This window comes from Lutra lutra, chromosome 3 (assembly GCF_902655055.1).
Source record: "Lutra lutra chromosome 3, mLutLut1.2, whole genome shotgun sequence".
Lineage (NCBI taxonomy): Eukaryota > Metazoa > Chordata > Mammalia > Carnivora > Mustelidae > Lutra > Lutra lutra.
The window spans coordinates 172,470,218-172,614,396 of NC_062280.1; the positions used below are offsets into that span (position 1 = coordinate 172,470,218).

The following is a 144,179-nucleotide window of genomic DNA, read 5'->3' on the forward strand; positions in this document are numbered from 1 at the left end:
AGAAATGATTAGCACAAATGATAGTTTAAGATATCTATAACTTCACTGTGGTCAAAAATATCTATGAATTCTAGTGGTGACCAAGTCACAGGGACCAAGGTTTTGCCAACATTCATACTTGAAGGACTTTCTAAACTTCAGTTAAACCTTACTGAAAATAAAGATGTAAATTTTTTACCCCTCAAGTTCAAACACCGTCTGAATTCTATCCATGGACCTTTCGGGCACACCAGGACATCCAGTTAAGAACTCCTGATATAAACAGATAAATTAAACAGAATTCATAACCCTCACATTTTGGTTATTCGTCCTAAAGACAATGTAAATACATCTTGAAGCAAATTTTTTTTTTCTTTTTTGGCAGAGATCACAAGTAGGCAGAGAGAGAGAGGAAGAAGCAAGTTCCCTGCTGAGCTGAGATACCAATGCGGGCTCCATCACAGGATCCCGGGATCGTGACCTGAGCCAAAGGCAGAGGCTTTAACCCACTGAGCCACCCAGGCGCCCCAGAGCAAGAATGTTTTAAGAGAAAAGTCACATTCCTGGGTTTTGTCTAAGTCAAGTCTAAAGACTTGAAAACAGAGTCCTAACTCAGTTTCTCTCAGGTTCTTTCTCATAAAATGTGGTCAAAATACTTAGTGCTGTTAAAAAATCCAATGATAAAACATCTCTTTCTTCTCTCTCATTACTATGCATTATTGCTGCTTGGGATTTTTCTGCCTCATCACTTGTGATAGGAAAAAATTGATCTCTTATTTCTTATTCTCATCTCCAGTTTGGGGCTGCCTTTTTTTTTCATTATCATCTAAATTTAGATATTGAATTTTTCTTAAATTCATTGTAGGCAGGAGCAGTCCATTTACTTGTTTCTGGGCTATTAATTCTTTCCTCTCACAAAACTCATTTAGTCTCAAAATATGTTATCAGGTCCTTTAGTTCTCTGAAAGAAAAATACTGGAGATAAGATTTCTGCAACGTATATACTAATCAAAAGAAAAATTTCTGGAATTAGGAATTAGGATATAATAAAATTATCCTGGTGGAAGTTATGTATGGGCTGTAATCCACATTGTGCCAAATTAGGTACTCTTAAGACTGTCTCTGAACCTCAGCGTTGCTTATGGAGAAAATGAGTGTTGTTTTTTGGGTTTGGTTTGGTTTGAGAAAGCGGGAGTGTGCGAGCAGTAGGGAGGGACAGAGGGAGAGGGAGAGACAGAATCTTAAACAGGTTCCATGCCCATCGCCGAGCCCAATGCAGGCTTGATCTCACGACCCTGAGATCATGACCTGAGCCAAAATCAAAAGTTGGAAGTCTGACTGAGCCACCCGGGTACCTCTCTATCTAATCTCTAAAGTACATTCTACCTCTAAAGAAGTAAGTCGTGACCGTTTCTAACAGTCATCTACTAGACTGTGTGGGTGGCCACCTTCCCTTTATCTGGCTGGTTTGTCTACCCCCAGTCCTCTAGCTGTTATGAGTTCCTGACAGCCATTCAGAGCTGTCCCTACCTCAGGAGAATTGCTCTCTTCCTTTCAGCAGGAGACTGGAACAGCCACACCCTGAGAGCTATAGCTGCCATGTGATAACTGACCAACAAGGGGCACAAAATTTGGCCCCATTCACTCAAGATGGGATGAGAATTTCCTGGGGAACTAGACTGAAGCTAATGTCTTAAAGAGATTACGTCCTTCTCAACCTTTTCCCCTGTACCATCTTGCCTCTCTCACCCACCTTCTTTTGAGATCGCTTCCTCAACTAATTATTTTAACAAGAATCCTCATCTCAGGCTCTACTTCTAGGACTTGATATAAGATATAATTAAAGATATATAAGTAAGTAAATGAATGAATGAATGAATGGAGTTAATTTGTTCAATGTTCATCTTAAAATTTATAGACAAAGCCTAAGAATGTTTCATACAGTTTTCAGCAAGTTCCCTGTGTTGCAAATATTTCCTAGCAAGTACTATGAACTGTACACTTGCTTCTTTCTGTCTTTTCTGATCAAATTAATTAGCTCATTTGCAGAAGGAGCTTCCCGAAGATGCTTATTCAGTGTTCAGCAGAGGATGGGCTAACTTTAACCACTGATCCAAGTGATCCAAGTAATAAACTCAATATTTAGGGAGGAAAGGAAAGCTGATAGCTCATATTCCCAGAGTTCAACACCTTTAATTAATTATTTATTTCTAATATAAGGGGGTGCATTATCAACTTATCAGCAATACAATATTAAGAATGTATGAGAAGACAATGCAGTAAGTGCCCAAATGTGAAACTAACTTTCAATTATTCAGTGATAGAGATGAGTAATGTAAATGAGTAGGTTGGAACAGATTATACAGCTTGTACCCAACCACAGAGAACAGACAAAACTCAGTTATCAACACATCTTCTTTTAACTAATAACCGAGATTTTTTTTTAAGTAGAAAAAACAGTTGTATAAATTTTTTAACTTTTTACTAAAGAGAAATTCTCTGCAATTTCTCCTCAGAATGATCACAAATACAAGAGCTTCTCCTGTTTTGTAAGAATAGTAGAGTCCTGGATACCATGATTTGAATTCTAGGTCTTCTGGTGCATGATCGCTTTTCTCTGCTCAGCTCTAGGTATCAGTCTCCTGGCCTGAAATTAGGATCTTTCAGTGGGTGTTAACCATTAATGAACACCTGTTTGGAAATCATGAGGATATTCTCCATTAAATGTGGTGTAAGTTTTACCATTTTTCCTTCTTGCAGTAATGTGGTTAAGCCGAAAGAAATGTTTTTCGTTAATTTTTTTGAAGATTTTATTTATTTATTTGCTTATTTGACAGAGAGACACAGAGAGAGCACAAGCAGGTAGAGGCAGAGGGAGAAGCAGACTCCCTGGTGAGCAGGGAGTCTGATGTGGGGCTCAATCCCAGGACCCTGAGACCACGACCTGAGCCAAAGGCAGATGTTTAACCGGCTGAGCCACCCAGGTGCCCCTCATTAATAATTTTTTCATAATTAAACTGTATTTACATATTATTGTGGGGATTTATGTATTACAGTCCAAAAAACACTGTAAGATTTTAGTGATCATGAACAGACAACTCAGTTTTCTCTTCTGTTTATTAAAGAATGTAAATAATATTTATTATATATTATATATATTATATATTATATATTATATAAATAATATATATATTAAAGAATGTAAATAACATATATACATATATTATTCTGCCTATTAGAGAATATAGGATCTACCACAGTGGTCTTCAGCCCAGTTAAACGTTTTAAATTTCTTGAGTGAACAACTGTTTCTTAAAATGTTTGTATTCCCCACAATGCCTAGCACACAGCTCACCCTGAAAAAAAATTTTAAAACTCCGTGTGCTTGCTTGTTAGAACTATCATAAGCAAATAATACAAATTGGATAACCTACACAACAGAAATTTACTTCTCACATTTCTGACCAAGGTGTCATCAAGTTTGGTTTCTTCTGAGGCCTGTTTGGCTTACAGATGTTCATCTTCTTGCCGTGTCCTCACATGGATTTTCCCCTTGTGCATATCTATGTCCTGATCTCCTCTTCTCATAAAGGATACCAGTGTTATTTGATTAGAACCCACCCATATAGCATCTTAATTACCTCTTTAAATGCCCTATCTTCAAATACAGTCAGAGTCTAAAGTACTGAAGGTTAATAGAGGGGCCCCTGGATGGCTCAGTTGGGTAAACATCTGACTCTTCATTTTTGTTCAGGCCATGATCTCAGGGTCATGAGTTCGGGCCCCTCATCTGGCTCTGCACTGGGCATGAAGCATGCTTGGGATTCTCTCTCTCCCCTGCCCTCTGCCCCTTCCTCACCCTCTCCTTCACTTAAAAAAAAAAAAGACTTCAACATTTGAATTTTGGGGAATACCATTCAGCCCATAACATTCCTTTAAATTGATCTTAAACATGTTAGCTCTTATCAAGCTTGTATACTAAAAGAAAACAAAAATAAGTACTTGAATGATTTTTTTAAGTAATAGTTATAGATTATAGAATCACCTTTTTATTAGCCATTTGTATGGAAAATTATGTATATGCATTACAGTTTAATAGTTGTTATAAGCTATATAAACATTCCACCCGTGCAGAAGCAAATATTAATGAGTCTAATGAGAAAAAATTTGAACTTCCATTTCCCAAACTCTCCTTGTAAATAAAATACAGAATTCTCTGATTAAGACAAATCTGGACCGTTTCATTGATACCCCTTTTATAAAGGACATTCTTAATGGTATTAGAAGCAGGAATTTGTTTTTGTGTTTCTTTTGGTTTTTTTAAGATCTTATTTATTTGAGAGAGGGAGAGAGAGCACAAGCAGGGGAGCGGGGGGGGGGGGGGGGGGGGAAGCAGGCTTCCTGCTGAGCAAGGAGCCCAATGCACGGCTCAATCCCAGAACCCTGAGATCATGACCTGAGCGGAAGGCAGATGCTGAACTGACTAAGCCACCCAGGTGCCCAGAGCAGGAATTTGTAATTACAGTAAATCATCTGTTGTGTTTCATAAACAAGTAATTATATTACGTCTCCAGCATCCAACCTAAATTATAAAATTACTTTAAGCATAACATAAGGAAGGAAAAACCTGTGGATATTCACAACAGAACTACTTTTTTAATTGTAGTAATTATAATGAAAGGCATTTCATTCACATGAGAAACTTTTGTCTTGAAAAAGGTAAAGAGAGAACAAACTACACTTTGGAATTCTGGCTTTTCTTGTGTAATTAATTAATTTTCTACTTAAGGCCAGTCAAGTGAAGCAGTGGGAGTGGAGAAGGAACAGAGAACTCTGTAAATGGTTGTGATCAATGAATTGTAAACACCACTTCACTTGGACCAGCCTCTGCGGTTGTTCTTGTTGTTTTAAATATTTTATTTATTTACTTGACAGACAGAGATCACAAGTAGGCAGAGAAGCAGGCAGAGAGAGAGAGGAGGAAGGAGGCTCCCAGTGGAGCAGAGAGCCCAATGCAGGGCTCCATCCCAGGACCCTGGGATCATGACCTGAGCCGAAGGCAGATGCTTTAACCCACTGAACCACCCAGGCACCCCTGTTTTTTTTTTATTTTTTAAACCAAACAATATTTGGATCTTCTGAAGATAATAATATAATATCCCATGAAAATGGAAAGAAGGGAAAGATTATCTTCTTTATGTGTTATTTATGCAAACAAGTGACCCAAGTCACTCATTACAGAAGGCCTTTATGTCAACTTTATAAAATACGGATATCTTGCCTATGACAAAACCATATGTATTTCAAATATACATATTTGATATTGGTTTGAGGCTGTTCACTTAGAGGATAGCTATAGGTTTTTCGTAGATGCCACTTACCAGGTTGAGAAAGCTCCTATCTATTCTAGTTTTTTGAGAGTTTTTATCATAAACAGGTATTGAATTTTGTCAAATGTTTTTTCTGCCTTAATTGGTAGTGATCATGTGGTGTTTTTCTTTAGGCTGTTACTATGCTGAATGACGGTGATTGAATTCTCATGGTGAACCAACTAGCCCTCCATTCCTGGGATAAACCCACTTGGTTGCGATGCATTATTCTTTTTATATGTTGTTGGATCTTATTTGCTAATATTTTGCTGGGGTTTTAGTATCTATGTTCTTTTTTTTTAAGATTTTATTTATTTATTTGACAGAGAGGAAGAGAGATCACAAGTAAGCAGAGAGGCGTGGTGGGGAGGGGAAGCAGGCTCCCTGCTGAGCAGAGAACCCGATCCCAGGACCCTGAGACCATGACCTGAGCCAAAGGCAGAGGCTTAACCCAGTGAGCCACCCAGGTGCCCAGTATCTATGTTCTTGAGGGTGTGAGTCTGAGTTTTCTTTTCTACTAAAATCTTTGTCTGGATTTGGCACAAGAGTAATTCTGGCCTCATTAAATGAGTTGGGAAGTGTTCTCTATTCTATTTTTCTGTTTACTTCCACTTATTCTATTTTTGCTTCTATTTTCTGGAAGAGAATGTATAGAATTATTTTTTATTATTTTTATTTCTGTAAATGTTCACTAGAATTCTCTAGTGAAACAATCTGGGCTGGATATTTCTTTATCAGAAGATTTTAAACTTGAATTCAATTTGTTAAATAGTAATAGGATTATTCAGGTTGGATAAGTTTTGATACTTTGTAGTTTTCAAGGATTGGTCTTTTTCATCCTATTATTACTCATATTATTATTCTTTTTTTTTTAAGATGTTATTTATTTATTTACAGGCAGAGATCACAAGTAGGCTGAGAGGCAGGTGGGGTGGGGGAGGAAGCAGACTCCCCGCTGAGCAGAGAGACTGAGATGGGGCTCGATCCCAGGACCCTGAGATCATGACCTGAGCCGAAGGCAGAGGCTTTAACCCACTGAGCCACCCAGGCGCCCCACTCATATTATTATTCTTTTATTGTCTGTGGGATCTGTAGTGATATCCTCTCTTGCATTCCTGATATTAGTATTGTTGTGCTGCTTGCTCAGTGTCGCTCTAGGTTTATCAATTTTATTTATTCTTTTTCAAGAACCTGCTTTTTGTGTCATTGACTCTCCCTATTTTTCTATTTTCAGTTTGGTTGATTTCTGCTCTCCTCCATGTTATTTCCTTAGTTCTTCCTGCTTTGGGTTTATTTTTCTTTTCTTCTGCTAACTACTGAATTAGAAAATTACATTATTGATTTGAGACTTTTCTTCCTTTCTGATATAAATATTTAATGCCATAATATCCTAGTAAGCACAGCTTTGGCTATTGTCACTCAGTTTTAAGATTCATTGTACATTAAGATTATTAGTCCTTTGTTCATCTTATGTCATTGATATTTCTCACAGTTTCTCAGTTCATGACAAACTTTGTTTAGAGTTTTGTCTTGCAAAATTTTTTAATTTTTATGTAATCAAATTTATTGTTTTCTTATTGTCTCTGGATTTTGAGTCATGACTAGAAAGTCTTTCATTATAGCAAGGTGAAAGAGGAATTCACCCATGTTTTCTTGTAGTATTTATATGATTTTTAAATTTACATTTAGATTTCTAATCTATTTGGAATTTAGATATGGATCTAATCCTATCTTTTCCCAAATGGTTACCTAGTTGTCCAAGTACTTTCATGTTTTGGAATTAATGGAAAACTCAGCAACCAAAAATAAATGAACAAACGAACGAATGAATGAATGAATGACAAAATTATTGAGAATACAGACTCCTCAGGAATTAAGTTTGGAATCATTCCACCAGGTCAAGAGCCCACATAGGTGATATCTTTCCTGAAAGCAAGCAAAATATGGAAAGGGTAGTAGAAGAAAGAAGTCTAGTATCGACTACAACCTCATGGCCAGTTACAAAAGCAAGGATTGTAGCAGCTTTGCTTTTTTTTTTTTTTTCATAAATGCATATATTTGTGATTTTCTTCTCTGTCATTTATGATTTTATATACGTGGTTTTTTTTAAGATTTTATTTATTTATTTGACAGAGAGATCACAAGTAGGCAGAGAGGCAGTCAGAGAGAGAGGAGGAAGCAGGCTCCCCACTGAGCAGAGAGCCCGATGGGGCCTCGATCCCAGGACCCTGGGATCATGACCTGAGCTGAAGGCAGAGGCTTTAACCCACTGAGCCACCCAGGCGCCCTATATACGTGTTTTTGAAGGTTACATTTAGATAGCCTCTAGATAATAATATTCAGTCGGGCTATGATTGAATTACAGTGCAATAATTACAATAACCCTTGGAAGGGTGAATCTTTCCATTTTGAGAAAAGTGTGAGAACTTTCTCATGTGTATGAAGGACAGCTGCATCTCATTGGGTAGAAAACTTGAGTTGTTTTGTCGTTGAGTAGAGGTCTCCATGTGTGGAGAAAAGTGCATTTAGCCAGAGGATGGGCTGTGCAGTTATCAATTTATTATCTGTCAACTACATATTCACCTCTATATGGCTTACTTTGTGATATTATACCTGGACTCTCAACACTGGTATGACAATACCAATAGCAGTGGGAACACACTTCCCTTCCAGATTCCTGTCTTCAGATATTATCCAGAGCAGAAACAGCTGATGTTCAGAGGAGCTCTAGCCGTACCCTAGGGTGATGATCTCCCTACCAGAAGTCTGAGTAGGTCTGCTCTGCCTACATCTTCTGGCAATGGTGCATCACTTCTAGAAACCAGCTCCAGCCCACTCACAACTTCCAGCAATGGCATGCCCTTCTCTACAGACCAGTGCCTATACTCAAGTGGCAACTTCTTCAGCGACCAGCAGGCTGTGTTATCACTATGGTAGCCACTTCCTCTCTGAAGATGTCAGACTCTCAGCCTGGGATAGGGGACAGCCAGCTCCTGGTAATTAATTCCTTTACTATCTGTGTTTTCACAGCCTCCAGATACTAGCTGCTTTTTTACACCTGACATTTTTGGACTCCTTTTACTCATTTCGGTAGATGACCACCATCTACTTATTGTCCAGCAATAGTACTGTCTAACAAAAGAATTGTCTAACAAAAGAATTCTAACAGTTCGTTATATTGAGCTTTTCCTGTTCAAATAAACTGGTGGTTTTGGTTTGGTTTGGTTTGGTTTTTTTAAATCAAGTAAATTACCATTTGCTCATCGGTTTACTAAGTTAGGACTTAATGTCCTGCGTCGGATTGTATTTTGTTTTATAGTGTACTTTCTGTTCTTCAAGCCCCTGTCCCCAAAAAGAAGAAGATGTACTGTGGAACCTGATTTTATCTATTGTGAAATACACAATAAGAAGCTTTGTACTTGAGTAGGTGTAAACGTTTTGTGAAGCATTGTCGTAAATAATTGCCTAAAGTCATGATACAACAGCGAGAGCAAAAATTGATGATGGTTCATAAATTTAATCCGTTGGTACAAATGAATCAGCAGCAAGTTCACTGCTTTCTCTTTTGAAGTCTTTTATTTTCAGAACTATAAAATGTTCATTGTAACTCTCAGTGGTTAGGGGAAAAAAGCACATTTTTTTGGGGTAGTAGATCTTTTTAACAAAAGGATTTGTGACTGATTTCTGAAATCTAAACACAGTGCAAACATTTTGGGTAGGTTTTTCTTTTTTTTATTAATTAATTAATTAATTAATTTAAACGATCTTATTTATTTATTTATTTATTTGTCAGAGAGAGAGAGAGAGAGAGAGCACAAGCAGGCAAAGTGGTAGGCAGAGGCAGAGAGAGAACCAGGCTCCCTGCTGAGCAAGGAGCCTGATGTGGGACTCCATTCCAGGACCCTGGGATCATGACCTGACCCGAAGGCAGTGGCTTAACCAACTGAGCCATCCAGATGTCCCAGTTTTTTTTTTTTTCCCAGTTTTTAAAATAAAAACCTTTAACATATAACAGTTAAGACAGAAACTAGAGCTTGGAGTTAGACTGAACTTCCTACTCCTGGTACAATCTGCAAATGCTAACTGATATTCTGAGGAAGTGGTTCTCAAACTTGAGCTTGTCCTGCAATCCCTAGCTGCGCTTGTTAAAGCCAGGGTTGTTGGATCCCACCTAAGAGTTTCTGATTCAGTAGATGTGGGGAAGGGCCCGAGAATCTGCATCTCTAACAAATTCATCTGGGCTCTACACTTTAAGAACCAATGTTTTGGGGCAACCACTCAGGAATGACTTCCTCTATTATCTCCCATCTCTCCCTTCCTTCTATTTAATCCGAAACTGTTTGCACTGGTTTTATTACCTGGGAGTCCATATTCTTGGCACCATATTCTGTCTTCAATTCCTGAACTCTTTTTCTAACATTTTGGATATTGGCATGTTCTTTTTCTCTGGCTTTCCTCAATCACCTGGCCTTGACACCTCCCACTGCCATAGCCTTTTCATTGCCTACTTTACTGTGCAGTGTTATGTTATACTAAATTCCGTTGCAGTCCCGTAGCCAATGTCCCTCTTCTTCTTTCCTCTTCCCCTCCTTGAAGCTCACAAGCACACTCTTCTATTGCTGTAATGAACAGTAGGTGTGGAATTTGGCGAGATAAGGTTAGGGTGTATTGATCTTCTCAAGTTAATCCATGCTGGGAACTAGGAGCACATGAAGTTTTCCTTAATAGTCCAAATAGAATCCTCCTTGAGATCTACCAATTTAGAAATTTGTGGAATGATCTTATCTCTTCTGAATGTTGTATAATCTTCATTTTATTCCTGCTCTGCATCTTTCTTTCATGTGCCCTGTGAGGAGCACTGTTAAGAACAGCATTGTAACATTTCCTCTGTTTCAACTCGATATCTCTTTCCTGACTACGGTGATTCCTGATGCTTTTCCTCACTTCCTGTTTATGATCTGATCTTTGCCTCTTGGTCCTAATGATTGATATTACTCTGCTCTACTTACCAGATTATATCTGCTTAAACGCGTCCCCTCTGAGTAAGCCCTATTTCTGGAAACGTAGTGTAGAGCAATAACTTAGCTTTATAGAAATTGGCTTCAAAAAGTAGCAAAAGTAAGCACTCTGACATATATATATATATATATATATATATATATATATATATATCTTATACATTTTATTGTGTAACTTACAGTGATACATTTGCAGCAAAGACTTAACAGATGCTATGAAGCTAGGAAAGTCTTTCTCAACCAATTCCAAGTGAGAATCAGGCCATATTGCAATAAAGCATCCATTGCATGCCATAGATTAATTTCTCTCCTATGCATGTAGAATGGTACCAGTTTTATAACCAGCTTGGGAGAACTGAGAGAATTGTCACGCAAATCATTTTTCCCTGTTCTGTGGCTGAGATGGGTGGAGACTATGACTTCCTGTGTCCTGCAGAGGACACGTGTTTAAGTGTTGCCAATGGTTTTGTGATTGCCCAGGGTAAGGTCCTGCTACACTAAAGAAAGTCCCAATGGAGCAATGGCAGATTTAAGCTTAAGATTGAGGGTCCCTTGCTTGCATAAGCCTATCCCCAGGCTTTGGGAGAAACCATATAAATGTTGAATTTGTCAGCTTTTATTTCATAAGTAGGGCCCTTCTCCCAACCAAATACATTCTAGACGCCAGAAAACCTAGATCTGCTGCTGCTCTTCTTAGTCAAACTACGTTCATCTGAAGCTCCACGATAATTACCTTTTATCGTTTCTGTAACTGTCTTAAGCAAAGTACATTACATGCATCTCAGTCAGGGTCTAGGTGCAATTTTTTACTGTCATAGATACCATATTTCTAAGTGGTTCATGGGTTACATAGAAATGACTAGGGCTGGGGTGCCTGGGTGGCTCAGTGGGTTAAAGCCTCTGCCTTCAGCTCAGGTCATGATCCCAGGGTCCTGGGATCGAGCCCCGCATCGGGCTCTCTGCTCAGCGGGGAGCCTGCTCCCCCCCCCACCTGCCTCTCTGCCTACTTGTGATCTCTCTCTGTGTCAAATAAATAAATAAAATCTTAAAAAAAAAAAAGAAAGAAATGACTAGGACTTATCCATGTATAGTGGTGCTGCAATCATGTTTGCAATCATTGGCACTGTGCAATAATGACCAGTCAGCAAATATGCATGAGGCATGGAAGCCCTGGCTGGGACCCACAACATGTGGGTTTCCTTCCCTCCCTTTCCTTTCCTTTCCTTTCCTCTCTTTTTCTCTCAATTTCCTTCCTTCTTTTTTTGTGAAATAATAACAGAGAAGGAAGGAAAAAAGGGAAGAGAAGGAAGAGGGAGGGAAGTGAACAGGAAAGAAAGAAACAAGTTGTGATATATGGTATTTAAAAAATCTTCTCACTTTATTCTTCAGGCATATGGCTGCCCTCTGACACTGCCCATAGTTATAGGCTTTTTATTTCCACTACATATACATACATACATACATACGTGTGTGTGTGTGTGTGTGTGTGTGTGTGTGTGAGAGCACAAAGGTAATATCACATTCAGAACTGTAATTTAGGGGCACCTGGGTGGCTCATTTGGTTAAACATCTGCCTTTGGCTCAGCATGATCCCGGGGTCCTGGGATCGAGTCCCTTATCACACTCTCTCCTTGGCGGAGAGCCTGATGCTCCCCCTGTTTGTGCTCTCTCTCTTTGTCGAATAAAAAAATAATATCTTTTTTAAAACTATAATTTAAATGTGATATTACCAAGCAATTTATGGGAATTATATGGGTTTTTTTGATATTGCCCCATTCACTCACTCACACATAGACTAAACCAATAGCTATATAGTATAGAGCATCTACTCAATATTGATGTGATTACTGATGCCATTTGAATTATATAAAGAGAAACAGATTTCTGGAGTTTTAAACCCTCTTGAGCTAAATAGGAGCCTTATAATCTGTTCTTCTGTTTTTTTTTTTTTTTTTTTTTTTTTGAAATATAGTCTCTTAAATTTAGGAAAATTGATCTAATTTAGATTTTAGACTTCCTAAAATTAGATTATGCCCAGCCTCCTCTCCAGACCTATGACAAACTCTAAAATGACAAAATTTAAGCTCTTTAACACTGTCTCTCCTACATCATCTCCTGCCATTCCCACCTTCACACCTTATGTTCAAACAAAATTGGGCTGCTTAAAATTCTCTAATCCCTTTGGCTCCAAGCTAGTGATAGGAGTTAAGTACGTACACAGAGACTTATCTTCCACAGCACCCCGGTGTGGGTGTCTCCGCCTTATGGGAGGTTAAGTCGCTAATAAGCATGCCAAGATCTCTAATGTAAAACACCAATTCTAAGAGGTGGAGGATATTTAATTATAACAGTTTTAAATGATAGTAAAACAAAACAAACAAATACAGTGGAATCACTATTTTTTTTTTTTAAATCCCTTGACATTGCAGAATAGTGCAAAGATCAGGTGTGGCAACTTCTGGTTGCACTGGCAATCCTTGTCGTTCCAGGAGACGCGTGGTATGTAAAACTATGAATAAACAGATCCTAAATAGAATGCCTAGGATTGCAGTTCTGTACCTTATTTCAGACAATTACTGACAGCATTTAATGGAAAATACGGTAAACTGTACCACAGGAAATAAGATCTTACTCCTGCATGGTTTTTTCCCCCCATGGAAAGAAAAGTATCTTAACAGGGAAGCAGGAGAGAAAGCCAATTCTAAATGAATGATCTACAAAACCAAGTTACTGATTTTGGACTTAATTTAGCCTGTGTCCAAATAAATAAGGAGAGGCCTAGAAGAGAAATGACCAAAAATACATAAATAAGGCAATAAAAATAGGGGTTATTCCTGTCCCTTCAAAATGACACTAAAGAGATAGGAGATTAGTCACAAACCATCTCAGCAGAGCTGAAAATTGGGGCAATTCCCCAGAACTCCCATGTGGGGAAGTGGGGGCGGAGTGTGTTACCACTGAGCAAACAGCAGGATGGTGACTCAGGGCAGGGAGTCTCTTCTGAGAGAGGAAGTGGCTCAGCCACTGTTGGAGGGCCGTGTGGGCTCATGTCTGTAGAGTCAGTACATGAGGACCTCCACTGTCTTCAAAAAAAAGGGATGGGCTTACCTGGGTGGCTCAGTCGGTTAAGCAGCTGCCTTTGGCTCAGGTCATGATCCCAGGGTTCTGGGATCGAGCCCCACGTAGGCTCAGCCTGGAGCCTGCTTCTCACTCTGCCCCTCCCCCTTCTCTTGCTTTCTCTCTCTCCTTCTTTCAGACAAATAAATAAATAAAATCTTTTTAAAAGGGGGGGGGAATGTACTTCATCTCCCTTATTCTTCCCAAATTGTATACTCCAGTGCCCCTGATTTTCACATGAAATGCAATACCATCCAAATAAAGATGTTGGCTAACCAGGTGGAGGGAAGGGTGAAGTTGTGATATTTGTCCCTCCCCAAACTTTCTAGTATTCCATAAAGAGAAGTCAATGCTGTTAGATCACTTTGGGGGAGGAAGAAAAAAGAAAGAGAAAAAGAACAAATCTGAGGCCAATTCAACAGCTAGATAAGGTTTAAGGATTTTTAGCTACTTGGTCAGCCTTTTAGAAAAGACCCAAGAGAGCCATGGCGGGTCAAGAGGATCCGGCGCAGCGGGAGATTCACCAGGACTGGGCGAACTGAGAATACATTGAGGTCATCACCAGCAGCATCAAGAAAATCGCGGACTTTCTCAACTCGTTCGATATGTCTTGTCGTTCAAGACTTGCAACACTAAACGAGAAATTGACAGCCCTCGAACGGAGAATAGAGTACACTGAAGCGCGGGTGACAAAAGGTGAGACCCTCACCTAGAGCTACGCCATGCTGCTGCTGGGAAGTTGCTTCATGGAACACAGGCCGATGTGGGAAAGGCCCCAGCAGCCTCAGCTCCTTCCTCTCTCCTTAAAGAGCAACAGGGCTTATTCCTGTTTTTGGTTTTTATTATTTTTTTTCAAAAGTGTGGCCTTTGGGTTCTGCCATGTACGTCGGTGTGTGATGTGGCATGTGGGAAGACATCCAGGGAAGCTCTTGGAATCAACATTAAGCATTTTATCTTTGAAGTAACATTTTGTAGAACTATCCATCAGTGTATGAGGCGCTCAGAGCCAGACGCCTGGGACTCTTTGTTAAGGTCCTCCCCACCTCTCTTTCTCTAAGACTTTCCTTACAGCTCTCATTGCCTCTGCATTGATTCTAGAAACAGTCTTTGTCTCCTTTTTACCTTTGGTGGGGGTTGGGAGGCAGTCCTGGCCGAGACACTTATGCCCTGGCAAGGTGGCCGCCAGAGAATGTTGTTGCTAACCCACCAGTTTCTTGTCCTTTTGGGGAGGTAAAGGCCAGGCCCCCAACTTGGCTTGAAGGGACATTTTCAGAATTTTCTTTCTGTCACTTGGGGTATCTTTGCCTCTCATATTTCTCTAATAAACTCCTCAACTTTAAAAAAAAAAAAAAAAAAAGAAAAGACCCAAGAAACCTGAGAGAACTACAAAGTGTAAGTGTAGCCCAGTTAGGAGGAAAGATCACAAACAAGAATGGAACTGCAGGAAATCATTCTGCCTGATCGAGTTTGTGAACCTCAGTTATTATTGTGCATAATATCAAAACAGGAAACTGAGCAAATACCTATCCTTTCTCTGAAGCAGTCTGAGTTGCTTCTGAACCTAAGGAAGCCTGTAGCCAAAAAATTAGAAGACAAAATGAAATCTAAATGGATCGTTCGTTTGGTCCTGGTGAGAACTCAGTCATAAGAAAATAGACTTCTTTTGTTAGAAATCATTCTCCCTCCATTAGATTGTCGAGTGCCTGCTGCAACCTAATCTGCACAGTTTGAGTTGTATCTGAATTCAAAAATTGTTGTTCCATAGAGTGAACCAAGGACAGTCCTAAAGCCACTTTGAGAAGTAAAAAGTCTGATCCTAAATCATTCCTGGTAATCTTAAAAAATGGGTTAATACATTATTTCCTCATTTTTCTCCAAAGGCTTCCAACCATCTTTTCCTGAATGGATCCCCGAATACCAATATCCTGGTGCATACCTAACCTCCCTCAAGATACCACACCCCTAAAAAACAAACAAAAAATAAGATGAAATGAAAAACGACAAAGAAGAGCTCTTAGAAATGAACAATACAACAGACAAAATGTCTGATAAATGACGTGAAAGGTAGAGGTAAAAAATCTCTCAGAAAAAATCTGATAAAAAGACAAAGAAAAAGACCTTAGTAAAGAAAATGTAATAGATCCTAAGGATCAATCTAGGAGAACATCTGAAGAAAGAGGAGTTCCAGAAAAAGAGAACAAGAAAATTTCCTGGAGCTGAGGCCATGAGTCTTCAGACTGAAACGACTCCATTGATTATCAGCAGAGTAAAAGGGGAGAGACCCACACCAAGGCATGTAGTCAGGAAATTTTGGAACATCAGGACTGTTACTGCTCATTGGCAGTAATTTAGGATCCTAAAGGACAGCGAAACTGTTCTTCAAATATTTGTGAGACAGTGATTTTCACCTAGACAAATTAAGGGTCGAGTATGACAGCAAATGTAGACACGTGGGCATTCAAACATAGTTTCTACATAGTTTCTACATTTGTAGAAACTACTAGAGAATGTACTCCAGATGAGGGAGTAGACATGACAGTAACAAAGGGATCCAACACAGGGAAGAGGCAAAGCAAACTTCCAGACTATTAATAGCAAAAGGACACCCCAACTGACAGCTGGATAATGAACCCAATAATAAGTCAGTCAAGATCAGAGCAGGAGGATGGTGGGGAGCCTTCCTCTGGGGACAAACAGAATTCATAGATTATTTGTAATGTTTGAGTACTCAAAAAATAATGATATTTGATGTTTAAAAATTTCTCATGAAAAATTAAGAAATGAAGCAGTTACTAACACTAAGAAATGACAAGATGAGGTAGTGAATGCTAGGAAAAACAACTTCTTACAGGAAAGAATATGAGTCTGAAGTGTCAACATTTACATGGCCATAAAAATGTAAACACTGGATATTGATTTAACCAAAACTTGTGGTGTACCTATCTTGGGAGAGTATAAGGTTTTTTTTTAAGATTTTATTTATTTATTTATTTGTTGGAGAGAGAGTGTGTGTGGGAGGAGGAGCAGAGGGAGAGAGACAAGCAGACTCTGGGCTGAGCACAGAGCCTGACTCACGGCTGGATCTCATGACCGTGAGATCATGATCTGAGGCAAAATCCAGAGTTAGGCATTCAACCCAGTGAGTCACCCAGGCACCTGGGAGAGTGGCAGATCTAAGAAAATGGGATTGGTGGTATAATAGATGGAAATCCTCGTTTATCATAATAGGATATTCATAAATACATTTGAAATTAATTAGATAAGACATACCAGTATCAGCAGATTGTTTAGAAATGTGGAGGTAAATACCAGAAAAAAGTGTTAAGTGTTACCTTTCAAAGGGGTTCCTCATACCTGGGGAATGAGATGCAGATGAGCAAGGGATTATAGTAAAAGTACTGTATTTTTTCAGTACTGTATTTTTAAACGGTTATTACTTTACTAAACTTTCCGTTTTCCTCCCCTTACACACACACACACACACACACACACACACTTCTATGAATTAAGACTTTTTAGTGCTCAAATATGTCTTAAGAAAGAAAACAAGAGGGGGTGCCTGGGTGGCTCAGTGGGTTAAAGCCTCTGCCTTTGGCTCAGGTCATGATCCCAGGGTCCTGGGATCGAGCCCCACATAGGGCTCTCTGCTTAGCAGGGAGCCTGCTTCCTCCTCTCTCTCTGCCTACTTGTGATCTCTGTCTGTCAAATAAATAAATAAAATCTTAAAGAAAAAAAAAGAAAGAAAGAAAACAAGAAAGACTAATTTCCATTTTTATCATAACTTAGTTTATGGACTTCATTACCTTGACCACTGAATGATATCAAGGCTTTGAAATGAGATGAGAGGTTTAATTCTAGGACATTGGAAGTTGTCTGGGACATAGCCTGTTAGGTTAAGGTTAGGATATGATAAGGCCTGGAGCTGTGGGAGTGCTGTTGGGGTGCTTTGGATGGTAGATCACAAGTTAGGGTGCCCAGAACATAACCACTCTTGACACTAGTTCAAATAGTACCCTTGTGCAAGTTAGGAAAGAACACACTCTCGAGACATTTTACTGTCATCTGTCAGGAAATCATGGAAACACATGCACAAATCAGTGACGACTATGGATGTGAAGAGAGTCCTTTGGAATCCGGCATTTCATCATCAGGCACAAGCACCGCCTGTAGCTAAAGATGAGGAGAGGACTGAGAAGCAGTGTGAAGATTCCGGTGGAAGACCTTACCTGTTTTATAATTTCCTTGGAATTATTGAGCAGGTTCACAGGAATATTTTGTAGATTCTTTCCCCCTAAACAAGGAGCTGTAAAGAGAGGACATGTGTCTTATTTCTAGGTATCGCTTCTTTTAAAGAGCAAAGTTCATAATAAATACTCATAATTTCACAAATGAAAGATTGATCTATTAAAATTATAAAATTTTCTTTGCTTTCTGTCACTGGAATTGTGTGGGGTTTTTTTGTTTGTGGGGTTTTTTTTTTTTTGGTTTTTTTTTTTTTACCCTTGAGAAGTTTAGAACCAGGGTGTCCTGGCCGCCTTTCTGGATTTGAGTTCCAGTATTATCACTTTCTAGTTTGTGACCCTGAGCAAGTTCCTTAACATTTCTGAGCTAAGTTTCTTTCTATGAAGAATAGAGTATATGCAATACCTACTTCATAATTCTTTATGAGGATTAAATAAGATAATATTTAGAAAGTATTTCAGAAATCGGCATACAGTAAACAATATGTTTTACTATTATGAACTAATTCAAGCACACCTCACCTTTACTTATATTCACAATTAACAGTTGTGTCTGTTGGGATTTACATTAGCAGGTAGTAGCAGACAACAAAACAGGATCTTTAACTGTTTGTTTCTCAGGTAAAAGAAGTTTGGGGATTGGTGGTCTACATTTCATAGGGTAGTGCCAAAGTCATCAGAGACTCAGCCTGTTCCTATATTCCTACTGTGCCTTTTGTAACCATAGCCTCTATCTGCAAAGTTTCCTCATGGTCCAAGATGACTGCTGAAGCTCCAGCCACCATGTTTGAGTTCCAGGCAAGAAGCAAGACAGAAGAAAAAGTAAAAAGGCTTCATGTAAGCTGGTTCTCCTCTCTTAAGGGGCCTTTCTGAATCTCATGTCTAGCTGCAGTAGAGGCTGTAAAAAGGAGTCTTTTATCTAATCACATAGCTACCTGGAATAAAATCAGAGTAAGAAGAAGAGAATCAATATTTGTTTGGCAGCTAACCTCTCTCATAACTGTAAATCAAGACCTGAAGGTTGCCATCATTATGAAAGTTTTAATTGGTCTAAACACAACTCCCTAATTATGTTGTTTGTCTCTGCCCAATGGTAAAGTCATGCTTGAGCCACTAGAATGGGGTGTTTTCTTAAAGTTTGTGGGAGGGTAATTCACTGCAAGGTACAAAACTAAGATTTTGTCACCAGTTGCTTATCTTTTGCTTTCAGGATACAAAATATACAGATATATACTGTATTTTGTCATTCTGTATTGTTCATAGATCATAGGATATCTCCAAACTGTATGTAAAGGAATAAAGTCAGCTGATACAGAAGGATCAACTCTTTCCTTAACTCAATCATTTAAAAATGGTATAGCTAAAATTAGCCTAGAAAACATATGATCTTATAATTGACAGACTTTTCCAGTGAGAATATTCTAAGAACTAAGATGCGATATGACATAAAATGTTAAAAAAAATCTACTCTTTTTAGGGTACATTCTTACCTTTTATATAAAAGATAATTTAAGTAGTGAAGATGAGGGGTGCCTGGGTGGCTCAGTGGGTTAAAGCCTCTGCCTTTGGCTCAGGTCATGATCTCAGGGTCCTGGGATCGAGCCCCACATCAGGCTCTCTGCTCAGCCGGGAGCCTGCTTCCCTCTCTCTCTCTGCCTGCCTCTCTGCCTACTTGTGATCTCTCTCTCTCTCTCTGTCAAATAAATAAAATCTTTTAAAAAAAAAAGTAGTGAAGATGAGGCTGTGGAGGAGGAACAATTTTGAGGAGAGAAATTATAATTATTTTTTGAGAACTAAAGCTTAATAGTCAACATAAAGACATCACTGGTTTAAAGGATCTACCATGGACAAGGCAGATGATCAACTATCCTGGTTTGCCTGAGACAGTCCCAGTGTTAAAACTGAAAATACCAAATCCTGAGAAACCTTCAGTTTTGGGCAAACTGAGACCATTGGTTACTCTACTTTTAGCTAATGATCAGGTTAGCTGGTTTAGAGTTGTGTGAGAGAAATTATTACATTTTTATCAGATATGGATAACAAAAAACCCAACAGATGGTTCACTGTGAAGAAACACTGATTTCTTCACCTTCAGAGGTGAAGGTGGATGTTTCTGGAAATGCCACAGGTAGAAGGACTCAGCTCAATAGTCACAGCTTATCAGTCTGTGGTTGTTGCCACGTCATGAGCATGTGTCTGTGGATCTGTCTGCTATTGACAGTGAGTCATGCTTGCACATAAAATAAATATTAATGAATGAAGAGGATTTTTATAGTAAACTTCAACCTTAACTCTAAGTATTAGACATTAATGCTCACACCTGATTTTTTTAGTTCTCATACAGGATTCCCAAATAATATACAGGTTGTCAAGTTAAATTTGTATTTCAAATAACTAATGAAAAAGTTTTAGTTTAAGTTTGTCCTGAAAATTACGTAGACCTACTTGTCCTAAAAAATTATCCATTTTTTTAATTTAAAATTCAAATTTAGGCAGGGATCTTGTATTTTTATTTGCTCTATGTGACAACTCTATGGGAAGAAAATCACAGTGTGGGGTGCCTGGGTGGCTCAGTGGGTTAAAGCCTCTGCCTTTGGCTCAGGTCATGGTCATAGGGTCTTGGGCTCAAGCCCCGCATAGGGCTTTCTACTCAGCGGGGAGCCTGCTTCCCTTCCTCTCTCCCTGCCTGCCTCTCTGCCTATTTGGGATCTCTGTCTGTCAAATAAATAAATTAAAAATCTTTAAAAAAAAGAAAAGAAAAGAAAATCACAGTGTGCTTGTTGGTACCAGTACAAACACAGTTTCTTGCCTTGGTAGTGCTCTCTAAGAGGCCACAGCACACTTCTGTTTCTCCAATGAGCACCCTATCATCCTCTCCATGGTTCTTACCATTCTCCTTATTCAACTTAGCCTTTTCAGAAAAGGTCCTGGCTGCTTCACTGAGAAAAAGCACTGGGGAATTAGAGGAGGATATAAAGTAGAATTCCTTCAATCCTGTCTTTATCCTCTCCCCCCAAATATTTGGGTCCATGTTCCTATCCTTTCTTCTTTAGTTCCTAACTCAGAACTGAGATCCTCCTTCTGTTCAAAGTCTTTCCCCTATAAGATGGATCCCAAAATCTTGGAATCCATCTTGTAGGAAATGCTGCTCCCTCCCTGTGGCTTCTCTTTCTTCACCATGTGATCAGTCATGGCTCTTTGATCTTTCACCAAAGGCTCTCCAGGGCCTTCTAATTGCCATCTTCTCTCTCTCTCTCTTTTTGGACACTCAAACTCTCTGAGAAGCAGTGTGTACCGCTATGTCCCACACCTGACTAATCAGAAGCATACCTGGAAAATTTTATTAAATGACTGGCTTCAAGATCTTTCCACAGACCTACTAAATCCTAGGAGAGACCCTCACAATGGCTAGCCAGTTCTGCCTCCTGACTATCTCTGAGGTATTCAGGTTTCATTCCTGCCTCTGAGAGCCTACTGTCCCGGCACTGGTCCAGGTGACGTGACTCCTGCCGGGATTCCTACAGCTCTCTTTCAGTCTCCTCCATGCCTCTGATATACACACGCACCTCTGAATCTGAATACACATGCACTTCATCCTCAGATTAACTGTAAATTCATATTTTATCTCACCACATTTCTAATTTGAGTCCTTAACTGACTTCCCTTGCCTTCGGGATAAAATCCAAGTTCCTTAGCCTACCAAACAGAGTTCTTAATTGTGTGGCCACTGCTAGGCCACTGCAGCCCAATCACTCATCACCCTTCTCTCCAAGAACACTTAACTACTGAAGTTTCTTCAGGCACTGGGCAATCTCGTTTCTCAGGTTTTTCTTGTGCACTTTCAAAGCTCCTCTTACCTGGAACACCTGTAGCTACTGTAACCTCACGCCTCCTTATCCTTTAAGATAGGAATTATCTGTTTACTTCTCAACCCTTGCTATATTGATAGTGAGCTCCTGGAGGGCAAATGAGGTATTCATTTTTGTGACCTCATTATACACTAAACATCAGAACATATTGTTGTAGGTACTCCATCAAAAAAAGAATGCCTGAATATTGAATTTAAACATATTAAAAAGCCAACGAGTTATTTCTTGGGGGAAGAAGTGTTAGAGGGGCGCCTGGGAGGCTCAGTTGGTGGCTCAGGGGCTGCCTTCAGCTCAGGTCGTGATGCCAGGGTCCTGGGATTGAGCCCTGAATCGGGCTCCCTGCTCAACGGGGAGCCTGCTTCTCCCTCTTCCTCTGCTTGCTGCTCTGCCTACTTGTGCCCTCTCTCCATCTCTCTAATAAATAAACTTTTAAAAAAAATCTTTAAAAAAAAGAACTATTAGAATGCAAGTTAAATTTTAGAGGGCAATGAAACTTAGAATATAATCTTTAGAAAGGAACAGGATCTGGGGAGCCTGGTGGCTCAGACATTTGAGCGCCCAGCTCTTGATTTTGGCTCAGGTCATGATCTCAGCGTTGTGGGATGGGTTCAGTTTCAGGCTCCACACTCAGCATGGAGTCCACTTGAAGATTCTGTCTCTCCCCTGCTTCTCCTCCCCCTTACCCTGCTTGTGAACATACATGCCCCCCCCAATAAATAATAACTTTAAAAAGAGAGAGAGAGAAAGGAACAGGATCTCAGAGTTCACACAGTCCAGTTTATAATTACTATAGATTAACAAAATTTTAAAAATTAAATGTAACTCAGATGTACACATATACTTCATCAGAACCAACTGAGTCCATAGTCAACTATGTTTGCTATTTTGTTTTGTTTTGTTTTCCTGTGTCCTTGATTTTTTTTCCCAATGGTAAAAACTTATGCTTTATTAAACACACATGCAAACTATAAAACTATGTCCTTGATTCTTTGGTCTTTCCTTTGCTTTTCTTTCTGTTTACCATAAAGCCCCACACTAGCTACCAAGTTTCTTAGTGCATATGGCAAATCTAACTAGAAACCTCAATTCTAATGACTAGTTTGTTTTGCTAGTCAGCCTTGTATTTGAGTCTGTGTTCAAACATTTAAGCCCATCTTTGTTCTGCCTGTGAATAGAATGTGTTAGCTGAGTGAAACAACTTATTTCCTTTCACCAGTGCAGACATTATCATCAACTTTTTATGTGTTCTTCATATTCTTTTCTAATAATTTCCTCCACATTAACTAGAAATTATAAAATTTCCAAGCAACACTGAGTTCCTATAGGAATAATATTTTCCTTATTCAGGATATACAGGGATCACTCATATACTTGTGTATGCTAGATTTGCAGACACATGTAAAAATATTTATTAATCTCTCGTTTCACCTTTTATGTACAATTTGTCTTCTGTTGCAAGTAACATAGTGTAGGGTGTTAACTTACTTTTTCCTCCAATTTTTTTATTGTGGTAAAATACATAACATAAAATTTATCATCTTACCATTTTTTTAAAGATTTTATTTATTTATTTGACATACAGAGATCATAAGTCAGCAGAGAGGCAGGCAGAGAGAGGGGGGAAAGCAGGCCCCCTGCTGAGCAAAGAGCCCAATGTGGGGCTCCATCCCAGGACCCTGGGATCATGACCTGAGCTGAAGGCGGAGACTTAACCCATTGAGCCACCCAGGCACCCCTCATCTTACCATTTTTAAATACCCAGCTCAATGTATTAAGTCCTTTATATTGTTGTGCAATCATCTCCACTATCCATCTCCAGAAGTCTTTTCATCTTGGAAAACTGAAGCTCTATTCCATTAAACAATAACTCCCCGCTGTGCCCTTCCCTCGGCCCCTGGCAACCACCATGTTACTTTCTGTCTCTATGATTTTGACTACTTTAAGTACTTTATATAAATGGAATCATATGGTATGTGTCTTTTTGTGACTGGCCTATTTCACTTAGCTCAATGTGTTCAGTGTTCATCTGGTTGTAGCAAGTGTCAGAATTTCCTTTCTTTTTAAGGCTGAATAATATGCCACTGTATGTATATACTGCATTTTGCTTATCCATCCATCTATCTGTCTATGGGCATTTGGGTTGCTTCCATATTTTAGCTATTTTGAATAATACTGCTATGAACATAAGCATACAAATATCTCTTTAAGAGTGGGTTAAGCCGCTGCCTTCGGCTCAGGTCATGATCTCAGGTCCTGGGTTCAAGCCCCACATCGGGCTTTCTGCTCAGCGGGAAGCCTGCTTCCTCCTCTCTCTCTGCCTGCCTCTCTGCCTACTTGTGATTTCTCTCTGTCAAATAAATAAATAAAATCTTTAAAAAAAAAAAAAAAGATTCTGCTTTCGGTTCTTTTGCATCAGTATCCAGAAGTGGAAATTACTGGATCATATAGTAATTCTATTTTTTTTTTTAAGATTTTATTTATTTATTTGACAGACAGAGATCACAAGTAGGCAGAGAGGCAGGCAGAGACAGAGGAGGAAGCAGGCTCTCCGCTGAGCAGAGAGCCCGATGTGGGGCTCGATCCCAGCACCCTGGGACTATGACCTGAGCTGAAGGCAGAGGCTTTAACCCACTGATCCAGCCAGGCGCCCCCTATTTGTTATTTTTTAAAGAATTGTCACACTGAAGGGTTCTAATTTGTCTCCCAACACTTATTTCCTGTTTTGTTATTGTTGTTTTGTTTTTGATAATAGCCATCCTAATTGGTGTTAGGCAGTAACTTTTTTTTTTTAAAGATTTTATTTGTTTATTTGACAGAGAGAGATCACAAGTAGGCAGAGAGGCAGGCAGAGAGAGAGAGAGAGAGAGAGGGAAGCAGGCTCCCTGATGAGCAGAGAGCCCGATGCGGGACTCGATCCCAGGACCCTGAGATCATGACCTGAGCTGAAGGCAGAGGCTTAACCCACTGAGCCACCCAGGTGCCCCAGTAACTTGTTTTTATTATTAGGATTATTTGGCTGATTTTAAATAATTGGATAGCCTATAGTTATTTTTAAGTATATTTATAAAGCTTTTTTAGTTGCTGTTGGCAGATAATAGATAAAACATACTGCTCTCATTTCCTGATTATTGATCTTGTATGGTTCTGACACCAAATAATTGGTCACCTTGAATTGGTGACAATATCATGTATGCTTACCAACCTTGAAATTTGGTATTAAAGTCCGAAAAGGCAACTGGTTTTTTTTTTGGGGGGGGGGGGGGGTTATTTAACAACTATATTTGATAAATAATAAAGTTAATAAAAACAAAATGAAACTTTTTTTTACCTGAAGAGACAAATCACTGATAGTCCTTAAAACTGAACTCTTTTAAGTGACATTTTAACCTCTCAGAGGTTGGTGAATATATTGTGGGTAGAATAAGAAAAAAGTGTTTCCACAAATGATTCTTGTTTTCCTTTGGTGACTTGAATATTTTAGAAGCCAAAAATACCTTTTGGATATGCCATATCTATATGACCTAAGATGACTTTTTCTTTTTTTTTTTTTAAGATTTTATTTATTTATTTGACAGAGAGAGATCACAAGCAGGCAGAGAGGCAGGCAGAGAGAGAGGAGGAAGCAGGCTCCCCGCTGAGCAGAGAGCCCGATTCGGGGCTCGATCCCAGGACTCTGAGATCATGACCTGAGCCGAAGGCAGCGGCTTAACCCACTGAGCCACCCAGGTGCCCTAAGATGACTTTTTCATAAAGCAGGGGATGCAAGGGATACATTAAGTACATGGGTCTGGACTTCTGAGACATATGGAACAGACTTTTGAATTGTTTACTATCAACATGAATCATTATGTTACTAGCTACCTTTTATTTAATACCAATTATATGACAGGCACTACACTAGGTATTTTGTTATCTTATTAAATCTTCCCTCCAGTGAAGTGGGTAATTTCGTTTCCATTTTATAAATGGGGAAATTAATATGCAAAGAGAAAATTCAAAATGGGCAGAGTCAGTTGCTAGGTAAGTGACAGTCAATTTTCCAATTCAGGCCGGCCAAGGCTACTAATTGTGAAGGTTAAATAAAATAACCCAAGTGGAAACAACCCAAATGTCCACTGATGGGTGAATGGATAAATAGTATATGATATACACATTCAACAAAATATTATTCAGTCTTAGAAAAGCAATGAACTTCTGATACATTCTACAACATAGATAAACCTGAGGTCATTATGCTAAGTGAAATAAGCCAGATACAAAAGGATGAATATTATATGATTCTACTTATATGAGGTACTCAACAATAGTCCATTCATAGGGACAGAAAGTAGAATAGTGGTTGCTAGGAACTAGGAGGAGAGAGGAATGGGGAGTTAGAATTTCATGAGCACAGAGCTTCAGTTTGGAATGATAGAAAAGTTCTGGAGATGAACAGTAGTGATGGTTGCACAACAATGCAAAAGTATTAGTGCCACTAAGCTGTACCCTTAAAAATAGTTAAAATGGGAGACCTGGGTGGCTCAGTGAGTTAAGCCTTTGCCTTCAGCTCCGGTCACGATCTCAGGGTCCTGGGATGGAGCCCTGCATTGGGCTCTCTGCTCAGCGGGGAGCCTGCTTCTCCCTCTCTCTGTCTGCCTCTCTGTCTCCTTGTGATATCTGTCTCTGTCAAATAAACAAATAAAAACTTTAAAAAAATAGTTAAAATAGTAAATTCTATGCTAGGTGTATTTACCATAACAAAAAGTAACTTATGAAAACTCTTTGGTAGACCTATAGGCCATTATAGGACCAATACAAGGTTGAAAATCATGAGACTCTATTTGTAATAATAAATGAAAGTGGGAAGGTGATCATTAGTGAGATGTCATTTAAGTGATCAGACCTAGTTCTACTTATATTTACAATAAAACAGGGAAATTGTCAGGGAGAAACATTAGAAATTTCCTAAACTTATTTATGGAATATGACATTTTTTGTTATCTCTTGGAATGTTTTTTGTTGATATTAAAAATTCTTAAAAAACAAGACAACAGGGGCTCCTGGGTGGCTCAGTGGGTTGGGCCGCTGCCTTCGGCTCAGGTCATGATCCCAGGTCCTGGGTTCGAGCCCCGCATCGGGCTTGCTGCTCAGCGGAGAGCCTGCTTCCTCCTCTCTCTCTGCTTGCCTCTCTGCTTACTTGTGATTTCTCTCTGTCAAATAAATAAAATCTTTAAAAAAAAAACAACAAGACAACATTCTATGAAAGGATACCACTATGCCTCTATTGTGTAGCAATCAAGTGGAGGCTTCCGTCAGTTGTAGTCAACAAATCAATAATGAGGACTTACTGTATGCAGGGTTCCATATTAAGCACTGGAAGCTGACACATACATCTTATCTTTCTCTGCAGCCCATGCCTGACGCCAGGGAAAGTAAGCCTAGAGAAAAAGCTGTAAAAAAGAGGTGAGTCAGCCAAGTGGCTAAAGTCTTTTGAAAGGAATGTTACAAAGGGACACAGAGATAGTCTGATACACAGATGAGCATGCACACTCTCACTCTCTGAAACTAAGTCAGATTTTTAAAAAAATTCTAGAAGACTAGGGGCGCCTGGGTGGCTCAGTGGGTTCAAGCCTCTGCCTTCGGCTCAGGTCATGATCCCAGGGTCTTGGGATCAAGCCCTACATCGGGCTCTCTGCTCAGCAGGAAGCCTGCTTCCCTTCTTCTCTCTCTGCTGCCTCTCTGCCTACTTGTGCTCTCTATCTGTCAAATAAATAAAATTTTTAAAAAATGAGAAAAAAATTCTAGAAGACCAGATGCTGATTGATAGTTTTTGCATCAATTTTTTTCCTCCTGTCCCTATTTTAGGGTATGATGTTTCCACCTTCTACCTTTAGCATTTTAAACACATGCATAAGAGAAGCGTGCAGAAAGTGAAGCAAATCACCTCCATCTGTCCACTTGCCTGAAGCCAAGTTCCTAACTCGGAGTGAAAAGGGATATATGTATAGGTACAAAGTACCCATTATTTCTGGAAAAACATTGAATTATTGCAAATCCAAGACAAATGCAGTTACTTCAATTGAAAAATAAGCAAGGGACCAGATCAGCAAAATGATCTCCAGATGTTCAATAAAGATATCAAAAAGAAGTTTAACTTTATTAATTTTATTAATTTATTAATTTATTACTCATCAGAGAAAGCCAAATTGAAATCACAATGAAATACAACTGTATTTTCATCATAATGGTTTAAATTAAATGGTTGAAATTCAAAAAAGACACTATCAAATGTTTGAACATTTGGAATGTTTGAGCCATGGAATTCTCATATGCGTATGGAATTCTCATATGCTGATGAGAGGATGAGAGAAGGGAAAATTAGCATAACCATTTTGGAAAACTGTTTGGCAGTTTTCTGCTCAAGTTGAATATACATACACAAATATATATATTCACTCTAAAATCTAGCATATCCACTTGTAAGAATATACTCATCAGAAATAATTACATATATTCACCCAAACATATATAAGAATATTCTTAGCACTGTTGGTCATAGTAGCCTTGTTATGGGTTAAATTGTGCCTACCCCTCCCCCCAATTTATTTATTTATTGACTACTATAAAAGTTTATTTAACAAAAAAGTTCGATATGAAAATGCACATGACCTGTTGTTTATATTGTAGTAAAACAGGTACTATGGAGAGGGGACATGTGGAAGCAGTTGATTCTTCCGATGAACACATCCATTGTATATATTCCTTCTAAGGCTTCTAACATGATGATACTAGTTCCTCGTATTGCCACCATCCCAGTATTGTTCTGTTGCCCACTAGTTGCCATCTCCACACATTCATCTATCACAAGATTCATAAATGGAGCGAATCCCCGCAATATTCCTTGAACATGTCTGCCACCATTTAATTTCAGTTATAATTTCTTGTCCATAAATTTTTTCAACTCGGGAGGGTGAGCTTTGCTCATGGTATCTACTGGCAAGCTCAAAGATGCCTCCCCGCCGCCCCCAATTTATGTCTTGGAGTCCTAACCCCCAGTATCTCAGACTATGCTCTTATTTGGAAATAGGGTCATTGCAGATGTTATTAAAGTGAGGTCATAGTAGGGAGTAGCCCTGATCTGACCGGTGATCTTTAAGAAAGGGAAACTTTGGACACACATACACACACACACACACAAACACACACTCAAGGAGACTGCCATGTAAAGATGAAGGCAGAGGGTGGGGTAATGCTTTTACAAGACAAGGAATACCAAAGTCTGTCAGACAACCACCAGTAGCTAGGGGAAAGGCCTGGGACAGATTTTCCCTTATACCCCTCCAAAGCAACCAACCCTGCTGACACTTGGTCTCAGACTTCGATCCTCCAGAACATGATATAATAAATTTCTGTTGCTCAAGAAACTCAATTTGAGATACTTTGTTATGGCAGCTCTAGGAAACTAATACAAGCCCCAAATTAGAAACAAGCCAAATGTCACAGTAAAAAAGGTAAATAAAGTAGGGTATATTCCTGCATTGGAGTACTATACAGCAACAAAAATGAACTAGCTACAACTACACTCAACTATATGGATAAATCTTAGGAATATAAAGTTAAGTAAAAAAATCAGACTCGAAAGCATACGTATAGTATGACTCCATGTATATAAGTCAAAATAATAAATTAGCCAAAACGAATTTGTGGTATACCGAGTCAGGATTTTAGTTACTTTTGTATGGAAGAAGAGACAGGAATAGGGCCAAAGTTTCTTCTGAGGTTCTGGAAATATTCTATTTTTTTTAAATTTTTTATTTTAAAGGTTTTTATTTATTCATTTGTCAGCAAGAGGGAGCCCAAACAGAGGGAGAGGCAGGCAGAGGGAGAAGAAAGCTCCCTGACAAGCAAGGAGCCCGACACTGGACTGGATCCCAGAACCCCAGGATGATGACCTGAGCCAAAGGCAGATGCTTAACTGACTAAGCCACTGAGGTGTCCCAGAAATATTCTATTTCTTAATATGGGTCCTGGTTGCATGGGTTTGTTCGGTTTATAAAAAATCATTGAGCTGTACACTTACGAATTGCATACTTAACTAAAGTATGTGTATTTCAATAAAAAGTTGTTAAAGTGAAAAAAAAACAAGAAAATCCCTTTTCCTTCAGTTGTTTGTGTCCTTTGGTAAATTTCTTAAGACTCTGTCAATTTCCTAATACATAAAATGGTAGTAACAATAGTACTTATTCCTATTGTTGTGAAATACAGAGAGATAATATATATGATGCACTTGTCAAAATGGCTCCCAGCATTTAATAAATGTTAGCTATCATTACCTTAATTATAATGATTGACAAATATACTATGGAGTAGTTTTACTTCTAGGTAAACAACTGGTATATTTTCTATGGTTACACACTTTGGAGTCTTTTATTTATTTTATGATGACTCATGCAGAGCATAAGCCGAGACACTTAGCCTAGAAAAAATATGATGTGGCCTAACTTAGGAGGCCTAACCAGCTTCTGGGTTCTTTGACATAATCTCTGCCATCTCTAAATTGTATTTATTACACATTTTAACTATAAAAGGTGTTAAACATCACTTTTTTTCTGCAGTCACTAGAAAGGAAGAGAACCTCCAGGATTAATATTATTTTATATTTGTTTGGTTGCATTTCATTTGAGCTTCCCAACCAGTGAGACAGCTAGGGAAGGAATTTGTATTCTGATATTTAAGATGAGCAAACCAGCTCAGCCGGTTAAATGACTTGCTCAGTAGCTGCATTGCTAAGTTGTGCAGAGCTGGGACCAAAGCTATAAGAAAATTATGTAGATAATTCAGGAAGTAAAAGGAGGAAAATTTAAGGTGAATAGTAAGAATCTTTGCTTGAGCAATGATGCCCAGTGGAACTTTCTGTGATGATGTAAATGTTCTTTATTTGCTCTGTTCAACACAATAGCCCCTATGCACTTTTGGCTGGTGTCACCCAGGAACCAAGTTTTTAATATTAATTTAAATGTAAATGGTCATGTGTAACTATCGTATGTATATGCAACTGTATCGTTTCCAGGAATCATGGCCAAAAGGTTGGGGATGCACCGAGAGCTGGCATCCTGTTCACTTTACCTGTCTAGGTCATCTTATCTGAATGGACATGCATGTATGGGGTTGGGATTGTTTGGTTTTTAAGCTTGTATGTATACAACTAATGTTAGGTATCTATTGTATGTTTGAAGATCATCTTTTGGGAGGGCTTATTTACTGCATTTTAAAAAGTAGACATTCATAGGGAACCTGCTGCTAAACCAATTTTTAGACAATCTTCTTCTGGTTTGGGGTTTCGTAGTTAGCAAAGGAGCTCCCTTGCTGTGATCTACTGAAAGTCAACCCTCAACACTAGGGTTTTAAAAAAAATAATAAGAAGAAAAAAAAAGAGAAAACAATATCTAATATATGTTTATAAAATAAAAATTAATCAAGCAAAAGAAGTGGTTGTTTTACTTTTTCAAAAGCAGCAACCCTTGAGAGAATTAGCAACGATCTTAGAATTTTATCCTGTTAGGTGGCAATACATTTGACTATATTTCTCCCAAAAAAAATGTTGAGTTCATGATATTGAGCTCATGATATGTTTATGTTCTATATTTAGTTTTATTAGTACTGTTTCAGAGGGCTCTTGTTGGATGTGGTAGGAACATCAATGGAACATCAATGGAGTATTTTTTATTGTTTTAAGAATTACCACATTTAAACCAAGCTGCAAGTGGGGTAATAGATTCACAGATAATCACTTCAAGGCTGCATTTACCTCTCTGAGCCTCAGTTTCGATATATCCAAAACGAAGTTTTTTGAATAGGTGACTAGGAATGTCCCCAGAAAAGCTAAAGTTTTATGAATCTATGAAAACACACATTTCTCTCTTTTCCAGATAGTTGGGTTCTAAGGAAATTTCAGTGGCCTGTAAGTAAGCCAAATCATCTGTTCCTTCAAACAAAAAAAAAATTAAATTTGATTTTCTACTCTATGTGCTATATTTGCATGTACACATGTGTTTTTGTAATATTTATGTTTTTTATTTTTTAATGTATTTATATTTTTAAAAAATATTTTATTTATTTATTTGGCAGAGAGAGCGAGATCACAATAGACAGAGAGGCAGGCAGAGAGAGAGGGGGAAGCAGGCGCCCCGCTGAGCAGAGAGCCTGATGCGGGGCTCGATCCAGGACCCTGAGATCATGACCTGACCCAAAGGCACAGGCCCAACCCACTGAGCCACCCAGGTACCCCTTCTTCCAAGTTTTTACTTTCTCTATGAGGCCTGTTATTTTGCCTGCCTGGCATCCATCCACCCTTTTTCTAGATCAGATTTAACTTGGAGACAAGGGGCGCCTGGGTGGCTCAGTGGGTTAAAGCCTCTGCCTTCAGCTCCGGTCATGATCTCAGGGTCCTGGGATTGAGCCTTGCATCAGGCTCTCTGCTCAGCGGGGAGCCTGCTTCCCCTCCTCTCTCTGCCTGTCTTTCTGCCTACTTGTAATCTCTCTCTGTCAAATAAATAAATAAAATATTTTTTAAAAAGTCAATATCTGAATGCTATGATCTGAATGTTTGTGTCCCTTTCCCCCAAATTCAAATATTGAAAATCTAATGCCCAATTTGATGTGTTAGGTGGTGTATCTTTGGGAGGTGATTAGGTCCAGAGGCATGGGATTAATGCCATTATAAAAGAGTCCCTAGATAGATCCCTCATGGCCCCTTTGGCCTTGTGAGGATCCAATGAGAAGCTGGCAGTCTGAAACCTGAAAAGGGGCACTTACTAGAACCCAACCATGCTGGCATCCTGATATTGGCCTTCTGGCCTTGAGAGCTGTGAGAAATTAATATCTGTTTATAAGCTATCCAACCTATGGTGTTTTGTTATAGCAGTCCAAACAGACTAAATACTATAAGGAAGAAGGTTTGAGCTTGAGGTCTTTACCTTTATTGGGGAAATCATACCAGATTTCTCAGTGATCATTCTTCATAAGCAGAATTTATAGACATTTCATGGGAACTTTACATATTATTGACAGGTGAAGTGGGACAGTATAAATATTTTATTTTTTTTATCATATCTAGCAGATATAAGAGGAACTTCCTTTTTTCATTATCTTGGCTTACTTTGGCTCTGTCAGTCCACTCACTTTTCTCTCCCTATTTGAATCTTAAGACCAGGAAATGGGTACGAATTTCTTCTTAGTTCTGGATAGGCAACATCTTGTGAGTCACTCCATCTAAATACTGTCATCATTTTGTCCCTTCAGATATTGAATGCCCTTTATGCTCACTACTGAAGCCAGGCAACTTTATCATACGGAGACCTTATTGTTGTACTGTGTTGTTAACTATGAAGAGCATTCTGACTTCAGATGATTTAACAAATGAGGCCTGGTTCTTGTTATGGAAGAGTGTTTAACATGTTAAGAATACCTTGATATATAGAAGACATTTTTCTCTCCTAGTATTTTCTGCACACACCTACACCCACATATACACACAAATAGTATTTGTCTTCTTACACAATGATCTTGCATTAGTCAGTCAAGAGAAACGTGTCATAATAGGCAAGATGCTCAGTGCCAGCCCTGCTCTTCTGTGATGAAAGTGATTATCAGGCTTGCAGAGAAAACAGGAGACAAAAAAGCACATAAAGTCCTGCTTTAATATGGTCAAAGAACAGCCTTCTGTATGCAAGGTAAAGCAAAGAGCGTATTAATAACTTATGATTTAGCCCAATTTAAAATAAGTAATCCCTAAGGCAAAATGGCTGCGGATTTGCTTACATTTGTTGCTCATGACTAAACAAACAATGAAAATGCTAAATAAAAATAGTGTTAGGACAGCTTCTCAGAATTCAGATCTTTTCTAATTGCTACCTGGTGATGCCTCCATATATAATAGTACATATATAATATAAGGCTGATAGGAAATACTTACTATGGAAATTTATTTTAATCTCTAAGCTTAGTCTCTGGTACTTTTCTTTCTCCCTTTGCTCTCTCTCTCTCTCTTTATCCTTTATTGTATAGAGACTATTTCAGCTTGTAGTATTTAAATAAACATGTGATAGTTTTCTGTGTCAACTTGGTTAGGCTATACTCCAATTACTCACTCAAACACTAATCTAGGCGTTGCTGTGAGAGTAGCTTCCAGATATGATGATCAAAGTCCAAAATTGTTGACTTTAAGTGAAGGAGATTATTTTGTATAATCTGGGTGGACTTGATTTAATCTGTTGAAAGGTCGAGAGCAGAACTGAGCCTTCTCTGAGGAAGAAGAAATTCTGTCTGTAGACAGCAGCTTCTAGAATTCTAGAGTTCTAGTGGCCTGTACTATGGATTTTGGAGGCTTAGCTAGACCTTGCAATAGTGTAAGCCAATTCCTTGCAATGAATCTCTTAATATGTATGTCTACTGGTTCTTTTTCTTAGGTTGAACCCTGATTGATAAAAAAACATTAGCTGTATTTTAGGTTCTTCCAACATAGTGTATGAGAATAAATAGAGGATAAGGAAGTAGATACCTGATTGTCAAATTGCTCACTTAGATATTCTCTCTAAAATTACAGAGCTGAACAGATGACAGGAATTTCAGAAACAGTTAAATAAGGAAAACTATGTGAAACTAAATTGAGGTCCAAGCCTCCAAACTGCTTAAAAGATCCATATACATGGTAACAGAGATGAAACGTTGGGGTGGTAATTATGCTTATTTTCATTTACCAAAGTGGCAATAATTTCTCGTATTTTCTAAAACCTAGTTTAGAATTTAGTGTACAGAAAACAATGGCTAGTGAATTTTTATTATGTAGAGATAGAAATCTTCACAGAATGCAATTTTATCTCTTTCAATCATTCTCTAGGTAATTATGCAAAATCATTTATACTCCAAATACAATTAACTATTAGGCCCTATGGTCACACTTACCATCGGCAACTACTTGAGGAGTAGTTCTATGTTGCATGTTCTATGCTGTCTGTTCTGTGTTGTAGGGGAAGTGATAAAACACTAAAAATCACTGAAGAAGGAAGGAAAATTTGGAACATTCGCCTACCTGTGATTTAGGCCTGTGTGGAAAGCCATCTGCAGGCAATAGCATGTCTGTCCACTGCTCTTTAATTGGTGGGAATATCAACAAACAATCTTGGCACATGTATATGCAGTTTAGCATACCCCGTTTGAACCGAGAGGAGACTATGGAGGGTGTAAGAAATCAGTTTACCTCTGGCGGGAATGACTCTGCTTCTGGGAAGATAGGAGGGGTTCCAGTGAGAAAGTATCTCCCAGGAAAAGGGGTTCCTGGGACTCGAAAGCATCACTCTATAGAAAGCATCAAAGTTATTTTTGGGGTGCCTGGGTGGCTCAGTGCGTTAAGCCTCTGCCTTCAGCTCAGGTCATGATCTCAGGGTCCTGGAATTGAGTCCCGCATTGGGCTCTCTACTCAGCAGGGAGCCTGCTCCCCGCCCCTCCTTTCTCTCTGCCTGCCTCTCTGCCTATTGTGATCTCTCTCTGTCAAATAAATAAAATCTTTTAGAAAAATAGTTATTCTTAGTGGGAAGACGTTATGTTCACATGAGAAAATGGTAATGATGGGGGGTACCGGGGGTTATTCTGGAGGTGAAACATCAATTATGTGAAAGGACCTTTGTAGTCATTTCACGCAATTTTGATATTGACAATGTTCTATCACTTTAAATTTTGCCACTTGTCTAGTTTGGGTTCTCCAGGAAGAAAATGCAGATATGAAGTTATGAGTGCAAGAGATTTATTGGGGAGTTAACATCTGTGAAAGGAAAAAGGACCGAGCAGGGAGATTCATTACAACACACTGCAGAGCTAACAAAGGCTCTGCCAGTTTAGCAGGGCATTTTGAAGCAAAGATTGCCCCTAAAAGGGTCAGTGCTAGGCAAAAGTGATTCAACCTGTACACACCACTCAATGACCAGATGCCACGCTGAAAATAACAAACATCTCAAGTTGAAAACTTAAGGAAACCCTGACATAGCTAACAGCTGGAGGTTGTTGGTTAATCACACTCCTTGCAACTGGTCAGAGCGTTTGCTGGATGGGGCATCTTGGCAGTTTATCTCCATGTCTGCCCCAGCACTGCAATGTGGCACTCATGAAATTATAGTTGGCTGTGTATTTGGAGATGAAAATTGATGAGGCGAAAGGGTATTAAAATTCTAACTTTCCACTTGAAGTAGTTTATAAAGAGGCACACTACCACCAATTCCTCAGTTAACTTGAGTTGTCACCATGGAAAGACCAGGGATTGAATATATGGGATTTTGCTTAAATCCTCTAAAATGATAAGAATATTGTTACTCCCATTTCATCCCAAATAAGTTGCTCTTAGGGGACCATGTAGGGCCTCCACTTGCGAAGGCCTATTGCAGGTCCCACTGGCTTAGTTGTGCAATAGATAAAAGGAGCTCAGAGTGGCTTTTTTGGAGATGATGAGAAAAAAAATCATTTATTTCATATAGATCAAGAAGGTGGATTTAAAGAATCCACTTTTTTTTTTTAAGGGCATATTATAGCATAGTGCTTAATATGGAGGTGACTCTGGAGTCTGTGACCACTTGATAGTGATTTGGCTTTTGACAACTTCCTGAACCTCTTGATGTCTTACTTACCTGATTTGTTAAACAGGAATTATAGTCGTGCTTACATCATGGAGATGTTGTGAAGATAAAATGATATAACACATGCAGCCCCTGGCTTGGGAAGGGTTCAATATCCATTAGTTATTCTACTTCTTTTCCCTCTTCCTCTTCCTCTTTTTCACTGAAAAAGTGCTTTTCTGTTGATTTCTGTCTTTTGCTCTCTAGATTAGCAAAATGTTCACAGAACTTGGGAGGAGGGTAAAACTCAAAGAATCTGCTACCCTGACAGGATTCAGGATGTTGACTTTTGTGTCAGGTGTTTAGCTTTCACCATTATGTTCTCAGTTCTCAGTACTATTCTGGGTGTGTTAGGCATAAAAAAATAGCCTCTGCCCTGAGTAGTAGTGTATTTCAGAAACAACAAATAGACATATAAATGATTAATGAAAACACAAGCACATATAAAATTAAGTTCTAAAGGAACCGTATAGGCCATAAGTGATGCAGGAATCTAATTTCATTTTGCTGACACTGTCTGCTGTTTTGACCATGAAAGATGATATCATTTGGGTGAAATTGTGAGGGTGACCTCTTGTACAATAATAGAATAAAATGTCCTATTTCATCGTCTTCAGATATGAAAAATATGAACTTAGATCAAAAGAAAACAAGTTTAAAGACATTTAAGTATGATATTATTGCCTCTTTTTATTGTTAGCCTATTCATGCTCTCTACCACTAATGTGCCAGGATGGTAAAACAGGAAGAACTGGTCAATGCTTTGAATAAAATTGTCAAGAAGGCTTAAAATTTTTTGGTGATGATCTCTCAATGAGTTTCTGTCTTTATTGTATTTTTGCTACTTTAACTAGCTGATCAGGCTCATTCAGGGGCCTTTTTCATTCCATGAAGTAAAGTAAAAAGAGATAGCTGGGCCAGATTATGTGGGATCATAGTTTTCAGGGCATAGAAAGCTGGCCTTTGGGTTAAAAGATACTTTATCCTATCATACTCTTCTACTTCCTAGGGAAATACGCTTTGTGGCCTTTGGGAAATACTCACACATAGTAGGTCATGTATGGTTAACCAGACAATGAGATGGTCTTACAATGTTGCATACAAAGTGATTCCTTACTGTTAGATCCTTAGAAATTATTGGAGTATGATGACAAAACAGCCCTATCTTAGTATTTTTTTTTGTATCCTTATAGTAACCTAGGGCTCTCTAGAGGCCACCTTCCTACGGGAGATATTAAAGCTATGATTGAAGAGTCTGTTAGATTCTTAAAACTCATACTGTAACCAAGAGGGGGTTACCATTAGTGAGGTATCCCTTACCTCACCAATGATTTTGAATGCGCGTTATAGAAACGCCCTAGAGACGGATCTCCCTGCATTGTCCTATGCTGGGTGGGGGATTAGAAGACGTGTTGGGTAAATGGGTGACCGGTCCTCAGGTGTTCTGGGTACGCGTTCCCTTTCTCAACTCTGGTCTCTGCGTGGCGTGACTGTGCCCGCCGGTGCCTGCGCGAAACCCGTCCAATAGAAAAGACGCATTAAGGCCCGTGATATATATATATTTTTTCCGTTCGCTTTGCCACCGCCCACTCTCGAAAACCTAAACAGTTCCCGGGACTTGTCTTACTTTTCCATCTCCTCCCACCCAGCCCAACCCCCCGCCTCTCGCGACGCGAATGGGACGCCTGAGGACCCAATGAGCATGCGCAACCATTCCGAGCATGCTCAGTAGCGCGCGCGGCGTTGTGGGGCTTCACCTCGCGGTGGCGGACGCGGAGGTTTCCGCGGCTGCTGCGGGAGCGACAGGAAGTGAAGCGGCCCGGCCGGGCAACCGCGGCGGCAGAAACAGAGGCGGAAGGGGCGCTGCGGCAACGACGTCGGCCACAGGGGTGGACGAGGGGGTCGAGCACCGAGAGGACTCGCCCGCTCGGAAGCCGGATCCCGAGCTGGGCAGGATGGATCATCACCAGCCAGGAACTGGCCGCTACCAGGTGGTGAGTTCCTGCGCCCCCGCCCCGGCCTCCTGCCCGGCCCTGGACCCAGGGACTGTTCCCGTGGACGACCAGGGAGTCCCCTTATTCGGGCTAAAAACTAACTTAATTTTCTTCATTTTTTTCTTTACACCTCTCCTTTTGGAGCTTGCCTCTGACTCCTTCGAGACCCCTCGACCCAAGGCTGCTCCTATCTCCCCACCCCTCTCCCGCGCAGTATACCTTGCTGTAGGACACGCTCCGTCCCCCGCTTTCTTCAACTTATATTTGTTTTACTTCTCACTTTATCGATCATTTCCTTATTCCCTGGCCCAGTCACATCTGAGACATTTCCAGTGGATTGTCTTCTGGACATGGTTTTGAGTTCACATATCTGCTAGGGAGATGATCGCCGTCATAAATGGAGCGGGTAGAGGGGAGGGAGGTGTAAGCGCGATGTAGGGTGGGATGTGGATTCGGTGAGAAATGTGGGTTGAAAAAATTGTGTAACTATAGAGAATAATGGTGCTGATCTCGTGTCTCAGCCCTAGTTAACCTTGTCATTTTGTCCTCCTTCATTTTGTTAGTATTAAAAGTGACTGTTTTTTCCTGTTCCGACTGGGGGGGGGGGGGATAGGAGAGGAAACAGAAGTTTTACTAGGAAAAAATGGAAATCTTGTTTGAAAAATTATTTTTCACTAAATACAGGGTTTTCCATTCAACCACATAAGCCTTTGTATGTTAAAATGTGTGAAAAGTGTCCCTCTCTGTTTTCAGTGTCAATTTTTCAAACGTAGTTTTTCCTCTAGCGTTAATTATGGTCCTGGAATTGGAGGTTTCTATTGTAAACCCCCTTACAAATGGACTCAGCAGTAGTTGATTCTATTGTTGTTAGTAGGTAGCTTGTTAACAATATAAACTTTCAGATGGCAATTAAGTTAAACCTTTTTACTGAGGAAGAGGAGGAAAACGTTAATATGTATCATTGATGGTGCAATTAATAGTACCGTTTATGAAATTTTACAAATACAGAGCAGATTTCACTCAAGTATGTATTTGCACATGTGAGCCTTAGTTGTGAACTAAGAATTTCTTTTAATAATTGCATTTTGACAAATATGAAGGCTACTGAAAGATGAAATCCCAACATATGTGATTTTGCGTTTTTCTGAGATAAAAGCTCATGATGCTTTCATTTCATGTGCTATACATCTTGTAAATCTTCGAATGATCTGTGTTGAATTTTGTGAAAATTTGTATTTTCAGAATGCTTTGGAAAAAATTGCTGCCAGTATGGAAGGCATTTTCCAATTGTCAGTGTATAACTTTTGATAGTTTATTTTTTGTTTTTAAAGGTATTCTTATTTTTGCAGATGTTAGCTAAAGTAAAATTCAGTAGGTTGATATTGAATACTATTTCCATTGTCTTTTTTCTAATCTCTTTTCTTTCTTGTTCCTGTTTTTTCCCTTAAAGGCATTAGCTGATTTGAAGTCTTTCTCTTTGGGGATTTTGCTTATTAGAATCAACCATGTTCTCATACACAAGTCACTACTCAACATTTTTAACTGATATAGTTGTGCCTTAAAATAATTTGTTATATTGTCATATTTGCTTTCAGTTAGGACTTGACTTAATTATCACACAAAAAAATTACTAACACCAATGTTTTAGGATATTTTTTTCCTTTTCTCTACAACAATAAGTGGACAATATCATATTTTATTGCATCCCCCCCCCCCCCCATTGGAGATGTGTCCTACATAGACTTAGAAATAGACTTTGATTGGGTGGAAGCATTCCTTCAGAGCAGAGGGCAAAAATTTGTATTTTTAAAGTTACTGTTTGCTTTAAGTAGGTATGATATTGATTTGTTTTCTTTGTAAGGCAAAGTGTTTGGGAATCTAAGCATAGTTTAAATTTGGATGTTAATTCCTGTTGCTGTGTAATTACATGATTATTTCATTTGTCTAGTATAACTCTTGGTTTTATTGAGAATGGCCTGATGAATAACTATATCTAGTTATTCCAAAGCAGCAGCTGAATTAGTGCCTAGTAGACTTTTGTCAAGGACAGATCTGCAGCTCTGGTTTGTTTATGTGATGAACACAACTGCTGTGTTGCTGTCTTTAGCTCAGTTTTTTTGGAAACTCTGGAATAATTAATAGATCATTGAGCAGCAGTAAACAGTTTCAGTAGTTGAGTGTTTAGAGATGACTAAGTAGGACACAGGCACTTTGGGGTGAGAGAGTATGTGAAGTTAATTTATCACTGATTGATAGAGTTAAAATTTAGCTTTCTGTATTGGAAAGCTGGTGGTGATGCCCAGGACCATCAGAATGACTCAGTATCATTAACCTATGCACAGGTTTTATGTGGAAACTGGTTTTTCTGTGGTCTTTTCTTCTTTCTCTTGTTAATGTGGATCTGAATTTTGTTAAGTAAAGCAGTAGAAAACAATGTAGAGCTATAAAAACCTTAATTATTACCCTTCTAATTTCAGCCAAAGCTAGGTATGCCCTATAGTTTCCTTGTGTTATGGGGAATTAAGTCTCCTTTGGTAGAAAATGAGCAATGTTGCCAAACTATGTAGTAGTTGCTTTGGCTTGAAGCTGTTAGGCACATTCTAACTTTGATGTTCTCTCTTTTAAAGGATTATGTACCTGAACCAAGCTGACTACTGAGGTTTCAAAGATAATTCTGTATACAAGTCAGGTTGGCACTGTTGATTGTAGCAGTAGTTTCCCAAACTGTTTTCCAGAATGATGATAATAGATGGTTTTAGAAGATTTATGACCTATATTAGCGTGTTAAAACATATTTGCATTTTAAAACCATGAGAATTCTGCAGTAGAGACAATCCTTTGGATTGTTTGACCTAGCTCTTCCTAAATTTTGATCACGGAATTTTGAAGAAAATTTTAAGATTATCACTTCCAAAATGTTAATTTTTCTGTGAACATAATGAAGTTTTCATACTGCAGGGGTCTAGGTACTTTGGTCTTATATCTGAAGAATTAGAGTTGTCCTTGATAAATCAGCTGAGAAGAAGATTGACTATTGATGGTTAAAAAAAAAAACCACGTTTTAAAGGTATCTGGGCTTGTATTTAGGTTATGCTGTTTACAGCTTGTGAGTGCTTAGCTTATATAGTTTACTTAATATATGAAGCCTCAGTTTCATCATATTAGTACCTACCTCATAAGGATTAGTACGAGATGTATATGTTGTAATATATGTAAAAGATATAATACAGAGGCCATTAAATGATAAATAATATGAGTAACATAAGGTATATAAAGTGTTACATATATTTCAATTTTTGTGACCACTTTTGTGTCTTTTTTTACACAGCAACATGAATATCAAGTAGTTCTTTGTTGCTCATTTCAAGTACTGTGCAAAGTCTTAAGATGTGATTTTACCATATTTATAGACTAATAAGTTAGTTTTGTTAATGTTTAATTGTTGCTAGCAGAAAACAGGAGACTTCCAGGTCAGAAACAACTAGCATTATTACTCATAGCACAGCAAGCTGCATGAACGTCAGCATTTTTGTGTAGGTTTTCCTTATACCCAGGTCCCATCAAGGTGATGAGTCTGGATGGATGCACGTAGTGGGTCACAATGGAGTAACTCAGGACCAAGGCTCCAGCACTTTTTAAGCAAGCAGCAAACATTTGAGCGAGCAACAAACATACTCTCTCTTGGAGTATAGTTATGTGCTGTGGTAAACTTGACCTTCTTTGTTGCCTAGGTGACTTATTACAAGAATCCACTCAGTATCAGGAAGTAGATAAGTTTTGCAGACTTTCACACTCAGCAAAAATAGGCAGGGACAGTCGGGCCTATGGCAGACAACCTTACTCAATAGTACATGTTCTTGATGAGATAGTGGATGGGGAGTTTTAGGTGTAGTCGTTACTTTTGTTTTCCATGTTAAAGAAATACTTCAGTCTCATATTGCTCTCTAGTTTTTGCTTTCTTGGCTCACCTCTATTTCTTTGATCCTCACTTGTTTGTTTCCTTTGAATTTATCAGTATTCTTTATCTGGTTTATATTCTTACCACACCACTCTTATATCATCGGTGTTGCCCATTGCTTAATCTAAGAGGTATTTTTCTGTGTTCATCTTGCTTGATTTCTGTTACATTGACACTGGGAACTTCCTTTCTCCTTGAAACTCCTTATTCCTTATAGGAAGAAGCTTTCTACTATTCTCTGACTTCTCTTTGTACTTTTTAAATGTTAATACTGTCTGTGACATCGACTATTGTAAGAGCCTACTTACTACTTTCTCCCTTCATCTGACCATCCTTCCGTGTCTTTTACATTGTGAGTCATATTTGTAGAGCATAAATTGGTATATCATCCTTTTTATTGCTGAATAGTATTTCATTGTATAAATTGAATGACTGCATTACAGTTTATTCATCCATTGCTCTGTTGATGGACATTTGGATTGTTTCCAGTTTTTCGCTATTATGGATAAAGCTGGTAGAAATATTTTTGTACTCATCTTTTTATCAACATACATTTTTATTTCTCTCGGGTGGAATTACTGAGTAATAGGATAGGTGTACATTTACTTTTATAAGACACCACCAGACTTTTTTCCAAGTTGTACATTTTACACTTGTACCAACAATGTATGAAATTTTGGTTGCTCCACCAACTTGCCAAATCTTGGTGTTGTCAGTCTTTTTAATTTTGGCCATTTTGATTGGAATTTTGAAATCTAAATTTCTGGTTTTCAACATACAAGTTCCTTGAATGGACCTTTGCATACCTGTACAGTACAGTATCTTAGCAGTTCCTCCTCTTAATTTTTAGGCACTAACTTCTCTTTTCTAGCAGGACCTCCTTATTACTTATTCTTCAGCCATGATGTCTTCTCTTTTACTTCTTTGATTTTATGTATGTTTATTTCTCATCTGCAGCTCTGTACCACACCATGCTGGTTTGTTTGCTTGTTCTTAAATGTAAAAACTCCTACAGAACTATAATTGGAAAAGGGAGAGAGGGCGAGTTACTTGTATCTCATCTACATCAAGGCAGAGAAAACTTGAAAATCACAGTATTAGAGAACTTGTTATAATGAAATGTTTTTGTGTGTCTTTCTACCTTCTAGACCTGGTGTATTTCAAAGGTGCTTCAGGGTACAGGGTTCCTGTGAATGCCTGATTTTTATCTCAACTTTAAAATAGGTTTGAAACTTACAAAAACTGTAATTGAGGAAATTCACACTCAAATCTATTTTATACCAAGTTTGCACGGCTTGAAGACTAGTATTATGTTGTGTGTTGCCAGGTTTATTTGTTTTTGATCAAATTAAAGTTTCTCTGGCTATTTCTTTGCTTGTAGTGATATTAAATGAAAGTGTGTCACTGATTTGATTGATTGAGGGCAGCTCTTTTTTTTTTTAGTTATACAAAACAAGAAAAAGTGTTGGCGAGGATATGGAGAAATAGGAACCCTTGTGCACTTTTGTTGGGAATGCAAACCGGTGCAGTCACTGTGGAAAATGGTGTGGAGGTTCCTCAGAAAGTTAAAAATAGAACTCTGCAATTCAGTAATTGCACTACTGGGTATTTACCCCCAAAATACAAGAACACTGATTTAGAGACGTACATACACCCTGTGCTTATTAAAGCATTATTTATAATAGCCAAATTATGGAAGCAGCTCAAATGTCCATCCATAGATAAATAGATACAGCAGATGTGTATGTGTGTGTGTGTATACATACATATATCTATAAAATGGCATATTAGTCATAAAAAGAATGAAATATTACTATTTGTAATATGAATAGAACTAGAGAATATAATGCTAAGCCAAATAAGTCAGAGAAAAAGAAATACTGTGTGATTTCACACTCATATGTGGAATTTAAGAAACAAAACAAAAAAGAGCAAGACAAATCAAAAAGCCCGTTCTTAACTATAGAAAATAAACTGATAGTTAACCAGAAGGGAAGTGGGTTGGGGGATGGGTGAAATGGGTGAAGGGATTTAAGAGTACACTTATCATAATGAACTCTGAGTAACGTATAAAATTGTCGAATCACTATATTATAGACACCTGAAAGTAATGTTAACACTATGTTAACTGTGCAGGAACTAAAAAAAAGCTTAAAGCTTTATTAAAAAAAGTACAGATGAGTATATTACATTAGCACACCCAATTGATGCTGAATCAAATGCTAGCCATTGCTTAGGCATATTTGAGCAGTACATGATCTAGTAATGACCAAAGATTCGTGCAGTAACAAGTAAGTGTGTGGAATTATGTCATGAAAATACCACATTATAGTTTATATGCTTATTTTATGTTTTGAGTGCCTCTTGTCAGATTTATGCTTAAGGTATGGGAACAGTTTTTGGATATCATTATTAACTATGAAACAGAGCTCCTGAAACTCATTTCTTCAATGTATAATAATTTATGAAGTATCTCTGTCTGCTCAATTCTGTTTTAGGTGCTGGTGAATAAGACAATAGCCAAATGTTGTATGGCTCATACTTTGGTGGAGGAGGGGGTGCAGATAAATAAGTAAGCATAATTTCAGACAGTACTAGGTAGGTTTTTTTTTTTTTTTTTAATAAAGCAGTTGTGGAATAAATAATACATTTTATCAGTACTAAAGTAGCAGTAATAGAACAGTAATGACTTTGCATTGTGTTAGGAATATGCTGAGAACTCTGCTAAGCGCTTTACACATATGATGAGTACATTTAATCCTTAGACTACTTCTGTGAAATAGGTGATATCCTTATCCTCCCTTTGCAGATGGGATAAAATGAGACATAAAGAGGTTAAATAACAGGCTTAGCCTTGATGGATTTGGCATTCAGATTTTGTTTAGTTTTATATTGCTTTGTAAAAAACTACTGCATATGCAGGCATTTTATTATGTTTCAAGATTCCATGGGTTGGCTCTGATCAATAAAGAGGTTCTTCTGCTCCATGTGATGATAGCTGGGGCTGCAGCTGTTTGGGGGCTTGATTGGTTTGGAAGGTTCAAGATAACTCATTCAGTTGGCTAGCAGTTGGTGCTGTTAATTGGGAGCTCAGTTGGCACTGTTAACTGGATTATTTCAGTTCTCCTCTGTGTTAAAGTTTAAAGTAGTCATAGGTTCGGTCCTACTCAAAGGGAAAGGAAATAGACTCCATCTCTCAGTGAAGGAGAGGCAAGCATATAAACGCAGGTAAAAAATTGTGGTGACATCTTTAGAGATGTCACACCAGTTGGTTTGACCCCTCAGTTGATTGGAATCAGGTTAATCAGAGAACTTCATCCATTTGAAGAATACGGCAGTCAGGCTAAGGCTTGATTGAACTGTTCTAATTGATGAGTATTTCAAGTGATAGTAGCTTATAGTGAAAATTAGTTCGTTGGTTTAAGAATGTGAAGAAAACTGTGGCTAGAGCAAGATGAAGGGGGTTGGCTCAGAGTGAAATGGGACAAACTATAGAAATTTTATGAATTTGATAGAGGAATGGAACTTTGATTTACAACTGTGGTTTATAATTTTTCTTTTGTGAAAGCAGTGAAGTCTAGCTCCATAATTTGCAGGTCCCAGGGCCAAATGAAAATATGGAATCCTAGCCTGGGGCAGGGAAGCCATTTACCTTCCTATAGGTCTGCTGTCTCAACTCAAAGCAGGACAACTCCCAAGGGATTGCATCCTCCATGCCAGGACTTGCTCCACACCTGAATCAGCCAGAGAAGGAGACCTTGCTGGTTTGCCTGTGGATGTGTTATGTTGATGCCAGCCTGGAATGGGGGTGGCTGGTGCCTTGTTATACCAGAGCCAGAGGGTTTAGCTGACTGAGGATCTTTCCTTTGGAGGCAGACTTACGGCTTCTTAAGAGCCCTGGCATATGCTCTGTTTCTCAGGTGGGGTTTACTTATAAAACTCAGATTCAGAGATAAATTATTAAACATTTTAAGATGGTGACCATAGAGCATTAAACCCCAAGCATGGGGCCTTCCTGAGGCAGGGTTCTTAGTGACTACACTGGTCATGTGCTCATGGAGATGGCCCTGAAAGTGGTCTTACTGTGGGGGTGGTGGTGGTGATGAGACCAACTTCTGTAAAGGGCCGGATAGAAAATATTTTAGGCTTCCCAGGCCATGTGGTCTATGTCATAACTTCTCATATCTGCTCTTGTAGTGCCAAAGTATCCATAATTAATACATAAACAGATTAATGTGGCTCAAAAACAGTGGGCTAGATTTGGCTTGCTGGCTATAATTTGCCCATGTCTGATATAGATGTTATGGTAATGTACCTCAAACAGTCCTGAAGCTTGGTCCTGTTGCCAGATGGTTCTAACAAACTTTTTATTTCATCCAGTCTAGAAGCAAACCCTTAGGAATGTGGTAAGGTTGTTTTGCATCACTTACTTCTACCTGGTAATCAGTCAGCCTGTTCAGCAGGGAGCCTGCTGAACCCCTAGAATTGGGGTAGAGATGAATGGGTAGTGGAATAGAGTGTAACATTTTTCTGTGAAAATGGCAAAGACGAGCTTCTGGTGTCCGGTAGAATCTTCATTCTGTTGGAGTGGGCTCCTCATTGAGGCCATTCTTGGCCATTTTATTTAAAATAACTATACCCTGGGGTGCCTGGGTGTCTAAGTAGGTTGAGCCTCTGCCTTCCGCTCAGATCATGGTCTCAGGGTCCTGGGATCAAGCCCCACATTGGGCTCTCTGCCCAGTTGGGAGCCTGCTTCCCTCTCTCTCTCTCTGCCCACCTCTCTACCTACTTGTGATCTCTCTCTCTGTCAAATAAATAAATAAAATCTTTTAAAAAAAGACAAACAATAAATAAAATAACTATACCCTTTTCACAGTACTCCCTAACCCCACTCGCTGTTTGTTTCAGTTTTTTCCGTAGTACTGATCACTGTCTGATATTCTAAATATTTTGTGTATTTAATTTCTACCTCTTCCCTTCACCCCAGGTGTAAACTTCATGAGGACAGGGATTTTTGTCTCTTTAGTTTATTGCTGTATTTTTCAGTACCTGGCATATGGTAGGCATTTAGGAGTATTTGTTAAAAATGAATGAATGAATGAGTGTTGCTAGCTCAAGACCAATTTTGTACACTCAAAATCTTTCTTATTTTATTCTGTTTTTATACTTGTTTTTTCATTGCTACTAAGACTTGGGCTGGTGGTGGTGGTGGTGGTGTAGTAGTGGTAGTTGTGTGTGTATCTGTATTACCATCCAGTTTAGTGTAAGTTACGTAGTCTTTCTGTGTGTGTGAATGTGTGTATATGTGTATGTGATTGGCACACCCTAGAGTTAGTATAACCTGTGAAGCCATATGCAGTGGCCCTGCTTAGTCTCTTTTTTGATTGTGGAGTTGTGGGTACTCCTTTGATTTTCTCATCTGTTTTATTTTATATTGATTACTTTATCAACTATTTTCTTTTTATTCTTTCCTTTATGTTAGACTTACATTCTAAAACATTGTCTCATTGTATATCTATTAATAATATTTTAGAATTTTATGTTTTTAATGTATGTAGGCCTGACTTGAATTTAAATAGCTATGAAATACATTCTGCTGACATTTATTAAATGTAAGTTTACTGACAAGATCCTTGTAATTAGGACTAGCCTAACTAGCATGTGATTGTAAATCATCCTGCATCTGTGTTTTAACAACCATGTTGTTATGGTTCCTTCTAGAGTTTGATTACTTAGCTGGAATTAAGGTGTGGATAAAATTCTTGTTAAAGACATGCTAAATGCAAGTTGGGAAATGCTGCAATGGTCTAATATTTACTATCAGATTATCTCAAAGGTTTGACTCGCTTACTTTAAGATTTGTTGGAACATGAACTGTTTAATATTTTCGAAGTTTAGGAATGTGCTCTGGTTTAGTTTGTCTATGATGTTTCTCTAGAATTACCCATTACATTATGTAAAGAAATTGTGCTGTTTTGTGTAGGCTTAGAGTCAGGAAATAAACTGGATGGTTTTACTTCTTTACTAATTTTGAGGTGCTTACGACTTGTAGACTTTAGATGTTAGATTGAAGAAATCCAGCAGTGACAGTTTTTACAGAACATTTGTTCTCACTTAGAGCTTTCATTTATCAACGTGACTTTTTGTGTGATTTCCCCCCAAAAAGGAAGGGTTTTGAAATAGATCTTGACCCCTTTTAAGTTTTTGTTTGTAACTTTTAGAGAACAACATGAGCTTCTGCTTAGCTCCTCCCTGCTTGGTTTGTTATTGCCCTGCACATGAGCCAATTTTTTAAAAAAAATTTTATTTATTTATTTGATAGAGAAAGTGCAAGAGAGAGCACTTGTGGGGGGAGAGGGAGAAGCATACTCCTTGCTGAACAGGCAACCCAATGCAGGGCTTGATCCCAGGACCCTGAGACCATGTCCAGAGCCGAAGGTACTCGCTTGACCAACTGAGCCACCCAGGTGCCCCCATGAGCCAAATTTTGAACTATATTACTTTTGTTCTCTTGCTCTGCCCCTCTCTAACCACCACTATAAAACATGCCTTCTGGCCTTTTGGCATTTGAACATATTATTCCCCTTTTTCCTTTTCTCCCACCTTTCTCTAGGATTAATTTCTGTTCTTTGTTCAGATCTGTTTAAATGTTCTTTTTTCCAGAAAATCTTCCTTCACCCGTTGCTCTCCCTCCCCCCTTCATTTCCCACCTTTTACTACCAAGTTCTGTGTGTTCTTTAACACTGTGCGCTTATTCCTTTCTTTTCTTTTCTTTTTTTTTTGAGATTTTATTTACTTATTTGAGAGAGAGCATGCACTAGTTGGAGGGGGGTGAGTAGGAGTAGCAGAGGGAGAAGCAGACCCTGCTGAGTAAGGATCCTGATGTGGGGCTCGATCCTGGGACTCAGTGGGATCATGACCTGAGCCAAAGGCAGACGCTTAACCAACTGAGCCACCCAAGTGCCCTGCACATACCCCTGTCATAGTTCTTATTCCATGGTATGTATTTTGTAAACTCAATGGGAAATAGCGCTTAGGTTTCTCTTGTTTATTAGCATAGTTCTTAGCCAATTATAAGTGCATACTACATATTTACTGAAGAAATAGATGAAAGTCTTTCTCAGTGACTTCAAGTGTATGCATGAGGTTACTGGTGTATTATCTTATTTATGAAGTGAATAGTTTTGTAGAGTTAATGTTAAAACAACAACAATGTATTGCCTAGCCTATACAGTGATGTTCTTGGTGTCCATAGTTAGGGTAGGTATTTTCTTTTTAGAATAGTGCTGAGGGATTATTTAGATGAATTCTGCTGTTTTTACTGATTTGTCATCTGACTGATGGGTTATGTTTGCAAGATAGTTAACTATGGTTAGGTTATTTGGTCTACCTATGGAAAGAAGGAAAATAAACTGTTTCCAAGTATGTAAGTTAGTGATCATTTTCTTCAACCTTTTCATTTTAGAGAAGATTGACTGAAGGAGGGACTAGTTGAAAAGCTTAGAGGACAAATTTTACTTTATTACCAGCAAACATATCAGTTAAGTTAAAATGTTACATATTATGATATATACTATATTAATATAAAATAATGAGAAATATGAGTCTCCTTTTGTCCTCCAAGCCTTTCTCTTGGAAAGAAAATATTTATTTTCTTTCCCTATTATATACTGTATTCTTACAATAAAGTAAGCTAGAGAAAAGAAAACCTTATTTTTTATTTTATTTTATTTTATTTTATTTTTTTATTTGACAGACAGAAATCACAAGTAGGCAGAGAGGCAGGCAGAGAGAGAGGAGGAAGCAGGCTCCCCGCCGAGCAGAGAGCCCGATGCGGGACTCGATCCCAGGACCCTGAGATCATGACCTGAGCCGAAGGCAGCGGCTTAACCCACTGAGCCATCCAGGCGCCCCAAGAAAACCTTATTAAGAAAACTGAAAATAGGGCGCCTGGGTGGCTCATTGGGTTAAGCCTCTGCCTTCTGCTCAGGTCATGATCTCAGGGTCCTGGGATCGAGTCCCGCATCGGGCTCTCTGCTCGGCGGGGAGCCTGCTTCCCTTCCTCTCTCTTTGCCTGCCTCTCTGCCTACTTGTGATCTGCCAAATAAATAAATAAAATCTTAAAAAAAAAAAAAACTGAAAATATAGTACTGTACACTATCAGAAACAAAGCAATGTGTAAGTGGACCCACACAGTTCAAACCCACGTTGTTCAGAGCTCAGTTCCACCTTGTTCCTTGCATGTCCCTTTTCCCCTCCCAGATCGTGATCTCTGTAGTATCACCTCTGGTGTTCAGATTTTGGCTTCTCACTTAAAGCAGTGTAACGTTGGGCCTATTACTTCACCTGTCTATGCCATTGCTTCCTCATCTATAAAGTAAGGATAGTACAGATATAGGACCTACTTCATAGAATTATTGTGAGGATTAAATGTATGAAAGGCACCTAATTTTTGGCTGAATCAGTAGTTAGTATTTCTGTTTTATGACATGACAATATATTGTTCACTACTGAGTCATGTGGTATAATTTCTCTAACTTTTTTAGAATTTTTAATGGAGTTGCCTAATTTTTATTTCTTTATTTTTCTTTGTATCTTTGTTAATTCTTTGCATATCCTGTGGTGATTTTTCAGAATTTGCTTTTCAGCTGTATTTGTATGGCCAAAAATTATTCGTTCCTCTATTTTGTTCTTTGAAGATGTTCTTTTATTTTATTTTGTTTTTTATTTTTTCAGTGTTCCAAGATTCATTGTTTATGCACCACGCCCAGTCCTCCATGCAGTATGTGCCCTCCTTAATACCCACCACCAGGCTCAACCATCCCTCCAACCCCCCAACCCCCCAGCCCTCCCAAACCCTCCGTTTGTTTCTCAGAGTTCACAGTCTCTCATGGTTCGTCTCCCCCTCCGATTTCCTGCAATTCACTTTTCCTTTCCTTCTCCTAATGTCCTCCATGTTGTTCTTTATGTTCCACAAGTAAGTGAAACTATATGATAATTGACTTTTTCTGCTTGACTTAATTTCACTCAGCATAATCTTCTCCACTCCCATTCATGTTGATACAAAAGTTGGGTATTCATCCTTTCTGATGGCTGAGTAATATTCCGTTGTATATGGGAACCATATCTTCTTTACCCATTTGTCTGTTGAAGGGCATCTTGGCTCTTTGAAGATGTTCTTATAACCCTTCCCGTTTCATCTGTACTGTTTGTTTTCTAGGCCTAGTACAGAGCTATCATTTTCATTGATTTCAAGGTAATTTTGCTTTACTTCCTGGAACATAGTTAGAATAGCTGCTTTAAAATCCCTGCCTGGGGGTGCCTGGGTGGCTCAGTGGGTTAAGCCGCTGCCTTCGGCTCAGGTCGTGGTCTCAGGGTCCTGGGATCGAGCCCCGCATCAGGCTCTCTGCTCGGCATGGAGCCTGCTTCCTCCTCTCTCTCTGCCTGCCTCTCTGCCTACTTGTTATCTCTGTCTGTCAAATAAATAAATAAAATCTTTAAAAAAAAATAAATAAAATAAAATCCCTGCCTGGTAACTATAATCTGAGTCACCTTGGAATTGGCTTCTCTTGATTGCCTTTTCCTCAGAGACTGTTTTATATTTTCTAGTATTTTTTATTTCTAGTAATTTTGGATTTTATCCTGGATCTTCTGAGTTTTGCTATGCTCCTCTGGAGAATATAGATGTTTTTGTTTTGGAGGCAATCAACTCAGCTTTAGATTTTAAGTACTGTTTCACACTCTGTACAGTGCATTTGAATTATATTCAAGTATAATATTAATTCCTTAGGCCTTTAGTAATCTATTTTGGGTCAATCTTTCACATGCATGATTCCAGAGTTAGTGATTTCTCTTCACTTTCTGGCTGGTTGGGCTCCATTTCATGCTTCCCTTGCTAGAAATAGCAGGATTTCTATTGGGTTTTTGTAGCTAAAGCTATGGTGCTTTTCCACAGCTGTGGTTCTGCCTTAGCCAAGCTGCGAAAAGAAAGGTGGGGGGTGGGGGGAATTTCTGCTGGTTGTTTCTTCAAGTTTTAACTTTCCCCCACATCCCTGTTTTTTTTAATGATCAGATTGTTCAGACAGTTGGGTTGTTTTATGTGTTGTCTTACATTTATAGTTGTAATCAGTGGGAGGCTTGAACTGTAGGGGGCCCGTACTGCCATGCTGGAACTAGATCTCACTGTAGATTTTTGAGATTTTAATATTTCTACTTCCTACATTAGCTTTCTTCCTAATATTTTTGTTTTGTTTTTCTTTCATGTTGGAAGTTTTCTCTAAATTTGGGTCCTCCTTCTCTGCACATATGTATTTTATAAGCTGTGTTCATGTGTTATTGACTTATTAATTGGTGGGCTTCAGTGTTGGTTTATTTCTTGGTGAACCAACCAATTTAGTTAGGAGTGTCTGCAATTTAGTTAGGAAGCTATGGCAGTAGTTGAGCTAAGAGAGAGTGGTGGCTTGGATTTGAGTAGTGCCATTGAAGGGCAGTAGATAGGAGGATTCAAAGATACGTGCAGTGTGTGTGTGTGTGTGTGTGTGTGTACTCCACTCAGCATTAGAAGTACTCATGAAGGTCATATTGTGGCAGAGTAGACGACTACTTTTGATTTTTTATTTATTTTTTGGGTGGGGGGAGGCATCTTGAAATACAAAGAGCCTGAGTTACGGAGACAGTGTAACCTGTGTTCGAATCTTGATTTTGCTTCCAGCCTGGTGTGTCAGTTCAGTTAGCTCAAGTTTGTTTCAGCATAGTTCTCATACTCAGAAGGTTATGGTAGAGACTAAAGTTGAGGATATATATAAAGTGCCTTTGTTTTTTAAACCAACGCTTAAGAGGTTTTTACTGTCAGGCATTATTCTTAGTATTTACCGGTGTTAATTTTTGTCATCCTTACAAAAACCCTATGAATAAGTATTTCCTGTTTTAGATGATAAAACTGAAGCCCAGCCAGGTCACCGAGTTGGTAAGTGCTGAAGCCTAGATTTGAAACTAGAAAAATTGATTCCAACCCTCATTATTTAAAGCTACTATGCTTCTTATTCTTAGCCCAATTCAGGTGGTTGGGGATAGGTTCCGGACTATTTGTGCTAATATTTTATTTCATTTATCTGTGTATATGCCTACACAGTGCTTTTCATTGACCTAGTTAAAAGCAGAATTACTGTGTAATGAAATACTTCAAGTCTTCATCAGTGGTTAGTTATGTTAACTAAAGATTTCTCTTTAAAGCAAAATGCAGTCTTTTAAGAAGTAAAGCATTTAGATTACCAGGTTTTTCCCCTCCTCCAAAACTATTTGGTAAATTTTTTTTATTATGTGTGCTGAGGTTTGCTGACAGTTGGAATTTGAGTATCATAGAGAACCACCTACTCAGTTTCTTTCTGGAAAGTAATTTTGCTTTGTTTTTTTCTCTCTGGAAAGTACTTTTGCTCAAGTTATAACATTTTTTTGTCTTGTACATCTTTGTTGCTAGTGCAAATCAATATAGTAATGGAATTCATCTGTGTAAATTTTTGTTAGAAAATGCCAGTCATGTCAAGTTGTGTGGAAAAACTTCAGTGTAATTGTGTTTCTGTATTGACCAGTATTTAGAAATGTGACATTATAGTGATCTCTATGAGGATGATGATATATGTATAGGAATAAGGAAATACATGGAGTGAATCAGTATAGGAATACATGATTGCGGACTTTTTTGAAAGGAACAGAGGGAGAACGTGTATGTTTGGCTTTGAATATTAGGAAGTTATTGAGATTATGTGTTTAGATTTATTAGCCAACATTTGAGAGTTTGCTTTTTCATATAACACTGATGGATGAATCTTTCAGCTTTTGCCCGCAGTGGCATCTTGGCATTTGCTGTGCTTCCTGGATGAATCATTAACAACTTCTCTCTGTAATTTATATTATTATACTTAGTTTTGCTTGAGGATTCTGTTTGTAGCTTCTCTGTGTTTATTGAGGGAAAACTGATGTTTCAGGTGTGGGTCCTAACTGGTCTTGGCTCTCTGGTCTACCTGTGATAGAATATGCAGACTTTTATTTGCCTTTATTCTCTCTGTTGCAGCCCTAGTCACACTGTATTGTGGCCTTGCCTTAGAGCTCCTACTTGTTAGAAGCTAGAAGTACTGGGGATTGATGGGTTGGGATTTATACCCATTTCTTGCACCCAGTATATGATCTAGAACATAGAAGGCACTTAGTAAATGTTGGTTAAGGAACTGTTGGGTAACTGGCTACTGAATGGAAATGAATGATTCACAGAAAGAAGATGAGACTCAAAACCCAGTCAGGATTTTGCAGCTAGAAGGTGGTGGAGATCTTGAATTTATATCTTCTGGCATCAGATTATCTTCTTTTCTAGTTTATTCATTTAGCAACCACCCAGTCATCTAAGAGAATGTAAAATCAGAAAGACAGTACACCACACTGATTTTTTAAATGACAAATAAATGCTTGTAATAGTAACTTTAACATTATTACAGGGGCTAGTTGCATTATGCCCTCGCAAATGAAACGAAATCATACCAATTATACACTGTTCAGCTTCAATCCGGTCTGTGTGTTAGATGCAGTTTCCACAGCTCTTGATTTAGTTTTAGCTAAGTCTCTTTAAAGTTAGCAGAGTAAAATAAGGACCCCTACAAAAGAAACAAAATGAATCGTCAGAGGTAGGAGGAAAACCAGGAGGAAACAGTTCTCTGGAGGCTAAAGAAAAACCAATTAGAGGTACACTAAATCGTGTTGAATGTATTAAAGATTTTCTTAGAAGAAGGACTGAAAAAAAGACTTTTGGATTTAACAATTAGGAGGTAGGTGTTCTTAGCAAGAGTTCTTTGAGTAAAAGCCAGTTGGTGATAGATTGGGAGAAAATGAGAATCAAAAGTGCACAGAATAAGAATAGCGCTCTCTCTCTCTCTCTCTCTGTCTCTCTCTCTTTTTTAGGATGTTTGTCACCGAAGGAAAGAAAGGAGAGATGGAAATAGTTCAAAAAGCACAAGGGGGAAAAACTCCCTTTATTTTTAGCTGATGGCAGTTTTTCTCTTTTTTAAGTATGGCATGAATAGAATATACATGTGGGTAGAGAAAAAGAAACTAGTGGAGAAAGGAAGGAGAGACATAATTTAAAGCAAAAATGATCCTTTGGGAGGCAGGCTCTTCTCTGTACAGTTGTCTGGCATTTAGGAGCAAAGAGTATACATTAGGATGGATTCCATAATGCTAAATTTAGAGATGCAGGGGAGAGAAGTTGAAAGAATTTTTGCATGAAAACCTGTTTTCCTCTGTGAAGTAGGAAGCAAAGATTTTGACAGAGAGCTCCAAGGTTGAAAGTGAGGAATAGGAGATTGGCAGAGCTGAAACACCTGCCATGGTGCGCACTAGTTCTGATGGCCCTGCTTGGATTAGAATCAAAATTTGTAGTGGCGCAATCGTGTGATTTATTTTCCTCTCTCTACCAGGAGAATAGCAGTCAGACTCATTCCAGATTGGATTCAATGGGGTAGATGTAGTTAGAGGATACAGGAAGTAGGAAATTGAGTGTGAGTGTCATGCAGGTTTTTCACTTTATAATCCTGACTACGTATGATAGCAAGTGAAACATGTGGTAGTGAATGGAGGCCCTGAAGAATTGATTTAGTGGAAGTTAAGGGAGAGAGAGAGGTAAAAGCCAGGAGGTTGTGACCAAGTTCTAAAGTGTAGAAATCTATCTTTTTTAGTAGAAGAGAAATAAATGAGTATCATCAGATCAGGAAAGTAGTGAACTAAAGTAGTCTCTGGACCAGTCAACTCTGAATATTATTACTTTCTGTCTTGTAGCTGAGGTGTTAAGTTGGTTTAGTGATCCTGTATTACAGTAGGATTTAGGGCAGGGGGGATGATATTGGGGGTGGTTAGAGAGCTGGCTTGTAAGTCTTGTTGACTGGGGAATGAGTTGTGACCCTTGTAAATAGTAGTAACAGGATGCGAGTGGGTCTGACAAACTGTATAGACAGTGTGAATTTTAAGAGAGCCTCTTTATCTAGAATTGGCAATATCTAAGAAAACTTTCCTTGTCTTCTTGTTCCCAAATAAGGGGAGCTGTGGGAGGATTAACACTTTTGAGAGGTCTTTGAGCAATATAATGCCATCCAGGGTAAGTTAGATTTTGATTAAATATAGAGAAATCATTTTGTACAGTGATGGAAGATGTAGAGGTTTTTCATGATCTACAGGATTTCTAACACTGGATTGAAAATTGTTAGAACCTGGATTGTAGAGTTTAAGTTAATCTGTTGGTTTTTATGTAATATATTGTTCTTTTTTCTTATTATATAGCATTTTTTAACTTTAATTTTAAAATAATTTTAGACTTACAGAGAAGTGTGGAAAAATATTGCAAAGAATTCCTATATACCATTTATCCAGTTTCCTCAAACGTTGACATTTTATTATATTTGCTCTGTGATAATCTCTTTATATGTATGTACACATACAAACATATAACTATGTTTTTTTCTGAAACATTTGAAAGTAAATAGTGGACATGCTCTCCTTTTATATCTAAATATCTCATCTCAGTGTGTGTTTTCTAAAAACAAAGTCATTCTCTTGTAAACTACAGTGCAAATTACTGAAATCAGTTATAGTGGTATAATAATATGACCTGTAAACAAAGTTCACCAGTTTCCCAAAGATCTTTTAGAGTGAAAGAAGATACATTTTTTTACAATATCAGGACTTAGTTCTCGATTAAATATTGTGTGTATTGTGTCTGTTAGTCTTTTTTTTTTTTAAGATATTATTTATTTATTTGACAGAGATCACAAGTAGGCAGAGAGGCAGGCAGAGAGAGGAAGGGGAAGCAGGCTCCCTGCTGAGCAGAAAGCCCAATGTGGGACTCATGGGGCTCAATCCCAGGACCCTAAGACCATGACCTGAGCCCAAGGCAGAGGCTTACTTAACCCACTGAGCCACCCAGGCGCCCCTCTGTTAGTCTTTTTTAATCTTTTTAGTCTTTCATGACAGTGATTTGGAAAGATTTGCATTGGCTGTTTTATGATATACCCTACAAATGTCCATTTTTTTTTCCTAATTTTCACCCATTGGCTTTAGAGTTCATTGGTTATTATTGCCTGAAAAATAGTTGTAACTATGATGGTTGTCAAATGGTGATTTCCTAATTCTGTCATTTCTTCTACCTTTATTTAAAATTCTATAAGGAGACATTTTACTTTTGTCCTATTTATTTATTTATATCAGTGTGAATGGGATTCTTATTTTATTCTACTAGTTATAATCCAATGCTATTATCATTTATTATGAGGCTCAGCTCATCTCAGGTTTGACCAGAGGGTACCTCTTGCATTGCCATCTATGTCCTTTGATATGTCCCCATCATGTTTGTACTTTCCTACCATATAGCATCTAGATAACGTGAAGTATCTGATTTCTTAAGAGTTGGGTTGGGTTGAAGAAGTACTGTTTTACACTTACACATAGGGCTGTAGTGGAAGCACACTGACCAACACAACAGTTACTGCCACAGTAGCTTAATACTGCTGTACTGGGTGCTTAATGAGGATTTTCTCATGGAGTTGTTTGTGGAAAGTTGGGAGTCCTTTATCAGCTGGGTCATTGAATAAAGCAGTTGGAACATTGGTGGCATGTTGGCTGACAGTGTTAGTGTGCCATCCTTACAGTTGCATTACTAAGGGCTAGATAGTATTACTGTGAAAAAAGAATGCCTTTGTAGATTATGTAGGTGAATATGTAATGTGATTAGCAAAAGGACACCATGAAGAAAAATCTGTTAATAGAAAACAGCCCTTATGAGCTGTTAAAAGAAAGCCCTTATGAGCCATTTTGACCTTTAAAATGGGTTTCATTAGAAAATCATCATACTAAAATGGATATATGTTGGTATTTAGTACAGTTAACTTATTGATAGAAAATAGCAAACATGATCATATTAGGGTTTAGTGCCCGACTTTTCTTGTAAAGATAATGGTTATAAACGGTTATTGAATGGATATAGAGTCTGTGATAATTTTTTTCTTTCAGTATCATTAAGAAATTTTACAGTGTCAGTTTTCTGATTTAGAGAAACTCCATTAGGCATAGATGGAAATCTTTAATGTATCACACTGTCTTACATTAAGAACAGAAAAGAATGATTCTTACTTTCATCTCAGTTCTAGAGAACTTAGAAAAAGTGGAAAAGTAAAAAACAAACAAAAAATACAATTTGCACGCATTCATGCTGTCCATTTTTAAAGATGTCATTTTGTAACTTTTTCTTAATTTAAAAATAGAATAATTTGATTTAGCACACACACGATTTTGTTACTTTTTAAATACAATATCATGACCATTTCCTTATGTCATTAAGTATCTTGTTAGAAACACCATCTTAAATGGCCATATAGTGTTCCATTATATTGATACTGTGTGTTTATACTCTTTTGGATGACTAGATTGTTTATAGTTTTCCATTATCATAGAGCTGTGGTTGACCAGCTTTATAAAGAATCCTGTTTTAACTTCCTGATTAGTGTGTAGTCTCAAAATAAATGTTTTTGTAATGACCTTTTTAATTTTTATAAAAAGTGATGTCTACTGATTTTTAAAAATACAGGCAGTTTAAGTACAAAGAAAGAAGCAATCTAGGCATCCATACCTTACCAATCAGAAATAACTTAGGTAAGCATTTGGTGAGGATGATTTCATTTGTGGTTATAGAATGTTATAAAAAGAGGATAATGCTATTTATGCTGTTTTAAAAAATGAAAACATGAAATATGATTTTGTTTAAATTTAATACCAAGGAAAAATATCGTAAAGAACTGTTGAATTCTAGATTAAGGTTTCTTTAACACAGAGCCATTAGGTTATGTAAGATTTCACTAAAATTAGGAAAAATACAAAAACCAGTAAGAACTTAGGGTAACTTAAAAAGCAGTCTATTTTAATTTTAGATATTAGAGAGTAAATCCCTGCTGTGATAGATGAGGTGAGTGATACTAATAGTTTCTCTCATCTCTTTTCCCTGTTTCCTGATTTTTATGTTGCATACATTTTTACTTTTTCAGGGTGTATGTTTCCTTTCTCTTTGCCAGCAGCTATTTAGTCGTTAGCTCTATATTTAGCATTAGTTCTGTAAGAGGATTCAGTGCTAGCCGCCGTAGCCGCCGTATCTTTTCATTTTCTTTGATTCATTTTCTGATTGCCTGGTTTTCATTACGAAGTAATTTTTTTTTTTCAAGGAGTCATGGGCGTTTTAAATACTTTCTACATGGAAGACGACTTGGCTAGCTCAACTTTTTTTAAAAATGTAAACATTAACACGGAGGACATTGGAAGTTGGAGAGAAGGGAGTTGGGGGAAATCAGAGGGGGAGAGGAACCATGCATGAGAGGCTGTGGACTCTGAGAAACGGAGGATTTTGGAGGGAAGGGGAGTTGGGGGTTGGGTGAGCATGGTGAGTATTAAGGAGGGCGCATATTGCAGGGAGCAGTGGCTGTGGTGCATAAACAATGAATCTTGGAACACTGAAAAAAAAATTGAAATAAAAAAATAAATTGCTTGGGGCGCCTGGGTGGCTCAGTGGGTTAAAGCCTCTGCCTTAGGCTCAGGTCATGATCCCAGGGTCCTGGGATCGAGCCCCGAGTCCTTCTCTCTGCTCCGCAGGGAGCCTGCTTCCTCCCCCCTCTCTCTCTCTCTGCCTGCCTCTCTGCCTACTTGTGATCTCTCTCTCTGTCAAATAAATAAAAAAATCTTAAAAAAAAATAAATTGCTTAATGGAAAAAAAATAAGATTACGGAACATTTCAAATATAAAGAAAAGTACAGAAAGTAATATAAAGGTAGTTTTATATCCACTGTGGAGATAATGGCAAATAGGGATAATAGGATTTTGGCATATGTGTTTCAGGTTTTGAACATTTTTTGCTTGCTTTTTAAAAAAAAAATTTTTTTTTAAGATTTTATTTATTTATTTGACAGATCACAAGTAGGCTGAAGGCAGAGGCTTAACCCACTGAGCCATCCAGGTGGCCCTTGCTTTTTTTTTTTTTTTAAAGGAAGATAATTTTAAAGCCTTACATTCATGCTTCTCCCTTCTTCCTCGAACACTATCTTGAAATTGATCTATATGATTTTTGTGATATTTATACTGCATAAAATAGACACTTTAGTTTTAGATTATGTGAAAATGTATTTGTTACATTTTGAAAATTGAAATACTTATTGAATATACATTGTGTTTGTATTTGCTGTTTATACTTCCCCAGCTTGCTTTATTCATCTAGCAGATTCATTTAGATCTGATCTACCAATTTGAAAATCATGGAGTAATGCTCATTTTCTACTGGCAGACTCAGTATCTTGTTATTTCAAATAGTACTTCTGTGAGCATTCTTGTACATGTATCTTAATGTCCAAATGTGGGAGTTTTCCACTGTTGATATCTGGAAGTAGAATCTTGCATCCTACACTCCTTCAGCCTTACTAGGAATTGCCGCATTGCTTTTCAGGGCAGTTGAGTGAATTCATACTCTTATTAGTTTGAGTCCCAACTCCATCCTTTTTAACAGACAGTTTCTGCTCTTTTCATTATTAGGAATATTTTCTTTTATAATTTAATAATTTATATTCCTTATGGTAATACTGTTTTATTTCTTTTCTCCAGTAACATTTGTTTTCCTAGAGTATTCATTTCTACTAGCCTTTATCAAAACATCACCCCCTTTATGACCTATTTTTGGTTCTCTACCTGTATTCTTTTGTAGTAAATTATTTTTTGATGAATAAAAATCCTGTGTATGACTGTTTGTTACTGTTCTGTGCTCTAAGTCACTGGGGACTTAGGGACCCTTGGCAACCTATCAACGTATGTAGAGTCTTAGGTAGTTTATCTCTAATTCAGTGACCTCAGGGATCTTAGCTTTGCTAACTCATTGATTTTTGTTGTGGGAGAGGATAGCTGCTTGTGATTGTTTGAATTTCTTTGTTGTTGGCTATCTTGTCTAGCTGTGTAAGAAGGGCTGTCTCTAGTGTAGTTATTCTAAAGACTTGGATGATGTGGGATTGGAATTTATTTTCTTGTTTAGGATGTACAATTCCGGGTTTTTGTTTTGTTTTAAATACGGTTTGAGGGGCACCTTGGTGGCTCAGTCGGTTAAACCTCTGCCTTAGGCTCAGGTCGTGATCTCAGGGTCAGGATCGAGCCCCCATTGGGGGAGGGGGTCTCAGCAGGGAGCCTGCTTCCTCCTCTCTCTCTCTGCCTACTTGTGACCTCTCTCTGTCAAATAAATAAATAAAATCTTAAAAAAAAAAATGGTTTGATATGGTAAGCTTTTAGACCCAGCACTTGCTTATTAAGTTACGGTGAGTGCCCATAAAGTTGAATGATTAAATAAATATTTCAGGTTTCTACTATGTGTAAAGCACTGAGGAAATTGTAATAATAAATGAGGATGATTCTTGATCTTGAGTTCTGTGCATCCATTAGTTGACTAGGCTCCCTTCCCCATTTTGGTAAAAGAAAAACTGGGAGGCTTAGAAAACAGTGAAGTTTACTGGAAGCTCTAAACTCGGCTACCTCTTTTAGGAGATACCAGGATGAATAAAGCATACTTACTAAATTTCAGACGGTTATGATCTGATTGGAAAGGTAGAAACATCCCCAAATCTAATTAGAGGTTGCCAAGAGTCCCTAAGTCCCCAGGGCATCATGAAGCACATACAAACTTGCAAGAGATAGTTTCCTGGAAGGAGATGTTGCAATTAGAATTTACTAGTTCTTGTTTTTCATTTTTGTGCCTAAATAGTTTTGCTTTTAAAAGCTCTTGATGTTCAGACTCTGATTGCTGAAAGGGTCTTATTTCATGTCTAATGATGTGTATCTTGATGTTTTTACTCTCTTTTAATGTCTGAGATCTCAGTTTGTTATTATGAAGCATACTCTTTGGCCAGTTTTGCTTTTTAAACTTTATCAAATACCACATTTGCTGACTTATTTTGGTGCATGCAAATCAGAAAATCTATCAGTGCCTTCTTGTTTAATTTGATAAAGGAAACAAAACATTTCATTACAAGTTAACATTATATTATCAATGGCAATATATTCTCATTGTATTACTAATGCCTATGTGAGAATACTAGTATGTTAGCTTGTAAAAATCAGGCCGCTGGAATATTTTGAAAACCAAGGATTTGAATAGTTTTATCAAGTCAAACTTTAAATTTTTTTTCTGCTTTTGAAACATGCATAGGAACACCTTTTTCATTGGGGTTTCTAAATTATGAGCCCTAAGACACTTAAGGAAATCTTAAACACTGGCATTGCTCCGCATCTTTGTTTCTAAGAAAGAATAATTTAATGGAAGTTGGGTTTGTCTTAGAAATTACTATCGGTGTTACTCTAGACAAATAATAAAAAGTGCAGTGTGGTGTTTCCTCAACCACGTTAAGGAAGATGAGGGTCTCATCTCTCTCCCAGCTGCATCTGTTTTTTTCTAGTCATCAGTCCTCCCCTCCTACCCCCCATTTATGACACCTTGGGTATCCTTTAAGTGAATCATCTTAGGTTATCTTATTGCCCACCCTTGACCCAGGCACCCTGCCCAGAAGGAACTCCTTGCTGGTTGGGAAGCACTTACTGTGCCAAAGGAGAGAATTGTCCTGATTGATGTAGTCAGTCAGGGTCTGGTCCTTGAGTGGGATGGGCTCAGTCTTACCTAAATTACTGTGAATCTGTAATGAAAGAAGGATGGAAGGGATTTTAGAAAGACCATCACATGTCTACCACAGATACCCTAGATGCTTAAGACCATAGTATAATCACTAACAGATCTCAAAAAGTTACTTGCTTTGATCAAGTCACAATAGACTAGAGACAGAAATCTAAGTTAGTGGCCAGACAAAAAAGCAACCTTTATAAAGCAAACCTAAAATACTGTTACATGTAACATATTTTGGTATAAAACTGCAAATAGGAGGCTGAACATCTTCCTCTGATGAACTGTATAGACATTTACGGCATATATTATGGTCTTTTCATACTAAATTGATGTGAGCTAGGTTGTTAGATAGGAGACTTTGAGAAGGTCTGTGAAGGCTGACAAGCAATTAGCTGAAGACAGACATATTTAGATGAAAGGAAGTAATGAGAAGGCATCAATCCAGCGTGCTTAAATATTTTTCTCTCCTTCTGTCCCCCTCCCCCTCCTTTTTTTGAGGATTGTGAGGTCAGGCAAGTTGTTAACAGTCTGAGTTAAGATCATAATGACCTTTTGGTAAGGAGATAACCTTGTAGGACATATTTGTAATAAATCGATATTAGGTAAGATCCGTGTAAGGTGCATAGACTTTGAGAAAAAAAATTTACTATTTATAACAATTTAAGAATTAGGTCACACATTTGTTGTTAAAGAGCTATGAATGCAACTAATGAGGGTGCCCTATAGGACCCTTCAAATTGGGGTGTCTGGGTGGCTCAGTCATTAAGTGTCCGCCTTGTTCAGGTGAGTCCTGCGTCAGGTCAGGCTATCTGCTCAGCCGGGGAGCCTGCTTCTCCCTCACCTTCTGCTTACCACTCTGCCTGCTTGTGCTCTCTCTGTGTCAAATAAATAAATAAAATCTTAAAACAAAACCAAAACAAACCCTTCATATTTAAAGAGGATCTTAGGGTCTAGTTTGTTTACATCGCAACTTGAGCTTATGAAAAGAAATTTAACCAGAGGGTGGCTGCTTTTGAAAATAGAACTTCATAAAATCTTTACCCCTTCTGTTTAGCTTCTTTGTTCTTTGCTGGTCTTAGGGGTGTAAATATGCTCCAACTTTTTGTCCTTTAGTTTACTTAGTAACTAGCTCTTAAAGACTTCAAAGTACATAGGTTAGCAAGGTTATTCTCTCTCAAGGCTTCCAATTTTACACTGTTTGGTGACCTATCTTTAAAAGAATTAAAATTCTTTTTAATTTTAATTAATTTTTTTTCTTAAGATTTTATTTATTTATTTGACAGACAGAGATCACAAGTAGGCAGAGAGGCAGGCAGAGAGAGAGGAAGGGAAGCAGGCTCCCCGCTGAGCAGAGAGCCCGATGCAGGACTCGATCCTAGGACCCTGGGATCATGACCTGAGCCGAAGGCAGCGGCTTAACCCACTGAGCCACCCAGGTGCCCTAATTTTTTATTTTTAACCAAGGCTGACTTCAGATACTTTGGAGCTTTTATTTTGATAATTCTCTGCAAGGCAGATATAACCTTCATTGTGTAAAACTCTTACTGCAGCTGGGAAAACAGATTGTAAATGAATGATTACATAAATAGTTTTCGTGATAGGTACTCTGAAGAATAGGGTGCTTTAAGATTACATCAGAGTCCTATTCTACTTTTGGGAGATGGGAAAGGCTTTTGTGAGAACTTAATTTTAATCTGAGATCTGAATGATAATGTACGAGTTAGCTAGGCATTTAATGTGTGGTATGGGAGGGAAAGAATTGAACATATATAGCCCAGAGTTGTTTGTTTTTGTTTTTTTTTTTTGTATGTGATTATGTTTAATGTTTCAAGAAATAAATTAATACTAATAAGTGGATGTATAGGTCTGAAGCTCAGAGAAACAGTCTAGTCTGGCAGTATACATTTTGCCTTCTATTCTTTAATCATTCTGTTGTCCCATTAATTATCCCCCTCCTGATTTTTCCTTTAAAAAAAAAAACAACAGATAAAGATTCTTTATTACATTTTTCAAATGTCTATTTTTTTTTGCTACAATTCCAGATTATTTTTAATAGAAAATTGCATATACATAAACCTAGGGGAACTATTATAATATTATGTAATATTTTATGTTGGAGAAAGCTTTTTATCTTAGAATACAGTGCTTACCTTTATTACCTCATTGCTTCTGAGATACACCAAGACAGAAACTAGAGGTTTCATTTTTTTTTTTTTTTTTTGCATTTTGGGTTTATTAAAAGTTAAAAATTTCAAATTAACTTATGCTTAGTGTAAAAAATTCAAATAGTAGAGAACGATGAAGTCACTTTCCTCACCTGCAGCTCTTTGCTGTTTCTTGCTTATCTTTCCAGAAATTTGATTGCACATGTGTTTTACACAAATAACATCTCTTATTATTTTAAACATTGTTACACTGTATGTACTCTTTTGCATGTTTTTTTTTTTTAGTTGACACATTGTGAGCAGACGATAGCAGTTTTAAAATGAAACAGCCCCTTAAAATGAACCCCCCCCCAAAATGAAACAAACCTTACTTAAAAGCTTAGTTGTGCCTTGATAAAATATCTGATGAGGTTTGGTTTTAAACAGTTTTTTTTTTTTTTTTTGCAGACTTGTTCAGGTGGTGGAGCATCTGGAGCTCATGGTACTTTTTGTGGAACACCATGAATTAATGATATTCTTTCATACTGAGAAGAAAGGTTTTACTTGCAGAAGTATGTTTATAGTATGAAATATAAAGCCAGACCAGAATTCTGTACTTTCAAGAGAAGAAACTGAAAACTGGGCATGATTGCCAACTCACAGTTTTTTTTGTTTTTTTTTTTTTAAATTAATACTCATTTGTTGCTTATACATTCTTCCCTAATTGTTTATGTTTTTGCTTTATCATAAGCTAGCTCTCATTAGTGGAAAAATGTCCAGAGACAGCAAAGTTTTAGTGTAAAAATCCATAAAATTAAGACAATTCTGTTAATGTACTTAATAGTGTGTTTATGTACATTAGGAAGACTACTGTAATTTAATTTTATTCGTAGACAATCTAGCTTCATTTGCCAAGCAGCAGTGCTTTGTGGGAACCTGTCTTCTGAGCATATTGGATTCGATCACTTGGCTCTCTGCAGGGATTTCTTAGCTCCTGCTATTACCTTATCCCTAGCAGCACAGTTAAGATAGCTCACTTCATTCTTGGGTGATTAAAATAGGTAGCTTGACTCTACCAGTTGATTTTATTGCAACTCTAATCTGTTTCTTCCTCTAATTCAGGTGTTAAATAAGGCAACATAGAATGATAGAGAACTACCACAGGTTTTTGCTAGAGCCTTATCATCTTAGAATTCAAAGGAGCCTTTGTGATCTATTAATATCATACAAAGGGCAAAAATCCCATTATATGTAGGTTGGCCAGTCAATTTTCTTGAGAATGGAAGGGGTGGAGAAAATGCTAAATTGAATGGAGCCCTGAAGTAGTAGGTGTCAAGTAGGACTGTCCTGGGAAAAAGAGCTCTGTGGTCATCCTAGGTATACAGCAGCCTTGAAGGAGTCATCCAAAATCTGCCTGAAATTATTTGTTGCCCTACAGAAAAGTTAGTGTTCTAATAATTTAAAAGATCTAATGGGGAAAAAAAAGATCTAATTAAAATTTTAAAGATCTTTTATTTAGTTAACATTTAACTTCTTGCAATTACGAACTTTTCTTCCCAGTTTTTGTCTTTTGGTACTAAATATAGTCAGAATATGGCAGTATACAAAATACCTCTTCACATACTTTTTTTTTTTTTAAAGATTTTATTTATTTATTTATTTGATAGACAGAGATCACAAGTAGGCAGAGAGGCAGGCAGAGAGAGAAGAGGAAGCAGGCGCTCTGCTGAGCAGAGAGCCTGATGCGGACTCGATCCCAGGACCCTGGGATCATGACCTGAGCCGAAGGCAGAGGCTTTAACCCACTGAGCCACCCAGGCGCCCCCACCCCTCTTTTTTTAAACAACCTACATTTTTTTTTTTTTCCAAACACTGCTTGCTGAACAACACTTTATAGTACCTCCATATATTGTCATTTTGATGTATTTAGAAAACATTTGTTGAGGTCTCTAGCTTCTCAAAAGCAAAGGTTACAGTTATTAATCTTTTATCATTTTAAGATAGACTGAAGTGCTACAGTAAAGGAGAGCTGCCAATTAAAGGATACCAAACTGTAGTTTACACATGGGAAGGCTGGATTTCCAGCCAGATATTTCTTATGGTTGTCTTACCATTAAAAGTGATTGATAGGGGCGCCTGGGTGGCTCAGTGGGTTAAGCCGCTGCCTTTGGCTCAGGTCATGATCTCAGGGTCCTGGGATCGAGTCCCGCATCGGGCTCTCTGCTCAGCAAGAAGCCTGCTTCCCTCTCTCTCTCTCTCTGCCTGCCTCTCCGTCTACTTGTGATCTCTCTCTCTGTCAAATAAATAAATAAAAAATCTTAAATTAAAAAAAATAATAAAAAAAAATAAAAGTGATTGATAAAAATCAAGTCAGGACTAGCTACAGACACATTTTAAGACAGCCAGCCCTCTTGTCATCCTTTTATCCTTCATGCTAAAAAATGGTGGCTCTATATGCAACTTTTCATCACCCTGGTCACTGTATTAAAGACATATTTTAGTATTCATATGCTCTTGCCCATGTATTTTACAGAAGGCTCAAAAATAGAACAAGCTAGGAAGATAACTTTTGAAGTGGTGTGTGTGGACAGGATGCAGAGCCTGGTTCATTATTGTATATATGTAGTTCCCACCCCACTTATCTCTGTCCGCCCCCCCCCCCCCCCGTTTTGGCTATTTATGATAATCCTGAAAGAATGTAAAATAGAACCATTGGATAGCATGAATAAGGAAAAATTTCCAAGATGGCATTAATTTGGTGAACATGTAGTTTTGTTATGCCCCAATAATGGGTCTGTGATTAAAGGAGCGAGACTGATACAAAGTGAAGGTCGTGCAAAGCTTTATTTCGCGCCAAGCATCAAGAATCTAACCGAACGTTCCGGGACGCACCTCTTACAAGAGAGGGTGACCCTTCTCTGTTTCACAGTCTAGCTTTTAAGGGCAAAGGCCATGCGGTTGGGCCTGGCCATGCACAGGTGGCCAATGAAATTGTAACACACACAGGAAACTCCACAGTGATGCTAGGTGACCAATTGAGTTACAATTTACCCTAGTAGACATTTGAACCAGCCTATTACACCTTGATTGGGATTGGTGCCCAAAAGGCTTCCAAAGGGCAGGGCCCATACTCCTTGGTAACCAGGGAACAGTATGCAGCCCCCCACTGATCGGGTGTCTCCACCTGGCCTGACCCACCTTTGTATCTGGGCTTTGTTACCTTGTCTCCAAGTAAATCCCCTGGGGGAAGGGGAGCAGGGACAGTTTCTAAATAGGTCCTTACAGTTTGATTTTAACTTTTTTTTTTTTAGATTTTTATTTATTTTTTTGTCAGAGAGAGAGAGGACAAGTAGGCAAAGTGGCAGGTAGAAGCAGAGAGAGAAGCAGGCTCCCCCCTGAGCAAGGAGCCCGATGCGGGACTCTATACCAGGACCCTGGGATCATGACCTATGCTGAAGGCAGCGGCTTAACTTACTGAGCCACCCAGGTGTCCCTGATTTTAACTTTTGAATGAATTTAGTTAAAAGGCAACCAGAGTATGTTAATTTATAGAGACACCAAAGATATCAAAATTAAAAAGTTGAATTTTGGAAGTTCTCTGTTATAGAGGTAGAGATTATTGACTGAGTTATTGGGTTTTACTGTTGATACATGGCAAATGTTCACTGTATATTATAATTTTGTAAAAATGAAACTGTGAAATGTGAGATAGGGCAGTTGAAATAATTTAGGGTGTGTTTTACAAGTTCCAAAGCTTTACTTCTGAGATCATATGTAAAAGTATCTGTAGTTACTCTTTTTTGTTGGTTTGTTTTTAAATATTTTGTTTATTTATCTGAGAGAGAGCATGAGCGGGAGAGCAGAGGGAGAGGGAGAAGCAGACTTCTTGGTGAGCAGGGAGCATAGCGGGGCTTGATCCCAGAACCCAGGATCACAACCTGAGCTGAAGGTAGATGCTTAACTGACTGAGCCACCCAGGTGCCCCTCTGTAATTACTCTTTTTATTGCAGTTATTTGAATACATTTAAAAAAATACTTATTTTAGAAATTTGCTCACGAGCACAGGAAGAGGCCGAGGCGGGGGAAGGAGAACAAGCAGATTTTCCCCACCGAACCCAATGGTGGGGAGGGAGGGCTCCATTCCAGGACCCTGAGATCATGACTTGAGCTGAAATCAGGAGTCAGCCACTTAACCAACTGAACCAGGCGCCCCTGAAAACATTTTGAAAGGTTTTAAAAATGAGTTGGTCGTTTTGGGGAGCACATTCATGTATTTGTTATGGTAGGGAGTATTTCCTATGAGGAACCAGAGGGGAGCAATTTTGTTATACAGGATCTTTTTCCTTAGTACAGTTCATCCACATTTGCAGCATTAAGGGTAGAGATGGAACAGTGGTTTTCTTTTTTTTGACACCATCACTGTTAATTGTTTAGTTGTTAATGCTAAGTATATACCTATACTTTACTTTTATTTGCCTTATCTTGCTCATCTAACATTTTTGCTCTTTGAAGTATGATCAGAGATGACTGAGTTAGGAATTCTCCTGGTACTTTGTTCCAGGAAACATGGAAGATGCTTGGTGACACTGAGACAGAGTACAGGTAGTCAGGAGAATGCTCATGTAGGGCCAACGTAGAAAACTGTGGCAAGTAAATACAAACCTTCTAGAAAATTTACTTTATGATTGTTTGACCTTACAACTCAGTTTCTGTGACGGAATTTTATTACCTAAACCTTGGTTCTATGGAAAAAAAACCTTTCTTATTAACTTGAGAAATGATTTTAGATATGTTTATGGCAGTTCTGGTAAAATAAAATTTGGTAAAATAAAATTTATGAACTCACAGAAGTATTGTGCTAGTATGATCACTCACTAAGACATGCAAACAGCAGTGAAGTAAATTTTACTTTGTATTTAGAGGCAAATGAGTGACTATTTATTGGACTGATAGCACCAAATTATAAAGCATATTAAATTAAAGGGGAAGAAGGAGGAAACCAGTATTTCCTGTGTGCTAGGTGTTAGTGCTAGATGCTTTTCAAATATTATTTTATAAGTCTGTGAGGATTTTGGCTGCATTTAGAACTTAGACTTGAAGACACTGAGGCACAGAGAAGAGGTTGATCAAAGCTCCTAAAAGGCAGAGCAAGAATTTGCATGCTCTTCTTCTTTTTTTTTTTTTTTTCTTTCCACCACATCACAAAACTCAGATTTGTGTGTGTACAGATTTGGTCTGTGACAGAATTTATTTGGGGGATTATTTTTAACATGTAATTTCTTAAAGGACAAGAATAAATTAAAATATGAAAATTGAATAATGTTGAAGGCCTGTAGTATTTCTCCAAACCAAGATTCTGGTGGATTTATAAAAATGTTTTAAAAAATTTAAATAATAACTCTTTCCAAGTATATCTAAGGATCAATTATAGTACCTTTTTGATGAGCCACTTTTTAAAGTACTGATGCTTTTGGTTGACCTACAGTTAGGTTGCCTACATGTAGTTATTATCACCGCCTAACAAACGAGCATTTAAAAGATTACTTATAAAGTAAGAAGTCTATAGCCCTACCACTTAGGTTTGATTCTTGGCCCTACCCTTCCTAGCTGTTCTGATGTCTGGCAAGTTACTGTAGGTGTCTGCACTTCCGTAGGTTGTTTCCACGCGCACCCCCATTTTAATCTGTCAAATGGGGATGACGTTCTCTGTTTCATAGATTTGTTGTGAGGATTAAATGAGTTAAATGATTGCAGATCCAGCATATTATCTTGCACTTCCTGAGCTTTCGATAAATTTGTTGTGTTGAAGGACATCTTCCAGGATTTTCTATACACACTGATTCATCTTGCTTTGTAAGTCACTCTTTTGGTACTTGAGAAGACCTCCTTTAGAGTATTTTACATTTTTGGAATGTTTATTATTATTTCATTTTATTAATTCAGGTTACATTTTCAATTATTCTAGATACTAGTGTAATAGAAATGGTATGGTGGTTTAATTTCTAGATGCTTTTCTTTTTTTTCAAGATTTTATTATTTTATTTGACAGATCACAAGTAGGCGGAGAGGCAGGCAGAGCGGGTGGGGGAAGCAGGCTCCCTGCTGAGCAGAGAGCCCAATGCAGGGCTTCATCCCAGATCCCTAGGATCATGACCTCAAACAAAGGCTGAGGCTTTAATCCACTGAGCCACCCAGACGCCCCAATGCTTTACTTTTCTTTCAAGTACACAGTGATTAATATATTGTAGTCAATATTTACTGTAAGATTGAATGAATTTGAATCTGTTTGTAGTCATGATTTTTTTCTTTATAAATTCTTAATTTGAACTTCCTTTTCTATTGTAAAGAAACTACCAAAGTCTAAATTTCTTAATGACTGCTTTAGTGTCTTAAAAGTTTTGTTCTTTTTAAATGTTACTTCACTTTGTTTTTAGCTAAAAGGTGATCCTTTGCCTGAAATAATCTTTAAAATTTTCCTTAAAATTTTTAAAAATAATAATCCGAATGACATTAATGTTTCTTTTTCTTTGTTCTCGTAGCTTCACAATGAAGAGGATAATTCAGAGTCATCTGCTGTAGAGCAACCATCAACTTCAAACGCAGCGCCGCAGAGTGTTCAGACTGCTCCTTCAGCATCAATACTTGAAACGGACTCTTCTCCTCCACCTTACAGTAGTATTACTGTGGAAGTACCTACAACTTCAGGTATTATTTTTAGTATGAGACAGCTAGTAATATTTTTAGTAACTCAGTTTTTTTTTTTAAACCAGTACAGTTTTATTTTTTTTTTATTTTTTATTTTTTTTAATTTTTTTTAAAGATTTTATTTATTTATTTGACAGAGAGATTACAAGCAGGCAGAGAGGCAGGCAGAGAGAGAGGAGGAAGCAGGCTCCCTGCTGAGCAGAGAGCCCGATGCGGGGCTCGATCCCAGGACTCTGAGATCATGACCTGAGCCGAAGGCAGCGGCTTAACCCACTGAGCCACCCAGGCGCCCCAGTACAGTTTTATTTAATTATAGTGTATCTTAACATCTTCTAAGTTTAAGGATTTTTTTTTTTTTTTTTACAAAAAACGTTTTCCAGAGGATAGTTTGTAAAATATTAACTTAGATATTACTTGTCTCATATTGTTGTTTTCAAAAAAAATTAGAAGTGTAAACTTCCTTATGCTTACTAGAATCTGTTTCCAATGGAGTGGCATATTCCTTTTGGAAGAAATAAATAAATGTGTATATATATAAATTTATGTGTATAGATGCACATTATTTATAGATATATAGATATATGCATAAGTGTATGTGTGTATATATATACATATGTATTTGTGTTTGTGTATACCTACCTACATAGTTACAAAATAAGATGTGAGCGGACATGTGGTATGTGTGAACGGAGGTTAAGGGTGTACATAAGATGACCATATAGACATGGTAATAATTCCTGGACACAAGGCAGTGTTTCCTGCTTCCTCCTATTCATTTTATCCTTTCTGGTCATTCTAAAGAACTACCCTTATTTATTTCTCTGGCCACAATTTATATTTTCCCATTAATGCTAAGTTAATCATCATACAATTTATTTTTTATTTTTTACTTATATTCCTGTTACATTAGTTTCAGGCATACAATATAGTGATTTAGAAGTTTTATATTTTACTTAGTGCTCATCATAATAAATGTATTCTCTTTCTCCTTCCTGTTTCACTCATCCCTCTACTCACATCCCCTCTGCTAACCATCTTATTTATTCTCTGTGGTTAATAGTCTGTTTTTTGATTTGTCTCTGTTTTGTTTCTTAAATTCCACATATGAGTGAAATTCTCTGGTATCTTGTCTTTAACTTATTTAGGTTAGCATTGTACAGTCTAGCTCCATCCATGTTGTTGCAAATGGCAAGATTTCATTCTTTTTTAAAACGCTGAGTAATAATTCCATTGTGAGTGTGTGTGTGTGTGTGTGTGTGTGTGTATCTTTATCCACTCATCTGTCTGTGGACACTAGGGCTGCCTCCATAATTTGACTATTGTAAATAATGTTACAGTCAATACAGGGGTGGATATAACCCTTTGAATTGATGTTTTCCTATTCTTTGGGTAAATATCCAGTCATGATTACTGGATTGGGTAGTCTCTCTCTCTCTCTCTCTCTTTTTTTATTTTTTATTTTTTATTTTTATTTTTATTTTTAAGATTTTATTTATTTATTTGACAGAGAGAGAGAGATCACAAGTAGGCAGAGAGGCAGGCAGAGAGAGGAGGAAGCAGGCTCACTGCTGTGCAGAGAGCCCGACGCGGGGCTCGATCCCAGGACCCTGAGATCATGACCTGAGCCCAAGGCAGACGCTTAACTGACTGAGCCACCCAGGTGGCCCAGGGTAGTTCTATTTTTAATTTTTTTAATCTCCATATTGCGCTAGTTTTCATTCCCACCAGCAGTGCATGATGGTTCCTTTTTCTCCACATCCTCACCAACACTTGTTTCTTAAAGTTAATCATTATATAATTTAAAAATATTTAAAATATGGTTTTGTATACTATTATAATCTCTAAATATTTTATATGTTCATTATGAAACATTTTTTAAACCTGTTATAAAAAAATGCTTTAGTGTTTAAAAACCCTTCACTAGAGTATTTCATCTTTCTTATTTCTTATTCTGTAATTAATATCATTATTTCTCTTAAAATCATCCCAGCTTTCTCTGGTTACTGTGGTTTTATCTAGATCATAAAGGTTGTGTAAAAAGACCAAACCGTTTACTTTTTTCATTTATAATATTATGCAGTTACTGAAAATCATCTTCTGTATGAAGGCATTCTCACTAATAAATTAGCAGATGCTTACTCCTTTTATTTGTATATAATGTTTATTTGATCACTATGCTTGTTTAGTGCCCAGTTTGACAGAGAGTTTTTATATTGATTTATAGCAGTTTTATTTATCTTAAAATTTAATAGCTGTATTGGTGCTTGCTAAAATTTATAATAGGCTAAATTTTCTTCATTATTCTTCAAGTTTCCAGAATACAGTTCAGTGAATTTTCTACCCTTAAACAAACAAACAAACAAACAAACAATTGATAGTCTTGAAGAAAGAAAATAGAAAATTAGTTGTTTTGCTGATGCCTATCTGTGTTTAAATGATGGAAGATGCTAAGATTGAAATTGTAATTTTTTTTTGTTGTGGCCACCATTGCCACTGCTGTGTAACAAACCAAATGAAGTGCAGTATCAACCATTTTTATTAGTTCTTACGGTTTTTGTGGTGGGCTAGGCTCAGTTATGGAATTTTCTCCCAGGATCTCATGTGATTATCATCTTTTGGTGACCTGAAGCTCAAGTCACCTTGATGGCTTCCTTATTAACATATTTGGCCGCTGATGCAGGCTTTAGCTAGGGCATCAGATGCGACTGTTGGCTAGAACACCTCTGTGTGGCCTCTTATTGTGGCCTGCACTTCCTCACTGAATGGAGGCTGGGTTCCAAGAATAAGCATTTTGAAATCCAGATAGAAGCTGTATCACCGGTTATGGCATTGCTTCAAAAGTCACATAGTATCACATCTGCCAGGTTTGGTTTGTTAGAAGTGAGTCACTAAGTTTTATCTTTATTCAAGACAGTTGAGGAATTAGTCTAGACCTCTTGGTGGGAAGAGTTTCAAAGAATAGAGTAAGTTTCAGCACCGTCACAGCTGCCTACTGTCTTTCCCCCCATCACCAGACCTTTCCCTTTGTCATTCTTCTTCATTTCCATAAATGGCTCCAGGAGGCCAGACACCGTGGAGTCATCTTTTTGGGACTGTATCCAAAATTGTATGTTTTTTTTCTCCTGTAATTTTTTATGTAATTAAATATGTTACTAATTTCTGTAAGCCAGTCAACTTCTGTATTCCTAGAATAAATGGTCACTGTGTTCTAATGTCTTCTGTATTTAGATTTGTTAGTATTTTTTAGAAGTTTTGTGGTTTTATTATGGGATCTTTATGTACTATCCTTACCATTTTAGTATTAATATTGTGGAAGCAACATAGCATGAATTGAGAAGCTTCTCATTTTTCTTTGCTCTAGAATAGTTTTGAAAATGAAGCATGCCATTTTTAAAGGTTAGATAATTTTCAATTGTAAGACAAGTGGAGCCTGCTACCTACCTGGGTGTTCAGTTATTCTTATAATCTGTGTTATTCCTGGTCCCAGAATTTTATTTTTACATCTATACTAAAATGACTGTAGTTGAGCACGAGAAAGTCATTTTAGAAGTTTGCGTCTCTTTAATGAAAACCATTGATACTATTTTTCACCTTCTCTTAGTGTTGTATTTGAAGCATCGGCAGGACCAATTTTCAGTGATTATTTATGTTTTTCAGTAGGTCACTTTCTGGCTGGTTTTATAGATTTCAGCAGCATCAGTAATAATAGTTGACATTTGTATAAGGCTTTACAGTTTACGGAGTCCTCTTGAATACTCTTAAATTCTGTCATATAATAGCAAGTAATAGCCTTGCTGGCTCAGTAGAGCTTCATAAAGTGCTTAAGTGATTTGCTTGGGGTCATATAACTTAAGGAGCTGGGACTGGAGCTCCCCAGATGCTAAGTTTTCTGCTTGAGAACTGCTGCCTTAAAGGGTAGGCAGAAAATAAGTAGAATTAAGCAGTGGAAACTAAAGCAGTAGTAAAACAGTGCTCCTTCCCCAGTTTCATCTGTTACTGGATAGGATATTTTTGTCTGTTGAGGGAGTTAAAACTTTTTGAAAACTCACATATCTGTTGTTAATGTAAAAGATCTCTCTCTTCTTGGATAATGTATGTCTTTGTTCCAGTTTTTAAATTTCTAATTTTAATGTTAGTGCCTTAAAATTCATAACAATTGCTTTCACTTAAATTTTTCTTCTATTTTAGTCTTCAGAGCTAAAGAAATCTGTTTACTTGGGGCGCCTGGGTGGCTCAGTGGGTTAAGCCGCTGCCTTCGGCTCAGGTCATGATCCCAGGGTCCTGGGATCGAGCCCCGCATCGGGCTCTCTGCTCAGCGGGGAGCCTGCTTCCTCCTCTCTCTCTCTCTGCCTGCCTCTCCGCCTACTGTGATCTCTGTCTGTCAAATAAATAAATAAAATCTTTAAAAAAAAAATTTTTATTTTAAAGTCAATATCCATTACAATACAATAGGAAAAGTATTGCTAGAATGAAGTATGTTTTTGTGTTGGAAATGCAAGAAATTCTGATGGAGAAAATGTACAAATACTATAGTTAAAATAAGGAAATCACAGAAGTGATGTCAGACATTATAGTATGGACTACTATGAGAACTTACCTGTTTTTCATGACAATGATTCTAGCATAAGTCTAATCAGTTTATTGATCTGTATGTATCATTTTACTTGTACCATTCAATTTGGTGATAAGTGATGCAGGTTTTTTTTTTTTTTTTAATTAGCATTCTGCACTTACTCTACTGTGTTATATTTCTGGAGATCATATTTCAAAAATAGTTTAAAAGTTGGGGAGGGGGAGAAATTCTTCATAAAAAACTAGATAGATATGGGGAAGAATGGGAAGGGAGGACAAGAGTAAAAAAGAGCTAAAAATACTCAGTTTTTGTTTGTTTTGTTTTGTTTTTAGCGAAGAGAAATACTGAATTTGCTGAAGAGATTCAGGCAGTTTCTAAAACTGACATGTAGAAAAATGAACCTCACGTGTTATCAGAACAGATACTGGGATTCAGGAAATCCCAGGGTTCTGCTACTTAATGGTTCTGCAGTTCTGGGCAGATTACTTCTTTGGACCTCAGAGTTGCTAAGATTAACGTATATAGCAGTAGTATATTACATGGTTAGTACTATGTAAATGTTATTTCTGATATTTTTGCTTTTTGGGCTATGAGATTATGAGCAAGTAAATTAAATTCTTTGAGCATAGCAGTGGGTACAGAGGATGCCCATATGTGGTGAGTTTCTCATTTCCCTTGTACGTAGATTTTTAGAATTTCATTCTTGATATTTTTGTTTTGTATATCAGCCTGTAGGTGATAGTTATCGGTCTTTTCCCTTTGTAGTAAATATGGGGCTAAACTACCATATACAGTTGTAGTAATTTATGTTACATAGCTTATAAAATAGGACTACAAAAAGCAGTAATAGTCTTTAGTGGCCTGTTGCAAGTTATTAAATTACATTTTTGGCTGTAAAAAATTTATGAAATAGTTTAATGGTTGTCCTTTTTTTAATCCCTTTCTTCAGATACAGAAGTTTACAGTGAGTTTTATCCCGTGCCACCTCCCTACAGTGTCGCTACCTCCCTTCCTACATACGATGAAGCCGAGAAGGCCAAAGCCGCTGCCATGGCGGCCGCAGCAGCAGAGACAGCCCAGAGAGTAAGGCACCCGATGGCTTCCTTTTGAGAATACCGTTTTTAGTGATTTTCAGTACCTTTAGTAATGTTAAAAATAGTTCTCTGAGTTTGAGAGTGTGCACGTATTGTTTTTAGTATCTTCTCTATTCCTATTTATGTGTGTCATCATTTTTTGGTGAAATTGGCACTGTCCTATCCATTCCTTTACCTCATTTCTGTTTCTGTTTCTATTTATTGCTATTTCTACCAATCTTTCTTTGTAGCCCATCTTAATTCGTGGGAATCCTCATCCTTATCTGTACCAGGACATTTCCCAAGTCTTGATTTCTCTCCTTTCACCCTTCCATCCTCTGACTTCCTCACTCTAGATGCTCCACCCCATTGATGTCTTCTCTGTTGAAGTCATTATCTCCCTCCTCATATAGTTTAGATTCTGTGATCCCTAATTAAAATCATAAATTATCTTTTTTCCCTACTCATTTGTATGTATTAGAGCCAGTCTCCTGTAACTCCACGAATGAGCTCACTGTAGGTTAAAAATCACAGAGAATAAGTTACAAGTTTTCAAATTACGTTTGTCAGCTCATTTTGTGTGTGTGTGTGTCCTTTTACACATCCCACCCTAGAATTTTAGAACGATGGTCAAGGATTCCACCTGTCCTATCTTCTCTTACTGTCTTTGTAATAGAGTCAGTGATAAATACATGTATATTCTTGTTCTGGTAAAAGGAGTGACTGTCTCAGGAGTGGAGAATCAATGCGATGCATCCATGCTATTCTATGGTCAGAGAATAGATGGAAGTTATTTACATTTTATTTATTTATTTTAAATGATTTTATTTATTTACTTGGGGAGAAGAGACCACAGAGGAAGAGAGGGAGAAGCAGACTCCCTGCTGAGCAGAGAGCCCGAGGAGGGGCTTCATCCCAGAACCCTGAGATTATGACCTGAGCTGAAGGCAGATGCTTAACCGACTGAGCCACCCAGGCCCCCATTATTTACATTTTAGTGTGGCTGCAAGCAGGGCTAGAGTTTGTTGCCTTTTTTTCTTGCTTCAGACTTTTTAGAGATATCATTTCAGATTCCTAGGTTCATCCCATGTTGTTTAAGAAAAGACACCAAAAAATCACTTTACACAAAAAGCTAGAATCAGGTGAGGGACAAAAGGAGAGAAAGGTGATTCTATGTAAAGCGTTCTTCTTCTGCCATTAGGCCAGAGCCCAGCGAGCAGATGATCTGATAGGTGAGCGTTTTTTCCTGGATGGGTTTTTTTCATCAGTACATATCTTTCCATGACTGTTCCCACTCCCATATTCCAACACACAGTTAAATGTCAACATAAATAGCTTTGGGCACGTAAGTAAGGGCAGTAAGCCTCAAATTTATTATTTATGCCATTTCCCTTGGAGGGTGAAAGTAAGTCTTTGTTAAGACAGTGGCATAAAATATAGCTCAGTCAATAAAGATTTTTGATACTTGGAGGAGAGAATCAGGGAGAAGGAGAATAGATCTGTAGTGTGGAGTTTCTGTCAAAATCAGTTTTAGGTTGCTTCGCACATACATGGTTGTACACGCATTATTTGCATGCATGCACTCTCCATGAATGAGAAGAGCATAACTCCTTTTCTCAGGGAGTGTCTCCCTAGAGACCTTGGAAATGGCAAATGTCCTTAAAAGGATGCTACTGACCTTGGGACCTCTACTGCCCTAACTTCCACACTATAGAACTCTGAAGAGAAAGAAGCATTGTCTTGCTTTCCGTTTTGGGAAAAGCACGAGGCTGATTTTACCTTTTGGAGAGAAAACTCTGAAATATTTCTACTCCAACCTTTCATTGTCATCATTTCCAGTGTCTTGTTTTTGGAAAGTAATATGATTCCAGTCTGAACTGGAACATGTCCAGAAGAAAAATTTTCTGTTTTCAACTGCTTCTGATATCATCATAATGCCTGCTTGTGAAGACTGTGGAAAATTTCATGGAAAGCAAAATATAATTGAACAGAAGAGACTTATTTATAAAGACTCTTAAATTCATCAGTTTCTAATGCAGTGCTCCAGCACCCTCTTTTTGGCAAAAGATGATTGAGTATGGGTTTCTATACCTGATTCAGATAGAAAACTGGTCGGATTAGCATTTGAGTATGTATTCAGTTGTAAATGAATCTCACCTTTCTTAAATCCATGCTCATTGGGAGAATACAGGTAGTAGCCAGGAGACTTGGGAACAACACTGTTTTCTACTATTTCCTGTTTCTGATGTGCAGGATTGCATGCAAATTATGGGATAATTAAATAGATTTATAGATACGAACTCTTTTTTAAGAAGATTTATTTATTAGAGCATGTGCACTAGTGCGAACTTGCACTAGTGCGAACTTGCACTAGAGTGGGAGGAGGGGCAGAGGGAGATACTCTTCAAGCAGACTCCTCCCTGAGATTAGGACTTTGAGATCATGACCTGAGCAGGAGGCAGATGCTTAACCGACTGAGCCACCCAGGCACCCCAAACCCAGTATTTTCTAATGGTCACTACACATGCCCACATCTCTCTTCTGGGGAACGACACTCTTCCAAAGCTGTCTGCAATGTAAATAGCCTTGAAAAGATAGTACGAAAGAAGGGTGGCCAGTGCCTCTACCTCAAAGATGTATGGAAATATTAAGGACTCGTGGAGAATTATCTCCTGACTAGAGCCCACTATTGATGGGCATTTAGATTGTGTCTAATCTTTGCTCTTAATATTATTGTTGCAGGGCACCTGGATGGCTTACTCTGTTAAGAAAGAGTCTTACTCTTGATTCCGGCTCAGATCGTGATCTCAGTAATGTGATATCAAGCTCTGTGTCGGGCTCTGTACTAGGCATGGAGCCTGCTTAGGATTCTCTCCCTCTCTCTAAAAAAAAAAGCGAGCAAATCCAAAAAAACATTGCTGCAATGAATTATCTTTAATACATCATTTCTTGTAAGTGGGAATATATTGTATATCTGTACAGTATATTTCAAGAGCTGGAATCGTTGGGTGTGTACATTTTTTTCTTTTTTTTGAGTTTTTATTTAAATTCTAGTTAACATATACTGCAATATTAGTTTCAGGTATACTTCTGAGTAATTCAACGTTTATATACAAAACCTGGTGCTCTTCACAAGCGCACTCCTTATTCCCCATCACTTTTTTTTTTTTTTTTTTAGATTTTATTTATTTATGACAGAGAGATCACAAGTAGACAGGGAGGCAGGCAGAGAGAGGGAGGGAAGCAGGCTCCCTGCTGAGCAGAGAGCCCGACGCGGGACTCGATCCCAGGACCCTGAGACCATGACCCGAGCCGAAGGCAGCGGCTTAAACCACTGAGCCACCCAGGCGCCCCTCCCCATCACTTTTTGAACCCCCTTCCCCTCTGGTAACCATCAGTTTGTGCTCTGTAGTTGAGTCTGTTTCTTGGTTTGCCTCCCCCCAACCCCCGCCTTTTTAACCCCTATTGATCATTTGTTTTGTTTCTTAAATTCCGCGTATGAGTGAAATCATGTGGTATTTGTCTTTCTTTGACTTATTTTGCTTAGCATAATACCCTCTAGCTCCATCCATGTCATTGCAAATGGCAAGATTTCATTTTTTTTTTAATGGCTAAGTAATATTTTACCATATATATATATACACCACATCTTTATCCATTCATCATTTGAGGAACACTCAGGCTGTTTCCATAACTTGGCTATTGTAGATAATGCTGGTGTAAACATTGAGGTGCATGTATCCCTTTTGAATTAGTATTGTTGTCTTCTTTGGGTAAATACCTAGTAGAGCAGTTGCTGGGTTGTAGGATAGTTTTATTTTTAACTTTTTGAGGAACCTTCCTCCATACTGTTTTCCAGAGTGGCTGCAATAGTTCCCACGAACATTGCAGGAGGGTTCCTTGCCAGTACCCATTGCAACCATTGTTGTTGATTTTAGCCATTCTGACAGGTGTGAGGTGATATTTAGTGTAGTTTTCAGGAAATCTCGATGATGAGTGATGTTGGGCTTCTTTTCATGTGTCTGTTGGCCATCAGATATCCTCTTTGAAAAATGTCTGTTCATGTCCTCTGTTCATTTTTTAATTGCATTATTCATTCTTGGGGTGTTGAGTTTTTAAGTTCTTGGTATGTTTTGGATACTAACCCTTTATCAGATATATCATTTGCAAATATCTCTTACCATTCCGTAGGTTGCCTTTTAGTTTTTTCGATTGTTTGCTTCACTGTACAGAAGCTTTTTATTTTGATGAAATCCCAGTAACTTATTTCTGCTTTTGTTTCTCTTGCCTCAGGAGACACATGTAGTAAGAAGTTGCTACAGTTGATGTTAAGGAGGTTACTTCCAAAGTTCTCCTCTAGGATTTTAATGGTTTCCTATCTCATATTTAGGTCTTTAATCTGTTTTGAATTTTATTTTGTGATTGCTGTAAGAAGGTGATCCAGTTTCATTCTTTTGCATGTTGCTGTCCCGTTTTCCCAACACCATTTGTCAAAGAGACTGTCTTTTTCCCACTGGATATTCTTTCCTATGTTGTTGAAGATTAATTGGCCATATAGTTGTGGGTTGTACATTTTTATTTTTGATAAATATTGCCAAATTGCCAGCCATAGAGATCATACCAGTTTAGATTCCACCACTGATTATAAAAATTCCTCTTTCCCGTTCGATGCAAATATGTCAGTCACATCTTTCTTGATAAAATTTTCATTAATCTAACGTTCAGTTTTTATCTTTTTTTGTTTTCTTTGAAAGTTATTCTTTTCAAGTGAGCTCATGAAAAATTATTTGCTAATGTTTTTGAATACATACTTTGTGCCAGACATTGTACTAATTGTATCATTTTTGTACAAGTTGAGAATATCTGATTTTATTTCAGTTCTAATCTTTATACTTAATAAAGTTATAATTAGTTTTTTAGTGAGCTCTTCTAATGTTATGTGTTTTACAGATTCAGGAGGAAGAGTGTCAACCAAGAGATGACTTTAGTGATGCAGACCAGCTCAGAGTGGGTAACGATGGGATTTTCATGCTGGCATTTTTCAGTAAGTGATTTTTCATTTCCAGATTGTTTTTTTGCATATACTAGCTGTGTTTGTATTTAAAGTAACCTAGTGAAGAAAGGCAAATACTGTTATTGTGTGTTTACTTTGTTTAAAATATAAATTGTTCCTGAGACTGAACTGTGTGGTCATACGATGCAATAAAAATCCTAGTATTTAGTATACTTATAGCTGTGTATTGTGGTCATAATGCTAGATGCTGACTCTGTGGAATTATATAAGTATGTTTCAGCTAAGTATGTTTTTGCATGAGAAATATTTCATGTCCATGCAGTGATGTAGGAGCATGCAGAATGAAACTATAAATTTTGCTTTTGGAGCAAAGGACTTCCATTTGAGTGTCTTTAAGCAGGAAGGAGGGTTGGAAAAGGAAATGTTCTGGGCAACTGAACAGAGAAATGCAAACATATTTTGTCTGGGGGGGTAGTGGTAAGGAATTAGAAGATCAGAAACCTAAGTATGATTTTTTTAACATGTTGCAGAATTCTTAAATACCTGAATTTGTAAAATGGACTTTATACTTTGAGGGAAGACTGCGTTACAGTCTTTTATTTCAGTTCCTAACATAGGGATTGGCAGATAGTATACTTAGTATATAATATATGACACTTGAATTGTTTAATTGCTAAAATTAAGTTTTAGAAATCCAGTATTTATAGAAGAAAATATATTACACTAGATATGATAAATTTCTGTCCTTAATCTGGTTAAATGATCAAGCACTCATAAAATGCTGATTTAACTCATTTTAGTATAAAATTTATTTTGATAATAAAAGTGAGAAATTACTTATTTAAAGTACTTTAAAAATAGAAAATAAGGAAAATATGTATCTTGAGTTGAGTTACTTTTACGTCTGGGTAATCATTAACTCTCCATTTTGAAAGACTTTCTTGCTTCTTTTCCTTCTTTCATTTCATCTGCTGAAGTATAGAAGTAGATAACCACTCAGAAGTGGGTCAGTGAGTGGGAAAGCAGTTACATTTTTCTCTTCAAATTTAATGTTATGTGTGGCCACCAGCTAATGTATATGCAGTATTTAAATCTTGTGTCTTTAGTTAAAATTTGTAGTTAGATATGATGTACCTGTAGGTACCATGGAAGGGAAAATGAATACTTTGATTACAAATAACTATTGTTTTGTACTATTAGTCTAGTAAATGTTAATTTTGTTCTTAGTTTTAGTTGAACAGGTAAACCTTTATTATTAGTAACAGTCTTCCCACATATTTTGTTTATAAAAAGATTAGCGTAAATACTAATTCTTTCAATGGTTATGTCTTTTAAAAATCTTAATTGGAAAAAGAAATTTAAATTTATTGTACTATATGTAGCATAAATACCTGTTTCTTAGGTATAAAAATGTGATTTGATATCATCTGTATGACTCAGAGCTTAGTGATTATTTCTCTATTTCTATATTTCACTTCTACTATCTTCTTTTTAACCTTTTTTTTTTTCTTTAGATTTGAAAACATTTTGATGATAAAAACAGTGTTGCAAATGTTTGGTAACCTGCACACTTAGTTGCCTTTAGTTTTGACCTCTGGTGGTATATTAATGTAAATACATATTTATATTTCATATATTTAAATTACCTGCTTTTTCTACGTTTTTACTAAGTGATGTTTTTATAACTTTTTTTATGCTCTATATTCTACAAATACTGCACCAATATTATAAGAGTAAAATTATAAATTATTTTCAGTCTTAATTTCCTCATATATTTTTTCTGGTAGGTTGTAGCCCAGTGTTTGAGCTTACTTGCTTTGATAAGCATAGATTTATTTGTAGTCACTACCATCTAGTGGCTGTTCTTCATATTGCAGCTTGCTATGTTTTTCATGCTGCTTCAGCTATCTAATAGCTATTATTTAGATTCTGTTTTCTATTTCTGTGGTTCAGAAATATATTTTATTTTTAAAATTTTATTAAGTTTTTAAATTTAATTTCAGTACAGTTAATATATGGTGCTGTATTAGTTTCAGCTGTACAATGTAGTGTAGCGACTCAGTAGTTTTGTATATTGCTCAGTGCTCAGCATGATAAGTGTTCTCTTAATCCCCTTCACCTATTTCACCAATTCCCCCCACCCAACTCCCCTCTGGTAACCATCAGTTTGTTCTCTTATGGTCTGTTTCTTGGCTTATCCCCTCCCCCCTCCTTTTTTTTGACTTTGCTTATTTGTTTTGTTTCTTAAATTCCACATACAGGTGAAATTATATGGTATATTTGTCTTTCTCTGACTTAGTTCATCTAGCTCCATCCATGTTGTTGCAGACGGCAAGATTTTATTCTTTTTTGTGGTTGAATAATACACTTTGTGGTGTGTGTGTGTGTGTGTGTGTGTATGTGTGTATGGGTGTTTACACACTTCTTCATTCATCTATGAATGAACACCAGGGGCTGTTTCCATAATTAGGCTATTGTAAATAAGGAGTAAACATAGGGGTGCATATATTCTTTTGAACTAGTGTTTTCTTATTCTTGGGGTAAATACCCAGTAGTGTGATTATTTCATCATAGGGTAGTTCCATTTTTCACTTTTTGAGGAACCTCCATACTGTTTTCCACAGTGATTGTACCAGTTTGCATTCCCACTGACACGTGTGAGGGTTACTTTTTCTCCACATCCTCACCAATACTTCTTGTCAGAAACATTTTCTTTAACAGGGTTTATAACTTAAACGGTTCAAGTGATATAAGTTCAAGTTGTGTGAATAAAACTGAAGTGAATATCAATAAAAATATTTCAGATCAGAACTTTTTGATGGTTTAATTCTTCCCTTCTCTCTTACAGCATCCACATTTCAGTCTCTTACCACATGTAATCTTAAAAAGTTTACACATAAATTTGGTAAAATATAGCATGTTGATGTTCAGAAAATGTAAAGAAAGAAACATATTGTATCTCTTGATATTTTTTGCTTCTCATAATTCCTTAAAGTGTCACAGCAGAATGCCTTATCTGTGCGTAATCTGCTTGTATCTGATCTTATTTTTAAGTTTTTAAGACAATGGAATGGGAGTCAATTATTTGTTAGTTAAAAGCTAGAAATTAAGATTTAGTCCATTGGATAATTGATAGTCTGTGGAAATGACCTTGAACGATAATGCTTAAAAATGTAATGGACTCTGTTTAGAAAACTTTTCTTCTAAGGTTTAGCCTTTTGTACCATATGTGAATCTTCATATATGTGTGTTATGGTAAAAATTAGTTAGCTACTATATTATTTATATAATACATATAGTAAAAATTAATCGGCATTATTCCCTTTTTATTTTTTTTTTAATTTTTATTTTTTTAAGATTTTATTTATTTATTTGACAGATAGAGATCGCAGGTAGGCAGAGAGGCAGGCAGAGAGAGAGGAGGAAGCAGGCTCCCTGCTGAGCAGAGAGCCTGATGCGGGGCTCGATCCCAGGACCCTGAGATGATGACCTGAGCCGAAGGCAGAGGCTTTAACCCACTGAGCCACCCAGGCACCCCCCTTTTTATTTTTTTAAAGATGTCTCAATTTATTTGAGGGAGAGCATAAGTGGGGAAGGGGCTAGAGGGAGAGGGACAGAGAGAATCTTAAGCAGACTCCCTGCTGAGCGCAGAGCTCCACATGGGGCTAGATCCCACAACCCCTAAGATCAAAACCTGAGCCAAAATCACAAGACAAGACATCTAACTGACTGAGTGTCCCAGGCATCCCCATTATCTCCTTTTTAGACTCGAGGGAAACACAGTTAAAGACATATTGTTGTAATTTTAAAAGGAATTAGAATATTGTTTTGAAATATGACTTCTGAATCGTAAGAAATTGCCAAACTGTCTTACCAAAATGATTGTACCACTCTGCATTCCCATCAGCGGTGAGTGAGTTTCTGTTGCTCTGATTCTCATTTAGCATGAGGTATTGACAGTTTTTAAAATTTTAGCTGTTATAATGGATATGTGGTAATATCTCATTGTGGTTCAATTTGCATTTCCCCAAGGATTGATGATATTGAGCATCTGAATTCACTAATAAGCATTTTTGAGCACCTACTATGGACAAGTCATAAAAGTTACAGTTCTTAAAGAGGTTGTCTGGGCATTACACATCCTGAAAAACAATACATTGATTACTTGTTCTGTCCAGATAAAGCTATGTTTAGGTGATGTTGTATATGGTAAGTGAATCCAGAAAGGGAAAACTATAGGGGACCTGGCTGGCTCGGTCAGTTAAGCCTCAGCTTTTGGGTCAGCTCATGATCCCAAGGTCCTGGGGTCGATCCCACATCAGGTTCCCTTCTCAGTGGGGAGTCTGCTTCTTTTCTCCCTCTGTCCTTCCCCCGGCTTGTGCGCGCGCGCACACACACACACACACATCCTCTCTTTCTCTCAAATAAATAAATAAAAATCTTTAAAAAATTGTAATTATGCCTTAAGAAAGTCATATAATATTTGTAAAGTATTAAAGTTACTTTGTTTATAAGAAAAAATTTGTTTTGGTCATCTCATTGCTTATAATTTAGCTGAAATGTCTTAAAACTAAAAAATGTTAGCTTGTCTTTCTTAATGACTAATTGTTTAAATGAGGGGAATTGCTTGAGGTTAAGAGAGAAATTTACCAGTATGCAGTTCGGAATTAGGTTTAGTGAAATTGATTCTTTGTCTAGGAACTTACTGTCTTTGAAACTTGATGCATTTATATGTATTGAGAATTTTTCTGTGATTGAAGAAATCAGTGCTCGTTGTTAGTATTATATGTATATTCATTTATGATTTTCATTTGTTTATTTTCAAAACAAATACCAGATTTTTAAAAATGTAGAACTTTTTAAACTTTTCATCTTTAAATTAAAACAGGAGAAATTTGCAGAAATAATAGTTGCCATGTAACTTTCGTGTGGATTTCTCAAGTGTTAACATTTTATGTAATGTCAGTGCAATGACCAACATTAGGAAATTAACATTATGAAATAGTACTAACTAGTTTACAGACCTTATTTGGTTTTTTACTAGTTGTTCCATTGGTGTCCTTTTTATAGTCCAGGATTATATATTGTATTTCATTGCCATTTTGCTCTAGTCTGGCCTTAGTCTGCTCTTAATTGAAAAGTTTGTTAGTGTTACTTTGTTTCTTATGACTTTGATTCTTTTGGAGAATATGGGCCAGTTTTGTTTACTGTCTCTCAATTTGGATTTACCTAATATTTCCTCGTGATTATACTGAGGTTATGCATTTCTTCTTTCCTCCTCGCCACCGCCGCCTTCTTCCTCTCCCCTCCCCCTCCCTCCTCCTCCCTCCTCCTCCTTCAACCCTTCTTCTCTCTCTCTCTCCCTCTTTTTTTTTTTTTTTTTTTTTTTTTTAAGAATACCATAGAAATGATGTGCCCTTCTCAGTGCATCATATCAGGAGACAGTGATCTGGTTATGTCTTGTTGATGGTGATGTCAGCTCTCATCAGGTTAAGGTGGTGTCTGCCAGCTTCATTATAAAGTTTTCCCCCTTTGTAATTAATAAGTATCTTGTGGCTTTTGTAAATTTAAAAGTAAAGTCTTATTAAAGAATAAACTGTAGTATTTAATCCTCCCTTCTAGGTTATCCTGCTGCACTCTTTATGTAGACGGGTGTTACGATAAAAAGATCACTGGCTATGAGAGGTGAAAGACTTGGATGCTTCTGTCTTACCTATAGCTCTTGCTTTGTGAGTTATGTGGCACTTCACTGTTCTAAGTCTCCTGTTAGTGGAATTAATTTTGACCTTGCTCTTCTTAAAAGACTAACGTGAGGATCAGTTAAGTTAAAATATGTGGAATGTCATAAATTACAGATTGCTGTTAGGTTGAGGTAGTAGTAATGTTCTCCTTCCCTGTCCTTACTTGAGCATTCACCTTTTAGAAAGAAGGTAAGCCTTCCTTCAAATCTCATTAACTTGTCTGACTCACTTTCTTTTAACGAAGTGCACTGGGAAGGTGAATGTGGAAAGTGTAACTGGAGCAACACTAAGCATTCTTTTCACCGGCTTTTCTGAGTTAATCGCCCTGCTTCTGGCTACCCCAACTTTTTCTAAGGAATCTAGGCTATATGAGCCTATATAAGTCTTTGGCTTCTGTGGATTCCATGTTGGGCCTTGCGGTGTGGGGAAGAGATGCCTTAAACCTTTTAAGCTGCCTAATTCGTCTTAGGTTTCCAGGGAAACATGGCATGAGTGAAGTACAGCTAAGAGAAAAGTGTCCTTGTCTTTTTTTCTAGGCATGTATATGTTTGCTTGCCTCTACTGTATGTTCCTAATTTTATGGACTTTACACACTAAAAGTTTAGCATACATTTATTAAATTCTTTTTTGCCAGCTCAGGCATGTCATAGAGGATTTAGAATTGAATGTTTCTGCCCTTTCTGTATTTTAAAGACCTGTGGAGCTCTACTTGCCGTCTTACAGGCCAAGGGGCATAAAAAGTGAAGCTATCTGTGCTTCAGTAGTTACCAACTTCACTGTTTTCCCAGTGTTTAAGCCAGGTGCAGAATACATAATGTTATGTATTAGTCTCTTAGAGCTGTCATGACAAATACCACCAACTGGATGGTTTAAACAGTGGAAATTTATTTTCTCACAGTTCTGGAGACTAGAAGTCCAAGATCAAAGTGCTGGAAAATTCGATTTCTGGTGAGGGCTTTCTTCCTGGCTTGTGGACAGCTGTCTTATTGCCAGGTCTCTTTTCTACATGTGGGTGGAGAGAGTGCTCTCTGGTGTCTCTTCTCTTCCTATGAGGACACCAGTACTAGTGGATTAGGGCTCTACCTTTACAAATCTTCCTGAAGGCCCTGTTTCTAAATACAGTCACACTAGAGGTTAGAGCTTGTCTCTGAATTTTGAGGAGATACAGTTCGGTCCATAACACATTATATCACATGAACACAGCTTCTAGGAATCCATATTTCTGACAGAGAGCAAAAAGAAAACACAATGACTCGGTAGGTACTTTTTTGTTCTTTTGTATCTTACTTCTGATGTGAGTATAATTATATGTATAGTAGATATTGGTAAGTCTGCTTTGAGGAAAACAGTGTTTGAATTAATTTTCCCCAAAACTAAATATACACATACTCAGAGGTAAAAATGCACTTCTGGAATATTTTGCTGTTTTGTATTTTCTCCATCAGTACTTCCTATGTTTTAACAACGTGACATGCTTACAAAATGATAGAGTATTTATAGCATACTGGGATACAGGAATAAGGTGCTCTGCCCCAGATCTCACCTGCTTACTGAGGAGGAAGAGAGGCTCTCTCTCAGCCTGTCACTAAGCACATACATGGCACACTGGTTTGGGAATCTCTACTGCTCTTCATTAATGTACATTATTTTAAATACCAAATTATTTTTTGATTAGCAGTTGCATGTTTTTCTCCACAGATAATACAAATATTAACCAATTAGATGTAGAGCAGCTGTGTCTAATATTGTATTCTATGACCATGGAAATAGTCTCTATCTCTGATGTCCAGTATGATAGTTAAAAGCTCAATGTGGCCGTTGAGTGCTTCAAAAGTGGCTAGTGTGACTGATGGACTAAATTTTAAATTTAAATTTAGTTTTAATTAATTGAAATTTGAATAGCCCCCTTTGTAGGGTAGGGTAGGTGGAACAAGTGGAAAAAGCAGTGTGGCTGGTGGCATTAGATAGCATAGATGCAGAGGATAGCCAGATGCTGATCAGTATCTAGGTTTATAAAGAAGAAAATGTAGAATGTAAGTGAGTTTTATCTCCAGTAGTGTCTCCTGAATTTTTTTTTTTTTTGCAGAAAAGATATAACCTACTCTAAAAATATCATTTTGTATGGGTAGTAATAATGGTTAACATTTCTTAGCAGTCACCAAGTGCCAGGTTCATTATCTCACTTAATCCCCTTAACCAGACTTGTGAAGTAGGTCCTACAGATCGGAGGTCTGTGGCTCACAGAAGTCAGCAGCGAGTCTCATGAGTGATACCTGTCACACTGTGACTCAAACACAAGTCTTATTTCAAAATTTATTCTCCTGACTGTTGTACTGTATAACATAGCTTACCATAAATGATCAAGAAAGCTGTGCCCAGGATGCATTAGGAAGGAAGAAATTATCAGAGTGGGGGAATTGCTTTGAAGAAATAGCTATTTCATTTAAACTTATCCTAAAATGTTTCCTCTTTGTCTTCATAATTCTGAAAAATCAGCATTTCTTTAGGTAATTTACTTTGTTTTCCCTGAGGGTTGGTTAGAAATATTGAGAGTGAAAGGATGGGCACTGAACAGGACCAAAGTTCTGCTCAAATTGATCTTCAGTTTTATTATTGTTACTATTATTATTTTGATAATGTTAATATCTTGAAAGATAAGGCACTCTGATTATAGCTCAGGGACCTGTGTCAGAATGGTTTCTGTTACAAGTAATAGAAAACCCTTACTTGGCTGTTTTAAATAGTTAGGAGATTATCTCACAAAACAGAAAATCCATGGACGAGCAGACCTCAGCCACAGTAACTATCAGTTCTGGGGCTCTGCTTTTCTTTGATTTTCTTCACTCCTTTAATCCTCATCCTGATAGCACAATCCCTGTAGCAGTTCCAGATGTTATATCCAAACGGACATCCAGTGGATAAGGAGTTTAAAATAAAAAAAATTTATTGTAGAAATTCTCAAACTAGGCAAGACTATAATAACCTCTGTGTATGTATCACTCAGTTTCAACAATGATCAATTTAGAGCCACTGTTACTTAACTATATTCCATCCCCTGTCTCCTTGATGTGTTCTTAAGAACCAAAAAATGCTGTTCAGAAGTCCTATTAAAAAAAAAAAATGGCAGGGAGTTTTGGCCTCCTGTGATTTTCCCAGACTACTCAGGACCCACCTTTTGGGGTTAAGTATGGGGTCCAGCCTTCCTTAAAATACTCTGTAGGTAGGTGGGATCCTGAAAAGGGGGAAAGGCAGATAGGAGGAAGAGGCAATGAACAATACCTTCTCTGGAAATACTTTATAATTTATTTGGCTCATCTTTAATACTACTTTTAAAAAAACACAATTTGGTTGGTTGATTGGTTAGGTTGGAATTCTTGGGTGGGGTCACATGGGAGCTACCTTGTGACTTGGTTTTTTTAGGTGGTTTAAAAATGCAGCTTCACCTATTGGTGATAAATTTTAAGGAATTGATTCCTGTTGATCAAACTGACAAGAAACCAAGCTTATCTGTTTGTTAATGCATAGTTAACTAATATATTTGCAAGAGGTAAACTATAGTCTATGAAGAAGACATAATAGGTACAGAGTCAAAAGAAAGAGAATTGTTATTTCCATTGTACAATGAAGTACTGTTAATATTATGTCCAAAAGGTGGTCTTTAAAATAACTATTTCTCTTGCTTTTAGTGGCATTTATTTTCAACTGGCTTGGATTTTGTTTATCCTTCTGTATCACCAATACCATAGCTGGAAGGTATGGTGCCATCTGTGGATTTGGACTTTCATTGATCAAATGGATTCTTATTGTTAGGGTGAGTGTTTTAATAGCCTCTATCACTTCTATCTCTAAAATTAAAATTTATAAATTTAAAAATTTCTTGTGTGGTTCACAGATGTTTCACATATATGGATCAATTATTTTGAGACTTATTCTTAACTTTTATACTTATTATTGTAGTGATCTCTGTGGTGTGAACATTCTGTAACTTTATTACATGAGAGCTTGTTACTAGGTGGAAAGAGCTTTGAAGTAAAAAATTTGAGTTTGACTCTTATTTATATCAGTGTTTTAACTGTATGTTTTTAAGTTGTTTTGAGCATTTCTTCATAATAAGCTGGTAATACTGCCTGTTAGGATTTCTGTGTGGTCTAGAGGTAATACTGTTGAAGCACATGTCCAGTTGCTGCACAAATGCAGGTGCTTGGTAAACCAGGGCTGTGACTCGTGTGATAGAACGCATGCATGCCTACTGTCCGTTAAAACAGAACATTTTCTTTTGGTTAGTGAAATTCTCAAGGATTTAATTATCTTTTTCCTTTTCATAACATTAAGAGCTCAAAAGTTAACTAAGACCTCCTAGGTAGCTCTCAGAAGTTTTTTTCCCTTTTGATCCTTCTCCACCTTTCTTATTTCCCTGTTGTTCTGGAATTTACCTTCTGTCTGTTTCTTATCACTTACAAGACGGGATGTAGAGAGATAATGCTAAGTCCTTTTCTTTTTCTCTTCTCAGCACCTTGTCCCAAAATAATTTTTCATAACCATTCCATGGTAGTATTATTATCATAGTCTTCCCCAGCTTTTTCCCTTTGTCTCTCAAAGGCCCTTTTTAGCTTTTTTTTATAAAGCCTTATCCCTGGTTTCTTTGGGATAAGGCCTGGGAGAATGATCAAGAGTGGTTTTGGGGCACCTAGGTGGCTCAGTAGGTTAAGCATCCAACTCTTGATCTCAGTTCAGGTCTTGATCTCAAGGTCATGAGTTCAAGCCCCACATTGGGCTCCATGCCCCGTGTTGGTCCCCACACCACAGAGATCACTATACTACACTACATGACATTGTCACTTAAAAAGAAAAAGTGGTTTTATTGTTTTATTGTTTTGATAAGTTTTCTTAAATGTAACCCACATATCTCAGTGCTATTGTACAATTGATAAAATGCTTAATTTCTACAAATCATATTATTTAAACATTGATTTCTAACTGAATGAGTCACATCCTCCTAAAATTTTCGATAGAATCATATACTAAAATGTCAGCTTTACTTAAGTGCTGCAGGCCTTCAGTTATGCACCTAGATCACCACATTGATTTTAAAAAAACTGTAGGCTTAACGTGTTTCTTCCATTGTTTTGAAGCCTACCACTTCTCAGAGTGTTAGTAATCTTACCAGACCTTGGCTCTGTTCAGACCAGATTATAGGTTTTGGTTATTAATGCAGTGATTCTTGGGTAGTACCTGTGACTTGCCTTCTTCCCAGATGATCAGAATCTGAGCCAGTGTAAGAATAGCCCCTTGACAGATTCTTTTTCTAATTTCATTTTTAAAAATATGAGGTGGATTCTCACCGTGAGCATAAATCTGTTAAGGTGTTAGGGAGCACACAAAGATAAAGCACAATCCCTGCTCTTACAGAAGTGATTACTAGAAAAACCTCAAAAGAGTTGAAGCTAGATGTGTCTAGTGATTATTATTATGTCAGTAATAATATTACTACTAACTATAACTATATTATGTTAGTAATAATAACTATTATTCAAATGGATCTCTCATCGTAGTCACGGAACACAAAAATGATTTGAGGACTGCTTTCTCAACTCTCCTAAACTTAATAGTTTGTGTATTCTGGAGTCATTTAAAAAAAAAAAAAAAAGAAGAAGTCCAGTCCGTAATATGCAACCTATGCTTTCAGGGTATTAGGGCCTAATTCTCTCATAGTACCCCTAGTTGAGAGGCAGTTGTTTATCTGGTAAGTAATGTGATGTGATAAGATGGGAAACCTAAATTCAAAGACTGGGGATTCTCAGAGTTTTCTGACGTATATATTAGCATCAAGTTTGGTCACCAGAACTGTTTCATTTCCCTTTGAAATACCACTACTGAGGGGCATGAGGCCAGCTCAGTCTGAAGAGCATGTGACTCTCTGTCTTGGTGTTGTGAGTTTGAGCCTCACGTTGTGTGTAGCGATTACAAATAAATAAATAAGCTTTGGCGGGGGGAACCCCACAAAATGTGCTTTAAAAAAAAAATACTGCTATTGGATTAAGGTTAATATGCCTTTGGTGTATACTGAGAACTGATACAAGAAAAAGATTTTTAAGAATCTTTTTTGTCGAATAGTAATAGCCGCCTTTCATTGAATACGTGCTGTGTTTCTAGCGTAATTCATTACAAACGCCAGGTTCTTGATTCCTACTTGCATCAGTGACGCTCATGATAATCCAGCCACTTTGTTGATGATAAAGCTGAGACTAAAAAAAGTTGAGTGAGGGACGCCTGGGTGGCTCAGTTGGTTAAGCAGCTGCCTTTGGCTCAGGTCATGATCCCAGCGTCCTGGGATCGAGTCTCGCATCGGGCTCCTTGCTCAGCAGGAGCCTGCTTCTCCCTCTGCCTCTGCCTGCCATTCTGTCTGCCTGTGCTCGCTCTCTCTCCCTCTCTCTCTGACAAAAAAAAAAAAAAAAAAAAAGTTGAGTGAGTTGCTTGCTATCCCAAAGGTTGATGATTCGAATCTAGCTTGGTCTCAATTCAGTGCCTGTTGTCCTAATTCTGTCCTGCCTCTGTGACCCTGCACTTTGACTGCTTTACAAGGCTGGAAGCGGTAAATGCCCTGTGGAGTGCTGAGAGGAAGGTTTTCTTCTCAAAGCCTGGTGTTTTGTTTTATTAGGCAGTAAGTAATTTATAAATTTATAATTTATAAATCATAGCTTTTCTTTTTGTTTTTGAGTTCGCATGACACTCAGATTTAGTGTAAATATCTCTCACTGATTCTGGTATTATTTCTAAGGCTTTTGGTGTTTTTTATTGTTTGTTTAAAAATGAATATGTGTTTTGCTAAAAACTAACAACGCTTTTTGAAAGTAGAATGTAAATAATAAACTACTGGTGTTATATTAATAAAATAAAATTAGATAAATTCTTAGTGTCAGTTTGGAAAACTTTATTTTCCAAAGTTTGATTTTTGCATCCTGTGATTGGCCAATTAACATGATTTTTACTCATTGAATAACCCCAACTTGGCTCAGCGCTCTGACTATAGGTATTTTAAAACATTTTTGCTCACTCAGTAATGAGCCCAAAAGCTTATTTAGGTTATCCATTTTACATAGTGAGTCTTTCTTTGACTTCAAGGTGAAAGTGATTTTATTTTTTCATTTGGGAGTAAATAAAGACTAACTTTGGCAAATATTTTTGGTGAAGAATGATGTTCTTACTTTCCTGGTTGCTTCTTGCCAGGTACTATTATTTATTAAGTATTTTCTACAATATATTTAAAAATTAGAAAGTTAAAAATGTATTGCCTTGGTTCTTTATTTCTTTTCGTTCTTATAGACTCTAAAGCCTATATGAAAACCTTCTATTTCTAATTATTAGTCACTTGATTAAAATGTGTAGTGCAGTCCTACTTTACCAGCTATATTTCCCCAATTGTTTAGTTCTCCCTTGTACATATTTTAAAGATGTTGAAGTGTGTGGGATCTGCATCTATAATGGTACTTTAGAAATTTTAATTTTTGAAATTTCTAAAACCCTAAGCTGGTAATTTAGATTATGGTTCATTTATTAATTGTAAACACTTCCTGTAGAAATACTTAAAAGGTTTTAAAAAACAAATCATTAGTACATATGCTTCCTAAATAGTGTTGTTATTTACAATTTGTAAGTACTTTGGTTATTACAAACCTATAGGATTTTTAAACTTTTGTGGAAATTACCAATGAATAGTTGGAAGTAGTTACCAAAATAAAGTTCGAGGTACTTTTAATTTCAGATTTGAGGGCAAATCCCCATTTGACAAAGTTATTTTTAGTTAAATCGGATTCAGTTTGGAGGCCAATGAATGGAAACAGAGTAAATAAAACAAAGTAATTTATAGTAGTTTTAGACTAGGTTATATAAAACACTTTCAAAAAATAACTATTTGGAACATTGTTTAGGTGCTAAAGGGTAATAGGGAAGAATTAATTATCTGAAGTAACTGAAGAAAATTAGATTGGCTTAAAAAAATTTTTTTTTAAATAATAAATCATGACATCCAGAGGCTAATCAAGGAAAAGATACCTATGTTCAGTATCATCAAACTCTGCCTTCCAGCTGCCTGTTTATATTCTCATTTCACAGAGAGTATAAAACTGTCTACCATGGTCACTAATAAGAACTGTTGAAATGCCACTTCAAGGTTCATTTAGCTGTTCGCAGCTCACTGTTGGGAACTGAATACTGGAGCATCTAGTTTGAAAATAAAAAGAGTAATGAGTTGGGGGTCTTTATGTGCCTAGGATTCTTGGCAGTGATTAACAGTAGGGGGTGTACAGAAGGTCAAAAGCTCTTCTTTTTAGAGGTCAGGCGAACATCCCCATCTGATAAGATTAAACTAATGTGGCTTTTGGTGTTAATATCTAAAGCAGCGGGTTGCTGTAGTGTGTTTGGGATGGTAGTTGTGGCTTTGAGGGATTATGAAAAAAGAACTGACATGTGAACTCTTTAATGAGAAAGTTGGATTCAGATATATAGATTTTACCTTTCTTACAATTTTGAAACTGGTTTTTGTTTCTAAAATATTTTGTATAAGTTTGTTATCATACATAAGATTTTAAAGTTTGTTTCCTCAAATAATTATGTATGTCATTAAGCATCTTTTTCCTCTTTGTGTTGTTTTAAGTGCAAGAGATGATTTGAAGTAAATTGTTCTGAAATTGAGGTTGATTTATGATTTTCAAATTTAGGTATATAAATATGGTTAATATATTTATGTTCACTCCATAGTTTTCTGATTATTTTACTGGATATTTCAATGGACAGTATTGGCTTTGGTGGATATTTCTTGTACTTGGTAAGTTTATTTCTAATGCATTTCAACTTTGAATTTGCATTTAGTTTAACTTTGATATTTCCCCAGATTGTAAGATGTAAATACATTGTGTTGAAACTTAACGTGGAAATAAATTTTTTTACTGTAAAATTCTCATATCCAGATACCTAATATCATCTCAGCTATTGGGATAATTAATTATACATTGCACTCTAGATTTCTGATTGAAAATCCAGAGTCTGTCAATTTAAAAAATCAGTAGTTGGATGATAATTGAATGTCGCAGAACTTGAAATCCTGAAATGATTTAAAAAATTGTCTTCAGCATTTATTTTGGAAAATATACACGCATAATTTCTTTGAACAATCCTAGGATATGTTGAGAGTAGGATAGTTGGATGTTCTATGCATTTTCTTACTTTTGGAGTATTGAAACATTCTTTATACTTTTGAAATGTACCCTGCATTAATCATTAATCAGCCGGGCATAAGGAAGGGCTTCATGCCCAATGATCACAGTACTTCTGTTGGGTTTTCTTTTTACAAGGCATGTCTTTTTATTAATATTGATGAATTTTATGAATTTCCAATTTTTGTTCTAGTGATTTTCACTTTAGATGTATGATAAGTTAGTCTCAAAATCACGTAATGCCTTTAATCTACATTTCAGATTTATTTACTGACATGAAGAATATCCTCTCTTCTGAGGTTTAAAAGCCCACATTTCTTTAGTAACATAATTGTAACAGAAAATATTGGCATTTCAGTAGGTGGCAGTGTTCTCATTGAGTTTTTGTTCATTCCTGGTGTTGGATCTTTAGGATCTTTAGGAAAGCAAATTCTTAGTGATCAGTTAAGGTCAGTAAAGATCCTGTATTCTTTCTCTTAACAATTAATAGTGAAATTATTCTATGATTTTGTTAGGAAGCCAGACTCTTAAAAGGGTTTAGACAGTTTTTTGTGTTGTTAATTGTGTTCTTACTCCTGAATTTTGTGCCTGTTACTGAGTTTCTTACTTAAAAGTGAAAAAATACAAAAAGTCTTTTAAGTATTTAAACATATTAAATAAGTATATTTGCTTCTAAATATTGTAAGGATTGAATGTTAGGAGGACAACTATAGGCCCCAATGAAATGCAGAGGACCACCCCATTTCCACATCAGAACCACAGTCTAGCATTTAGGGAATTGTGAAAATTTAATCTGTGGTGAAAATGTTCCTCTCACATACACCCAGAAGAATGTTGAGTACATTGTAGAACACCGAGAAACAATAGCTGCTGAATGATTGGTTTCTAGATAGGAACTGGCTTATTTTAGAAAATGCCTGAGCAGGACAAAATAGTCTTAGAAACAGCAATTTTCATAGACAAAAGTAGGGATTTCACAAATAATTTTGGTTTATATTTTTCAATAATACTTGTACATTTGGATCACAATACCATTATCTTTGAACAGCATCTGGAAGAACATGAGCATGGAAGTCAGAGTGGGAGTCACAAATGGAAGGAGTGAGGATATGGGAAGCAGATGGGCTCAGATTTAGCTAAAATTTATACCACTCGCTTAAGTCATTATTTGTGTATCTTCTGTCCTTTCTCTTTATTATAACCATGCTTCTTTTTTTAGTGCTTTGGTTACTGTCTTGGAGTTGGGGTACAAATTTAGTTTGGGAGTTTGCATTTTAAATTGACAGACTTTTGGTGAGGAAAGTTGCATGCATGTATATCTTAACGTTTTTCTGTTTTTGTTTTGCCCCCACCCATCATCTAGTTAAAAATTTACTGAAGTTGTTAAATGTTTCCCTTAGAATTCTGTGTTTAAAAAGTGTATCAAGGAATTTACTAATAATGCTAATGCTTTTTATACTTTGCTAATATTTTCCATCTGAAACTTTGAAGAATTTCACTGGCATTGTTTTATTAATTAACTAAGGATACCTGTTATGTAAATGGTTGTTATTTTAAAAAATCCTGTTATAGAGAATACTAAGATAGATAGAAGATCTGTCCCACATCGTTAAAGAAATCACTAGAGTGGTTGCTTCCCAATTCTTTCCTGATTCTTCTTATCTAAATTTGTATTACAAATTAATCTTTTATTATTACTTGAAAATAAGAATTAATAATTAAATTTTTATTTAAATAACTTGTATCTTCAAATACAGATTTCAAGGATGACAGGCACTTGATATTGGTAGACAGGCTTATTGGTTTTATCCCACAATTGTTAGCAAATTACTTGCATATATTCTTTCTTGAATAACTTATATCAGTAAATATGTGTTAGTTTGCTTAGTCGTTATATTAATTGAAAAGTTTCATATAAAAATGGATTTCCCTGAGTTAAATCAGCTTAAATGCATTAGGTATCTTTGCCATTTTAAGAAATCATGGAATAAATGTATATTTTTGTGTAATTCTGGATTTTCATGGCTGAATTTGGTTTACTTTAATTTTTATTTAAATTTAGATACATCTGGACTTAACAAATTGAAAGAATTTGGGAAGGCAGTAAACTTGTATTATGTTTTTTCGTGATTTTATCATTATAGTGTAAAATATCATGGAACGAATAGAATTTTACAGATTAAATTCCTTAAGCCAAGAGGATCTTGTTTATAATTGTCTATTTTAAATTGATGCCCTCTCTGAATAAGAACATAATGCAGCTGTATTATTTTAACGGTTTCAGGCCTGCTGCTTTTCTTCAGAGGATTTGTTAATTATCTAAAAGTCAGAAACATGTCTGAAAGTATGGCAGCTGCTCATAGAACAAGATATTTCTTCTTATTATAGAGGTAAGAAATATATATTAAATCCATTCCCTTCAGATATTCATTTTCACCAGATGAATATTATGTGTACTTTTGTTGGTTACTTAATGTTAGCATATTTAATATGTCGTTATATTGTTAACAATCAACTAATTAAGATTTAGTAAGTTGTGAACTTTTTAAGATTTTTTAAAATTGAATTTCATAAATTTTAATTTTTAAAATATATGATGAATAAAAAACTTTAGGTCAGACTTTCTAAACTTATTTTTTAAGGATTAACCACAGGATATAAGTAACTATTAGCACACAATACAAAGGATAAAAAAACAAAATACAACAAAGCACTTACACAGAAGGGATGGGGATTTTGTATAAAACAATGAGAAATCCAGACGTGGTTTAAAAAAAAAAAATTGTGGTTGAAAAGAAATTTTCCATGCACTGATCTTAAAAAAAACTGGATCAAAGAATAAAAGTTGTGTGAAGAAAGTAGGAGCTCTGATAGTTTCCTTAATGTCTGTCAGTTTGTATCAACAACGAAGGCTTCAACTTGAATAAATGGGAATAAAGAAATGAGCAGAGGTTGTCTTACTAGTTATCCAGTGAATTTCTGGAGGCTGCATGCAGCTCGTTAGTAGTTTCTGCACATGAGGAGACCTCATATCTCTGTTTTCTATAATAGACTATTTTTGTTATTGAAATACACTTAACATACAGTATATTAGCTTCATGTGTACAACACAGTGATTTGACATTTGTGTATTTTGTGAACTGCTCACCACAATAAGCCTAGTTACCATTTGTCACCATACAGAGTTAATGCAAATACGGTATTACTGACTGTATTCCCCATGCTGTAATTTATGTCCCCATGACTTACTTGTTTTGTGACTAGAAATTTGTAGCTCTTGATCCCCTTCACTCATTTTGCCCCCCATCCCCAAACTCCTTCCCGTTTGATAGCTACCACTCTGTTCTTAGTATCTATGAGTATAGGTGTTGTTTTATGTTATTATTGTTTTGCTGTGCTTGTTGTTAATTGAACTTGTAAGTGGAATCATGCAATATTTGTCTTTCTCTGACTTCTTTCACTTAGCATAATATCCTCAAGGTCCATCATACTGTCACAAATGGCAAGATCTTTTTTATGGCTGGGTAGTATTCCATCCTGTATATGTATTCCATATATATGAGTACTATTACATCATACATAGATCATATATATGAGATACATATATAGATCGATCTATCTATCTATCTATATAGAACGTACACATACCCTGTATCTTTATCCATTCATCTATTCATGGGCACTTAGGCTGTTTTCCATATGTTGGCTTTTGTAAATAATGTTGCAGTTAACAGGAGTGCATCTATCTTTTTGAATTAGTATTTTCGTTTTCTTCAGATAGATAGCTAGAAGTAGAGTTGTTGGATCATAGGATAGTTCTATTTTTAATATTTTGAGGAAACCCCATACTGTTTTCTAGAGTGGTTGCCTCAATTTACTTTCCCAGCAACACTTTACAAGGTTTCCCATTTCCTCATGTCCTCACCAACATTTGTTTCTTATCTTTTTATTATAGGTGAATATTCTGACAGGAGTGGTGTGATAATCTCATTGTTTTTCATGTGCATTTCCCTCATGTTTAGAGATATTGAACTTCTTTTTATGTGCTTGATGGCCATCTGTATGACTTTGGAATACGGTCTATTCAGATCCTCTGTTCATTTTTTTTTTTTTTTAAGATTTTATTTATTTATTTGGCAGAGATCACAAGCAGGCAGAGAGGCAGGCTTACCCACTCCCTCCCCCACCACCCCGAGCAGAGAGCCTGATGCGGGGCTCAATCCCAGGACCCTGGGATCATGACCTGACCCGAAGGCAGAGGCTTTAACCCACTGAGCTACCCAGGCACCCCCTCTGTTCATTTTTTAATTGGATTGTTTGGTTTTTTAGTTATTGAGTTGTATGGGTTCTTTTTAACTATTTTGGATATTAACTCCTTACTGGATATATGACTTAGAAATATCTCCTCCCTCTATACTATTTTTATTTTTTTTAATTTTATTTATTTTTATTATTATTATTTTTTTTTTTTTTACTATTTTTAAAGCAAGTGCCATATACTTCCTGTCTATAAGTGACTTGAACTTTTAAAGTATTTGAAATGCATAAGCAAAGTGTCTGCTAAAACACTTCTAGATGTATCTACAAGTACAAAATGTTTCCAACTTACTATAACTGTTCTTTTGGTAAATAAATTGTATGGTTTGGGATTTGATTGCTTAAACTTTATAACATAGGAGTTTTACATAATCTAATATAATTTAGTTATTTCTGCTGAAGAGAGTACAGTTGTATTTCTGGAAAATTAAAGTATCCTTTTAAATATTCTTTTACCTCTACGTAGAAGGTGTCACATTTTCTTTTTAATTACTAAAATGTCTTTGCAAGCAGTAACAGTAAGAGTGTATCAATATGTAAGATAAAAGGCAAAGTAATTTTCTCTTAGTATTCGGTGTAATTATCTTATTTGCATTTTCAGGAGCCTAAAACTTAATGTAAATATTTTCTAGATGTTTTCCTTTAGGAGCTTAAACTTTGGAATATGTTCTGATATATTCTGTTTTATATTATCTTTACCAAAAGAACATTAGATACTTGATGTAATACTGTTATAAAATGTTTTTTATTATATTATCATGTAGACAATTGCAACTTAATATACTATAAGACTAATTCTCTCTTTGTCCCTAGACTGCATCGACCAGACATTCTTTTCTTAAACCAATGTGAAATTTCCAGATCATCTGTAAACCTACAACTTTAATAGGATAGAAGACTACTAAAAGCAGAAGACAAATTAGTGAAGAAAAGATAGATCTTCAAAATTGAATGGCAGGATGGTTTATGCTTAAAAGCCATTTCTGTTCATTCTCTTAAATATTTTAAATTTCATTTGTTTTGCACATTTGCATATGTGCCCATGTAAAAGATTTGCATATACTTGAAAGAAACTATAAAGTTGTAGCAGTAAAGTCCAGTCATATTTGGTTAATCAGTGTTTGATATAATTGAAAGGGGTGAGTGAGAAACAGTCTTCCAGCATGTAAATGCCATTGACTTCTGACCTGACATTTAGTATAATAAAAATGAAGTTATTAACCATGTCAAATGCTTTAGTTTCTGGCTCCTAGATTCATCTAGTAACTCTACACATGAAATGCCCTTTGTTATATATAGTTTTTTGAAAACTGCAGTGCTGATTATAGAAAAGCTTTGTCAGATTTTTGAACATGATATTTACATTATTATTTAGCAAACTCTTTCTGTAAATAACCATGCATAAATTACTTTCTGCATTGTTTTCTTAGAAACTGTGTCTGGATATCTTTTCAATTAATTTAAAATTAAGTGAACTTAATATATAGAAAAAATCTGGATGTTAAAGATAGTTTGTTTTAGGACAGATTTTAAGAAGATATGGGTATTCCACATGTCCTTTAGGAGAACATCTTTTTGTTGTTTTCTTTTTAAGGGACATGCCAGGTTTAGGGATTCTCAGTTGAGAAGTTTGTTTTTTAAGATTGCCATCTTAGAGAGTCTTGTAGGAAGAGATTGTATTAGATATTATATTTATTTCATTTAAGACACTTTTGAAAATTAATTTTCTGAATAAGATATTCTCATTTGCATTTGTCTTTTAAAAAGCCAATAAAAGTATCTTTCAATTTTAATTGTAATAATTTTTTCTTTAGATGTTTAGTTTGTTAAATGAAACAAATCAGAACTTGTACTAATAGCTTCTTGCTTTATGATTGTAGAATTAACATAAAATCATATCTTGAATTAAGATATGCAAAATAATCTGTTTTCAAGTTACAGAAATGTGTCTGTGGAAAATGGGAGTGTGGTGTGTGTGTGTGTGCGTGTGGTAAGAGTATGCGTGTATGTGACCATTACTACAACTGGAATCTACACTCACAAGCTACTACATTTTGCAAATCATTTTATGTCTCATCTGTTTTCAGTTCTATTTTTGTTTTTGAATGCCAACATTAAAAATGATGGGAATTACATCATCTTTTAAACTTAAAAATCATTTAATACAGCTACAGAGAACATATAAAATTGGTTGTTTATAATTAGATACTGACTACTACTAAAAGATACATCTAAAACTATTCAGGGACATTTTTCCATTTCTGAAAAAATAAATTATGCTTTATAACTTCTTTTGTATTTCTCTGTATTTTCTGATTTATTTCATTGTCTTTGATAAATAAAACATGCAGTTTTGTTTTGCTAATTGAGCCTCCTATTTTTTTGTTTTCTCTCACTCATTCTCCTTCCTTACATAGAATTTTTGTTGTTTGTTGAAGTACCTCTGTACCCCTTGAAGTCAAACTAGCATGGGGGTAAAGAAAAAATATTTAGTTGCCTGATTTGGAAGTTAAAATTAGAATGTACTTATAAGAAATGGAATCTCATGCTAGATTTCTTCTCTGTCTCATATTAACTTTCTGTCGACCTATACTTCATTTTTGTGATAACTTTTAAGTGAAATTAAGCTATCATATATGGTAATTGTAGATTACTAGATGAGCTATCACATCACTTTACAAAATTTATTATTTTAGTTTTTGTGGTGTGTATCCTTGTTTCTGAATATGGATGTGTCACTTTTGATCCAATATCAAAAACTTCACGTTTTGTTTTGATTTTTCTCCCCCGTTAAATCAAATGTCCATGTTACCTGATCTCCTATAATTGGTACAATTCAGTGGTAGCCTTAAATCTCATCATCCAGTCAGGGGCATAGAATATTATTTTTAAAACTTTAACGTTCTCTTCCAGATCTATCAAGTTCTACATACTTCCTTCATTTCCTGTGAGCTTGGATAAAAGAGCTGCTATTGTGTTTTGGGGATGCTTAACTGTCTTTGCACTCTGTCTTAAAGTTTGCAAATCAGAATCTTTGATAGGGTGTCTAAATAATTTTTGAAAGAATATGACCTGGGGCTTGGAAGTTAATGCAGATATTTATTAAATTATTTTTATTACGTTTGAACAAGCTAGTTAGGACTAGGAGAATCCATTTTTATGTATTATATGAAATCAACTGAACTTAAGGTAAAAATACATTTTTCTGTATAGTGTGTTCAGGCTTGAAATTAGAAATTTAAAATTAAAAGGCAAATCTTAATTATACTCGGTTAAAATAAAAATTTCTCTTTAATAGAAAAAATACTAATCTCTAGCCTTTTGAGTCTGTAAGTTATCTCCCATGCCTTTGAGGTGGTTCAGAAATTTTAACCTGTTAAGACAATAATCACTAATACTCGAGCAGAACCACCCACAACAGGAAAAGTGAAATCCAAAAAGCCCAGCTGGAGAAAAAAATTAGGGTTTTTTAATTTAACATTTTTCTTTTCAACTGGTCTGTAGTCCCCCAAAGCACAAAAATAACGAGAGTGCATCTGATCCTGTATTTAACTGGAATGACGTATGTCCTCAGTTTGTCCTCAGCCCTGATTATTTCTGTTTTCTCAGCTTAAATAGTGCCTCCTCTCTCGAAAGTGTCCTAACTTAGAGAATAAATTACATGATCACCCTATGTATAACTCTGTCTTTACTGAGAAGTGACTGCCTAAACCCACTGCCCTTTGAGAAAAGGAACTGGAGTATTAGGTCAGAAGCTAATTACTGTCACAGCCTTTCCTAGCCAACCCATTTGTCTAGCCTGTAGAATATGCATAGTTTTTTGTTTGTTTTTTTAAATAGAAGTTGTATTGGAATGATTTCCAGCTTATGGTAAACAGTAAAGGATGAGCTTTTATATTTTAAAACTGCTGTTAAATGTTAATTTAATTGTTTACTCTCAAGTAGTCATATGAGATGTTAGTGTATTATTTTTAAAATCTCCTTCTTGATAAAGTTCAACTGTTAGATGATAATGTGCCAATTACTATTATAGGAATGTCCTTGCCGTATATAAAACGTGCTGACATGTGTTTTGCTTATTAATAAAGTTCTATAGATGTGGAAATGTGAAACTGTGCATCCTTTTGAAAATCAGTGTTAGATTCACAACATATCGCCATCTGAGCCTCACAAAATGTTTAAATGGTAGATCTCATTTGAGATGAAAACAACTGGCATGGAATTAAGTTAGAGTATGGAACAATATTAAACTTGCCTCAGTAATCTGAACGTTAGGAGATGGTTCGAGTTTAATACATGCCAAAAAATCGCCTTGTGGAAATTTATGTTCATTGCTACTTTGCAGAATATCAGTGGTAATATGGGCTTGTATTTTCATTTGGGACATAAGACGTACAATGCAAAAACTTCAAATTATTTAGAAGACAATCAAAAAGCTCATTCCATACTTGATAAAGTTTTTTAAAAATGTTTATTTTGAACTCAGCATGCTTGGTTGTTTTAACTTTTCTTTGTTTTTTTCCCCCCAATTTTATTTATTTGTCAGAGCAGCAGGCAGAGGGAGAAGCCGGCTCCTGGAGCCCGATGGCAGAACTCCTCCCAGGACCCTGGGATCATGACCTGAACCGGAGGCAGATGCTTAACTGACGGAGCCACCCACGGCACCCTTAACTTTTCTTTCTTGATATTTTCAGCTTAGCTTTCATTCTTCTATTTTTGTTTTGAGAGATTGAGCTTTTAAAACCCACTTGATTTTCATGAAAACCATAAAAAAAATCCAGTAGCTAAATACAGTATTACTTTTTTTTAAAAGATTATTTCAGAGAGAGAGTTGGGGAGGGGCAGAGGAGAGAATGTCAAGCAGACTCCTGACTGAGTGCAGAGCCCAGTGCCGGGCCCGATCTCACCACCCTGAGAACATGACTTGAGCTGAAACTAAGAGTCGGACGCTCAATGGACTGAGTCACCCAGGCTCCCCTAGAGTATTCCTTTTGTGGCAGTTGAGGTTATGGAAGGCCAAAATCATACACTTCTGGTTCTCAGAAACTTAGAGGTGGTTTCTCTATCTCTCACTCTTGGAAGAAGAGTCACCGTATTACTTTCCCACTCCCATTTGTGTTTGTTTTACTTAGGTCAACATTTTACCTTCAGTGACACAAGAAGGGATATAGGTTATCCTTAACAGCATAATAACTTCTTTTAGCTTTACCAGAAACATAGCAAAATTAGCAAGTAAAACAACAGTTTAACCAAAGCTCAGATGAAATCTGGAGGAACCTCAGGAGGAGGTTCCTGAGGAGGAACCTCAGCACACAGATTATGAAAAGTAGCAGATAACCTTGTTGGAAAGTATAGGCTCTTCAGAGATTCAAGAACAGTACTTGTACGCAAATCCCTAGTGTGGAAATAAATTTATCATTCCTTTCCCATCAAACTTAGCTTCTCAGCCATCTGAATTCCTGCATGTTGGTGATTTGGTTTGCTTAGGCAATTGATGGGATTTGGGCTCTAAAATTTTTAATTTTCATCTTATTCAGAGATAAGACCTCAAGACTTTTTTTTTTAATTAAGTAGGCTCCACGCCCAATTTGAGGCTTGAACTCCTGACCCTGAGATTAAGAGTCGCATGCTCTATCAACTGAACCAGCCAGACACCCCAAGACTTAAAAACCCTTAATTGCTAGTAAGCATTGGTGATGGAGTAAGTGTGAAGTATCACTTCCTAAATCCAGATTTTAAGATGACCAGCAGACTATGGGAAACAGCATCAGTTCATTGAGAGTTACAGACTTTTAAAAGATAAGGGAGTCTTAACATTTCCTTAATCCAGTGGGATCTTCAGGGATGAATTTTTTTTTTTAACTTATTTTTATTATTTTTATTTGTTTTAGAGAGGGAGGGGAGGGGCAGAGGCAGAGGGAGAGAGAGAATCCCAAGCAGGCTCTATCTATGTCCAGCATGGAGCCCTTAGGGCTCAGTCCCACAATCCTGAGATCAGGACCCCAGCCAAAATCAAGTCAAAATCAAGAGTCGGACACCTAACTGAGCCACTCAGGGGCCCCTCCAGGGATGAACTCTAGATTGAAGGATTCTTAGGACCTCTTCTTTAGAGCTGGGATTGTTAATTCAAAATGGCGCATTATAATCAACTGGAAGTTTGAGGGAAATTAACATTCTAGCCTCCATTACCAGAGGATCCAGTGCAGTACACCTGTCCTGTAATGGCACATTTCCTTCCCAAGTTTGAAGTTCTGGAATTTTGGTCTGGTAGAAATCCACTCCTTTTCTTTTTCATCATTGTGTGCTCTCTGTAGCTAGCTCCTTGTACATAGCTGATGGAGAAGTACAGTGTTAGGCTCAATGTATCAGAGTTCTTTCAGGGAAAGGGAAAGGCACATAAAACAGATCTTAAAGAGTTAATGAGCATTTTTTTAGTTCTTTATGACCTCTTTGAATAGAGTGTTTCTGGTTTTCAGGCCTTTATCCACACAACCTGGCTTCACAGAGCAGTGTGGGAGTGTTGGAACAGAATAGAAGTGTTGGTTGTTTTCTCCGTAATCCTGAAAGTGAGCAGAATTGGATTAATATTCACATAGTTGATTTTTCCTGCCTCAAGAAATGTAACTTCATTCTACTAGCACCTTCCTTCCTCTCTCGTTGAGGAACCTCTGGATTATTAAGAGAAGCAGCTTTACGCAACAGAAAGACTGGGTTTTGGAGCCGGGCTAACTAACCCTGAACTCCAATGTCAACTTCCACGCAAGCACAAATTTCCTTAACCAAAGCCTCAGTTGCCTCACCCGTTTGCTGGGAAGTGCAATATGTTGGGAAGGTTAGGTGAGAATTATGCAGAAGGAAGAGGCATTCTGACCACTTTGCTTACTGTGTTCCCTGACCAGACTGCCGTGTCAGAAGATGCCTCAAGGATTTGAAATAAACCCTTGCCTGATGTGGGCCTTGCACTGGCTGAGAAGGGTGCTTATAATAGTATCATGCTGACCTAGTGTTGGTTCCTCATATCTTCTCTGCAGCAAGTGGGATCAAAGCAAAAGTACCTTAGGTGACAACTGATTTTAAGGGACACAATCATGCAAAGGGGAAGGGAGTTGCCTGTTTGACAAGCAGTAAAACACTCCAGCTGGTGGGGTGGTAGCTCACACAGATCTTTCCAGGCCAAAGTGTGGAGGCCCCAAAACCAGTCCCTCAGAGCTTCACTGAATTGGGATGATGTTACTTCTTACAGGTACCCCCCACTTTTTGAAAGTTCATGGTATGCCACTTCACTTTAATGAGAAACCTACATTGGTTCTTGTTTCCGCTAACTGGAAGAAATCCAAAGAAGATTTTTGCTTTAATGAAAAAAGGTGAAAAGCAAAAATAGCATTCAGTGTTTGTTTTGCTGTGAGCTATTACAGGGGCAGTGGGCACCCCAAGCTTCTTCCCCTGACCTGCCCTTAAGCATCGAGCCCCGGAACTCTGAGTTACATCTGTGAGCATCTGTGTCTTAACCTGATTTGTGCATTTGTTAGCAAGATGCGTCCTAAGGTGTCAAGAAAAGCCTGAGATGATTTTGGGGATCTAGGAATGCTCAGAAATAAATGGTAATAAATTTAATGATAATTGCTTTCATATAGATCCATGGTAATCGCTTCTTTGTACGCTTCGGCTGGCGAAGGTTTCGTAGCAATGCCCTGCTTCCGGAGAGTGGGAGAAACCTGTAATTGGTGCCACACCGCTGTTGCTCAGGGAGCCAGTGCTCTGAAATCCTGGTTGAGAAGTGATCAGAAAACAGTCTGTAGACAGGTTGTTTCTGATTCTAGGAATTCAAGGACTCACCGGTTTTCTCTTATTGTGGGTTCTTAATCTTGAATTTATTTTCAAAAATGTCTTTTACCTTGGAAGGGAAATACTTAGATGGGAATTAGGTCTCCTAGACTCTACCCTGATAATTGGGGTCAATTAAAAATTTTTGAGTACTTCCGCATGTCTCTGTGAACCATCACTTAGCCATTGCAGATAATACGGACCTCAGAAGTTAACAAGGTGCAGGCACCCTCTTCTCCAAATACATGGTACAAGAAGTATATAGAAGAAATTGTGCTCTCTCTCTCTCTCACGTATCTTCCAATCTATTTCTCCTCCGGAAGTAACCACTGTTAACTATTTATGATATACTCTTACAGACTCTTTCCACATAGATTTTTTTACTAGGATGGCCTTGTCTTCTGTGATGTCAACAGAACTTCTGGTTTCATCTAAAGGTGAGCTGATCCCAGGTACATCGTATCTCAGGTACAACGTCTGAGACAATGTGCCTTTTTGCTGTATTCCAGGAGGCAGCTCTCAGAGGAGATGACTGCTTCTTCCTGAAATGCACTTTGTTTTTAACAAACCAGGGCTTTTCTTCTTGATTCTTTTAGTCTCTACGTGAGGGATGGCTTGTGGCTTCTGGGCCTATGAGAACTGGGCTAGTCCAGGATCTGATATTTGCGGCATTTAGATGCCCTGCTTTCTGATCTTCTGATAGGTCTTTTTTGGCAAGAATTTCTCTGGTACTGGGTTATTCAGAGGAAAGGGGTCAGGGTTGACAAGACTATCCAGGCTGGGTAGGTTTAGGGAAGAACAAAATGATTCTAGGTTTAAAATTAATTTCCCTTGTTTCAGGACCAAAATTGTGTTCCAGGATGTGGCAGTCACTGTTCTCTGGCTAAACCAACAGACATTTATAACCCCTCCCTCTCTCTGCCCCAATTCTTCCTTACTTGAACCACTCAAGGGTGACATCTGGAGCTGAAGCAACTATCTTGTGCCACTGAGGCAAGAGTTGGTAGACTAACTACAAGAGCAGGAAGGAAGGAGGAGCCTTGATTTTGCTGACATCATGGAACACTGCATGAGCCTTGGACCTGCCTACCTTTTAACCTTCTGCTCACTGAGAAAAATAATTGCTTAGTTATTGTCAGTCAGGTTTCTGTTACTGATATTTAAGAACAATTCAAAGTGATACACAGATATAACCATCCATTTCCCCAAAGCCATCCATTTCCCCGGAAGAGCTGCTCAGGTCATCAGAAGCCACCAACATGAAAAAGGAGTCATAAGACTTACCTGCCCACAGGGGTCACTGACCATCCAGGCTCCTTGTACTTGGTTTGTGGATTGTCCGTCAACTCAGTGGTTTTACTGGGTTTACATCTACTTTACTCATGCCTTCATTCTCCTTTTTCCCCCTGTTGGGAGTCCCATGGAGTGACTAACCAACCACTGCTTCCAGAAATGGCCTTAGTGAAAATGTCAGCAGCCACAATTCAACCACTATCCCCAAGATCATTGGATGCCACCCACACTGCCCATCAACAAAACTTTGCCAGGGGAAGCGGGTGCCATATTCCAATTACCGCTTGGTAAAACAGCAAATTAGAATGGCCCAGGTGCAAAAGGACACTCCCTTTTGGAATGATCCAGCTCCCAAATGTATGATATTGGTTTGTATTTTCAGAAATGAAACTAAGTCTGATTCTTCAGAGCCAAGGAGGTTTCTAGGTAGAGACCCTAATGCTTAACAGGCCCCAAAACACTCACTGTCTCTCACCTGCCCTGAGTTTCGCCCTCGGTGTAGTACAGGACAAATGACTCGGGTTCATTGGCGTCCATACCAGCGAAGTTTGCACAGACACTTCCCTAAAAATGTGTTTGCAGTGATTACAGCTTTGAGCATTGCTTTCCCCTTCCCCTTAATGTTAGTTGGAAATACATATTTTCTCACTCCAAACTATTCCCCAGGAAAAAATTATTTTCTCAGAGAAGAGTTAAAGGATATGTAATAATTCCTATAGAAATAAGACTTCAGTTTCCAGATTCTGACATTGATTGCTCGACTCTGTGTAGCAGAACACAGAAGAAATGTAGAAAAAAAGATCTGGGACTCTGTACACCTACTTGTTAAAAGTGATTATCTCTTCCCCTCTCTCCTCTTTGATTTCTACCTCCCTTACCTCCTACCTTTTCTCCCTTTTCCTCTCCTCCCCCTTTACCATTTCTTTGCTAACACAAACCTAGTTTATCATTGTCTGAAGTCAAGAGTAAAGGCCAAATATAAAAAATTCTGAAAGGGAAATTACTTGTAATGTGAGCTCCATTCTGTGTATTAACTTCAGTCATTTGTTTACATCTGGCAAACTTCTGGGTCCTCAGATTCTAGGAAAAATGTTTCTAGGAATGCTAATATTTTACAATTTGTGAACTACAGGTTTTTTTATTTTTTTATTTAAAAAATTTTTTTTTAAAGATGTACTGTACTGTTGGAAGATGGGGGAACATTCCTCCACCACTTTTGATGTTTCTTCCATGTGGACGAAATGTAATTAGTATAACTCCTGACCTCCCTCTTTATTGGCTCTTCCTCTGGGGAGTAATTTATTTGATGGGTAAATTTGAAATGTAAATACTTAAGTATGTTCTGCTCAGCCTCTCTCCTTCCTCTGGGGAGCTAGCAGCTCATAGGAGTTCCAGTTGTGCTCTGTTCTTCAGGGCAAGGTCTGCTCTGCCCCTGCCTGAGGGAGGAAGTCTAACAGGAGCTGGGTAGGGTGTATCTGCCTATTCTTGAGTTCATTTAACTAAACTATGCCCTCCAACCTAGTTTTATCAGCATAGATATTCCACATAGATTTTTTACTAGGATGGCCTTGTCTTCTGTGATGTCAGTAGAACTTCTGGTTTCATCTAAAGGTGAGCTGATCCCAGGTACATCGTATCTCAGGTACAACGTCTGAGACAATGTGCCTTTTTTGCTGTATTCCAGGAGGCAGCTCTCAGAGGAGATGACTTTTATCAGCATAGATAGAAATCTATGTGGAATAAAATAAAATGAATATTTTATTTTTAAAATTTATTTATTTATTTATTTATTTGCCAGAGACAGGGAGAGCAGCAGGCAGAGGAAAAAGGCTCCCCACTGAGCAAGGAGCTCAATGCAGAACTCGATCCCAGGACCCTGGGATCATGACCTAAGCCGAAGGCAGATGCTTAACCAACTGAGCTACCCAGGTATCCCTAAAGTTAGTATTTTAATTTCTCCACGTGCCACTTTTTTGTTTTATAGCTTACATATTTAAGGTGGGAAAGAGAAATGCTTCACTGGGTCATCAGAACAACATATGTCCCATGAGACTAGCTGTTGACTAGATGGTTCATTAGCCATCTTTAATATTCAAGACTTAAGTGCAAGACTATCTGAATTCTTATATTTGAAGTCATTTATTCATTTGCTGCCTTTTTTATTTGCTGCCTATTTTATTTTATTCTCAAATTTTCACTTAAATCCTAGGTAGTTAACATATGGTGTAATATTGGTTTCTGGAGTAGAATTTAGTGATTCATCCCTTATATAACACCCAGTGCACATCATAACAAGTATCCTTCTTAAGAAGTCTTTTTAGAGGAGGATTTTTGGACAGATCCAGTAGACAAAATCAGTAAGGACATACTGAACTCAACACCATTGATCAATGGCATATAATTGGCTTCCATAGGACTACTTCATCCAACAACAGAACACACATTATTCTCAAGCTCACACGGACCATTCACCAAGACAGACCACTTTCTGGACCACAGGGTACACTTTAACAATTTTTTTTTTTTTTTTTTGACAGAGAGAAATCACAAGTAGGCAGAGAGGCAGGCAGAGAGAGAGGAGGAAGCAGGCTCCCTGCTGAGCAGAAAGCCCGATGTGGGGCTCGAACCCAGGACCTGGGATCATGACCTGAGCCGAAGGCAGTGGCTTAACCCACTGAGCCACCCAGGCGCCCCCACTTTAACAATTTAAAAGAAAGAAATCACACTATGTCTGCTCTCAGATCACAATGGAACTAAAAAGATATGAGTAACAGAAAGATAACTGGAAAGTCCCCAAATGGGAAGATTTAAATAACGTACTTCTAAACATATAGATCAAATAAGAAATGTCAAGAGAAAATTTTAAGTATTTAGAACTAAATGAAAATGAAAGCACGACTTACCAAATTTGTAGTGAAACCAGTGCTTAGAGGGAAATTTATGACAATACACATATTAGAAAAGAAGAAAGAGCTAAATTCAATAATTTTAAGTTTCCACCTTATGAAACTGAAAAAGAAGAGTGAATTAAACCCAAAGTACATGGAAGAGATAATAAGAATTAAAGTAGAAATCAATGAGACTGGAAAAAGGAAATCAATTCAGAGAATCAATGAAACCAAAAGCTAGTTCTTTGAAAAGATTAACAAAATTGATAAGCCTATAGTCAGGCTAAGAAAAAAAGAGGACACAAATTACTAATATCAGAAAAGAAAGAGAGGCATTATTAAAAATCCCAAGGACATTAGAAAGATAATAAAGTAATACAATGAATAGCCTTGTATCCTCAAATTTGATGATCTACATAAAATAGACCAATTCCTTGAAAAACACAATTCGCCAAAACTCACACGAGAAGGAATAGATGATATGACTAGGCCCATATGTATTAAATAAATCAATAATTAATAACTTCCCAAAACAGAAAGCACCAAGCCAGGTGGGTTCACTGGAGAATTCTACCAAACATTTAAAGAAGAAGTTGTACCAATTCTGTATAATTTCTTTCAGAAGATAGAAACCAAAGGAATACTTCCCAACTCATTTTATGAGGCCAGCATTACCCTAATACTAAAGACATTATAAGAAAAGAAAACCACAGGCCAGTATCTTCTGTGACCATAGACACAAAAATCCTCAACAAAATATTAGCAAATCAAATCCAACAGTGCATAAAATTAAAAAATCACTTAATGTGCACGGATTGCATGGAGCACTGGGTGTGGTGCAAAAATAATGAATACTGTTATGCTGAAAAAATAAAAAAAATTAATAAAAAAATCACTTAATGTAATCCATTACATCAACAAATTAAAAATGAAGAATCACATAAATATATCAATAGATGAAGACAAAACATTTGACAAAATTCATCATCCATTCATGATAACACTCAGTAGATTAGGAATAGAGGGGAAATTCCTCAACTTGATAGTTTCCAAAAACATAGAGCTAACATCATCCTTAATGGTGAAAACTCCAGATTTTCCCACAAAGCCCAGGTACAAAACAAGGATTTCCCCTTTCACCACCTCTTTTCAACAAAGTCCATGCTAATGTAGTCATGCAAGAAAAGGAAATAAAAGGTATACAGATAGGGAAGGAAGAAATAAAACTGCCTTTTTTTCACAGTGGAGATGAACAAACAAAGAAATTCCTGGAACTGATTAGGAATTATAGCAAGGTTAAAGGATACAAGGTTATTAAAAGGATACAAGGTTAATAAAAGGATAAAGGTTAATTAAAAAAACAATTGCTTTCCCTTATATCAGCATTAAACCAGTGGAATTTGAAATTAAAAACACAATACTATTCACATTAACACCTCTCCAAAATGAAATAGGTATAAATTGAACAAAATACAAACAAGATCTATGAAGAAAATTATAAAACTGGTGAATAAAATTCAAGAACTAAACAAATGAAGAGAGAGGCTATTTTCATAGACAGGAAGACTCAATATTGTTAAGATATCAGTTCTTTCCAATTTGATCTGTAGATTTAATGCAATCCCAATCAAAATCCCAGCAAGTTATTTTGTGGATGTCAACAGTCTGATTCTAAAGTTTATAAGGAGAGGCAAAAGAGCCAGAATAGCCAATATAGTATTGAAGGAGAAGAACAAGGTTGGGGAACTGACATGACCTGACTTCATGATTTACTACAAAACTACAGAAATCAAATCAAAATCAGTGTGGTCTTGGTGAAAGTAGAGACCAATAGATCAATGGAACAGAATTGAGAGCCCAGAAATAGACCTTGATAAATAGTGTCAACTGATCTCTGGACAGAGGAGCAAAGGTAGTCTTTTCAACAAGTGGTGTTGGAACAACCAGCCATCCACATGCAAAAAAAAAAAAAAAAAAAAAAAAATCTAGACAAAGACCTTACACTCTTCACAAGAAGTAACTCAAAATGGGTGATAGACCTAAATGTAAAATGCAAAACTATAAAAATCTTAGAAGGTAATGCGGGAGAAAACTGGGATAACCTCGGGTATCATAATGACTGTTTCAAGATACAACACCAAGTCCATGAAAGGAATAATTGATGAGCTGAACTTCATGAAAACTAAAAACTTCTTCTCTGTGAAAGACCAGAGAATGAGAAGACAAGTTCACAGAATGGGAGACATATCTGATAAAGGACTACAATTCAAATATATAAGGAACTCTTAAAATTCACCAATAAGAAAGCAAACAACCTGAATTTAAAAAAATAAATAAATAAACAAAAGGCCAAAGAGAGATTGACATCTCACCAAAGAAGAAGAATACAGATGGCAAATGAGCATATGGAAAAGTATTCCACATCCTGTATCATTCAGGGAAATTCAAATTAAAACAACAATGAAATACCACTACAGACCTATTAGCATGGTCAAAATCTGGAACACGGACACCACCAAATTCTGATAAGGCTGTGGAACACCACAGAAATTCTCATTCATTGCTGGTTAGAAAGCAAAATGGTACAGTCACGTTGGAAGACAGTTTGGCAGTTTCTTACAAAGCTAAACATCCTCTTACTCCAGAATCCAGCAATGGCATTCCTTGGCATTTATCTAAAGGAGCTGGAAACTCATGTCCACACCACAACCTGCGCACAGATGTTTATAGCAGCTTATTCATAATTGCTAAAACTTGAAAGTAACCAAGATGTATGTACTTCAGTAGGTGAAGGAATAAATCAACTATGGAATATTCCGTGTAAAAAAAAGAGGATTTTGCTTTTTGCCAGATTGAACAGATATCACTGGGATTGTACAGAGAAGGCTCAGAAAATATTAGATTTATCCTCTTAAAAATAAGCTATTGTCCCCTCCAATAAGTTAACTATTTTCTTGGTTGTATGATTTTTGCACCATCATTTGGATTGAGGACTCCCAATAGTACCTTCCACAGTGCCGATTTTCAGTTGGTTATTGATGCCAGACATGTTCTATCATGTCCTTGTAGGTAGTCGCATGATGTAGCAAAAAGAAATCTGAGCTGCTATCTATCTTGTTTGAACTTCCGTAGCTGTTGGACCTTTTAGAAAATGCTTACCCACCCCGCCCCACAATGCGCTTTGGTTATTTCTGGCTTTAACTTTGTCTCCTTGGATGACCCGTTGGCAACACTTGGCCCGTTGCAGCTTCTTTTGTTTTTTTTTTTTTTTTTGGTATTCCCATCGTGTTCTTCTGAATTTCAGCAGTTATGTTGAAGAACAGAGAAGGAAGTGAGCAAAGGAACGTGGCAGGAAGCTAGGAGGGAGAGCGGAAGGAGAGAAGGCAAATGTGTAGACGAGATCTGGGGCCTTCTTCAGGGTTGCACGACCCTGAAGAAGGCACATGCATAGGAAGGGAACCTGTCTTGTGCGGGTAATTAGGCTGCAGAGTGTCTCTCTGGAGCTGTGGTAGGAAACAGGCTCCATGTGGAGATTACAGCAGTGAAACCAAAGGCCCAAACTTGCCCAAACTCCACACGCAGACCCTCGAGTTGCAAAGCTCAGGAAAGCTATTAGGATAGAGGGATATGGGGACTCGGAAAACCTAAGGGTGGGAAATGCAGCTTATAGGCAAAAGGACCTGGAACAAGGCGCTGAATAGCGAGTAGGACTCAAGTCAGAATCACGTTCACACAAGTCTTCTCTGGGACCCACGCCATGGCTTTCTTGTCTCCTTCTCCTTGTGTGTCTGCTTAATTACTATTTTTCTTTCTACAGATTGATTTCTTCAGTTTATCCTTCTTGTGTTTAGCTCATAATAGTCATCTCCAAATGCCTGCCTCAGCCCTTGACCTGACCTTGAACTTCACAGAAGCTAGCTTATGAAGTCTCTCTGTGTCTCAACCTCAAACTCTTAGGAGATACAACTTCGTGTGCCTCTCTTCCAGGCACACTGGACTTCGTCCTTCCATGGTTCTCACCCACAGTGTCATCAGGCTTTGGGGAAGGGCGGGGTCAGACCTGCTTTCATCTGAAGCAGTTTCTTGCTCAGAAATGGAGAAATGGGAAGACAATTATTGACATCTTTAGTACTGTGCACGCCCCTAGGAATATGCAGATATCCCTCAACCTAGGATGAACTTTCACATATTTGGTAAAAATTGATTTGAAAGCTGTATTTTCAGCCTTAAGTGTAAATGGAGTTTGAGGGAAAATTGTGGTCCTGTCATAATGGTATAGCTTTTCCAGATTTTGTTCTAGGTAAAGTAAGACTGATGAAAGGTTTATATCTGAGGACCCGTGCTACTAGGAAGATGGAGTAGACATACTTTGTCTGTTCCTCCCACTGAGTACAACTAACAACCCTGAACATTGTATAAAACAGACCTAAGAAAGAAGGTGGAGAGACCTTTCTTCTAGGGACCTCAGGACCTGGGAAACAATACCCGAGTGAGTTCCCTGATTTTCTTTTTCCTTGTATATCCCAGACATGGGATATACAAAGATGCCAGCAACCTGGAATTTCCAATGGGTGCAGACACAGAAAGGCCCCAGCAAAACTCTGATCTTTCTACCCAAGGGACCAGGAAAGGGGCAACCTAACAAGACAGAAAACTTTTGGACAACAGTTGCTGTGCTGTAGCCAACACCACAGGAAAGAAACCGTGTTCTCATCCAACCTCAACCAATGAAGTATGGAGTCTAGACTTCAACACTGGGCAGGCAGAAACAAGGCACTCCACCCTCCACTGGGCTAAAGCCAAGGAAGGAGCTTGCACTTGGGGGTCAGAGGAAGCCTAGTGGGAGGCAAGACTTTTGTCATCCAGTGGTAACAAGGCCACCTCAGTGTTACCATGTGTGGAGCTGGAACACCCTTCCTTCCTCGGCTGTAATGGGGAGGAGGCTGCTCCTTGGGTGTCAGTGTGGGCTGAGCAGGGACCTGGACCTTTTTCTGCATGGAAGTAATGAAGCAGCAACTCTTTTCCCCTGCCAGAGAAAGTCAGCTACAACAGAGGCTCCAATAAGGTCCAGAGTCTCATAACAACACAAAATGTCCAGGTTTCCTTCGAAAATCATTCATCATAACAAGGATTTCAATTGTATACTTACCAAAATCTAAACCAGGGAAAAAAAAGTCAGGACATGCTCATGTGACTGTTAAAGTAAGTATTTAATCCTATGAGTAACTTTGATTGGAGAGAAATCCAAGTGACTAGACAGAAGCAGGTGAAGCCTTGGAGCCCTTGTGCCCTGAGCTTGATTCTGGCTGCACATGTGGAAGATAGAGCCCCTGCGATGAGAGCTAGAAAGTAGAATGGGAGGAAAGGAACAAGATTTATCTAGAGAACCATGAAGCAGTGGTCTTGAATTTTAAGACTAAACCACCAAGATGTACAATGGGATCTATATACTGGGGACTTTTTCTGGAAGTATCTGGAAAATAAAGCTAGGAAGATTCTTGGAAGTAGGCATATGGTTTTGCTTTTACTGGAGAAGTATTTTATGTTTTCCTAAGTAAGTAGATCACCTATTTAGTTGCCCAAGTCAGTAAAAATTAAAAATGCTTTTAGAAATCTTAAAAATTTCCATCTCTCGTGTATATTGATGTTGATTATTCCCCAGATTTCTGGGTGAATTTGGAACATTTTTCAAAAAATGGAAAGGGTTGACATTCTTAAGTGAAGAAAAAATGACTGCCAATTCTTTAAATAATTTATTTTGCACCACTCCCATCCCCTAGGTCTGGCAATCTTTAGCACTCACATATCTGTGAAAAGGGTATAAGAATGAATGACCTATTTAATTGTATAACCAAGTTTGTCTTCTTTTAATGCCTGAGAAGAAGGGGGAGAGAAAGATCAGATGTGTTGACTTAAGGGTAAGTAATAACTGAATGCTTATTGAGTGGCTAGATGAGTATCAGAGAAATGGTTTATGTGAACTTTGGGTTCTGACCAATGCTTATGCCCACCCAGAATGCTCTCTCTATAAAACCTTCAGCCTTGCTCTCCTCAGGTTCAGCCTTCCTGAATTTACCATATAAACTTTTAATGAGTGCCCTATTTGTAAAACTCCCTTCCGGATTGGCAAATGCAACTTGATAGGGGGCTCTGTCGCCTTTTTTCTTGTAACTTCCCTTTCCTTGTATTTCCCCTGCTGAGCCTTACCAAGGCAGGAATCACACATGTCACACTGAGTGCACTTACCAGCCAAGGGAGGGAAAAGCAACCACCAATACTTACAATAGTAGTCTATAGCATTTTTGTACTGTGATTTCAGAGTGAAATGATGTACACCTACTGCTAATACAATGTTGTCAATGACACCTCACTAAAACTGGAAAAGAAAAAAAAAGCATTTTAAAAAGGGGCGATGTGTTCGGCACTTTGATAAAAAAAAAAAAATTATCTGCTTTAGCCTATGTGCAAGTTTTTAGCCATAAAACAAAAGCTTCTTATTAAATGCTAGAACACATTTTTTTTTAATTGAAGGATATATTGTTGAAGGATAAAGTGACATATGGTGATACCAGGGAACAAAAATAAGAAAGGATTGGTATCTTTTATATTTTGACGTAAAGTAAGCAACTAGAGTAGCACCTGGGTGGCTCAGTGGGTTAAGCGTCTGCCTTCGGCTCAGGTCATGATCCCAGGATCCTGGGATCGAGCCCCATGTCTGGCTCCCTGCACCCTTCTTTCCCTGCTCCCCCCAACTCGTGTTCTCTTCTCTGTTTCTCTCTCAAATAAATTAAGTCTTAAAATAAGCAACTAGAATGCATTAATGCTCTTAGCCATCTTTTAAGACAATTTTACAAATAGAGAAAATATTTCACTTACCTGACCAAACGAAGATTAACCCTCAGTATTATTTCCTTCTTACTGTTTTATTCTGTCCTTCCTCTGGAATGTACATACAAAATGTGAATTAAATATAAATCTGAATGACCGAAGACTAAGATATGAAAAAATTTTTATTCAATTATGTTTAATTAGTAGATCAGCCATTATTGCAAGCTCTCAAATGTGCATGTTTGTACGAACAGAACAATACAAACAGGGTACTTTGAGACTGTTTTTGTTACTGTTATTGTTCGTTGGATACTTTTAAAACACTGAAACCCCAGTAAAAAATGCAAACAATACAAGTCTGATTATGTCCTTGAAAAACTATAATGCTCTGAAGAAACGACATTCTTTTTTCATGTACTCTTTAACCAATAAGGAGAAATACTTTTTCAATGAAAAACTCATGTGTCCCTAAAATCAGAAGACTTCAGTGGTCTTTCTAAAAAAATTCCAGCAAAAGTTAACATTGTAAGTTTTAGGGAAAAAAAAAATCACTTCCAATCTCATTATCATGATACAATTTCATTTTGGCTCATTTTTTTCCAGGTCTTGACCCCATACAGTAGTTACTATTTTTCAGGCAAACTGTGTTCTGTCTTCACAGTGTTTTATCCTAACGTTTATTTTTATACAGTTGTCATAAGGTTTGTCATAGTTTTATGACATAGTTTTAATAATCTCATTTATGGGAATTTCTCACACAGAAAGACTTCAGCAAATAAATAATCCTTTATAAAGATGTTCATGACACCCTTAGATATAATAAACTGATGCATAAAATAAAAATCATCTAATAGTATTATATTAGTGAATAATATAATAGTTAAATAACAAATACGATCATTGTCCAGCAATGGTAAATCATGGCCTATAAACTGTATGGAGTATGATGTCAGGCTTGGTCCGCTCCGGGGACTCTCATGGTCAAGCTACTGTCAGGTAGGCTGAGTCATATTTCTGTGCTGCCACCTGTGTTCTGTTTCCAGCAAAAACTCTTACCTGACAGACAGAATGTGAGGAGAAGACTAACGAGTAAGGGAGGCCCGGGGATGGATGGCTCAACCATTAGTTGACACTTAGCCCAACAGCGAAATACATCCCCAAATTTGGCAGGGCCACAAGCAGAGATGAGTTGGCAAGTTCTAGACGTTATTCTTTCCCCTCAGGTTTTTATAGAAGGACGGACTAATGTGCTGAGCTGACTTAGGTCACCTGGCTCAGGAAACCAGAATAAAGGAAGAGAAGCTGGTAGGCCAAGGAATGGCACGGAGGGAGGAACAGATGTCAGCAAAGCGCTGGAGGAAGGCAGCCTGCATGGGGCTGGTCAGAATGTTCAAGTCAGAATGTTCAGCTCCCAGAGCAAACTGAACTGCTCCTTCAGCAGTAAGAGCCCAGGTCCTGGTGGATGCCCACGGCATCCTTGCCACGCTGACCTGTATTGTACAGGAAGGGCAAATTGGACAGGTCAAATGGGGACTTTGGCTCTTCCTTGGGTGCATTTGTCCCACTGGAAATCTATTTAAGAAACATTTTCATTCAACAAAGGGCCCTCAATACCTGTAAAAATTAAACTAAAAATAAAATCGATCAGGGTTTTCATGAATAGGTTTGCTGTTTGTTGATAATCATTCATAAATGTTCTATTTCACATATTCATGGTAAGTTAGAGGAAAAAGTCTTATTTTTTTCTTAGAGGTGGGCAGGGCAGAGGGAGAGGAGCGAGAGAGAATCCCAAGCAGGCTCTACATCCAGCATGGAGCCCAGCATGGGGCCCATTCTCATGACCAAGATCATTGTTTGAGCCAAAACCAAGAGTCAGAGGCTTAACCAACTGAGCCACCCACGAGCCCTAAATGTCTTACATTTTTAATATCATACTTATTTTGAAATTAAATGTTAAAAATAATTGTAAAGTATTTTCATCCAAGGAGATAATAGCCTAAAATATTAATCCATGCTTCTTTTTTGGAGTCTCTCCTGTGACCCCTGCCATGTGCTCCTCAGTCAGGCAGCAGGGGAGGTGATACTAACACTTCTCGGTGTGTGGTTCATAGCACAGCAATGGAAGGACCAACACATAAGAGGCTTGGCTTGAAAGAAGTCTGTGTTCAGTTTCACATTCCCAAATACACATTTAACATTCATGGCAGGAATAGCCATTAAAAAAAAAAGTTCTTTGAGTTGTAAGAAAATTAGTGTCAAAAATCAGAACTCTGAAGAACCGAAGTGTGATAACGTGTCACAAACTGGAAGCGTGGCAAGCTCTTCCATAGACCCAGGAAGCCCACCTACCAAGACGAGACAAGATTCTTGCCATCTGGGGGAAGAAGAGAGAAGACAAGTAGAGCCATGATTAGGGGATGGTATGAGAGAATGGAGGACTCCATGCACACGCTCAAGGCTCCAGGAGGGCATTGGAACTCTGCTTTGTTTCCTTGGTGGGAGCTTGGAGAGGGGCGAGGTTCCAGATTTCTCCTACGTGGTGGTATGGGTCACGAGGTCAAGGCAAGTTGTAAGGAGAACATCTACAACATTACCCTGTCCCTAGGATGGGCACAGAAACAGGCAGAGTGGGCTACTGTACCTATGCCTCTCCACAGTTAAGACAAGAGTGATGGGACTATGGCCATGGGGTGTGGACTACAGACGCCCCACACTAGAGACCAGTGAACCTGAGGACCAGCAGGAAACGCAAGCTTGGGCCTCTTGGTGCCTATGCCTGGATGTCAAAGATCTTTCTGTGCCTTTGATGCAATCTTGGAGACATAGAAGGGGATGGGAAAAGCATTCTGAATTGGCCAAGGAAATTCTGCTTGACTAGCATTCATTTTATGTCATCTATGAAATGAGGACTCAAAGAAGAAAGTAAGTTGAGTTATAGAAAAATCAATATTTTTGGCCAACCTGAACTTGCAGGCTATGAGATTTAATGCATAGTCATTAGTATAAAGACCTGGTCAAAAATTTATATCAGAACCTTACACATCCAAAAAAACTGAAGTACCTTAAAATACTCACATGTAAAAGGTTAAGTATCAACCCTTGAAGGGAAATTTTCATTTTATAAATTCATTCCGTCAAGATTTAATGCCTTTGGAAGGGGATCCCGCTCAGTTTCCACAGTGTTCTTATGACATAAATGTCAGTGCTGCTACAGTAGTTTCCTTTGTGGAGAAAAAAATATTGTAACATAAAACTAAGTTTAAATGAGGACTTTGGTTCAGAGGAGCCAATAGGTTAAAACTGTGCTTTTTCTCCCTTTGCGGAAAAATGTGTATCCCAAATACTGGGTCCTTATTAAGCTGCTTCTGTATCTGTTCTTTGAGAAGAGCTTTCCACTTTGATCGTGGAGGTGCTATTCCAACCATTGGATTTCTACAGTCCCATGGACATAGCTAATTTGTCCAAAGGTGCACAACTGACCAGGCTGGACCAATCAGATTTTCTGTTCCAGAAAATTCAGAACTTAAAAACAGAGGCTAGGAGTTTTGGTAACTGAGAGCCTGTAAACTCATGTGGTGGGTTTCTAGAACAGCCCTGAATGGGTCCTGAAAGCTTGATTTTCAGCAAATCTTGGATCTCATCAGCTTCTCTAAAATCCATCATTTTGGCCTAAGTTGACTAGATCAGTTTCTGGTCTATAAAACCAAAAGTGTCTTAATGCCTACTTACTTATATATTTACTAGAAACTGTTTAGGCAACAAGGCCCTCCTATAGTGTCCTGGATGCAATCAGAAGGTCTTGCCTCAGATGCTGGCCCTTTTTTCCCTGACAGAATACACATTTTCCTTTAAACATATGAAAACACACATACACACTATACAAAGGTTCTTTCTAAAATCAGCCTCCAAAGGTGGTTGAGCCACCCCGGCAGAACTTAGCCCCAGTCCCTGGATGTTTTTTCTTTAAAGAGAAAAAAGATAATTTCGTTCTTTTATTTGAGTTGTTCTTAGATAACCACAATTACTTACCAATGTGCACCTGTTGGGTATGCGGAACTTCTCGAACCTTGAAATCAGATTAGACACCGCCATCCCTGTTTCCTGTTCCAAATTGATGTTTCCAGGTTGTGCTTGCTTATTTATTTATTTTTTTTGTAATCACAGCAATCACTGACAACTCAGCTTCACAAAAATATGGTGTTACGGAAACAAACAGTGTGATATCGTGTTGAAGTTGTGAAACTAATTTGAATGAGTCATTTGTGCATTGTATGATATATGGGGCTGTGTTTCTCTCAAAAATTTAAACCAGCCTGTGGCCCCACAGTGGCTGGGCTGCAGTAATTCTGCCAGCTTTTTGTTTGTATACATTTTGAAGCTAGGTCACTGGCCATACGGTATTATAATTATAATGGCGCTCTTAGTGGATGGGACACTTTACCATTATGAAAAATCTGTCTCTAAAAATATTTCTTGTTTGATAAGAGGATTTCCCAAACCTGTCTTTGTGTTTTAGAGAAACTGTTCCTGACAGCATTTTAAACCTGTTCTTTTTTTAAAAAAATAGTTTATTTTATTTTTAAAGATTTTATTTATTTATTTGACAGAGAGAGAGATCACAAGTAGGCAGAGAGGCAGGCTGAGAGAGAGGGGGAGGCAGGCTCCCTGCTGAGCAGAGAGCGGATGCGGGGCTCGATCCCAGGACCCCGAGATCATGACCTGAGCCGAAGACAGAGGCTTTAACCCACTGAGCCACCCAGGCACCCCTTTAAACCTGTTCTTGAGGCTATTTGTACCTGCCAATGTGCTTCCTTACAAGAAAATATTAGAGCTGCTGCTTGAGAGTGAAATGAGGTACTCTTTTAGGGCTTATTTCTGTCAATTCTGTAAAATGGTATTTAAGAAATTAATACCAAGGGGGCACCTGGATGGCTAAGTGGGTTGAGCCTCTGACTTCAGCTCGGGTCATGATCTCAGGGTCCTGGGATCGGGTCTCGCATCGGGCTCTCTGCTTGGCAGGGAGCCTGCTTTCTCCCCTCTCTCTCTCTCTGCCTGCCTATCTACCTACTTGTGATCTCTCTCTGTCAAATAAATAAAATCTTAAAAAAAAAAAAAATTAATACCAAGTATTGAAGAGCACTTACTGCCCAGCATATCCTTTTGCACAGGTGTGCTCTTTGGGTCCCTGCTCTGTCCCACGGAGTGACCCATCGGGGACCAGTGGCCCAATTCCTTGGCCATTGGAGGAAGCCTCTCATCCCAGCCCATCCCAGTACTTTGGATGTTGCCTCCCTTCCCTCTTCCCTTGGAGACCATAAGTGTATATTTAGGTAGAAGGGGAGAAACTGTAAATGTCTTACTTACAAAGTTTTATTTTAAAATTCAGAAGTCTACAGAGTATATTGTGAGCTACCCATTTCCTGTCAGACATGGAAAGAGTTGCATGTCCCTCCTGCCCTCACAACAAGAAAACGCTGAAGAAACTGAAATCAAGAACAGCGCTTAGATCTCTCAGGTGATGGAGTTCACCTGGTAAGATGTTGCCTCAAGCACTGGAGAGACAGGTGAATACAGAAAATCATAGTTTAAAGGGTGCAGGAGGCAGGGCCAGGGTAGAAAAGCTTCAACTAATTGACGAGTTGCTGGAGAGTCAACGTAGACGAGCTGGAGAGTTGAAATCTCCAGGTGGCTCTGTCTTAGAGGGTCTGCTCTTCTTTTGTTAGTTTTATCTCCCAGTGCCCCTGCCAAGTTCTTTGGGTGAAGATCAGAGAAAAATCCTGTGTTTCTGGTGGCAGGACATGGTGGGTCATTTTGAAATCTGCCCAGAGAATTATAGGGAAATTATTGACCAGAGCCCACCTGACTTAGGGGCAAGGAAACACCCAACTGTACCTTCCCCAGCCTTCTTGTTTCTCTCTTTTTCTTCTTTCCTTCCTTCCTCTCTCTCTTCCTTCCTTCCTTCCAAAAAAGAGAGAAAGAGAGAGAGCACACAAGCAGGGGGAGCAGGACAGGAAGAAGCCCGCTCCCCACTGAGGAGGGAGCCTGACTCAGGACTTGATCCCAGGACCCTGGGATCATGACCCAAGCCAAAATCAGATGCCCAACCGACTGAGCCACACAGGCGTCCCCAGCCTTCCTGTTTCACTAGGCAGGAAGGAAGTTGAGAAGCTCTTGTGAAGATGACATCCCGTGGCATAGGCTCACTCACAGACTGAGACCTAATCACAAGACTAATGGAACCCTTCCCCTCTCCCCACACATTACCGCCACATAAACTGCACTCCTGATGTAATCCAGGGATTATAACAGAAAGGACAGTAAACCACAGAACCGATGTAAGAAGGAGTGTCTAGGGAAACCCAAAGACAACGGGAGACAAAAATAATGATGGTAGAAGGAATTTTAGCCTCTGACAACTGGCAGCTACAGTAGTAAACACAGTCTGACTTCTAAGCAAACACGAAACCTCACACTAGAAGCCTGTTCACCTCACATGTCCAGACATGAGCAAAAAACTCTGAGTTGATTTGACCCGGGATCTGATCCCACCACCTTAGATTAGTGTAGGAGGCCTTACACTTCTCAAAGAGTCATAGTAACTCTGTTCTCCAAATAAAAATATTCCAGTATTTGCAAGTGTCCTAACTGGTTACTTGACAACATTTCCTTTTCCTTGTAAATAGTTTTTTTTTTTAATGACATATTGAATACTGTGCAGGAATACCTATAAGCTGTAATGCATAAAGAACACAGTAACATGAACACATGAACACCTGTCTTCCAACTCCCATCTTGAGAACAGGATAATCCCAACACACTTGAAGGCCTTGTGGACACTCCTCGATCTTGTCCTTCTACATGAACCACAAGGGAACTTCTGAACTTGTATTTATCATTTTCTTGCTTTTTTTTTTTTTAAGATTTTATTTATTCACTTGACACAGAGAGAGATCACAAGGAGGCAGAGAGGCAGGCAGAGACAGAGGGGGAAGCAGGCTCCCTGCTGAGCAGAGAGCCTGATGCGGGGCTCGATTCCAGAACCCTGGGATCATGACCTGAGCCAAAGGCAGAGGCTTAACCCACTGAGCCACCCAGGTGCCCTCGATCTTCTTGCTTTTCTTTATAGCTTTTCTTCGTCTTTATAACAAAGAGATTTTTTTTTTAGTTTTGACTGGTTTTGAATATTATGTAAATGCAGCCATCCTACGTGGATTCTTCTGCAGACGGCTGTTATCCATGCTGAGAGTCATTCACAGTCATGTACGTGGTTATAGTTCATCTGATTTTTTTATGTTTTTGGCATTAGACCCTCTTTCATTAAGGTGTGTTATTGCTTTGTAGTTTTGGTTGAGTCCTAAAGGATCTATGGCAGCCCATTATTATTGTACATTCATATATGTTTTATATATGTTTATCTTATATATATTGTCCACTGGTCATAAGTATTTTTCCCTTCCGTTTACTCCCTCCCATTCACTTACCTTAACATGTGGGTCTTGGGCCCAACAACCCTTCATGGGTTCACTTTCTTCCTCTGTGACTATAACATTCAGAGGTAGGAAAAGAGAGAGTTCTCTCCAGGTGTGTTTTAAAACCTCTCCAGAGGCCCCTCAGAAAGTTCCTTTGCATCTCTTTGCCATTCTTAAACCAGTCACTGGCGAGAGCAATATAATTATCACAGGCGAGACTGACAAGATGGGGGACTCTCCAGCTTCCCCCGAAGCGTACGGCCTCCCAAAATGCAGGCTAAGGCAACACTCTCTCGGAAAGAAGTGGAACAAAAGGAAAGGGACACCTGCCGCACAACCCTGCTTACCCCATAGGATTATGGTGCAGATGAAGTGATGAAGATAAGCCAAGTGATGAAGATAAGCCAAAGATAAACAAATGATGTTAGAAAAAACAAAAAATATAAGGCATTATTAGATTCAGAATCTTAAAACATCAAATATCATTTCCTAACTACTAGCTTAGCAGTTTTCAAGAATAACTGTGAGCAACATTAAAATTAATATTTGTACAGGCAGGTTCTGAAAGAACAGTATTTGAAATGTGCCTGATTTCAACAACCACCATCTAGGATACAGTGGAAACTAGAGTCTATGAGAGGAAAGAAAGACCCTATAATTTCTGGGGCTTTAATGTTGTCATAGAAAGTTGCTGGCATTCTATTAGATTTTCTGAGGTGGTAGACTAAATTTCCTGTTCTTTGTGACTTAGGAAAAAGAAAACTTAGGAAAGGATTTCATAAGATATTTAAGATGCTTAGTTGTTTTTTTTTTTTTATAAAGGAGTATCTTTCCTTATAAACATTGTCGAGTTATTTTAAAAATCAGCTTTGAGTTTAGATTTTAGCTTTTTGGGGGGCAAATATTGTCTTTTTTTTTTTTTTAAAGATTTTATTTATTTGTCAGAGAGAGAGAGGAGAGCGAGCAAGCACAGGCAGACAGAATGGCAGGCAGAGGCAGAGGGAGAAGCAGGCTCCCCGCCAAGCAAGGAGCCCGATGTGGGACTCGATCCCAGGACGCTGGGATCATGACCTGAGCCGAAGGCAGCTGCTTAACCAACTGAGCCACCCAGGCGTCCCGACAAATATTGTCTTGAACAAGAACTTTTACGACAGGATTCATCCATTTGAAGTCTTCTAGGACAAATTACACTGGCCAAATAATTTGAGCAAATTAAAAATATTATATTAGATATAGTAATTCTATAGTTATTGATAGTCAAAAGATCATTATATTAAGTATAATATGCTTTGTAAATATTTTTATTGTTTTCCATCTCTTGAAGAAGTTAGCACTTTACTTATCGGTAAGACAGGATTTAAATATTTAATTTGTGTTACCTGTAAATATATAAGTTACATCTACTGAGAGTGACTTTATATTGTGGCAAAAGACATTTTTACACATTTCTTTTACCTGTTGCTCAGAACTGAGCTTTTGGACTTAATAGTGTTATTGCCAATTTTATAAGTCCACAAGGCATTTTGATGCAAGAATGGAAATAATATAAACAAAATTGATAATAGATATTTCAAGAAGAGCAGTAGCTGGGAATGAGGGATTGTGGTAAAGCTGAGCCCATTTAAAATCGGAGATCTTAAAGAGAAATACAATCTCTTCTCTAAGGCCCATAAGTTCTTTCTTCTTCTTCTTTTTTTTTTAATGAAGAAGGGAGGCAGAGAAAAAGAATTCTAGACAGAGAAAAGACAGTGAGCAATGGTAAGAAGGTGATAGAAGAAGACAGATGTTAAATCGCAAGCAGGTGAGTGTTGCTGAGCACAAAGTCTGAGGAGGTGGGTAAGGGAAGAAGAGCCCTGGGACTCCAGCAGGCGCCGGTGAGCAAGTCCTAGAATGAGCCAGGGGAGCCAGAAGAACTGGAAGAGGTCGGGATAAGGGAGAGAGGACATTCCTGCTGGATCGCGTTTCCTCGTGGGACAATGGGTGATAGAGTGAAGATTCCAGGTGCCGGCATCTCAGGGGCATGCATGGTCGCAAGAGAGCTTGACGAGACTGAGCAGGTGCCTTTAATCTTCTCATTGACAGAGCACCGTTTTCCCAATTACAGTATGCTTCCATATGGTAATCACCTTAAGTGGTATGTGGATGAACATTTTTAATAGTTGTGTTATAGAAAAAATAGCTCATACAGCACAGCTGAGACCATCTGGATGTTATTGCTCATACATAAATTAAACATTCTAATGACTTAAAGAAAAACATTCAGTGATAGTCCCAGAGTCAACGATGAGGGCAGAAGTCATGAAGGTGCCATGTGAATGATGGAGGTCGGGGGACCTGCATGTAAGAGGTGGAGGGAGAGGAGAGAGCTCAGGAAGGTCTGGGGGCCTGAGGGGTGTGGAGAGGGTTTAAAGTAGCCACTGCAGTGGTGGGCCATGGAGTTGTAGGACGATGGAAGAACTAATGGGCAATGTTATGGGCCCAGCTGAGGCTGGAGATGTATGACATGGGTACTCTGGCCAATCTTTGTGGTTGTGAAATCTGACCCAAAAGCCTAGCCAGCTGTAGCAAGGACTGACCCTGCAGCATTTTGCTGGGAGGTTTTGCTGGGAGACCTTGAACAGAGGTTGTAGATGCAGCGGAATTGAGGGAACCTCTGAAAATGGAGCCAAGTGATCCAACATCTAGCGCAATCCCACTGCTGGATATATTTGTGATACTGATCCAGGAATCAGTGTCCTGGCCTGTGGCACCCACTATCCATAACCCTGGGCCTGGGTAGCCTTTTTCTGTCAATTGAGCTATACAGGCAGCCCTAGTGCATGGCTGATTGGAAGGGTCTGAAAAATACCACCATGACAGCCATGGGTGGCTATGCTCAGATCTGGGTGTTGGGGGCTCACCCCAGACATTTGAGCACCCAGGCATCCCGATGTTGGGAACAGAAAAAAATCACTCAAAACAGAACCAACCTAATTATACCAGAAATTTGGGATGAACGCTGCTAGAACTGTGTAATCACTCTGTCATGTTGAAGGATAGCAACTGGGTCAGCGTGACGGCTTGTGCCGTCCAGGTGTTTATCAGGCGGCCCCAGAGGGGACCCAGTGATTGTAGTGCACAAATGTTTGGCCTTGCTTCCATGGGGCTGACTGAGCCACTGCAGCCTGGGCTGTCCCTGGAGACAGGGGAGAATCCACCCCATGGCGACAAAAATCGTTGACCTCCCTCTTCTCAAGGCCAGATGGGCACGTTTGGTTTGTTACTGGTATGATCATTTGCCCACTGTCTTTGTCCCCTCCGTAGAGGACATTATACCACACCTAGGAACCCTTATTAATTCACCCGATAAGCCCTCAATGATAGTCGGCAAAGCCAGTCTTTACTGAACACCGAAATGTCTCTAACGAGAAAAACTGTCCTCCACAACGTCTGTCCTTATTATCTGCCTTGCAAGGAGGAACCTATGCCATTATCCAAACAGAATATCGTTGTGTTCACACATACTAATGTATGATCATAAATAAATAGATGATTAATAAATCATCTTTATTAAATTGCACAAGGACACAAATAAGTGCCCTGAAGGATCTGATCCCCAGCCTAGGGGACTTAATAAATCAACGTTCAGTTCCTGGGGCTCTTCATGGCAAAAATTCTTACTTACTTTGAGAATCCTGATCGTAGTCTGTGTTTCCTCTTGCTTGTCCTAAATTGTTACTGGGATATCTGCCTCCCATGCAGCCAGACAGCTACCAAAGGAGCCACTGCCAGGCAAAGAAAACCCCTTGCTGAGGGCTCAGGGCACACTTCCAGGCTGGGAGGGGCGTGTAAGATTGGAAGAGTTGGTGGGGAGGGCTACAGGGTAGGAGGATGTGGAGGTCATGGAGGGGATATGACCTCTGGTTGTCCCCAATCTGGATTGGGCAATCAGAGGTTGCCCACCCCTCCCCTGTCCTTGGAATGTGCCTTTTGCTTACAGTCCGGGGGTGGGGGGGGTGGGGGTTGGTTTTCCAGGGCACAGCCTTGAGAGTGCAATGTGGTGTTTAGACCATCCAGATAGCGTACGAGGCCGAACACCACCCTTATGGTGTTTATAAACCTTTAAGATTCTGGTAGGCAGGTGCGGGACCCGGCTGGCCTTATGGCTGCTGAAGGCAAGGCTCCTACATCAGCTCCCTCTAGCAGTCTGGAAGGGTCTGCCACTGCCACTTTCTTCCCTGTCTCCTGCCACTCCCTGTACCGGGCCAGTTTCTGATTTCACCTGGAAGCTTTTGAGTTTGAAAAACCAACACCTAGAACAGTCCCATTCTGTAGAGGCAGAAAGTAGAATAGCAGGTACATGGGTGGGGGTGTTGGGGGTGGGCTGAGGGAGTGGGGACGGAAAGTAACTGTGTAATGGGTCCGCAGTTTCCTCTCTGGAGGTGGATGGTGGTGATCATTGCCCATTATTGTGAATGTACTTAATGCCATTGAGCTCTACACTTAAAAATGGCTAAAAGGGTAAAAAAAATAAATAAATAAAAAATAAAAAATTAAAGTAAGCTTCACACCCAGCATGAAGCCCAACATGGGGCTTGAACTCCCGACCCTGACATCAAGACCTGAACTGAGATCAAGAGTTAGATGCTTAACCAGCAGAGCCATCCAGGCACCCCTAAAATGGTAAATTTTATGTTATGTCTTGCCACAGCAAAAACAAACAAACCAACCTAGACTTTGTATTAATTCAGTGACAAATCACCAACACCATAACATGATACCTGAAGTCCTATAGACCGTGGCTTTACCGTGACTTTACCGCTGCGCCTTTGATACAGCCCTACTGTTGCTGAGGGCCTTGAAAGATCTTTCAGTTACTTAACTCCATCCACTTCTCAATTCACTCCTCCCTCAGACTCAGAATGGGGCCTGGGCTGTGTAACAGATACCAGCTTCCATCCATTCTCTATCCCTCCCTTTCTCCTTAGGACCCTCAGGGCACTGAAAATGTAACCTTTGCCTTCTTCTTTGCCTATATGTCCCTCCCCACACCAGAAAAGCCTGGAGACCACATGCCATTCAGGTCAAGTAAATAGGTGCCCATGGACACAGGGCACAGGGGAATTGCTTCCTGATTTAGGATACCAGTTTCAGCCAGGGAGGACCTACTAGTATAATAAATAAGATAGATCATATTATTCTGAAATGAATATTTTACTTTGTGTTTAATCCCCTTAGAGGAAGCTAGTTGTGGGGGGGGGGGCATTAACTGTGTAGTTCCTAGGTTCTATCACTGTGCCAGGCATTTAGGAGAAGGTATTCAGGAAATTTGTGCAGCTGAACTGGGAATATTCATACCAATTAAACCAATTAAGCTAACATTTAGTAAGTAAGTACTTGTTTCAATTATCTATTACTGTGTAGTAAATTACCTCAAACTTAGTGTTTTGAATCAACACTAATCATATATTATCATTTACAATTTTGTGGGATCAGAAATTCAGGCATAGCACAAGAAAGAGGGCTTCATGCTGACTGGGACCACAGGCAAATGACTTGAAGGCTGGGTGAGGACTGGAATCATCTGAAGGCTCATTCACTCACATATCTAGTGCTTGATTCTGGTGTTACCACCTCTGGCTTCTCCATGTGGCCTGGACTTCTTCCCAATATGGTGGCTGGGCTTCAAGGGTAGGCATCCTACATGAGAGAGAGAGAGAGAGAGAGAGAGAGAGAGAGAGAGAGAGGCAGAAGCCATATATTTCCTTGTATGACAGCCTCAGAAATTACACAGCATCATTTTTGCAACTTCTGGGACTGTCATAAGGTATTTCTGCCTAGATTCAAGAAAAGGAAACAGACCCCAGTGGAAATGTGTCAGTCTTACTTGGTAAGAAGAACCTGTAGGATGGATCATGTCAAATGTGGCCATCTTTGGAGAATCCATTTGCTACAAAGTCTATAATGTGTCAGGCACTGTGTTGATGCCTTTCTCTAGGCTTTTCTTTAGAGTATCTAAGTTCTTTCAGATGCTTGGGTAGAGGTCAATCATGGTGGCATTCTTTTGTTCTTGTTCTTTTACTTCATACTCTCTTAAGCGTAAAAATGCAGAATATAATTGGTCATCTTTTTCGTGGTTCAATGTTGATTTACTTATTACCTTTTTGCTTGGCAAGTATTTATGGAGCACTCGCTGCCAGGCACTAAAGTTAGGTGCTTAGGAGAGACATGAGCAAAACAGATGCAGTTTTTGCCCACACAAAGGTTGTGGTCTGGCTGGTGATGGAAGGAAGCATTGTAGCCATCATTTCATTTATGTGCAGAATGAAGACTGAGTCCGATAATAAAATCCTAGATTGACAAGGATATAAAAGGTGTTCCTGAGGGCCACCCTTCTTTCTTGTAGGCTGCGTTGACCAGATGGTTGCCCATTCTAATTTTAAATCTATCTGGGTTGTAAGAGGACATTTCTGATGACAAAGGCTCACGGCAATTTAAGCTCATTTTTCTCTTGTCTAGTTTTCTGTCAAGCCACGTAAGTGCTCGGTTCTCTCCTTACAAAAACTTGTTATATATTAAGTGATTATTACCAAGTCACTTATTAGCTCTTCCCTTTTCTGGCTAAACTTCCTCAACCTTTAAACTTTTCCTCATAGGACTGTGTTCTAGTCTGTAATCATTTTATTATTTTGTCTTGTTTCTGTAGGGAATCTCAACTTGTGCACAATATTTTGAATAAAGCTGAGAAGCCACAGGAGTAAAGAGATAATATGTGGGCTCCAAATGTGCTTCTGTGAGTACACACTGATAAGCCTGACTTTTCATGTGACCCCACATTGTTTGTATTGTAGGATTCATTGACTCTTCTATTCCCCTCCTTTGTGATGTGAGTTCCAGGTCATAATTGTTAACTTTGCTCTCGTCTGCGCGTTGTTCTTTTTTTTTTTTTTTTTAATTTTTTTTTAAATTTTGTTTTGCGTGTTGTTCTTAAATGACCATGTTTAAATCCACCATTGAAATTAACACTTTACCAATGAACATGGGCTCTGGGATCTTGTGTTTTTATTTTGATAACTTAAATATTTTTACCATCCTTTCTGACCTAGGATTGAATGCTTGAATCTGTATGTTTAGACAAACGAGTTCTAAACACTCTTGAACCTAGTTTCATTCATTCCACAAATATTTACGGAGTACTTACAATATACCAGGCAGTATGTGAGGTGTTTGGGGGTCTAATACCCAGCAAAAGCAAGCTGGATCCCTGTTATTACCGTCTTACATTACTATGGTACACTGGTTACCATTAATGTACCATTATTGGTATATTTTCATTGAAATCCATGATTTATTCAGATTTCCTGAGTTTTTACCGAATGTCCTCTCTCTGTCCCATCATCCCACCTAGAATGCCATATTACATTTAGTCATCATGTCTCCTTAGGCTTCTTTAGGCAGTGATGATTTCTCAGATTTTCCTTGTGTTTGATGATCTGGAAGACGTTGAGGACTACTGTTCAGGTGTTTGTAGAGGGTCCCTCAACTGGAATGTGTTTATTGTTTTTCTCATGATCAGATTGGGGTTATGGGTTTGGGGGAGGAAGACTGTGGTGGTCAAGTGCCATTCTCATCACATCAGATCTAGGGTCTGTGCTATCAACATGACTTAATTGCAGTTGGTATTGACCTTGATCACTTGCCTGACCTTGTGTTTGTTAGGTTCATCATTGTGAAGAACACCATTCAAAACCCTACTCTTGGGGAAGAAGTTGCTATGCATAGCCCACACTCAAAGAGCCGGGAGTGAGATCCCACCTCCTTGAAGGCAGAGCATTTCAGTAAATTATTTGGAATTTTTCTGCATGATAGGTTTGTCTTCTCTCCCCTAGAAAGTTTATTTTAATAGCTAGCTTTGTTGTTAGTTAGCCTTGTAACCTTTGGCAAGTCACTTTATCTCGATGAGTTTGCTTCCTTATCTTTAAAATCTGTCTTCTTCACATACATTTTTGAGACATGGTAGGCCAAAATGCTTTGTGCTTTATGAACTGTGACTATATGAAGGTCTTGGTAATTGTTTCTCTAAGTTCAGGTTTCTTGTTCCCCAGGACAGCCTTTCCTGAAGATGATCTGTGTGGTGCTTTCCCTCCCGCTCTCAGGGGTGGGTGGTGAGGTAGGGGGTTACTTGAGGCCTCAGGGGGCAGTTGCTGGCTCGGGACACACCCACAGGCCTGAGTAGGGAGCTCTGCTTTGCTTTACTTACATTCTTTCCCTTCCTGCCAGGAAAGCTCCTCATCTGGGGTGATGGCTGTGGTTAAGATTACCCAATCTAGCTGTTAGAAGGCTGTTCACCAGGTCAGAGGTATGAGGAAGGGAAGGGCTTTTTCTAATCAGGTAACGCGAAGAGAGTCCAGATTTCAGTAGCCTACTTGGTACTCCTGGCCTACTCTTTGGGACTTCTCTCTTTCTCTGCTTCTCCCTCACACTATCTTAGGAGTATTTTTGGTTTCATTTTTGTGCAAGTTCCAAACACAGTTGTAGGTTGTGATTAGGATGATTGTCTTTAGGAAAGACACTTGAAAGTCAGGTTCAAACACGGCACATGCACGTTCTTCGCGGAGGCTGTCAAGCTTGTTGACTGGAAGCTGGCCTGCCAGAACAGGATCCTTCTGCGAACCCCAGGAACAATCTGCTATTGTCTCCTGGGATAAAACGGTGCCAAGAAAGAATGAAAACTCTGAGCCAAGAGCAGGAATACTGCATTAACTGCTTCACCACTAAAAGTAATTATGGGAAGGGAGAGAGAGAGGGTAATACCCTCTCCTTTGTGTTTAGCTTGCCAGGACACACAGAGCCCAGATGTGACCAGAGCAAAGCCTGTCATGGGTCCTGGTACAGGGGAGAGAATGGTTCGCTCCTGTGTGTGCCCATGTCAGGCCCGAGCCCTACCTTCCCCCTGAGTGTGCTTGATGCAGTCGATGGAGCGAGCCGGGCGCCCCCTCAGTTTCCTTTCCGCTTGACTGTCTCGATTCCAGAAGCTGTTACCTCAGGGACAGTCTGTGCCAGCGCTTAGGGGAAAGGTGGGGGGAGCGTGCCTAGCTTTAAGGTACCTTAAGGGAAGGAGATAAAATGCAGTGTCCATGGAGGGAACTCAGGAAGGAGAAAGGAGTGGGAAAAAAACAAAGAAAATACACTGAATTAAGTAATGTCAAGGCTTGTCTCAGTTTTATTCATTCTTCAATTTGTGACTTATTGAGGGTTAGGGGCAGGAAAAGTTAGGGACGGGGGCCTAAAATTCTTCAAGCCCCCTCTTCCATGTCCTCCCCTAGACTCTGATGAATGAAAGTAAAGGGATCTTAATTAAATCTATGCAGAACTCCATTTTCTCCCTTCCTATAGTCTGTGTCAGAGTCTGACCCCACGGCAACACATGGGAAACTCTCTGGTAATATTCAGAGCGCCCGGTCTTCTGCTGACCACTAAGCCGGGCCATCCTAACGCCTGTCCTCACCCAGAATTCAGCTTTACTTGAAAAATTCAAAGACTGTGCAATAATTCAAGCCTGTGGGAGTTTTGGGGAGGCACTGACCTCATGTGAGTCCTCACTAAGGGCTAATGGTTGAGCCTCTGGGACAGCAGTCAGACTTCCCTCCTATGACTCAAGGTTCTCCACACTGACAACGTCTTCAGAAGAGAAGCCCTTTTCTGAGTTACCAGGATTCCCAGCCAGGTCCCATTCTAGTTTGATGCATGACAAGTTTGTCTGTGACACTGGATGAACTCTCTGTGGCGGGGGTGCTGGGGGGCCGGGAAAGTCTGCTTTTGCCTTAAAATTTGGATCTGATCATTTCCATACCTAAATCACAACTGTGTCTGATTCTATTAGTATTTTTAAATTGTAGTTCTCTCTGTGGGTGTGTGTGATCATCGTCCAAGGAAGGTTTGGGCAAAATTATGGAAGGTCTAGGTGATACTCTCTTTCTTCAGGGAGGATGTTGTTTTGTTTCCGGAAGGCGGCTTTTGGAGGAGCAGATCACCTTCATCCCACTGGAGGGACACTCATTTGAGCCTGAGTGTCTGTCTGTAAGGCCCTGACTCTTTAGGGTTTGCCCTTACTTCTCAGGTGTAGTAAGGTTCAAGTGAAACCCTGGAGTGTTTGCCTGGGTACATCCACCATGGTGACCCTGAACTCTATTTTTTTCCTTAGTGTAGTGAGGTTATCCATAGCTCTTCTCAGTGTTTCAGCCTCTTAGAAAGCACTTTCTGGATCGGCATCACTCTCCCGTGGCCTGCACCACAGATAAATGGAGAACTGTCCAAGAGGAAAGGTGGCTCAGACCATTGGAATGTTTCCCTGCGGATCCCTTCTCTCTAGGATCCTGGCTTCATGTATCTTGGGTTTCTCGATCCTCTTGAACTCCCAGTTTTGACTCTCTGGTTCCATAAGACTGCTGAAAGTTTTGCTCTGTTTCTCTGCACCTCAGCAGTCACTTTCTGCCCACCCTCTTCATTAACTTTTCTCCTTTCAAGGATCTTGACCCCTCAAGTAGCTACTTCCATAGTTCTTCAGCACTGTTAAATAGGGGTGTGTGTGTGTGTGTGTGTGTGTGTGTGTGTGTGTTCCTGCTTGTCTGGTTTTTCTAAGTAGAGTTAGTCTGCTGTAAGCCAGAGAGCAAAGTCCTGCCCTTATTTTAAATGTCACTGGTGGGAATGGTACTAAAGTTTCTTTTTCTTCGTCCTTGTTTTGAGTCTTTAGTTTTAACGCCGGGAACAAAAAAGGTACTTGTTTGACTTTACTTAGAGTTTAAATGTGTTGTCTCATATTTGGGATTGGGTATGTGTTTCTCAAGGTCAGGAGCTCATATTTCTGACTTCTCCCATATTTCTGACTTCCCTACTTACCGAGTAGGTACTCTAGAATAACTGGCCAGTAAATGGGTTTTATAGTGACCATCTTACTGGCAAGAAATTTCCTCTCCATCTCTCCAGGAATCCAGCTGAATCATTCAGGGTGTCAGCCAGACAGATTTCCTACCTAAGATAGGACCATCTGCATCCCACTTGAGGCAAAGGAGAAAGGAAGCCAAAAGACAGAGCCCATCAATTTCTTCAGCTATAAAATGAATAGGATGGTTCTAGACAGTATCAAATTTTCTTCATACTCGAATTGTGAACCTGTTAGTGAACCTACCCTCATTCTTTGGTCCCTTTACTGAGGAGTTTGTTAGAGACATCCACACCTGTGTTTCCCCAGGCCACTGCCATGCCCAGGGACAGCTGTGATAAGAGAGACTAGTCTGTGAGCTGATTTTTCCTTTAACTCTGTCTTCCGCTGTATTGGTTTCCCAGATTTGCCATGACAAATGGCAATAGACTTGATGGTTTAAAACAAATTAATTTATTCTGTCATAATTTTGGAGGCCAGAAAGTCTGAAATCAAGGTTTCAGCAGGGTTGGTTCCTTCTGGAGGCTCTGAAGGAAAACCGTCCTACGCCCCTCTCTTGGTTTCTGGTGGCTGCTGGCAATTCTAGGCATTCCCTGGCTTGTCCCTACACCGCTCCAATCTCTGCCTCCATCTTCCCATCACTGTCTCTCTGTGTCTCCCTGTGTCTGCTGCTCTTATGAGGACACCAAACATTGGATTTAGGGCCCATCCTAAACCCAGGTTGACTTCATCTCAAATCCTTGGTTACATCTACCAAGACCCTATTTCTACATTCTGAGGTTCTGGGTAGGCTTGAATTTTTGGAAAACACTCGTTAACCCACTGTAGCCACCAAAATCAACCAAACAAGACATTTGATGAGGGCAATAATTATGTATGTCTTGTTCACTGTAGTATCCTCAATGCCTAATTCAAGGCATTTAATATTTGTTGAATGAATGAATGAATAAGGTTGAAATAGGGTCTAGATGGTAGGAACTCAGTACATATGCCAGCTACATTCAAAATAAGATGTTATTCATGGGCTAATCTTTTAGAGTGCTTGTTTTTTATGAGTTTCCAATGTATTTGTGTAGTTCTCTGCCTCGGTGGGTAGGTGGAAATGCAATCCATTAGTGGAAATTGTATAACTTTGTAGTCTACTTTAAAAAAATTAATCTTTATATTAATTCTTTACTTCCATTTTGTCCTGTCTCCTTTTTCTTTTGTTTTCTTCCTATTTTCTCTAAGAATTCTTCATTATTACGGGTTACAGGTCCTCTGTTTTCTTCTCAAATCTCTTCCTTTGTTATGTCTTTTCTTTTTTTTTTTCAAATCCTCATATTTTGTTTTCAAAGGCTATGGGTCTGGAATGTAAAAAATGTCTATTTTTTATATAAATATGTATTTCAATATATTCAACAAATGTGTATTTCAGTATAACTTAGATGAAAGGGATCCCAAGGGTTCAGGTAGCTTAATCAGGAAGAAGAGAATGATACCTATTTAGTGATTTTTTTTTTACTGTTTCCCTGAAGAAAGGAGACACAGCTTATTGGTGTTTTAAATTAGCCGTAAGAGGAAAAGAATTCCATGTTTTCCAGTATATAGTCTTTTAAGGTATTACCGTCTGCATCTCTTCCAACTAATAAACGAGGACATAATGAGGGAGGCGACATCATACATAACAAGCAGCTAGCCATCCAAACTAAGAAATCCTTTCTCACGCTGTTTCCTGCAGAGTAAGATTGTACAGATGTCTGAGAATATCTGAACTTGCTGCCCTGTTTGAACATCCCGATTACCTTGCTGAGCCTCAGATCGAAGTTCTTTGATTTGTTCTCTCAAGCTCCTTAAAGCTTCTTCTGTGCCAGTTTGGATAGTATTTAGGAATCTTGATGAATATGCTCATTATCTAATACAAAGTGACATAAAACACTCCTGCCACGAACTCTACCACATAACCCTACCCTGCTGAACTCCCTCGATTCATTCGGTGCTAGATTAATAGCATTTATGTTATTCATAGATCTCGGTTGACCTTGATCTGCTAGAAACTCCCTCCTTTTTATCTCTGTTCCATACTGGGAAGGTTTTGTCCCACATGAACAATGGTTCTTTTGTACATCAAAGCACACGCCTCCCTTCCCCAACATCCAAGTTTTAATTTTCCTTGCATGCATAATATGTATCTCTCTTCTGTTCAATGTCTGTTACTTCTTACCTATGTTTAATTGATGGATAATAGAATTTTCTATTTATTTCGCAAAAGAAAAGTACTTAAAAATGAACCTTTTAGTATCGGAACAACAACAAAAAGGCTGCAGCTCTGTGAATGAAACAAGTTCACAAAAATGGCATTTCTTCTGTTTTTCAAATTGGTGACATACAGATTAGGCAAAGATCTCGTCTCCAACCTCCCTTTATTCAGCATCTTCCAAATAACAGGACTTATTTGCCTTGGAAAGTAAAAGACTCTCAACCACCCTGAAGTATCCCTATTTGGGTTGAGTATCATATAACGTATCTCTATGTATGTCATGTATATGTGTATACATTAAATATATGTGTATATATGTAAACACATACACCATCTTTCAGTGAGTAATGATACAGACACTGGATAAAAGTTTGTCAGCAATAATTGAGAGTTTAATTCACTGAGTTAATTCTGCCATTCCTTTTAGGAAACTTCTTTGAAAAGTGCTAATCAAAAGCAAACACACACATGAACAAAACAAAATAATCTAATAACAAAAACCTTATAACTTAGAAATTACTCTGTATCATAAATCTTTCCTCCTCTCATTAACACCTTAATTATAAAGTACCTTTTTCAATTGGCTTATTTTTTGCAATTAGTGAATGCTTACCTGTAGTTAGTCGTCCTGTGTACAATGTTTGCAACGCTGTTCCCCACCAGTTACTCTAGTAGTTGGGTAAAATCTTTTAAAGCCTTCTTTCAGGGGGTCTAATTCAGAGTGTTCAGTCTCATGTTTTTACTTCAGGATTCAAATTTTAATTTATTTATTTAATGTATTTATTGTTCTGGTATATTGCTTCTCTGGGAAGAGAGATTCTGTAACTATTTGTGGTAGCAAAACGTGTAATGAAAATTACCTACCATCCTTAAAATGTTTTTCCACATTCTCAAACTTTAGTCTGAAAAAATAACACCTGGACAGATTTAAAAAAAAAAAAATGCAGACTCCTGGGCCCCATTTTGAGAAATGCTGACTTAGTAGATGGGGCAGGGGAGGGGTGGTCAGGGGCCAAGCCTACATTTTAAGAAAACAGCGCTCTTGATTGCAGTGTGCTTGCCTGCAGATTGTACTTTGAGAAGCATTTTTTTAAACTATTAGGGAGCAAAGAGCTTAGTCCCATTGCTGGGGAACCAGAGTCTAAAGGCTCGAAGGGTGCAGTGGAAATGTATTCTGGAATGCTAATGGCACACCTGACGTGCAACACAGAGACAAAAAATATATGAACTCTGGTGGAAGAAATACTTGATAGGCCTCTTAATACCTTGCCAAAAGTAGGATGGGGAAGCCCTTACAGAAATTGATGCAGCAGGTAATGTGGAATGAGGAGTGTTGTTGGAGGTGGAAGGGGTAGGACATTATCTTCTTTACCGCTGTTGGGATTATTTACAATAAACTGCCTCCCCCCACCCCCATTACTCATGCAAAAGACCAGGACAGGCTAAAACTGCTCCATGGGGATAAAATTCCTCACCAGCTCATCTCTGCTTGTTTTTGTTTTTTAAGTCTTCCCATAATCGTACCATTGGGATACTTTGGAAATGAAGTGGTTCAATCATTAGTTTTTAACTCCTTCAGGATAAAATGCTCATGTCCTCAGACGAATGGGTGTAGGCTATTCATAGTCCAGATCACCATAATTAGTGTAGAGCCTACTTTAAAATTAGGTCATATAGTTAATTGTTTTTATCTACATTGGGCTTTGGTTAATTACACAAACTAATACACGTGAAAGTGCCTGGCATGGGCTAAGTACTTAGATCCGAATGCTTAGTTAGTGCCCCCTCCTGGATATCTTGCAGTCACCTCAAACTCCGTATAAGCCAGATGGAACCATCTAGTGTGTCTCCTTTCCATATGTTCCCTACACCAACCAGTCACTCAAACCAGAAAACTTTGCCTAATCCTTGATGTCCTTCCCCCTTCCAAGTCCTGTTGATGTGACTTCCTACATATTCCCTAAACCATCCACTCATTCATTGCTCAGTGAACCAGTCATGGTCTGTAAGAAGTTTCTGGTCATGTTGTATAGGATGGCCCTCAGGTCCAAAGAACTTAATACATACAAGAAACACAGAGGTTCAGCGTGTAAGGGGAAGGAAGCCAGAACACAAAGCACCCTTTAAGCCACGTTAGAAGTTCTTGAAATTTTATTCTAAGAACAATGGGTAAAGTTTCAAGAGTTTCAGGCATGGGGGTAACATGATCAGATTTGAGATTTAAAAAAAATTTTAAAGATTTTATTTATTTAAGAGAGAGAGAGGGAGAGAGAGCAAGATCGGGGCGGGGGGTGGGGCAGAAGCTCCCTGCTCAGTGGGGCGCCCAGTGCAGGGCTGGATCCCAGGACCCTGGGATCATGACCTGAGCTAATGGCAGATGCTTAACAGTCTGAGTTACCCAGGTGACTCCAGATTTAAGTTTTACAAAGACTTCTCCCTTCCATCTCTCAGACTCTGTCACCATGTAAGACAAACATGGGTCACAAACCCTCTCCTCTGGTCCCTTTGACCCCTTTTTTCTCCTCTCAAATGCGTGCTCTGCATTGCAACCAAGCGAAACCCACAAACGAAACCCCTAGGGATCTGATTATATTATTTTCCTGTTTCAGGTCTTTTAATGGTTTCCCAGTGCTCTTAGGATAAAATCCAAATTCCTTGACAGGGCTTCCATGGCTTATGAGTAATATTTACCTTCCCAGGCTCTTCTCTCAACCACTTTCCCTCATACATTCCAGCCACACTGAACATCTTTCAGTTATTCTAACGAACCATGCTCGCTCTCGCCCAGACCTTCCTGTTCTCCATGCCTGGGCACCAGTCCTGCCCAGCTCTGTTTGGACTGGTGAATTCTTTAAGCTTTCTTCTTACAGCCTTTGACTCTGTGGAATACGCCACTAATGATTGCCATCTTTCCCAGTTGTAACATTTATCACATGTGTTCCTACCAGACTGGGGCTCCACCGGTGTCTGTCCTGGTCATTACTTTGACCACAAATCCTCCCACAGCCCCTGCCCTGGCAGGATCTCAG

At 38.2% G+C, this 144,179-nt stretch overlaps 1 protein-coding gene and 2 pseudogenes across 1 annotated transcript; 2 read left to right on the forward strand and 1 right to left on the reverse strand.

Annotated features, from left to right (window-relative positions):
• The first annotated feature begins 13,968 nt into the window (after nt 1-13,968).
• Nucleotides 13,969-14,840, forward strand: LOC125094730 (probable protein BRICK1; annotated as a pseudogene).
• A 13,408-nt stretch (nt 14,841-28,248) lies between these two features.
• Nucleotides 28,249-29,324, reverse strand: LOC125095653 (small nuclear ribonucleoprotein G-like; annotated as a pseudogene).
• An 8,596-nt stretch (nt 29,325-37,920) lies between these two features.
• On the forward strand, nt 37,921-105,800 carry NDFIP2 (Nedd4 family interacting protein 2). Its single transcript, XM_047720215.1, has 8 exons — nt 37,921-38,229; nt 71,593-71,758; nt 77,281-77,414; nt 82,355-82,448; nt 91,846-91,970; nt 96,917-96,983; nt 99,656-99,761; nt 102,502-105,800. The coding sequence occupies exons 1-7, from the start codon at nt 37,957-37,959 to the stop codon at nt 99,757-99,759; spliced, it is 963 nt and encodes a 320-aa protein (XP_047576171.1). The 5' UTR covers nt 37,921-37,956; the 3' UTR covers nt 99,760-99,761; nt 102,502-105,800.
• The last annotated feature ends 38,379 nt before the right edge of the window (nt 105,801-144,179 follow it).

Excerpts from the sequence above, each read along its gene's own strand:
- NDFIP2 (XM_047720215.1), top strand. The coding sequence starts at position 37,957 with ATGCTCAGTAGCGCGCGCGGCGTTGTGGGGCTTCACCTCGCGGTGGCG. Across the intron at positions 38,230-71,592 it reads GAACTGGCCGCTACCAGGTG|CTTCACAATGAAGAGGATAA; the intron begins GTGAGTTCCTGC and ends TTGTTCTCGTAG. Across the intron at positions 91,971-96,916 it reads AATGGATTCTTATTGTTAGG|TTTTCTGATTATTTTACTGG; the intron begins GTGAGTGTTTTA and ends TTCACTCCATAG.